Consider the following 144,179-nt stretch of genomic DNA (forward strand, 5'->3'; position numbering starts at 1 on the left):
AAAAATAAATTTTTTTTAGTGCAAAAAGTCCTAAGAAATAATATGGGATAGCTTTGGGATATAAATTCAAAATAGCAAACATATTATTTAAGATTTTAAGATAGTTGTTTTCTATAAAGTTGTTGTGAACATAAAACTAGTCAATACCAAGTATTTGCCCCTATGGGGAAAAAAATAAAGTTAGAGTTTTGTGTGGTTTTTTTGTTTGGTTTGGTTTTTGGTTTTTTGTTTTTTTTGTTTTTTGTTTGTTTTTGTTTGGTTTTTGTCAATCAAGCAAAGCATTCCTTTTTTTAAGAAGTGTGTTTCTTCTTAGACCTCTTTTCAAATGGACAATGCGAATTCATTAGCACTGAGCTCATGCCAACAGCACAGTGATTTCAGATCCAAACAAAGTTTATCTAATGAATGCATCTTTTCTAAGATGCATATCATAACTTTCTGGCATTTAGGGACACTAGAGAATTAAGAATGGTAACTCTGTGGGGGCATTTTTAACAGCAGAATCACCAATAAAGGCACAAAATGCAGTAAGTATAGCACCAAGTAACAAACGAAAAGCACACTTGCTTATTTCTTGAAAACTCAAACAAGAAGGCAGTATGCCATGTTGACTACTGCTGGGAACAAGTATATTGGGAGGCTCATACTTTTAAACCACTTTGTGCATTTTCACAAATATTTGGGAAAACCCCATGAGTGTTGACTCGAAGATTGTGAATACTTTTTATCTAGGAGATAAATTTCCAAATATAGACATTGATAATTCTAAGAATCAACTATATATAAAACATCTATGTCTTTGGTTATGAGAATATAATAAACTTTTAATAGATAAAAATATTGTTATTCAGTTAAGTTAATCAACTTGTGTGTGTGTGTGTGTGTGTGTGTGTTCATGTGTAAATACATGTGGTTGTGCATGCATTTGTATATACATTTGTGTAGGGGCCAGAGGTCAATGTAAGGAATCTCAGTTGCTCTCCACCTAGAAATTATCAATTCTTCTAGAATGTGCAGCTAGCAAGTCCCAGGACCTTCCTGATTCTGTGTCCCCAAGCCTGAGATCATAGGCATGTGGATCCATGCCTGGCCTTTACATGTGTGCTGAGGGTCAAACTTGGATTTTTGAGCATGCATAGCAAACACTTTACCAGGTGAGCCATCGCTCCAGCATAGATAATCAACTCTTAGTGACGTTTACTGTCGCTCATGCTTTTAGAGACATTTGCCCATGGTCTGTTGCTTCTGAAAGGTAGATTTTTGAAGCTACGATGGGGAAGCTGCCTACATCATGGCAGCCATGAAGTAAACAAAGAAGGAAGATTAGGCCCCACTAACTCCTTTTAGGACAAACACTCCAAAACCTTCAGTTTCATTCCGACACTCAATTTCAATTTCATGTGTTAAATGTTCCATCCCTGTACGATCGTAAACAGGTCAACCAAGCTTCTAGCACACTGGGCTTTGGGAGACAATGAAAGAGTCAAACCGCAGCAATGCTAAGGAATGAATTTGCCTCTGAATAAAATGTAGTCTTAAAATTTAGAACTGGAAAGTATTTAAATGCCAAAGAATCATATCATATAGCAAGATAATTGTCATGGTTTGAGAGCCTCTCCAGTTCATTGTAGACTGGATAGAGTCCCAAGTTGTTTAAAAGAATTTATTGGCAAGAAGTTCCTAAAATTATATGGAAATACGAGAGACAGATTAGCTAAAGCAACTTTTTAAAGATTAAAAACTAAGTTCAAAGTATCATAATAATACTTGTTTTCAAGACTTATTTACAGATGCAGTAATCAAAATAATGCAGGATTTGTGTAAAAATGAAAAAGGCCACAATAGTAATGAAAAGGAAATCTATGTGAGCATATCTAGGTCAGTGGTGTGAGCATATCTAGGTCAGTGGTGTGAGCATATCTAGGTCAGTGGTGGGCTCTGCTTTTTCTTTTTAAAAGGTAAGACAGGTGAATGTGGGAAGGAAACCCTTTGGAACAGTTTTATTGGAACAAGTGGGTTTCCACAGGGGAGGCAAAATGAAGCTTGTCATGGGCCTTACACCATTCACAAGATAACCATGATAGGTGTGTACTTGTATCTCCAGAACTTGGGAGGCTGAGGCAGGAGGATCACCAGTTTGAGGCCAGCTTGAGCAACAGTATTGAGTTTTGAGTTCAACCTGGATTACTTTATCTCAAAACAACAAAAATCCAATCAACCCAAGAAGGGCCATGGTCCCATGTACAGAAAGAAGAGCCAACCTTCCTAACTCTGCGACCCTTAATACAGTTCGATATGCTGTGGTGACCCTCAACCATAAGATTATTTCATCGCTACTTCATAACTGTTATGAATCATAGTATTTATTTGGAGATGGAGGCCTACCGAGAGGCTTGCGACCCACAGGTTGAGAACCACTGAATAGGAGGCCGGATCTGCAAATGTGCGGTAGGAAGAGCATTTTTAGGGAGATCATAGAAATCACTCGGCATAGAAATTCATGAACCATTGCTATTGTTAGAATCCACAGAGGATGGATGTAAATCAATACCAAAGACAGTTCAAGACCTCATAGAAAAAGAGGGTCACAGTCCTGAACATTTTACAGATGATTTGAAGATGACCACAGAGCACACAAAAATGTGTCCAACAGAACTCCACATCACATCCACAGACGGCAAAAATACAATTAAAGCAGCAATAAAATGTTTGGAGCAGTCACATGAGCACAGCCCACATTGTTTCTAAGCTCACAGCAAATGAGGCCAAAAGCATACAGCTCTTGGAGCTTTTTCTGGAGACTGGGGAGAATTGTCTATCCACAATGAAAAATGCATGGCCGTTCCTTCTAAAATTAAGCTGGCAACTATTTTGTGATGAGAAGTTGTGGTGCAGAAAGGGATTCCTGCAAAAACGTCTACCTGCCGGAAACCAGTCTGGAAACAGCCCCACATAATGGATAATCAAACTACAGTGTGTTTGCCCTCACACAAACAATGGGTTAGCAATACCTAATACGATCCAGTTGATTCTCAAAGCACTGTGTTGGGGAGGAGAAGCTTGCATTCCTCTGTGGTTCACTCCAAGTGAGAATTACAGCCATAGCTGCTTACATAGGAGAGCAGGTGTTGTTGAAAGAATGGAAGGAAGCAGGATGTTAACTATTTTTCCAAACTGCATCAAGTTGTGTGCACTTGTTGCCCTATGCTGTGCACTAGCTGGCTTTCTAACACTGTGATAAACACTACCATCAAAGGTAACTGGGGTGTGGGTGGGTGTAGTGTTTGCCTTCCACATTCTGTTTGCTTTTTTTTTTCTTTTTTCGGAGCTGGGGACCGAACCCAGGGCCTTGCGCTTGCTAGGCAAGCGCTCTACCACTGAGCTAAATCCCCAACGCCTTCCACATTCTGATGAGCCAGTCAGTGAGGAAAGTCAGGGCAGAGACTCCAGCAGGAGGCATTGCGGAACGCTGCATACCGGCTTGCTCCTCAGGGCTTGCTCCCAATGGCTTGCTCAGCCGGACTTCTTGTACCACCCAGGACCACTTGGTCAGGGTGGCAACAACTCTAGGGGGCCAGGCCCTCACACATCAATCATCAATCAAGAAAATGCTTCACGGACATGCCCACAGGCCCACTCGAGGAAGCAATTTCTCGATTCACATTCCCTCTTGCCCAGGAGACTCTAGCTCACTTCGAGTGGACAAGAATCTAACTAACACAGACGTATGTAAACATCATCTTAATATAAATTCCTTGAGTAATCTTTCCTCTGCACAAAAGTCACCGACTTAGTGTACAATATACACATACAACCTGGCATACACACATGAAAACAGCACACACACAACATGACATACACATCTGAACACACAACGTGCAGCCAGTGATGGCGTGGGACAACTGGAGATTGTCTGCTTGTGGAAAACTCTGGCAGACATCTCTTTCTAAAGCAGCGAGACAGCAGTGAATACGGCTGCACATGCTGCAGGCCAGCAGGTCCTGTGCACGCTGTGCATCCTATGTTCTTAGAATATGTGTGTTTACATGTCCATGTGCATGTGCCAGGGTTTGTTTGTCTGGTGTGTGTGTGTGTATGTGTGTGTTGGGGTGTAATATATATGTACATTCATCATGTGTGGATGTCAGGTATGTTCGACAGGAAACTCTTAATGTCCACTCACAGTACGCAGCCTACAGAGGAGACGCCAACAGCATCAAGCAGGAAACAACTACTACCATCAAGGATGATCCTCAGAAAAATTGAAGAGAGGATATAGGGGGAAACCGCATATGACTTACACAAACTTGGAAAATATGAAACTCAATTAAATAAACTCCCTATGCATTTATGCCTAACAGGACTAGTAGGGAGACAGGAACGGATAATCAGCATGAAATCCAAGACCCTGCTTACCTTTAGGGAGGGGAGGAGGGGGCTCAGGGGCTCCTTCTCTGTTTGTAATGTGTTATTTTAAGAACCTGAGGCAAATGTGGAAAATATTAAGATCTGTTATGCTTGGTGGTGAGCCGGGTATTTATTTGAGATACCATTCAGTGCGCATTTCTGCCTGGTGAAATATTTCAAGATAAACACTAAGAAGGAGTCGGTTCTCTCATTGCTGAAGTTTAGAGGGACCCTAATAAGGAACTCCATTTCATTGTCTCCTCAAGAAACGAATCCACTCCCCAAGGAGTGGGCTTATTCTCTGGGGCTCATTTACTCTCTAGAGCTTTGCGTCCACTGTGGTTCCTTCAGGGAAGGATTCGAGGTAGTTTGCAAGAAAGGGCCACACCAAGAACCAGGGAGACATAAATGTAAGCAGAAGGGCGGGACCAAAGGTAACGAATATTCCATCAATACTGGTTGACCACAGCGGTTGTGATCAAGTTTCCAACTTGGCTCAGAATTTCTTGGCAATAGTAACCACCGCTCCATCTCGAGCTGACCCAGAAAAGCAGGCTAGGAAAACTAACCTTTGTTCTTTAAGGTTTAGAATTAATATTTTCCTGAGCAGTCTTCCCTCTATTTCATCTTGTATTTGTTTTGCCAACCAGCCAGGTCTCTCTCTCTCTCTCTCTCTCTCTCTCTCTCTCTCTCTCTCTCTCTCTCTCTCTCCCTCCCTCCCTCCCTCCCTCCCTCCCTCCCTCCTCTTTTGCATCCTGAGTTTTCCTCTTCTTCCCCAACTGTAACCCCAGAGAACCTTACTGAACAGTCTCAGGGATGGGAGATTTAAAGTCGGGGTTTATCTGAAGAAGAGGTGACTGGAGCCATGTGTATCTGACAGGGAGGCATGGGGGTCACAGTGAGGAAAGGGGTGCGTGTGTGAGGAGATGGCTCAGTCTGTGGAGTGCCTGCCATGAGAGCTGAGGGCCTGAGTTCAGTCTTTAGCACCCAGGTGGCAGCCAGGGGGAGAAGAAGCTGTGCCTGAAACCTGTAATTACATCTGTAATACCATCTCTGGGGAGGTGGAGACAGGAGGATCCCTGGGGCCTATTGGCCAGCCAGTCCAGCCAAATCCAGTGAGAGATCATGTCTCAAAAGATGGGAGGGTGAGTGATGTCAACCTCTGACCTCCACACTCATGTGCACTAACCCTCCCCAACACATATGTGGACACAGCCCCCTCACATAATAGGATATGAATTATTATCAACTCTAAATAAACTTTATTATAATCAAAGAAATCATGAAATACTAACAGATGTGACTACATTTAGAAATATAAGAAAAAATGGTAAACTAATTTTCTGAAATATGTAGTATGACAGCTGCTGCTAAACGCTGATGGCTCAGAATTTTATGATTTAGTTCAATCCCAAGCTTCTCCCTTCACCTCTCACTTTCTATAGCCACACCCACTAAATGTCTGCCCTTGGCTGTTTAGTCACTATCTGCCCCTCCCCTGGATGCTCCATGCACCACTGCCCCTCTGTGGTTGGCTAGTAAGTGTTCCCATTTGCCCAAGCCAGTCCCCCAGCACTACCACCCACCCCTGTGTCCCCTACCGCACATCTCACCAGTCAGTAAACTTATTACCTCTGCCTCTAAAAGAAATCCAGAGTGCAACCGCTCCCGACACCTCCACCATGGCCATCTGGATCCCATCACTATCTCTGCCTAGATGGGTACAGCACCCGCTCAACATGGCCTCCTTGGTTTCACTCTTTTACTTGACACCTCGAGTTGACTAGCTGCACATTACTGGTAACAATATAGCCTGTATTCGTACACTTTTCATACATACTCACTGTATAGCAGTGTGCTGAGCTCATACATCTTTCATGTTAGAGTTTATACTTCGTGTCCTCTAGCGTCTTAAACATATTGGAGAAATTCTGTTTTAAGTTCTCAACATAACAACAAAAGCAAATGGAGAAGACTCCAGGAAACAAGCTTATTTTAGGGGTTGGTGAGACGGCTTGACCACCCACCCTGATCATCTGAGTTCAATCCCTGGGGCCCACATGGTAGAAGGAGAGAACAGACTAACACCTGTTGTCATCTGACCTTCAAATGTACACTTTAGTGTGTGCACAAGCACACGTATATACACACAACACAAACACACACACACATTTTCTTCAAATGTACACTTTAGTGTGTGCACAAGCACACGTATATACACAACACACACACACACACACACACACACACACACACACACACACATTTTCTTGACAGCGAATGGAGGCCCTGCCTTCGAGTTTTTGGCTGAACTGTGACTAGCTGATCTGCCAAGCCTTTCTCTGCCCCAGTTGTTCAATACTCAGATTAGGTGTAACTGGAATACATATATTGTTAGTTTAAATAAGAGGCGCTTGCAGTGAGCCCTGAGCAACCGAAGAGTCCACATACCAGGCATTCAGGGGAGGGAGGCACCGTGAGTTGGGAGCTGATAACAGCTCTATCCTTGACTCAGTTAAGAAACTTCAGATCCAATATCACACTCTAAGCAGGCTCTGACTGCTGAAATTGAACATGGATGGGTGCATGTAGTTGTCTGAGTAGGAATGATCCTCATAGACTCATGTGTTTGAATGATCGGCTTACATGGAATGGCACTGCTAGAAGATGTGGTCTTGTTGGAGTGGGTGCGGCCTTGTTGGAGGAAGTGTGTCACTGTGGGGATGGGCTTTGAGGTCTCCTATGTTCAAGCTATACCTAGTGTGTACAGTCTCCTGCGACCTTCAGATTAAGACATAGAACTCTCAGCTCCTTCTGCAGCACCATGTCTGCCTGCATGACACCATTTATCCCACTATGACAATAATGGACCAAACTTCTGAAACTGTAAGCCAGCCCCAGTTAAATGTTTTTCTTTCTAAGAGTTGTCATGGTCATGGTGTCTCTTTACACCAATAAAACCTTCACTAAGACAATGCAGTATCTCCCTAATGGGGAGAATGGATGTTCTTAGTTTGGGGGTAACCATGAGCTCAATTTCTGCTTGAGATTACATGAAGAAAAAGTGATTCTTTGACACATAGGAACCTGTACTGGGGGCGTGGGGATGGGTGTGGAGTGTTGGCATTTGCTCTCCTAGACTGACAGTCCTGGCAAATCCCAAGTAGGAGGAGAAGTTTGTTCCATGGATCTCCACTCACTCCTGACAGAGTGCTCTGGTCACCTGGAGGGTCTTTCATCCTGAGGTAATTATTCTCACCTCAGAACTCCAGTAAGCAAGATGAGCTTGGAAGGTAGAGCCTGAAGGATACATGAGAGAGAAATTCCAGTGTCCAAGAGACTCTGTTTAGAAGAGTTGGAAGAAAAGGGAATGTGTCACCTTTCTGAGTAATTCTCATCAAAGGAATAATTATCCCTCCCATCTATTTATCATGCCTTAAGGTGACTCCATCTTCCTGCCTGGTGGTCACTTAGCCAGGTTACTGACCAGTCCAGCTGGAATCCCAGGTCTCCATCCAGGTCAGGAGTAGATCCCATTCTCTTGACCAGAAGGCAATGACTTTCCCTTAATGGGTCTGTAACACAATGAAGAAAGTAAGGTTCAGGTGGGTCCCAAGCTAGTCAGGTAGATACTCAGATGCCCAAATGCTAACCCAGCACAGTGATGTAAGAGTCTATGTTCAGAAACATCGTATTAACCTATCAAGCTGGGACAGTCCTGGGTCCGAGAGGCTGACAGGGAGGGAGCTCTTTCTTAGGACTGCAATAGCAGCACTCAGCCTCCTCCTGGCCCCTCTGCCTGGCCTTGTTGTCTTAGATCTCCTCTTCTTGCTCTCCGGTACCTGGTGTTCTTACTGATACAGTAGCTTGTAGGCACATTAGACAGAGTTCACTCACTTACCTGTAAGATTGGCTTCCTGAGGTTGTGTGATCCATTTCTTATCAGAATGGAGCAGCCAAAACCTCTCATTGTCTTATTTACTGTTTGATTTTCAATTTGGACTTAAAAACTAGAGTCTTCCGTCCTTAATATTTCTGAAGGATGAGTGCACATGTGCGCCTAATAAACGAGACCACAATGGTCAGTGAGAGGAGAAACACCTTTAAAGGAGCATATTACATACATGCCTGCCTCTGACATTCTCTCCAGAGTCCTTAAGACCAAGCATGCTCTTCCTGTGCTCAACTGTCTTCACATTCTCACCCACAGTGACTCCCTGTAGTACGCTGAGGTACCTGAAAGCCTCTTCCATGGCCAGCATGGGATCCCACAGCAGGGATCCCACCAACAGGAGAAGAACATAATCACACAACAAACTGGACTTTTTTTTACTAATGTATTTATTTTTCACTCATAAAAAAGAACATAAGCTTGGCTTTGAAATCATGACATAAAATAAAAAGGCAAAATAAGAGAAAAGTCTCAGCTGGAGGTTGGTAGAGGCGTCTCATGCTTGCCCATCAGCACGCACTGTGCCTGGGACGGGGGCAGGCACACCAGTCAGAGCAGGAGCTGAAGAAGCATTTCTGACCCAGCAGCCAGGCCTTCTCCAGTTGCTGCTCGGGTCCCCAAGGTTGTGTGGTCAGCATGCGTGGGAAAGAGTCCCCCTCTCTCCTGCCTCCCTCCTCCTCAACAGTGCAGGGGGCGAGGCTTTGATGCCGCTCTTTCTAGTATGTGCGGAAGTGGTGATGTCTCATCATGTCTAACCTGCATCTTGCCCAACTTTAAAACAGCTCCAATTGCCCATGTCTGAAGCATGAGCCATCCCTATTTCTGGTCAGTGATCTGCTGCAGGCAGAGCTTCATGTAGGAGTCCTTGCTGCGGATCTCTATGACGGCATCCCTGACAAGCTCGATGAACATCTGTGGCCACAGCTTCTGCAGAGCCTCATTTTTCATGTTGATGGCTGTGGCTTCCTTCACCAGGTCTTCTACATACAACCTGCAGAACTTCTTCTTGTCCTTTATTTCCTGTGAAGTAATATTTACATTAAATTATAACCACTCCAACAGCCAAAACAACAATTAACAGAACCAGAGAACCTTGAAATATCTATTCTGCATCCCCCTTGCTCCTGAGAAAGGACTCTGCCTCAGTTGAGCATGGGGCTTGGCAGAGGTGAAAGCATGGGGTGGGTGGGGTGCTGATGCTGAGCACTCCAATCAGTCTGGAGTTGGTTAGCTCCTAGCCACATAATCCTTAGACTCACACTTTGGGTCTGAGTTTACTCTCTGTGGAGAGAAACAGAACATCACACTGTAGTGTAGACTACTCGGGCAAAGTTTGAGAAAAGTGCCAAAGAGGAAGAAGAAATATCACAAGCCTTGGACCCACACAAGGCTGTCACCATAGAAAGAACAGCACTCTTACTTAGCTTCTGGGTCTGGCAGTCTGAAGGTGAGAAAGCTGCTTCCAAACACAGCATGGTGAGTTCAGAGCCAGGGGACATTTGGGTATTCAGCTCCAATTTCATCAGTGGTTCTAATAAAGCTGTTCTTTTGGACTTGAATGTATAGCTCCATGGTAGAGGTTTATATTCTAGTATGCTTGAAGACTCTGGGTTGGTTGGGGTCTCTCTCTTTCTCTCTCTCTCTCTCTCTCTCTCTCTCTCTCTCTCTCTCTCTCTCTCTCTCTGTTTACTCATGTTATTAGAGAGAAAAGTTGGTGCAATACATGTGAGGATGAGAACTTCATCCTAGGTAAGTTGCATTGATCAAGGTAGGAAGGCTAAGTGCTGACAAGAAACCTAAGAAAAAGATCTATTCAAACTTCAAACTCAAAACACATTTCTAAGATGAATCAAATTAATTAATTAATGAAAGTGAAAACCATTGTTGAATGAAATGGTTAGTCAGCAATCAACCAATGTCTAGAGAGGACAGTCCCTGTAGTAGGCCCCATTCCATCATCAGGAAGCATGGAAAACAGCAGGAGAGCCTGGGCAAGGCACCCAGGAGGTCGCAGTTCTCCGGGTGGCTGTCAGAAACTCACTATATGGCCCTGGCTAATTCCTGAGCTTCCAGTTTTCCTCCTTGTCTAAGAGAAGACCTAGATTCTTTAAAGTCCCTTAAATCTCTTTTAGATGAGGCAGGAGGATGGATGGATGGGAGAGCCTCAAGCAACAAGACGTGTAATGAAAGGGACTGTTTAGCCTGATTTGTGAGCGGCTCACCTCCATTCATTTCCCCAGCCCCTAGTGCACAGGCTGAGCCCTCTGGCTGCACTGCTCTAAGTGATTTTCAAGATGTGTGCGCTGGGTGGAGGAGAAGGAATGCTGGGCTGTGAGTCAGCAGACAGTGATTAAGGGACTTGGGCAAGGTCTCCCAGGTACTAAGTGGTGATCAGGGCTCAAGGCCAAGCCTCCTGACAGCTAGCTTGGTGCTTGTCCCAGAGTCATGTGGCTTCAGATTTCTTCCTTTACTTTGAGAATAGGAGCCCACATCTCCTCATGTTACTTCCTCATTGTGTTTTTATCGATCAAGCCACTTTAATCCAGACTTTGTTTGATTTTGCTGAAGCATTTTTTATTAAAAATGACCTTGACTGTCAAATTTATAAAAGATTCTTCCTGTACAGTTGGTCACGTGGAGTGTTCGAAAGTCACATCTACCTAACCAAGGCCATAAGTGCTCCTTTAAAAAAACCAAGGACTTCAAAGCTTTAAATTTTATGCTTGGGTTTTTATTTGATCTGGAGTTAATTTTGTTGTGCAGAATGGATGGGGTCAGTAATTTCCCACAGCATTATTTATGAAGTAGATTGCCCCAACCGGTTTGTAATGGCTGCTGTCTGCCTACGTCTCCCAGTATGTGCAGTGTCTCTCTGGTTTTGTTGTCCATGGTCTGTCTTTTCCTGTCTTGCCTTAACTGCAACATTATTCTGGTTGGTTCTTGACAGCCTGATATAACAGAGATATCTGGGAACAAGAAACTCAACTGAGAAGACAAGTCCATTAAACTGGTCTGTAGGTCATTTTCTTGACTAATAACTGCTGTGGGAGGCCCAGCTCATTCTGAGATGTGTCATCCCTGGGCTGGTGGTCCTGAGTGGCATAACAAAGTAGGTTGAGCAAGCCATTGGGAGCAAGGCAATAAAGAGCACTCCTCCATGGTCTCTGTGCAGTTCCTGCCTCCAGTTCCCTGCTTTGAGTTCCTGCCCTGCCGTCCTTGGCTAAAGAGCTACATCTGAGATGAAATAAGGCCTTTCCTCCCAGGTTACTTTTGGCCCAGTGTTTAGCACAGCAACAGATGCCTAACACATACCCTTAACATAGTTAATTACTTGGTATCTGGCAAAACTCTTGTATATTTAAGGTTCTAGTTCTATCCAATAACACTTAGGATTAAATAACTTGAACTACAACTGCCTTATGAAGATTTAATATTTAATAGCCTGAAATGGGGAATGCTTTTTCTGTGAACTTTTTCCAGTTCTTCTTCAGTGACCTGCAACAAACATTTGATTTTCCCAATTAAGGGCATACACATGTGTGTTTATATGCACGTTGAATAGAAAGGTCAGTGCCATGTGTTTTCTTCGGTTGCATTCTACCTTATTGTGTGAGGCAAGGTCTCTTATCGAATTTGGAGCTCACTGACTCAGTAAGACTAGCTGGCCAATACGCTCCAGGAAGGTCCCTGCACTTCTGTCTCCTCAGTGCTGGGATTATAGGCACACGCCACCACAGCAGGCTTTTTACACTGGACTGAGAAGCCGAGCTCACACCTTCCTGCTTGTGAGGTAAGCACTTTGCCGACTGAGGTGTCTCCTGGTTCAAGCTTGGAAATACTTTCTTATCCATTCCACAGTCTCAGTCTACTGTTTATCATTACAGTAAATGGTATCCTACTCTAAGTTTATTTTTACACTGGCTGTAAGGAATGTAATTCATTTAATATTCTTCGGTGTTCTGCCTGATATTTTATTTCACTTTTATTTTTAATTCTGTGTGGGGGTAGGGTGGGGGTGGGAGGTGGGGGGTGGGGGGGTTGTACATGTGAATGCAAAGCCCACAGACACCAGAGGAGGGCACCAGACCCCCTGAAGCTGGACCTGAAAGTGTTGTTTAGCTATGAATGGAACTCAGGTCCTCTGCAGGGGCTGCACATGCTCCTCACAACTAAGTGGCTGCTCCAGCTCTAACTTGGTGTTTTAAAGGATTTCGGTATCAATATGTCTAAGTGTCTGGTCTGGCTCTTAGTTTTCTAGCAATTGGTAGATTTCAGAGTCAATGCTGTGTTGTCTACCTTAAACAAGAGTTTACTTTTTAAACATTCAGTACAAAATAAGTTACAACTCGGAAGGACCTAGTTTTCCAGGTTGACTTGGTAGCTTCCCCATGAAATTGTCCTTATTGTTTGCATGCAGCAGTTATATATTTTTTAAAATTCTCTTATGAGAATTTGTATATTAGATCACACACATATGTGTATATGTGTGTGTGTGTGTGTGTGTGTGTGTGTGTGTGTGTGTGTGTTTTATTTGACTTACAGGACCAATTGCCCTGTAAGTCAAATAATATAGACAACCCATAATCCTGCCACCTTGGCTTTCACTGTCCACTTCTGGCACAACCAGGAAGCCTTTATTAGTGTCACTGTGCTCTTGGCCTCTTCCAGCATCTCGTCTGACAGCTTCCTCTAAGCTCTGAATGTTTTTACATTTGATTCTGTTCAACCATAGGAACCCTGACTGTGTATGTGCCTGTGTGGCGCCTGGAATGAACCTTAGCCCTGTGCACTCAGCACTCCACTGAGCACCCCAGACCTCCCGCACTAACTTGAGGCAGAAGCTAAGCATCCTTCAGGATGCTGCAGAAACATCGTGAAATGAGCTGTCGAACAATTTCAACCTGTAGCACACAGGCTGCTGTAGATTCCAAAGATGCTTCAGATTGAGAGCAGGGTGAAGGGAAAGGGGAAAAACCAGAAACTCCAATTACGTTCCAATTAAAGGAAATGCTGTCCCCATGTCACGATACAAGCAATGGCTTTATAGCCATTACCTAAGACAGAGTCTGGAGCTGCCAGCTAAACACATGAAGGCCACCTGCCTGTGGCTTACTTCTAATTTATATATACATCTGAGACTCTCCCTCTCCTTCCTCCTCCTCCCTCCCTCCCTCCCTCCCTCCCTCCCTCCCTCCCTCCCTCCCTCTCTTCTTCACTCTCTCCCTCCCTCCCTCTGTTTACAACTCTAACTTGTCTGAAGAGCTACAGTGATTTACACGCTCTATACACAGGCACCAGATATGTCATTAGATGCAACAATATGTGTGTCTGCGTTCTTGCCCTTCTGTCTGTCCCTGCATGAATCTGCTGCAGCAGGGCACTCTCGCTGTTCAGGTGCACTGCACTTCTTCAGCTATCCGGTGAGTGCCGGGGGGGGGGGGTGGGCAGGCACTGCACACTTTCTGTGCTGTGGCTCTGGGCACAGCAATGCTGTATCCCCTCAGTGAACCTCACAGAAGAAGTGCATGCTTGCTCCCCTGCCTCAGAAGCTCTGCTGGGAAGGAAGCAGCCATACAGTGACATTAGGAAGGTCATGGTAAAGAATGAAATGCACAGACTGAAACACCACAGGCCAAGCCAAGAGCAGAGATTCTGCTGAGTCCTTTGTTGCCTGGGTACCAGCTGAACACCCAGGGAAGCATCTCTCTCTTTTTCTTAATTTAGACAGATCAGGCCTGTGTGTCCTATTTTGGTGCATTTTTTGGCACATCTTTCTTTCCAAGATGCTTTTGTGCTGAGATGGAAACACTGGAGCCAGAGTCTTCCTCTTAAGCTTGATGGCCTCCTGTTCCCTGCTGGTGTTCTTGGGGTTGTATGTAAGGAGGACAAAGTTCATGACCTCCAGCCCCGAGTGTATAGACTACAGGACACATCAGACCCACAGATGCATGTACCTCCAGCTTCTCGTGGTAGAATTCTCGGGTGGTGTAATTCAGGGTAGCTCGGTTTGTGTTTTCCCCCATTAATCTCTTGCTGTCACTCGTCTCCTCACAGAGGATGCCAGGCTTTTTACATTTGTTCTCCAGCAGATACCGGAACTGCTTTTTCCTGCAGAACACGGTAAAGGGTCTCAGAGTTACTGATCAGAATACAAAGGTCATGATCAACCTTGGCTGACTCCAGAGGTAGCGAAGCCTTTGTTGAACACCAGATTTCTGAGTTTGAATAGTTGCTGTTTGAGCTCAGCTTAGTACCCCAGTGTTTCCACTAATTATGGGATCCGATGCACAGTTTCTGTTTTGAGACAGTCTCAGTCTTGTAGCCCAGGCTGGCCTCAAACTCCTAATCCTCTTGTCCCCGCCTCCTGAGAACTAGGACTATAGGCCTGTGACATTGTTAGCCCTGCCTTCATTCTCTTGATCTGTGACTGCCAATCATCAACACTAATGCATCTCAAACATTTCTACAAAGATAAATGAACTGAACCTTTAGGTGAAATAATTCAAAAACTGAATCAAAGCAAAAGCAATCGAAGAAGTGTTGAACACCTCTACCCAGTCTGTAGCTGTGAAACACGTTAGTTTGCGTGTGTAACCACACGCACAACTTAGTCCTTTCCTCACCTTCATTATGCTGAGAGCTAGAACATCAAACTGAGGGTGGGACTAATGTTAGCAAACGTGAACTGAGAGCAGTAAGAATCCCCACCACTGCTGGCGAGGCTACGAGGAGGCTTCAGGCAATCACAAAGGGCAACACAGTGGGTCCTAGAGCAACACAGAGCTGTCTACCCAGAATCCCATGCACTGCACCTCATCTAACATGAGGCCCTTTTCCAGTTCCAGCTTCAGAGTGTCTCTGAAAAATCACAATAGGACTTTAACTGGACACTAAAGACTGGGAGGGAGCAGAAATTTTTGAAAATTTTTTTAATTTTTCTAACTTAAAAATATAGTGGGATTTTTAGAAATTTGGAGAAGTATAAATTTTGAAAAGTGTAATGAGATAGTCTACAGCTCATAATTCTATTAAATATCTAGTGTTTGCATTCAACATATTTCAAGATAATTATGCTTCCAACAATGGAACGAAAGTCAACTGTGATGCAGATCACAATTTTCCTTGCCAGTCCCTTTCCCAGTTTCATAAAGAAAACAGTGACGCGCTGTAGACCTGTATTTGTTCTTATGGCTGGCCCTCTTTTTACTGAGTTTTTAAAAATTAAAAAAGCAATGTTGACATACATTTAATATCACATTTTAAACTTTTAAATGTGCAGGTGTCAGAGGAGGCCAACAGGGAGCATTGGTTCCCTGGAAGCAGAACCATGTAAGTTGTGGCCTGCCCCACGCAGTGCCGGGAACTGACCTCCAGTCCTTAGCAACACCATACATACTCTTAGCCACTGTTTCTCTGCTCCTTCTCTAAGTTTTATTAGACTTTAAAATAGAAAGCTCCATTTTACATTAGACAATTTTTTCATTTAATTTTCTTCTGTATTATTTTACTATTCTTTTTCTACTTTTCTGAAATAAATATTTAAATAATTAATCATCAGCCCTACCCTTTCTGGTCTATGCAGCTCAGAGCTGACGTGCTTCTACTTAGCGCTGATTACTGACCCAGTAAGTCTGTTCACGTAATGTTTTCACTCTGTTTCAGCACAAGGCACGTGCATAATTTCACTAGGAGATTCCTTTGACTTCACAGGTTATCTAGAGGTCTGTCTCTTCTCTTCCAAATACATAGGCATCTTCTAGTTACCCTTTTGTAACTGGGCTAAAGCCTCATTACATTCTGAACAGAAAACATGGGCCATGTGGTTTTGGTTCTTTGCCTTGTAGATAGCATTTGGTCAACTTTAATAACTCTTCCACCTCCTCCCCTCTTCCTCCTCTTCTATCTTCTCTTCCCTTCAGCTCTTTTTCTTTCTCTTTAGTTTTCATGTCTCCGTTCCTTCTCCAATTAAAGCATAATGCTGCTAAAGCTCTGGAATGAGATGCCTCAGGGGGGAGGCTCAGTGGATAAGAACACTGGCTGCTTTTGCAGAGGACTCAGGTTAGAAGCACAGCACCTACTGGCTGGTAACAGTTACCTGGAACTGTAGTTCCAGTGGCTCCAAACCCTCTCCTGTCCTCTGAGGGCACTGCATATGTGTGGTGCACAGACATACATGCAGGCAGAACAATCATACACATACAATAAAAGCATGTATTTTAAAAACAGCAATAATATTGAAGAAAACACATATACACAGATACACACAGACACACACAGACACACAGACACACACACAGACACAGAGACACACACACAGACACACAGACACACACAGACACAGACACAGACACACACACACACACACACACACATACACACACACATACACACGCCCCTTTGGAATTCTGGGTATGAAGAGTCTTCTTATACTAATGAGGCTAGAGACAATAATAGGATTTTTAGGAGGAGCTACACTCCGGTCTGTCCTCTAATACTGACCTAGCTGGCCTGATACAGTCAGTACCTCAGGTCATTATGGTAGGCTCTGATTACTTCCAACATGTTGAAGTTGAGCAGGCCTACACTGGAGAGTCAGTTGTGGCTTTACTCATGAACCTCTTTTTCCCGCTTTTTAAATTTTTATTTTAAATGATCAGCTGCCTTTCTGAGTCCCTCTGCTTGCCTTAGCTTTAACTCGAGGGTTTTCTCAGTTCTCAGGGAGGACGCCCCTTTCATTACTTTCCTTCCCATCTTTTAGTAAATATACTAAAGACACACACACCATTTCCACTTGGTGCTTTTCACTAACCTGAACATGGTGCCACTTTGAGTGGGCGGGGCCCTCCCACATCAATCATCAATCAAGATAATCTCTTGCAGACATGGCCACGGGCTAATCTGATCTAGGCCACACTTCAGTTGAGGGTTGATCTGCCCCGGGGTGACTATGTTGTATCAAATCAGCAATAACAGAAGGACATACCCGCTGTTTCACACAGGAACACTATTCATTTTTACAACTACAAGCTGTTGGTCTTATTCCACTAGTGGACATTTACTATTCTGTTATAAACAAGGGCCATGATAGAAACCCTTGGACATATATTATGTTCATATGAAATCATTTCTAGAAAGAAATTCTGCTCAGTGAAATGGCTAAGTCAAAGGCATGGCTATAGCACATGTGTTAGGCACTGCCAAGCTGCTATGAAAAAACCCAGAGCATCAGCCATCGTGGATAACAGCATGTAGGACCCACCCTGCTATATGGCTTGTCACAGTTGTGGCTCTCCCCACAACATTAGGTCACTATTTTAAAATCTGTATGGCTATAGCTTTGAGTGGAGACAGATGGGCTCTTCTTACTTTTTATTTATTATTATTATTATTATTATTATTATTATTATTATTGGTTCTTTTTTTCGGAGCTGGGGACCGAACCCAGGGCCTTGCGCTTCCTAGGCAAGCGTTCTACCACTGAGCTAAATCCCCAAACCCAACCCCTTCTTACTTTTTAAAGGTTAAAGTTTCCTGTATTTTATGGTTTTGGCAATTTCATTATCTGAGTTTCTGTTATTTTTCCAGCTGCATCAAGATAAGTTTTTGGCTATCTCAGCTCCTTAGTGACAACGCCTTGTCCTCACTCTGTGACTCCCTGGCCAGCCCTGCCATGTTAACTACATGCTCCCATTGTTACTGCGGAGCCACATGCCCAGGTTCCTGACACTGCAACGTGCTATCTTCTGCCTATAGAATGTTGATTGGAGACAGCAATCAGAATGACCATGGTCTTTAAATACAGAGATTTCCTTTGACTTTAAGGTGTGTTCACCTCTACAAACATCCCTGACATGCTTGGATATATTTTCCCTATCTGCCTTTGGGCATCACATTCTGGGAATATAGTTTGAAATATATCTATTTGATAAATTATTAAAAATCCTTCATATTCTTTATTTTAATTTATTTGATCTAATTTATGAGGGCCTTTTATTTTCAAGTTATTAAATCTTCTAAATATTATACAGCAATTCAGAACAGCATAATTTTCACTAATTTGTCTAAGGTATCACTTCTTAATTTGATACCTTTTGTGTTCCACCAAGTATTTTTTTGTGTATGTGTATTATGTGCTAGGGGTCTTGACTGTGTGTGTGTGTGTGTGTGTATGTCTGTATATGTGTGGTATATATGTGTATGGTGTATATATGTGTGGTATGTATGTGGTATATGTGTGCATGATTATGTGTGTTGTATATGTGTGATGTGTGTGTGTGTGAGGCTGTGTGTATGTGAGTGTGTATGTGTGTGTATGGTGTAAGTGTGTGTGATGTATATGTGTATATGTGTGTATGTGAATGTGTATGTGGTGTGTGTGTGTGGTGTATATGTGTGTATATGTGTGTGTGTGAGGGTGTGTGTATGTGAGTGTGTATGTGTGTGTGTGGTCTAAGTATGTGTGATGTATATGTGTATATGTGTATATGTGAATGTGTATGTGTGGTGTGTGTGTGTGTGTGTGTGTGTGGTGTATATGTGTATATGTGTGAGGGTGAGTGTATGTGAGTGTGTATGTGTGAGTATGTGTGGTGTAAGTGTGTGTGTGTGTGTGTGTGTGTGTGTGTGTGAGAGAGAGAGAGAGAGAGGGTGTGTGTGTGTGTATGGCGCATCTGTGTATGTAGGCCAGAGGCTGACATCTGGATGTCTTCCTCAGTTGCTTCTTCACCTTGTTTTATTGAGAAAGGCTCTCATCCAATTTTAAGGTTGTCATTTAGATGGACTGGTTGGCCAGTGAGTTCCTGGGATTTGCCCATTTCTGTCCTTCTAAACCTAAAAGCACCCTACTCATTCCCAAATAAGTAGATTAAAGAGAAAGCCTTTTTCCAGTGTTCTCAAATGCAACAAGTCTCTACTCCCACTGCTCTTGCTGCAACCGACAGACTGGATTTTAGTGGCTTGTGTGCATCTTTAGCTGTTAGATATAACCGTAGGAGAACACTGACTTTGTCTTAGTCACATTTATTCCTTCTAAGTTTGAACAAGGCCAGTCACAAGATAGGCCAGGGGTACGGTATCTGCAGGTTACAGAAGTGGCACAGATAAGAGCTATTTCTAGTGCAACGATAATCTATAAAAAATTCAGAGTTACCTGGCATCACCCAGAATTGAAATCATGCGGTACTGGGGCAGCTCAGAGGATGCCACATGTGCTAAGATTCCAAAGAGCCTTTCAGCCATTATCATGTCATTTTGTGTCACCTGAGAAGAAACAGCAGAGAAGAGTCTGGATACAGCAAATACAATTTAAAAGAAATGTCTAGATTAGGCATTTTCCTTTAGCACAAGAAAGTACACTTCCCTGGGCTGTGAAAGTCTTCACAATGACTTCGTTTTCCTTAGAATCTAATTATAGAGGAGAAGCTCAAAAGTGACTTCTGGAAGCTGACTAGGGCCAATGAGATGACTCTGATTTAGAATTCATGTTTCCTGAGAACTGTGCTTGAGACACCTTAAATTCTTAAAGAATGCTTTTTCTTTTGTGTGTGTGTGTGTGTGTGTTATACATGTATATGTGTATATGTGTGTGGTATGCATGTATGTACATATGTGTGTTTGCAGTATGTATACATGGTTTCATGTGTGTGGTATGCATGCATGTGTACTTGAAGGTAGGTGTGTATGTGGTTATGTGTGTATGTATGTGGTATATATGCATGCATGTATGTATGTTTGCAAGTGTGTTTGTATGTGTACGGTATGTATACATGTGTGTAAGTGTATGTATGTGTGCATGCGTGTGTGTGTGTGTGTGCCTGTGTGCATGTGTATACACATCTATAAAGGCCCGAGGCTGATCTCAGTACTCTTCCTCAATTGTCCTTCCATGTTACATTCTGAGGTAGAGTCTGGGTCTAACCCAGAGCTCCCTGGTACATACAGTCTCACTGGCCATCTTACTCCAGGGATCCCACCTCTTTTTTCTAAGACTGGAATTACAGGTGGGTATTTATATGGATTCTGGGGATCCAAAATCCAATCTTCTTGCTTGCTTAGCCAGCATTTAAACAGCTGAGCCATCTCCCAAACCCTTAAAGGTTATTTTAAAAAGGAATATTAGATCTTCTTAAATTAGGATGGCTTAGAGGGAAATGCCAATGGGGTAGATTTCATCTTAATAAGGTGCTGTACATGGCTTGCTCCTGGAAGGATGGTTTTGACCCTTCCTTGATGGAATGCTCAGCAGACTAGCAAAGATATCCCTGTGCTTTCTAAATCCATGGCAACCTTTTCCCTATAAGGAATAATAGGTCCCAAGTATATATTCTGAAGGCTTACCCTGTGTTAATCAGGAAACGAGTCAGGCGTGGTGACATACGTCTGTCATCCGAGCACCAAAGAGGCTGACAGGAGAGTGGGTTAGCTCAAGGTCAGCCTTGTGCTACAGTGTGTTCCTGTCCCAACCAACCAACCAAACAAACAAATAGCTAAAGGTAGGACTTGGATTCATACCTGGGTATATTTAATATAAGACGGGGACAAAATAATGTTAGAATTTGATAATGTATCACTTCTAGAACTTTTTCTGTTTGTTCCTTTGAGACAGGGTCTCACTTTGTAGCCTAGCAGGACTGGACTCACCATGTAAACCAGACTGACCTGGAACTCACAAAGATCCACCTACGTCTACCGCTCGAGTGCTGGTATTAAAGGTGTGCACCACTATTTCAGCCTCTTCTAGCACTTTTAAAGTTATAAATGCTCAATAAGCTTTAGAAAAAAAGTGAAGCTTTATTTTCAATTCTATTATCACGACATTAAAGAGACTGGTTTGTTAAAGTATAAAAATAAGGTGACTTGCATTTTCAATACAGTTGGTTTATCTGCCCAGTAAAATTCAATTTACCAACCGGGATCCATGCTGTCCACTCAGGAATATTTGACAACACCGGACTGGTTAAGGATGCTACTGACATCTAGTGCACGGGACCAGGATGGTGCTAACTGTTTTATATGCACAAGGGAACTGCTGCGATGTTTATCTGCTACTGTCAGCAGAGGAGAAGCTGAGACAGACCTTATCTATGTGTAAGTAGGTTTAGGGTTTTAAAAAAAGGGAGCCTTCACCGTTGTCTATCTATTTGGAGAGAGTGTATGTGTGTGATGTAGGTGTACACATATGTATGTGTGTGAATATGTAGACATAATCAATAATGCATATACCCACAGAGGTCAGAGGTTGATGTCATGTCTCCAGAGCCACTCCCATTCTGCTGGCTATGAGGCAGGTTCTCATTCAGCCTGGATCTTATGGGTGTAGTAGACAGGCTGGCCCGTGAGACCCTGGGACCTACCTTTTTTTGACCCACCCAGCTGTAGGGGTTCAGATATGTGCTGCAGGCCTAGCTTTTACCTGACTTTGGGGGAATCTACCTAGGTTCTCATACTTGCACAATAGACACTTTTCAGACTGAACCCTCTCTGCACTGCCCCATGGCTCTTGTCACCAAGAGACAGGGTCTCACAGCCAACCTCCTGTCTCAGCCTCTCCAGTATTGGAAGAACAGGTATGTGTATTTGTGATAACACATTGCAGAAGAGGCTTCTGAGAAAACAACCTATAGTTCACATATAATTCAGCACAACATACACAGGCCAATCAGTGTAGATCAGTTCTTCTCCACCCTGGGCCTTCATGGTGAGGGCTGCTGCTCCTCAAAGCCTTCCTTTAGATGGCAACTAAGTTGTCTGGTCCAACACAGTCACCTAGTGGCCAGTGCAGGCCACTGCTCCATCTTCTTGATGTTCATTCAATTCTACTTCTAGCTACACTGCTCTGTTACAAAAAGGGAACTGTAACTTAGCATATATAGTAGAAAAGGGTAAGACTATGTGAGAAGGCATATCTTTCAGATATTTTAATAAAATGTCAAATATCCCTGGTGCTGGCATTTTCTGAAGTTAATCTAGAATGCTGCATTGCTTCTGTTTACTCCCTATACAATTGCAATACTCTCTCTTCTTTCAGCAGCTCTGCAGTAATGCAATCCCACATCTGGGCAATCCTCTATTTACAGCCAAGCAGCACACCCAGTTAGACCATTAATGAGGACAAATCCTTCACTTGCAGCTCCCAAAACCTTTGTGTTTCTAGTCCAAATTAACTGAAAATCCTCCTGCTAATTACCAGGCCAAACCAGAGTTACAAGCTGTCTGATGTAAAACTGAGGGGCACTCAGACTGAATGCAGACTCTTGAGAACTCTCTGGGGAATTGTAGGGGTGACTTTCAGTCATCCCAAGGTTCCAGACCTTCCTGGCACTCTAATAGAAGGCTGACACTATGGTTCTGGGCCTACTTTGGTTGAGGCGTAGTATGATTGCTTTTGACACTGACCCACAGATCTCCCTGCTTCCAAGAACATGTTGGATTTTTGTTAGTTGAGGCTGGAGGTGGCTGTGGTGTCCTAGTTGTAAAACAATGCTACACCAGCAGAGTTGGCTGCCAGTAATCCTGTAACAGGGAGGTCTTCTGAACCTCGAGAGGCACCTCAGTGAGCCTAACAACAGTTTAGAGATTATTTAGCTTCCGCGGCGATAGAAGCATCGTCCTGTCCCAACCCCACAACCCCCGACCAAGTCATTATTTAAAGAGGACACAGTCTTTGAGTAGCTGGAGGATTAGACTTGTGACAAACTCAGAAAAAAAATCCAACTAAAACTAGCTTTCCATTAATAATTTTCCAGTTATTCAGCTGGGACCGAGTTATTCCACAGCATGCCACAGGAGCCGTGATCAACTGTTAATGGAGTAGTCCAGACGCGTGCTCAGGTTTTCTCTCCCCACTGTATTTGGTCCCATCTTTATGAGTGAACTTAGTTTGGCTTCCCCATTCTCTCTTGTATGCCACAGTCTGAAGAGCACTTTGAAACATGAAAAGGGTGCCCAACTGCAGAAGTCAGGGTTTTTTTTCTTTTTTCTTTTTAAAGTGTCATTTACTTTCAAAGTTTCTCTTCTCTGAATGCTTACAAATAACAGGAAAAGTAGCTATGATTAACCAGGAAAAAAGCTGTTTACTGCTTCATATACTGTGTATGGGAACATGTGTGTGCATGTGTATATGTGTTTGGCAGGATGGGTGTGTGTGCATGTGCATTTGAATGGGTGTGGGTGTGTGTTGCCCATGTATGTTTTTTTTTCCTTTTTAATATTGTGAATGCCGAGGTTTTATTTTTAAGAAATAGTGTTTCTGAACACTTGTAGCATAGCTATATTTCCACCATGTGTGCTGTCAGGCGGGAGTTCACTCTGCAGTTTGCTTTGCTTTTTCTTACCTCTGTTCCATTTATTTTCTGCATGCTGAAGTGGCTGAGCCTAAACAGCACGTAGTACTTCCAGAGTGTGAAGTTCACCACTGGGTTTCCCTGAGGATCGATTGTCAACTGGTCAACCCGACGAAGTTGCGCGAGGGCGTTGAACTGCTGCAGCATCACAAGGTTGGTCTCCCTGAACTTAAGGTGCTGCGATAATAAGCCACATATAAGGTCTCCACTGTGAGTATAACCACCTCAAATACTAACATTAACACTTCACAGGTCATTTCCTGTGGAACCCTGTACGCTTTAGGCTTAGGAAATATGTGTTCAGTCACATTAAATCAACGGAATGCTCTCAGCTCATTTAACTTCAATGTACCCGATCCATCAGTCATTGATGGCGTCTACCCAAAACTTAAGCTTTAGGTGATTCCTTCTAAGGACATCCTCTTCTATCATCAAGCAGGATTCCTTAATGTTATCTAATTACTCAGACTCTTTCAAGTTTTGCAGACTCTACACATTTTACATTAACACTAATGTATAAAGGAACATTCCAGAAACCTCTAAGTACAGGACTCACCCTGATGCTGAGAAATAGCATTGTCAACATTGCATCCTTCCAAAAACCATGCTGGTTGCTTAAATTGGCCAAGGAGAGTCAAAAAACTAAAACAAAAACCCTAAAGCAAATGGTCTATTTGCAAATTTGAATATTCTTTCTAAATACCTGCTTCTGCTACAGCTTACCTTCTTTTGGGAAGACAAAGGAAAACCATCTACTCTAAAAGGATAAATAGAGAAACGTGCTGTAGGAAAAGCTCAGGAGGAAACTCACTGTGAAAGCTCTGTTTCCTGATGCCTGTTGGGAACTAGTGCGATACCCACAGTCGGGGAGGCTGCCTTCGAGTCAGCAGACTGAAGTAAACAGTCAGTGCTGTTGGAGGACTGCTGTCAGGTCACGCAATGGATACACATGCCATCCACACCAGTTTTAATGCCCAAATACATGCTATCGGGCTGTGTGGCTTCTTTGTAAAACAGATAGATAATGTGCATAAAATTCCATTGGTCTTTTCTACTGCAAAAAGGACCGTCTTTAGAGATTTAATTTCTAATATTAATACAAACCCACAAGGCCATTTATGGAACTAATTTAAATTCCAGTGCCAGAAAATCAACACAAAAGAAACTACAGAAAATGAAGCTGAGGCAGGCTTTGGCCTGAACACACAGTTGCAATGAAGAACAATTCAAATATACTTCCAAAGGAAAGTGTTTACCAGAGAATTTGGAAACTTCATCTTCAGTTTGGGAAGTACTTGGACAATTTCATCAAACTCGATGAATGTGAACGAGACGGTGGTGACCATGCCAGCTGTTTGAACACTCCAGTTACGATCTAGGCATTCCAGCGCCCCTGAGCCATACAGTGACAGGGTTTCTCCATCTAGCTCCACCAAGTGTGTTTCTGTGACAGACAAGCCTTGTAACGCACTGCTGAGTCCCGCATCTAGAGACCTGCAAAAGTCGTTTTTTAAGTAATGTCTCAAGCACACAAAGAACCAGGCTAGAACGTCATGTTGGAAAGTGCTGTACAGTTTATACTCATTACTCTGTTTCCAGTTAAACCCAGAGCATCCCACATTAATTAGATTTTTAAAAAATCAGATAGCAAAGTAACAGGCTTGTTGTGGAGTTTTCCTACTCCCTGCTGTTGAACCTCTTCCTGCTCTCCTCCCCTCACCCCTCCCTGCTGCTTGCTGCTCCCCATCCTCCCCTCACCCCTCCCTGCTGCTTGCTGCTCCCCATCCTCCCCTCACCCCTCCCTGCTGCTTGCTGCTCCCCATCCTCCCCCTCACCCCTCCCTGCTGCTTGCTGCTCCCCATCCTCCTCTCACCCCTCCCTGCTGCTTGCTGCTCCCCATCCTCCCCTCACAGACTCCCTGCTGCTTGCTGCTCCCCATCCTCCCCTCACCCCTCCCTGCTGCTTGCTGCTCCCCATCCTCCCCTCACCCCTCCCTGCTGCTTGCTGCTCCCCATCCTCCCCTCACCCCTCCCTGCTGCTTGCTGCTCCCCATCCTCCCCCCACCCCTCCCTGCTGCTTGCTGTTCCCCATCCTCCCCCTCACCCCTCCCTGCTGCTTGCTGCTCCTCATCCTCCCCTCACCCCTCCCTGCTGCTTGCTGCTCCCCATCCTCCCCACACAGACTCCCTTCACGTCACATGTATCCTTAGACTAATTCACTGGATTATCCGAAAGATTAACATTAATATCCAGTCATGTATTTTAGCTGAAAATAGGAAAACTATTCATAGAAACCCATCTCCAAGTCCAAATTACTCATCATATTAATGCAAGATAATAATTTCATATACCTTAAATATGTTATTGAGATATTTTATAACAATATAAATACAGTTTACAAATTAATAAAGCTATCTGGTGGGGGTGGGTGGAGAGGGGATCATGATCTGGTATTGGGTAGGGAAAAGGACTGAAGTCCTGAGGGCCAACAGAAAGAATGGAAACAGGTGACCTTGGGAGGAAGGAGATTGGGACGACCCTCCAGAATGTACCAGAAACCTGAGAGGTGAGAGAATCTCAGGACTCAAGGGGGTGGGTGGCTAGATGATATGCCCTACAGTGGGGAAAGGGAACTTGTTGATTCCACCTCCAGCAGAAAGACAGGGCATCAAGTGGGGGTTGGGTTTGCTATCCCACAGTCAAAACTCTGACTCATAATTCTTCCTGTCTAAAAGAACGACAGGGTTGGAAATGGAGAAGAACCCGAGGAAAAGAAGGTCCAGGGACAGGTCCAAAGTGGGATCCAGCTCAACAGGAGGCCCCAAGACCTGACACCATTACTGAGAATATGGGGTGCTCACTAAAAAGGACCTACCATGACTGCCCCTCAAAAGACCCAACAAGCAGCTGAAAGAGTCAGATCCAGATATGTGTACTCAACCAATGAACAGAAGCTGCTGACCCCTCTGTTGAATTAGGGAAATTCTGGAGGAAGCTGAGGAGGAGGGCAACCCTGTAGGAGGACCAGCAGTCTCAATTAACCTGGACCCCCAATATCTCTCAGACACTGGACCACCAGCCAGGCAGCATACACCAGCTGAGGTGAGGCCCCCAACACATATACAGCAGAGGACTCCTGGGTCTGGGTTCAGACAGAGAAGATGTACCTAACCCTCAAGAAACTGGAGGCCCCAGGAAATTTAAAGGTCTGGTGGAGTGGCTGGGGTGGGGACATCCTTGTGGAGATGGGGGTGGGAAGGTATGGGAAGTGGAACAGTCAGAGGGTGGACTGGGAGGGGAATAAAATCTGGAGTGTAAAAATAAATAAAAAATTTAAAATAGTAAAAATAAAACAAAAGGCAAGTTAACCAAAAAAGCTATCTGGTTAGAAAAATACATTTTGTAATATATTCCCATAAGAGTTATAAAATATTATTTATAAAATGCAATATAAAATGTTTGCAAAAATATGTTAAACTAGCTTCTATCTTAGTTACCAAGTGAGAAATGCTATTTTTGAATAGCCTGATGCCTTAAAAACTTTAAGTGTATTGTTTAGTTGTAATCAATAAAAACAACCATGTCTTCCCCCTAAATTAAAACGAGAGTGATAAAAGCCAATTATGCTCCACACAGCACCATACTAGATGCTCTACTGAGAGGCCATTTCTGTTATTTCCAAAGCTGGAGCCATGCCGCCCATAAGAGCCAACTTGAATGGCAGATAATCAGGAAAGCTCCTTGATCCAGCTCAAAATCTTTACTCTCTATATAGAGGTATAACACTGCTGCTCCAGCTCAAAACCTGGACAATACTTGGCTTTGCCTGTGTTTCCACTGGGGGTTTCTTCTCTGCCCTCAAATGCTCTGAGTACAGCTACTGGGACTTATGTACTTGTCCAGTATTTCACATCTCAGACTAATTACAATTATATGTTGGCAACTTTGTTTCCTCTTCTACATGGTGAGTTTATGAAGCAAAGGCCATGTCTTTACATCTGGAGAATCTTGGGTTCACTAAGGGGCTTTACACAACATATTAATTGATTAAGGATCCTCAACAGTCTTAAATGCTGATGTTGGACAGTAAGTCTGACAAACTATCATTCCGCTGGTTCATTAGATTTATTTTAAAGGTATCGGTGAACTGTTACACATCTCTATTAATTAACAAGTTAGCTTATGACCTTTGTGTACTCAAACTGAATATGAAAGAAAAAAAACACACAGTTTATCTGTCATCCTTAAATTCAGTATCAAAAGATTGAGATGGACAATAAACAAACACCCCTGAGTGCAGAGCAGCCCTAGGTCTAAAAGGTAAAAGCTGATAACAGCATAGACTAAGAAAAGAACTGTCTCCATCGTGTGCTTTAGACAACATAGTGAGATGGGGAGGGAGCATCACAATTCCTGCTGTGGTAGACAGAAGACAGCCGGAGTCAGCGCTTGCTGCCCTGAAAGAGGGAAACGCGTTGGTACACACTCACAGTAACAGCAACGATAGTGGCACACCACAGTACTGCTCACTGAACACGGTTCCTTGCGAGTGTCAATCCTGCTGCCTGTACCACAGCACATGTTTCTAGCAATGCACAACTCAATGAATATTTCTTGAATTAATAAACTGAGAAGACTCTCAAGGGTATCTATTAAGTCTTTAAAGGATGCTTCAACCATAGGTATATGACAGGCAAACAGGTCACAGGACAAGCAGAGTGATGTGGACACACATAAGAGCTAACAAGGCTGGCCGGGTGACAGGAGCAGGCAGTGAAGGAAGGTGAAGGGAAAAGTGGCCACAGCAGCTGATAAAGGTTACTTTAATGTTGATATAGTGGAGAATTAGCTAGACCCTCTGGGAAAGAATCTTGTCCCATATCAGATATTTAAGAGAGGCTTATTTTAAATTGGCTATGTGATTAAAAGATTAGAAACATAAACTCAAAATTAAAAAGTCTAGTATCGTAAGGTGATTATTTTGTGCACACTTTTGGAAAGCACACAATTGGGAAAAGAGTGAATAAGTAAGTAAGCCTACAGGCCGGATGCTGTGACACCATTGGAAGCAGAGCCAAAGGGAGCCCCTACTGTTCTAGACCTCACAGAAATTAGACACGTGGGTGCTGCGCTGTAGACAGCCTTGCTCTTGCCAAGAAGAAACAGAACAGCTGTTACCCAGGTCACAGAAGGCCAAGCCAGCTCAGGATGAGGCTGCTGGGGCTAGCTAGCTTCAAATTTAGGCCATGGCTTACCAATTTGCTTCTCTAACAAAGCATGCTTGCTATCCATAAAAATGATGTAGAAAACTTGTCAAGTAATGTTTAGATGTTGAGCATATCCTTCCAGTTTAGTCAGAGATATGCACACATGAATTCACGCATTCACAGTTCAAAGGCTGCTGTTTTTTACATTGGATATTATTTTATTTATTTACATTTCAAATGTTATCCCCTTTCCTGGTTTCCCATCCATAAATCCCCTATTGCATTCGTCCACCCCCTCCTTCTATGAGGGTGTTCCCCAACCCATCCACCCATCCTTTCCTGCCTCCCCACCCTGACATTCCCCTACACTGGGGAATCGAGCGGTGGCAGGACCAAGGACTTCTCTTCCCTTTGGTGCCAAACAAAGCCATTCTCTGCTACATAAGCAGCTGGAGCCATCAGTTTGTCCATGTGTTCTCTTTGGGTTAATCCTTGGGAGCTCTGGTTGGTTGGTACTGTTGGTCATATGGGGTTGCAAGCCCCTTCAGCTCCTCCAATCCTTCCTCTAATTCCTCCAGCAGGGACCCCGTTCTCAGTTCAATAGTAGGCTGTCAGTGTTCGCCTCTGTATTTCTCATGCTCTGACAGCCTCTCAGGAGACAGCTATACCAGGCTCCTGTCAGCATGCACTTCTTGGCTTCAGCAATATTGTCTGGGTTTGGTGGCTGTATGTGTATGGGCTGGATCCCTAGGTGGGGCAGCCTCTGGATGGCCTTTCCTTCAGTCTCTGCTCCAAACTTTGTCTCCATATCTCCTCCTATGAATATTTTTGTTCCCCCTTCTAAGAAGGACTGAAGCATCCGCACTTCGGTCATCCTTCTTCTAGAGTTTCATGTGGTCTATGGATTGTATCTTGGGAAATCCAAGCTTTTGAGCTAATATCCATTTGTCAGTGAGTGTGTACAATGTATGTATGTGGTTTTTTTTGTGATTGGGTTACCTCACTCAGGATGATACTTTCTAGTTCCATCCATTTGCCTATGAATTTCATGAAGTCATTGTTTTTAATAGCTGAGTAGTACTCCATTGTGTAAATGTACTACATTTTCTGTATCCATTCCTTGAAGGGCATCTGGGTTCTTTCCAGCTTCTGGCTATTATAAATAAGGATCCTATGAACATAGTGGAGCATGTCCTTGTTATATGTTGGAGCATCTTTTGGGTGTATGCACAGGAGTGGTATAGCTGGGTCCTCAGCTAGTACTATGTCCAATTTTCTAAGGAACCTCCAGACTGATTTCCAGAGTGGTTGCATCACCTTGCAATCCCACCAACAATGGAGGAGTGTTCCTCTTTCTCCACATCCTTCCCAGCATCTATTGTCACCTGAGTTTTTGATCTTAGCCATTCTGACTGGTGTGAGGTGGAATCTCAGGGTGTTTTGATTTGCATTTCCCTTATGACTAAAGATGTTGAACATTTCTTTAGGTGCTTCTCAGCCATTCGACATTCCTCAGTTGAGAATTCTATGTTTAGCTCTGTATCCTATTTTTTAATAGGATTATTTGGTTCTCTAGAGTCTAACTTCTTGAATTCTTTGTATATATTGGATATTAGCCCTCTATCAGATGTAGGATTGGTACTGATCTTTTCCCAATTTGTTGGTTGCCACTTTGTTCTCATGACAGTGTCATTTGCCTTACAGAAGCTTTGCAGTTTTATGAGATCCCATTTGTCAATTCTTGATCTTAGAGCATAAGCCATTGGTGTTCTGTTCAGGAAGTTTTCCCCAGTGTCCATGCACCCCAGGCTCTTCCCCACTTTTTCTTCTATTGGTTTGAGTGTATTTGGTTCGATGTGGAGGTCCTTGATCCACTTGGCCTTAAGCTTTGTACAGGGTGATGAGTGGATTTGCATTCTTCCACATGCTGACTGCCAGTTGAACTAGCACCATTTGTTGAAAAATGCTTTTTTCCACTGGATGGTTTTAGCCCCTTTATCAAAGATCAAGTGATCATAGGTGCATGGGTTCATTTCTGGTTCTACAATTCTATTCCAATGATCTACCTGCCTGTCTCTGTACCAATACCATACCGTTTTTTTTTTTGTTTTTTGTTTTTTTTTTTTTTATCACTATTGCTCTGTAATACAGCTTGAGGTCAGGGACAGTGACTCCCCCAGAAGTTCTTTTATTGTTGACAATAGTTTTTGCTATCCTTGTTTTTTTGTTATTCCAAATGAATTTGTGAATTTCTCTTTTCTAACTCTATGAAGAATTGAGTTGCAATTGTGATGGGGATTGCATTGAATCTGTAGATTGCTTTCGGCAAGATGGCCATTTTTATTTTTATTTATTTTTTATTAACTTGAGTATTTCTTATATACATTTCGAGTGTTATTCCCTTTCCCGGTTTCCAGGCAAACATCCCCCTCCCCCCTCCCCTTCTTTATGGGCGTTCCCCTCCCCACCCTCCCCCCCTTGCCGCCCTCCCCCCAACAATCTAGTTCACTGGGGGTTCAGTCTTAGCAGGACCTAGGGCTTCCCCTTCCACTGGTGCTCTTACTAGGATATTTATTGCTACCTATGAGGTCAGAGTCCAGGGTCAGTCCATGTTTAGTCTTTAGGTAGTGGCTTAGTCCCTGGAAGCTCTGGTTGCTTGGCATTGTTGTACCTACGGGGTCTCGAGCCCCTTCAAGCTCTTCCAGTTCTTTCTCTGATTCCTTCAACGGGGGTCCTATTCTCAATTCAGTGGTTTGCTGCTGGCATACGCCTCTGTGTTTGATGGCCATTTTTATAATATTAATCCTGCCAATCCATGAGCATGTGAAATCTTTCCATCTTCTGAGATCTTCAATTTCTTTCTTCAGAGACTTGAAGTTCTTGTCATACAGATTTTTCACTTGCTTGGAGTCACATCGAGGTATTTTATGTTACTCGTGACTATTGTGAAGGGTGTTGTTTCCCTAATTTCTTTCTCAGCTTGTTTAACCTTTGAGTAGAGGAAGGATTTGTTTGAGTTAATTTTATATCCAGACACTTTGCTGAAGTTATTTTTTAGGTTATAAGTTCTCTAGTGGAATTTTTGGGGTCACTTGAGTATACTATCATATCATCTGCAAATAGTAATATTTTGACTTCTTTCTTTTCAATTTGTATCCCTATGACCTCCTTTTGTTGTCTGATTGTTCTGGCTAGGATTTGGAGTACTACATTTCCTAGGTAGTGAGAGAGTGGGCAGCACTGTCTAGTCTCTGATTTTAGTAGGATTGCTTCAAGTTTCTCTCCCTTTAGTTTGATGTTGGCTACTGGTTTGCTGTATGTTGTTTTTACTATGTTTAGGTATGGCCTTGAATTCCTGATCTTTCCAAGACTTTTAACATGAAGGAGTGTTGAATTTTGTCAAATGCTTTCTCAGCATCTAATGAGATGATTATGTGTTTTTTTCCTTTGAGTTTGTTTATATAGTGGGTTACATTGATGGGTTTCCATATATTGAACCATCCCTGCATCCCTGGGATGAAGTCTACTTGATCATGATGGATGATCATTTTGATGTGTTCTTGGATTCAGTTTGCGAGAATTTTATTGAGTATTTTGTGTTGATATTCATAAGGGAAATTGGTCTGAAGTTCTCTTTCTTTGTTGGGTCTTTGTGTGGTTTAGGTATAAGCGTAATTGTAGCTTCATAGAAGGAAGGAATTGAGTAGTGTTCCTTTTGTTTTTATTTTGTGAAATAGTTTGGACAGTATTGGTATTAGGGCTTCTATGAAGGTCTGATAGAATTCTGTACTAAACCTATCTGGTCCTGATCCTTTTTTGGTTGGGAGACTTTTAATGACTGCTTCTATTTCTTTAGGAGTTATGGGACTTTAGATGGTTTATTTGATCCTGATTTAACTTTGGTACCTGTTACCTGTCTAGAAAATTGTCCATTTCATCCAGATTTTCCAGTTTTGTTGAATTTAGGCTTTTGTAGTAGGATCTGATGTTTTTTTTTATTTCTTCAGATTCTGTTGTTATGTCTCCCTTTTCATTTCTGGTTTTGTTAATTTGGATACTCTCTCTGTGCCCTCTGGTTAGTCTGGCTAAGGTTTTATCTATCTTGTTGATTTTCTCAAAGAACCAGCTCCTGGTTTTGTTGATTCTTTGTGTAATTCTTTTTGTTTCTACTTGTATGATTTCAGCCCTGAGTTTGAATTTTCCTGCCTTCTACTCCTCTTAGGTATATTTGCTTCTTTTTGTTCTAGAGCTTTTAGGTGTGCTATCAAGCTGCTCTCTCCAGTTTCTTTTTGAAGGCACTCAGAGCTATGAGTTTTCCTCTTACCACTGCTTTCATTGTGTCCCATAAATTTGTGTATGTTGTATATTCATTTTCATTAAATTCTAAAAAGTCTTTTATTCCTTTCTTTATTTCTTCCTTGACCAAGTTATCACTGAATAGAGCATTCTTCAGCTTCCATTTGTATGTGGTCTTTCTGTCATTTTTGTTGTTATTGAAGACCACCCTTAGTCCGTGGTGATCTGATAGGATACACGGGATTATTTCAATCTTCTTGTATCTGTTGAGGCCTGTTTTGTGACCGATTATATGGTCAGTTTTGGAGAAAGTACCATAAGGTACTGAGAAGAAGGTGCATTATTTTGTTTTAGGATGAAATGGTCTATAGATAACTGTTAAATCCATTAGGCTCAAAATTTCTGTTAGTTTCTCTGTGTGTCTATTTAGTTTCTGTTTCCATGATCTGTCCATTAATGAGAGTGAGGTGTTGAAGTCTCCTACTAGTATTGTATGAGGTGCAATGTATGCTTTGAGCTTTAGTAAGGTTTCTTTTATGAATGTAGGTGCCCTTGCATTTGGAACATAGATATTCAGGATTGAGAGTTCATCTTGGTGAATTTTCCCTTTGATAAATATGAAGTGTCCTTCCTTATCTTTTTGATAACTTTTGGTTGAAAGTCGAATTTATTAGATATTAGAGTGGCTACTCCAGCTTGTTTCTTGGGACCATTTGCTTGGAAAATTCTTTTCCAGCCTTTTACTCTGAGGCAGTGTCTGTCTTTGTCTCTGAGGTCTGTTTTCTGTATGCAGCAAAATGCTGGGTCCTCTTTCCATATCCAGTTTGTTAGTCTATGTCTTTTTATTGGGGACTTGAGTCCACTGATATTGAGAGATATTAGGGACCAGTGATTGTTGTTTCCTGTTACTTTTGTTGTTAGAGGTAGAATTATGTTTGTGTGGCTCTCTTCTTTTGGGTTTGTTGCAAGAAGATTACTTTCTTGATTTTTTTAGGGTGTAGTTTTCCTCCTTGTACTGGAGTTTTCCATTTATTATCCTTTGTAGGACTGGATTTGTGGAAAGATATTGTGTAAATTGGGTTTTGTCATGGAATATTTTGATTTCTCCATCTATGTTAATTGAGAGTTTTACTGGATATAGTAACCTGGGCTGGCATTTGTGTTCTCTTAGGGTCTGCCCAGTATCTTCTGGTAAGAAGTCTGGTGTAATTCTGATAGGTCATCTTTATATGTTATTTAACCTTTTTCTCTTACTGCTTTTAATATTCTTTCTTTGTTTTGTGCATTTAGTATTTTGACTATCATGTGATGGGAGGAGTTTCTTTTCTGGTCTAATCTATTTGGAGTTCTGTAGGCTTCTTGTATGTTTATGGGCATTTCTTTCTTTAGGTTAGGGAAGTTTTCTTCTATAATTTTGCTGAAGATATTTACTGGCCCTTTAAGTTGGAAATCTTTGCTTTCTTCTATACCTATTATCCTTGGGTTTGATCTTCTCATTGAGTCCTGGATTTCCTGGATGTTTTGGGTAAGGAGCTTTTTGAGATTTTCATTTTCTTTGACAGTTGTGTCAATGTTTTCTATGATATCTTCTGCCCGAGATTCTCTCTTCTATCTCTGGTAGTCTGTTGGCAATCTTGAGTCTATGACTCCTGATCACTTTCTTAGGTTTTCTATCTCCAGGGTTGTCTCCCTTTGTGATTTCTTTATTGTTTCTATTTCCATTTTCAGATCTTGGATGGATTTGTTCAATTCCTTCACCTTTGGTTGTATTTTCCTGTAGTTCTTTAAGGGATTTTGGTGTTTCCTCTTTGAGGGTTTCTACCTGTTTATCTGTGTTGTCCTGTATTTCTTTAAGGGAGTTATTTATGCCCTTTGTAAAGTCCTCTAACAGCATCATGAGTTGTGATTTTAAATCAAAATTTTGCTTTTCCAGTGTGTTGGAGTGTCTAAGGCTTGCTGTGGTGAGGGAACCGGGTTCTGATCATCCCATGTAGCCTTGGTTTCTGGTGCTTAGATTCCTTCGCTTACCTCTCACCATCTGGTTGTCTCTGGCATTAGCTGGTCTTGCTGTCTCTGACAGTGGCTTGACCCTCCTGTAAGCCTGTGTGTCAGCACTCCTGGAGACAGGCTTTCTCCCACAGGGATCTGGGTACAGAGAGCTGTGGCACGGGGTCAGCTCTGGGCACAGGTGGAAACCGGAAGGATCCTGTCCCAGACTGCTCCTCAGTTCCTGTGTCCAGATGGCTCCAGGCAGGTTCCTCTTGGGCCAGGTATGTAAACAGAAGTGGTGGTCTCACCTGTGCTCTCAGGATTGTCCACACTTCTGAGAATCCAGCTCTGTCCCCACAGGATCTGAGTACAGAGAGCTGCATGCATCACAGGGTCAGCTCCAGGCACAGGTAGAAACTGGAAGAAAGCTGCTCTTTTATAAGACTCAAGTCTGAAAGGTGTTATGTACAAAGCTCTGTGCTAAGTCTTCTGGCACAGGTGACTAAATCATCTGTATTGATAAAGACAGATAGAAGAGCTTGTGTATGTGTGTGCATATAAACACATTTGATATACATATATGCTTATCAAGACATATATATGTATATATGTATATGTGTGTATATATATAATCAAGACTATGAATTATAAAGCCAAATTGCAGAACTATAGCTCTCTAAATATAGCTGCTATAATCCTATCAAGCAAGCAACTTGCTAAGTGCAAAGTATATAATTTCTAAGCCAAAATGACCTCACTATGTAATTGAAATAATCAGTAGGATTTTGCAGAGAGCTTATTATTTGTGTGAGGTCTTATGCTAGACATTGGAAATATAAAAAAGAAAGCAAGATACCTCTGCCCTCAAAGATTTTTCCAATCTGGATACATTACGTATAATGCACTTGTTGATACAGAATGAGTATTCCAAGCTAATGCCATAGAAACAGAAGAAGGACAAATCCCTCTAGAGGGAGAAGCTGGGCCTCAAAAAGCAGCAACCTTTGAACTGACCCTTGAGTAGTGGGCACAGTTTTTTTTTTTAACAGGAACAGACAGGGGGCAAGAGGAAGAAGGGGAGGACAGAAGCCTGAGCATGCGTAACTGGTGAAAACTCAATTTCAGTATGTCCAGACTCTGAGACACAGTAACGTGGGCAGACAGGAGAGTGGTGTGGGGCCAGAGCTGAAAAGTCAGATGATGTCATCCCACAGAGATGAAGAACAGAAAAAGTTTTAAGTTTGGGATTTAGCTCAGAAGTGGAACATGAGGCCCTGAGTTCAACCCTCTGGCAATACACACACACACACACACACACACACACACACACACACACACACACACATGGGTGGGGGGAGAGAAAGAGAGGAGAGAGAAAGAGAGAGAGAGAAAGAGAAAGAGAGAGAGAGAGAAGAGGAGAGAGAGGCAGAGCATGCACTCTCTGCCTTCAAGGATGTATTAACATAGTACTCTGTGAAGGGTTTGGGGGGAAGAGGCTGGATGCAGGGAGATTAGTAAGAAGGCCAGTGCAATGTCAAGCGGCTCATAGGAAGGCATGAAAGAAAGATGTGGTAATGTACAGGAGAGGTGGCATCATTAAGAAACAGAAAGCTCCCGGCTAAGCCTCCAGACCTGCTACTCTCCCAAGAAACTTCAGGATTTCTGAGTTTGAGTTTCCTCGGCTGTAAATGGTAATCCCAGAACATGGTTTTCAGAGGTTTATGAAGACTAGAAATAATGAAGGCATAAAACCGTGCCTGCATTTAGCTCAATACATTTAGAGACCATTATCAATGGATGACAACTTATCACCTGGTATTTAAGAGAGGATAAAAGGGGGACTTAGTGGTTAATTGCCATGAAAAGTGAGGGAAGGAAGAATTAGGTAGGAGTTCAGTTTCTGTAGGTGACTGGGTACTGGGTCTAGCCAGACTCCTTTCCTCATTCAGCCTGAACCTACACCCTGAGAAAGGCAAGGCTTCGGTGGAAATCAAACCTGATTTCACATAAAGCCAAACCTCACTACTTATGTTCCCCAACTCAAAAGTAAGGGATGGCTGACAGTAGATAGCCAATGGGAATTAACTGCTCTTTGGCAGTTAATTTCAAGTCCAAATATCATCAAACAGCTCAACAACCAGGAAGCCTTCTGTGTCTCCCCAAATACTGGAGGACCCTAAGAAAAGATGGGACGTTGACTTGATGCAGTGAAGTGTCAAATTCTTAAGAGCCAGGCCAATTGCAGACCACACCCCAATGAACACACTGACCAAAAACACCCTAGTCCAGAGGTCTTCTTACACCAGGCAAGAACAGGAACACTCCAAGTCTTCCTAAAGATTCTTTTCCCACTGAGTAAGTGGTGTTGATCCCTACAATAACTTATTTTATGAATTTTCTATTACAGCATTCATGAATGTGGAAATTCATCTTATGCCTTGCATTTTATTATAGTGGCATTGGCTAAAATGCCAGTGTTCATAGACAGGAAATGACCAAAAATAAACCAGCTTCACAGCATGCATCCAATGTAAGCAAAGGAAACATTACACCTAGTATTTTGCCATTTCTACTGGGCAAAAGACCTCTGCAGTTTGTCTTTTACTATTGAGCTGTCCCAAGTTCAGAGAACAGTAAAATTATTAATGGGGTATAGCAAATTGTTAAAAAAAATTATTTTCTCTGTATACCCATAGTGTTTTCATGAGCACTTAGGCATTTAGTTGTATGCCCATCGGTCAAAGGTCATTGACACTGGAACACAAGAAAGACCTACCTTTCTTCTAGGATTATGAAATCCTCAGGACAATCACTGACGGTTTAAGTGGGAAGCCCTTGTAGTATTTAAACATATATTGAACGCAAAAGAAAAGACTGTGGGTCTCCATACTGGCTTTCCGCCTTTAGGAAAAACAGCTCACATCACTGCCCACAGGCATGTGTTAGTTTACATTAAAGATTTATAAAGAGTGCAGGAATACAATCTCTAACATTTAAATGATTTACCTGTTCTCTCAGGCAAAATACCAGATAGGAATAAACACACATGTCCAAACCTCTTCCCTCCAAGGTGCCATTCGGGAATGTAAAGTGACTGCAAAGGTTAAAGCCACACAAGCCCCAGATGGAAGGACAGTTGGCAGCAGGCGGCTGGAAAGTGAAGACTACAGCGCTGAGGGAGGAGCAGACAGCAGCCTTGACTGCAGTGGGAATGAGGTAAAGATGGTGGCCCCTCTGCTGAGCGAGCCCCTCCCAGGGATGAACAGGACGGAGATAGAAGTGAGATGATGCAGGGAAATGATTCAAGTGCTGAGGGACCAGACTTGGGACTGAGCTCTGTGGAAGAGCTCTCACTGAGAGTGGTGATGCCTTGGGTCAACACCTAGAACTGAGTTTGGAAGAAAGAAACTCTCTGCTCCTCCCATGGTTAAAAACAAACAAACAAACAAACTAACTAACTAACTAACTAACTAGCTAGCTAGCTAGCTAGCTAACTCATCCAAATAGATACCAATGAAGGAAAGAAAGAGTATTTTGAATTTAACAATAGAGTAAGTGGTGGTTTCCACCGAAGGAAATAAAAAACCAGCCCTCATCTCAAACATGCAAATAATGTAACAAACTGATGTAACAAAGACTGATGAAGACCAAACTTTAAACCTTTATGAAACAAAATGGGAATAATATTTTTATAATTTCTTTCTTATGCAACATCTAAATGGGCAAGCCATAAAGAAAAAGATATACATTTCAGTGACCTTGTCTATGAACAGCATTTAAAGTCACCAACACTCAGAAGCTTCCTGAGCTGGACAGTGGAGAAGGAGAAGACAACCCCAGCACTAGAGCTGAGGGATCCTTCCACCTAAGAGGCTGCAAGGACAGAAAGGAAGTGTGAGAAACAGAAGAGGATCCCGGGACAAAACAAAATGTCAGAAGAGAGTCAGTCTACTAAGGACACAATGCAACAATAAAGGACAAAGGATGTGACAAGCCTGGATTAGTTCCAGAGACAGCAGATGTCAGGAAGTGCGGCTCCATGCAGGAGACAGGAGTGAAACTTTTTACTGTAGTACAGGTGCATTTCTTTCAGCTTTTAAATTAAGGGCAATATGAAGTTTCAGATTAAAACCAATTCATGTCAGAAGGAATGGCTGAGATGTGAACCAGCACAATGCAGCAAGGTTCAAACAGAATCTGAGGTGTGGTGAAAAAGATTCTGTACTTTATGCCAGGGTTCTTCCCTCTGACTAATGAGGAGAGCTGAAAGCTTAACTCTGAAGTAAAAAACAACAACAACAAAGTATGTCCCACAGACACGACAGCTTCACTGAGCAGTTTTCAAGGTTTAAATGCTGTCTGCTGACAAGCTTTATGCTTGCAGAACAGACGTCAATGTTACTGATCTTTTGATGCAGCAACAGAGATCACAGAGTCTAACTAGGGTCTAAAGAGGGAGGAACATGTAGAAGAGGAGCTGGATTGTGGAGTCCAGTCTTCTACAAAGCAACATGCACTCTAGGAAGATCAGTCACATCGATATTCTCCAAGTTCTGATGTCTAAAAATGACCATAAGTAAGAGTACTCAATGAAGAACAACGAATGGGCTGGCATCCTCACTCCCCTGTTCATGTTTGTCCAGCCGCAGTTTGCTGTTGGTCCTAAAGATGACACTCACATTCCTGGGGCAGGCTGCAAGCAACCAGGGACACAGTCCTCCAAACTGTGGCAGTGTGTTTGTGTGTCTGAATCTGACCCTTCAAGGTCTGCCCTTGTTGAGCTTGCCTTGAAGCTTCCTTGGGGCTAAGGCAGCTACTGGGTAGCATTTTCAAAGCATTTTCAGTGCTGGACTGCAGCTGCCCTGTGTATGCCAAGCAGGTGCTTTCCCAATGACCCACATCCCAGCCTCTGGTCACTTTCTTTGTTTTTAATTCTGAGATAAAGACTCACTGAGTTGCCGAAGATAGGCTTGGCATTACTCTGTAACTCAGAATGGTCTTGATCTTGCCATCCTCTGGCATCAGTTTCCCAAATACTTGGGATTTGACACCAGGTCTGGCTGTCAAAAGGATTTAAAAGTGCTTGTAGAAGCTGCTACTCAGGGCACAGGATAACATACATCAGGCAACAAACTCACCCAAAAGCCTAAGGTGGAAATGGCTGGGAAGGGAGGTGCATGGAGGCTCCCCTGAGCCAGGGTATGTATCTAGAAAGCCATGTGGGTGAACAGAGGCTCACAGGCTGCATTAGTTATTTAAACCACACCACCCAAAATAACCAACCACTGAAGGGCTTTTTCATTAGGGAAATGTTATAGACAGAATTATAGTTTCAAATTTTCTCTTCTTAATTTCAACTTCAACTTTCTTAAGAAAGTTACTCTCAAAAAGAATTATGTGTGAAATGGTCTCCCATCTCCATTCTGAATTCAGAGTGCCAGTGCATACCCTGCTTCCTCGGGAAATGCGGAGATGGTGCCTCCATCGATCTGACAGGATTCCTGAGGAGGAGACTCAGAGTCCTTTCTGTCCTGAATGATGGCGATATTGGCTACTCGTTGCTGCAAGTCCCACTTTCGAGCGACGTTGTTAATTGTTAACCTTTTCTTCTCCTATGGGGAGTTAATAGAACGATGGTTATACAGTGAGCATTTCGAAGAGAAAAGCACCGCTCCCAGTACTTTCTGAGAGGGGATTCCTTGCAGGCAAACAACCAACATAGCTTCTAAAGCAGCCTATGAGCCTGTGTTCACCCTGTGACCAAATTTCTTAATAACAATGTCAGCCTGCATGGGAAATTATCTAGAAGATGAATACTTCTTGTTCTGAACAGTAGGCTATATTTCACTAACTGAAACTCTGACTTGGAAAGGTCATATGCCTCTGTCTTTAAACAAAGCAAGACAAAAGTACTAATACTTCATCTTCTGCTCAATAATTATGGTTGGGGAAGGATAGGGACTGATTAGTGTTTCATAGTTCATTATATAACTTGGTTTTGAAAATATTTATGAAAATATTTGAAAAATTTTAAAATATTTTTATTTATATCATGTGTGGGTGTCCAGGGAGGCCAGAAGAGAGCATCGGATCCCAGGACTGGAGTTACAAGTGACTTTGAACCATGAAACACGGTGGACTAAACTCTGGTCCTCTGCAAGAGCAGCAAGCGCTGAGCCATCTCTCTGCCCCTGTGGCATAAATCATGACATTTCAGGGTGAAGACAATATTATCTAGGCTACTAGAAGAACTTCTGCTGAGTAAAATCTTTTTCTTGGTAACTACTATTGTTCTAGAAGAACAGGAAAGAAGAGTCGGTTAAAGCAATGGATGCCTTAGGCGGTGCTTGTCGAGCTCAGGGTGCCTCAGCTAACCTGGAGGGTTTTACAGACAGACACTGAACCGGCCCCACTCTGAGCCAGTACTTGGAGGGCCCAGGAGTCTGCCCCTCTCACAGGCTCCAGCACTGCGCACACTGTGAGCCACTGTCTTGGGGTCTTGACACTCAACTGTCTCAGAAACCCTGCTGAGAAAGGGGGCTGAAGCCACAGAAGCTGTGCTCCACTGAGCTGAGATGTCTCTATTCTATGTCGATCCAGCTTACAGAGACCGGGGGAGGATGCCTGCTCTGGTACATCACCATTACTAAAGGGTAATGACTTATCTTTTTTTTTTTTTTTTCTTTTTTTCGGCGCTGGGGACCGAACCCAGGGCCTTGCACTTGCTAGGCAAGCGCTCTACCGCTGAGCTAAATCCCCAACCCCTCTTTTTTTTAAAAAAAAATATTTATTTTATGTGTATGTCTTGCTTGCACAAGTCAATTTTTACCTTCCAGTATGTGAGTTCTTGGGACTGAACTCCAGTTGTCAGGATTGGTAGCAAAAACCTGTACTTATTGAGCTGTCTTGCTAGTCTCAAAAGTTAATATTTTAAAATGTCATCTCAGATCAGAATGCTGAAAATAGATTCTTTTTCTCTTTCACTCAAAATCTGCTATTGAAAGACATCCACCAAGTGAGCCACTAACCCCTCTCCAGGAGTCTGCTCTAGAGCCAGGGAGAGGGGGATCAGGGACTTCTTTCCCACTCCCTCTGCACCTGTATAAGGAAAGCCAAGCATTTCCATTGTACTTTTGCATTTGTTGACTCAAGAGTTGAGCAAGTGTGTGTGACACTGGATAGAAACTGCAAGTGATGGCTTGTTTAATGAAACTAACCTTTTCAAAATTCTATTTCTAGGTTTAGAAAAGTTTGGGGCCTGAGCTCTTTGTTCTGCAGTTTGTTATTTCAAGTGTCTGTGCAGTTTGGAGCATTGTAAATACTGTGCATGTGTTTCTGAAATGACTGACATTTGGTACATAATGTTCCTGCACAGAGCAATTGAAATCCTACTACGCTACTATAAAACACTACTACCTAAATCTAGAATTAAGAAAGCTAAACTTACCATATGGAATTCTATTTCACTTATTTGCTGATGGCTTTGCCAACCCAACTCCCAATCTAAACAATGCAGTTATTTCTACCTAGTGGCAAGACCATGGCTGCATGCATTTGGCTTCCTAGCTGGCAGGAAAAATAAACATGAGAGAGAGAGATAGCAGTGTTTAGAAAAATTCACAGAATATATTTCCTCCACTGGATATGTCTACAAGGTGGTCTCTGAACATGTAATACTTTCTTGTGCCCACACCAGTGGGGCCTCCTTCCCTTAAGTTTTTAAAGCAGTCTGGCACTAGGTTGACTAAGTTAGCACGTAATTTTGTTGGATAAGGAAAAGGGTGCATTAAGTCAGGAGTCTATTGTGCAGTCAGGTGGGCATCCCTGGTTAGGCGGAGAGCCATATGGGGGCTCAAGATGCCTGTGGAGCAAGAGAAAGGGAGCTGGGTTACACCTGTGCAAGACCAAAGGGTGCCCAAGTGTGCTCTTCCCAGAGATCACAGCAGCCATCTCATTGCCAACTGCCAAGTATATGCAATGTAGAAAATATCTGGGGAGTGAAGTTCATTTTCTGCCATTTGAGTCTACTTGTCCCTGTGTAGGCAGGACCTCATCAGTGTATGTCACAGTGACCATCTCAAAGGATGCAGGTGAAACAGGAAGGCATGAGCATGAGGCTGCAGACAAAGGCTTTACACAGCATGGCTCACTCCCACCCACATTCCAGCATCTCCAGGATCAGTATTTGCATCTGCAGGGATGCAGCTTAGGAAGTACTGAAGCTCTGTTCTGATGTGGCTAAATCTGGGCCTGCTGATGCCAACACTTCTCTATGAAGATCATAGTCAATCAGAGCTCCAAGACTTCAAACAAACAGCTATTTTCTAAAGTTGTTACTAAACACTTTCCAAATACTCTTAAATGTTGACTAAAACTGTGACATATCTGATGGTAAGAAACAGCTGAATTAGGGGGTTGGGGTGATAATACAGAAATAAAGTTTCAGTTGCCCATAAAGTCATGTTGATCCTGTGCTGTACCCATGTGTGCTCTGCTCACATGGGCAGATTGACAGGTGTCTAGTAAACCATCAACAGGACCTCCACGCTCATTCTTCCTTGCTATCGCACAAGAGGGTTCAGCAGGCCTCATCTTTACTCTAGGAACAAACATACGTGTCTCAGATCATCACTAACTCACTCATTTACACAGGAGCTGGATAGCAGCAATGTTGTGACACGGAAGGCCATGTCCCCAACACGAGCAGTTTGGGAAGGCTTATCCCTAGTGTGGCAATCTTGCTCCTATAAATGTTTAAAACTACAACTGCAGCTAAACTTTTATAAACAAAATATTAAAAACGTATTTTTGATAAACTGAGTAGTAGTCCAACATAAGAAAGTTAAGATCCTCTTAGGCAATGAGTAAAGAGGCCTCTGTGTCAGGAGAGGGCTTAGGCACACTCACAATAGAATCAGGGAGAACCACAAAGAGCTAGGGAGGAACTGGGGTCAGAGGGAACAGAAAGGACGGGAATCATGTGCAGTTAGCACATTAACTCTAGTTACTTTCAACTCTCTAGTCTGGATCTGCAAGGTGTTGGGGACAGGTTTTGATGTTAATTTAAGGATCATTTTCATAGTGTAAAACAGTCCTTGCATAGCCTGGACCCCTACCACAGAGCTATCCAAAGTGGCATGCTAATGCCAGGTGATACACAGACAGCCATACTGGCATGAGAAACGCTCTACTTCCCTTCGTACTGCAGTCACCCCTTCTTCTACAATGCCCATCTTGTATATCTTGTATTTCGGAGCACCTCTGTCCTTCCAAAGTGCAGGTCTAGTCATCCTAGTAACCCATGAGTGTTCCCAGGAGTGCTTGCTTACAAAACACAGACTTAGTTTTGAAAGCCATGTTCCTGTGGGCTGGCCAGTGTCCGGGTGTCCTCCTATGCAAGTGGAGGCCGCACTGAAGGATGTACCTTCAGCAAGGACTGCTTGTGACTCTCCCTCTTCTTCTCCTCCTCTTTTTTGGCCACAACAGATGCCACGCGTCTTTCTTCTTCCTAGAAAAACAATGTTTGTTAAAGAAAGTGTCCTGAGGAGTTAACCATACTGCAATGAGGTGTTGTGCTAACAGAAAAGAGTCCCTGGAAGGAAGGTTGGTATTTGCTTTATATTTTCTTCTCACTTCCTAATTCTAAAAAGAATTTGTATTTCTAAGCCCACATCTGCTCTGTAGGTGAACTAAATCAGCTCATTAATGTAAGAGAGAGAACAGTAAGAAAAAGAAAGGGGGCAGATATTTGACAATTATACTTCAATAAAGATTGGGGGGTGCTTGTGAAAAGAATTCAGGATATATGAGAAAGATCATTCACCACAGTCAAGTTGGCTTATTTCAGAGATGCAGGGATGGCCCAATATATAAAAATCAATAAATACTATATACTACAAAAATGAACTGAAAGAAAGATGGATCATTCAATTTGATAGGTACAGAAAAACTTAAAAAAAAAAAAAACAATCCAACATCCCTTCATGATCTGAGTCCTAAAGAAAGTCAGAACAGAAAGAAAACATCTCAACATGATAAAGACTATACACAACTATCCTGCAGCCAATATTATAATAACGTGGAGAAGGGCCTACAAGTATTCCCACTAAAATCCAGAACAAGGCATGGGTGTCCACTTTCTTGACTCTTAGTCAATATAGTACTAGAAGTCTAAGCTAGAGCAGTTAGAGGCAAATCATACAGCTACAGCCAGAAAGAGAGAAGTCAGAGCATCTCTATTTGCAGGTAATATGGTCCTATACCTCAGAGATTCTAAAGACTCCAGAGGGGAACGAATAAATACCTTTACCAAAGTGCCAGGGTAAAAATGTTAACATGTAAAGGGAGTAGCCTTTCTATATACTATTGCCAAAATAATAAAAAGGAACCCGGGGAGACAATTCCATTTATACGACCCTCAAAAGAAACAGGGTAAGGTACTAGGAGATGGAAACACACCCAGTGCGCATGGATCAGAATGAAGATGCCCACCCTACAAAAGTAATCTACAGATTTAATGCAATCCCAGTCGAAATTCCAGGGACATTCTTCACAGAAATAAAAAACAAATCTTAAAATTTAGTATGTAAACAAACAAACAAACAAACAGAAACAAAAGCAAACAAACCCCAAGAAGAACAGTGCAGGAGGCAACACTGCACTGACCACAGGTCCTGGTCCAGAGCCAGAGAAGAAAAACAGCGTAGTAATGACCCGAGTGAGCTTCTGGGGTCAAAAAGGAACGAGAAGGAGAAAAAGGGAGGGAGGGGAGGAGGGAGGATGGAGAAAAAGAATTTGAAGAAATGCTGAAGGAACACTCCGAAAGGCAGTGGCTCACAGTAAAACACACAGTGACAAAAGTTGGCCAGAACCAGTTTCGCTGGAAGTGGAACTTGTAATGTTGTTGCTGTTTAAATAAAGGCTCATTTAAGTTTGCTTTTCTAATTTTAGAGAGACCAAAAAAGAGCTTAGAACCTAGCAGTTTTGCCATATGACCAAGTTGTTTTAAAGGGAGTGGAAATTCAATGTGATTTTTGGTAATTTTAAAGTGCTTTTTTTTTCTAGCAAAAGTAAAAAGAAGAAATTAAGAAACAATTCAGAACTTTGCTTTTTAGCCTAACAAAATAGCTGGCTTAGTAATCAGGCCAGTGTTCTTAGCCAACTTTAGTTAATTCACTGACACTGCTGAGGACTGACCACTACTCTCTGTTAGAGGTGATCTAAATGAAAAATATTGCCTATCTTTCTAGAAAGGTAAAACTGTATTGTGCCTATGATTTTAAGGCTTGTGTAGCATTTTAGAGCAACGGAGCACTATAGCTATCTGCTGAGGTGACTGTTCACCCGCCTTTCCAGTTAACCTTAAAACCCACCCCTGGAGTTCAGCCTACACCCGGGCCACTGCTAAAACCAGGGCCATGAACTATTCTGTGTGGATTCTGAGGAAGCAGAAAGACACTGACGCCCCAGTGGCCTCAGCTAGAAGGCACAAACTAGAAACATCAGTTACTGCAGGGCCAGACGCAAAGGCTACAGAAGTGCGTGGATCACGTAGGGCACATGCTTCAGAGATGATCTCATCTGACTGTCAGAGAGAATGGGCATCTATTAAAGGCAGTAGGACTTTAAAAGGAATTCTAAACTCTGGAAAATTGGATTTACACCAAATCCATTTAAGCACTAAAGGTTTTAAGGATACATATGTATTGTATATAGGTATGTATGTATGTATGTATGTATGTATGTATATTCACATTTGACTATATTTTAGCACACATAATTAACAACTTTACATATAGAAACCTGAATCTCTAATTGTGAAGATGGGCCATGAATCTGCTAGCAAGAAAGAAAAGAAAAGCAGGGATTACTACTGGTCTCTCCAAGAGACCAGTCAGACTCTGGATGAAAGCCACATCCATCCTTTATGTAGCACAAAAGGGATCTATCTGAACTAAGGAATTTAGACTTTTTTTCTGACTTTAGTTTGGTGTGCCTGTACACACACACACACACACACACACACACACACGTGTGTGTGTGTGTGTTTATGCAAATGTACATACACAAATATGTACAAAACAAAATAGTTTTAAGGATGATTATTTCTTGACCATGCAGAAGAGAAAATGTTTGAGAGAATCTTATATTCAGTTCATAATGATCAGAGCATGGGGGAGCATAAAGAATCATTAATGCTTGGCTTCTAAATGTCTCTTCCTGGGGATGACACACATTAGTGATATATTTCAGTAGCCAAAGCAACTTACATGATCACATGTGACTTCAGAGACCTAAAGAAAGCCTCTTACACATACCACAAATGGAGAACCCCACTTTCAGTAGCATTAGTAATGTCAGTCTTTCATATGTTTGGAGATCAAAATTTAGACTAAGCAAACTAAACATGGGCTTGAGGTAAGCAGTCTGACACGTATATTTCTCCTTTAGAACTGTGATTATATTTGGCTTCTCACAGTGTTGTCTGAGAAAAGTTTTACTTTTGGCATGTATGTATGTATGTGTATGTATGTTTGTATGTATGTATGTGTGTCTATTTGTATGTATGTATGTGTGTCTATTTGTACGTATGTATGTACATACGTGTGTATGTATGTGTGTGTATGTATGTATATATGTGTGTGTGTATGTGTGTATGTGTTGTTTGTGTGCATGCCTGCCCTCTCTACGTGTAGGTGTCCTTGGAGTCCCTGAAGCTGCAGTTACAGACAGTTAAGGCCTCTGGATGTAGGTGCTGGGAATCAAGCCCACCCTCCCCAAATTTTCTGTGTACTGGTCTTTTTCCTTCCTCCTCATAATTTGTCCATTCTGTTCTTTTGATCAGGGATGAGAGTTGATATGCCCATTCCAACATCTTCCTTCTACCTTCTCTGTTCAAGCCAGGTGCCCTAGAAAGGCTACCAATGGTTGCTACCTGCCTAAAACCCAACTGCATCTCAGAGGCTGTCAGAGCACTCAGTGGGCAGTACTTGCTGTGTAAGCATGAAGACCAAGAGGTCAGACCACCAGCACCCGTGTGAATGCCAGGTGAGCATGGCAGCCACCATATACCTCTAGCATCCCGCACTCCAGTGATGGACAGCATCCCAGGAGAAGCTGGCTACCAGACTAGCCAAATCACTAAGCTCTGGGTTCAAGTGAGAAACCCTGTCTCAGAAAATAAAGCAGAGAGTGACTGTGGAAGACTCCTGATAGCAACCTCTGGTCTCTACCTGCATACACATGTGTACCCATATACATACACACACACACACACACACACACACACACACACACACACAACACATCACATATATGAATACCCTAAAAATAATAGTTGAGTAATCAGACCATGGAAGAAAAAATTGGGAGATTATCTCTATTTCTTGATTTCTTTGTTTCTACAAATGAACATAGTTTGAAGCCATGTTAGCTATCATTTCATAATTCACTCGATTTTGTGCAAGCTTTTCCACGCACATGGCTCAGACTCATCTCCATTCTCTACCCTTGGGGATCTTTCAGTCTGCTTGCTGTTATAGGAGACATTCTTTTTTTTTTTTTTTTTTTTTTTTGGTTCTTTTTTTCGGAGCTGGGGACCGAACCCAGGGCCTGAGCTAAATCCCCAGCCCCTATAGGAGACATTCTTAATGAGTGTAGAGAGTCTTCAGTCTGTTGATGGAAGGTCAAATACTTTTTCAAATGATCTATTGTTTTACCTTCTTAGATTCTTCTCATTTTGCTAGAAAAAAGGTCATCAAAATTTTTCTGTAAAAGATACATAACTGGGTCAACATAGGGGTACACATCTCACCCAGTACCTAGCAGATCTCTGTGAACTGGAGGCCAGCCAGAGAGATTTCTAGGCTATCCAGGGGTGCATAGTAAGACTCTGACTTGAAATGACAACAACAGGGACTAGAGAGACAGTTTGGGGGTTAAGAGTATAAGCTTATCTTCCAGGGTCCTGGGTTTAATTCCCAGTACCTACACAGCAGCTCAGACCCGTAATTCCCAGGGGATCCAACATCTTCTTCTGGACTCTGTGAAGACTAAGCATGCATGTGATACAAAGATAGACATACAGACAAAGCACCTGTACACATAAACAAATAAATATAAAATACAACAACACACATGCATGTATACACATCCTCAAACATACGACTCTAAACAAGCAAAACCCTAAAGGTAAAAAATACAAAAAGGAGATAAAAATGGATTAATTTACATCTTCTACATGCAGACCAACAATAAGACCAGCACCATTTGTTGAAGATGCTTTCTTTCTTCCACAGGATGGTTTTGGCTTCTTTATCAAAGATCAAGTGGCCACAGGTGTATGGGTTTATTTCTGGGTCTTCAATTCTATTCCATTGAATGACCTGTCTATCTCTGTACCAATACCGTATGGTTTTTATCACTATTGCTCTGTAGTACAGCTTGAGGTCAGGGATGGTGACTCCCCCAGAAGTTCTTTTATTGTTGAGAATTGTTTTTGCTATCCTGGGTTTTTATTATTCCATGTGGAGTTGAAGAGACAGAACCTGTAGAGACTATCTCCAGTAGATAGACATGGCACCCAGTTGAGGGACGGGGCCACTCACCCATCTCAAAATTTTTAATCCAGCATTATTCCTGTGTAAAGGAAATGGAGGGACAAAAAATGGAGCAGAGACTGAAGGGAAGGCCATCCAGAGACTGCCCCATCTTGGGATACATCCCAACTGCTGACACCAAACCCCAACACTATTGCTGATGCCAAGATGTACTTGCAGACAGGAGCCTAGCATGGCTGTCCTCTGAGAGACTCTGCCATCACCTAACTAAGACAGATGCAGATACTCACAACCAACCATTGGACTAACCCTGGGAACCCAATGAAAGAGTTAGGGCAAGGACTGAAGGAGCCAAGGGGATTGCAACCCCATAGGAAAAACAATATCAACTAACCAGACTCCTCAGAGCTCCCAGTGACTAAACCACCAAGCAAAGAGCATACATGAGTTGATCCTTGGCTCCCACTACATATGTGTCAGAGGACTGCCTCATCTGGGATCAGTGGGAAGGGATATGCTCAGTCCTGTGGAGGCTTGATGCACCAGAGAAGGGGGATGCTAGAAGGGTGAGGTAGGAGTGGGTGGGTGGGTATGGAAGCATCCTTTTAGAGGCAAAGAAGAGGGCATATGGGGTTGGGGGTTCATGGAGGGGAGACTGGGAAGAGAGATAACATTTGAAATGTAAAATTTTTAAAAAGTCTCTATGGTATTAGATTTCCATAAGACCCCACATAAGGATCAAACAAGGAAGGCAAGTAAAGCGTGGGTATCAGATCCTACTACAAAAGCCTATATTCAACAAAACTGGAAAATCTGGAGGAAATGGACAATTTTCTAGACAGATACCAGGTACCAAAGTTAAATCAGGAACAAATAAACCATCTAAACAACCCCATAACTCCTAAAGAAATAGAAGCAGTCATTAAAAGTCTCCCAACCAAAAAGAGCCCAGGTCCAGATGGGTACAGTGCAGAATTCTATCAGACCTTCATAGAAGGCCACATACCAATACTGTCCAAACTATTCCACAAAATTGAAACAGACAGAGCACTATCAAATTCCTTCTATGAAGCCACAATTACTCTTATACCTAAACCAGACAAAGACCCAACAAAGAAAGAAAACTTCAGACCAATTTCCCTTATGAATATTGACACAAAAATACTCAATAAAATTCTTGCAAACCGAATCCAAGAACACATCAAAATGATGATCCATCATGATCAAATAGGCTTCATCCCAGGGATGCAGGGATGGTTTAATATATGAAAATCCATCAATGTAATCCACTATATAAACAACTCAAAGATAAGAACCACATGATCATTCCATTAGATGCTGAGAAAGCATTTGACAAAATTCAACACCCCTTCATGATAAAAGTCCTGGAAAGATCAGGAATTCAAGGCCCATATCTAAACATAGTAAAAGCCATATACAGCAAACAAGTAGCTAACATCAAACTAAAAGGAGAGAAATTTGAAGCAATCTCACTAAAATTAGGGACTAGACAAGGCTGCCCACTCTCTCCCTACTTACTCAATATAGTACTCGAAGTCCTAGCCAGAGCAATCAGACAGCGAAAGGAGGTCAAAGGGATACAAATTGGAAGGGAAGAAATCAAATTATCACTATTTGCAGATGATATAATAGTGTACTTAAGTGACCCCAAAAGTTCCACCAGAGAACTACTTAACCTGATAAACAACTTCAGCAAAGTGTAGGGGTATAAAATTAACTCAAACAAATCAGTAGCCTTCCTCTACTCAAAGGATAAACAGGCTGAGAAAGAAATTAAGAAAATGACACCCTTCACAATAGTCCCAAATAATATAAAATATCTTGGTGTGACTTTAACCAAGCAAGTGAAAGATCTGTATGACAAGAACTTCAGGTCTCTGAAGAAAGAAATTGAGGAAGATCTCAGAAGATGGAAAGACCTCCCATGCTCATTGCTTGGCAGGATTAATATAGTAAAGATGGCCATTTTGCCAAAAGTGATCTACAGATTCAATGCAATCCCCATCAAAATTCCTACTCAATTCTTTATAGAGATAGAATGAGCAATTTGCAAATTAATTCGGAAAAACAAAAAACACAGATAGCGAAAACTATACTCAACAATAAAGAACTTCTGGGGGAATCACCATCCCTGACTTCAAGCAGTATTACAGAGAAATAGTCATAAAAACTGTATGGTATTGGTACAGAGACAGGCAGATAGATCAGTGGAACAGAATTGAAGATCCGGAAATGAACCCACATACCTATAGTCACTTGATCTTTGACAAAGGAGCTAAAACCATCCAATGGAAGAAAGATAGCATTTTCAACAAATGGTGCTGGTTCAACTAGAGGTCAGCATATAGAAGAATGCAGATTGATCCATTCTTATCACCCTGTACAAACCTTAAGTCCAAGTAGATCAAGGACCTCCATTATCAAACCAGATACACTCAAACTAATAGAAGAAAAGGTGGGGAAGAGTCTCGAACACCTGGACACTGGAGAAAATTTCCTAAACAAAACACCAATGGCTCATGCTCTAAGATCAAGAATTGACAAATGGGACCTCATAGAACTGTGATGCTTTTGTAAAACAAAAGACACTGTCATTAGGACAAAACAGCAACCAACAGATTGGGAAAGGATCTTTACCAATCCTATATCTGATAGATGGCTAATATCCAAAATATACAAAGAACTCAAGAAGTTAGACTGTAGGGAGACAAATAACCCATTAAAAATGGGATACAGAACTAAACAAAACATTCTCAGCTGAGGTATATCGAATGGCCAAAAAACACCTAAAGAAATGTTCACCATCCTTAGTCATCAGGGAAATGCAAATCAAAACAACCCTGAGATTTTACCTCACACCAGTCAGAATGGCTAAGATAAAAAACTCAGGTGACAGCAGATGCTGGCGAGGATGTGGAGAAAGAGGAACATTCCTCCATTGTTGGTGGGATTGCAAACTGGTACAACCACTCTGGAAATCAGTCTGGAGGTTCCTCAGAAAATTGAAGGTTCCACTATCTGAGGACCCAGCTATATCTCTCTTGGGCATATACCCAGAAGATGCTCCAACATACAACAAAGACACATGCTCCACTATGTTCATAGAAGCCTTATTTATAGTAGCCAGAAGCTAGAAAGAACCCAGATGTTCTTCAACAGAGGAATGGATTAAAAAAATGTGATACATCTACACAATGGAGTACTACTCAGCTATCAAAAACAATGACTTCATGAAGTTCACAGGCAAATGGAATGAACTAGAAAATATCATCCTGAGTGAGGTTACTCAATCACAGAAAAACACACTTGATATGCACTCATAGATAAGTGGATATTAGCCAAAAAGCTTGAATTACGCAAGATGCAATCCACAGACCACAGGAAGCTCAAGAAGGATGACCAAGGGGGTTGGGGATTTAGCTCAGTGGCAGAGCGCTTGCCTAGGAAGTGCAAGGCCCTGGGTTCGGTCCCCAGCTCCGAAAAAAAAAAAAGAACCAAAAAAGAAAAAAAAAAAAGAAGGATGACCAAAATGCGGATGCTCCCATTCCTTAAAAGGGGGGAGAATATCCATAGGAGGGGATATGGAAGCAAAGTTTAGAGCAGTGACTCAAGGAATGGCCAATCAGAGCCTGACACACATGTGGCCCATATATATACAGCCACCAAAACTAGATAAGATTGATGAAGCTAAAAAATGTATGCTGAAAGGGACTGGATATAGATCTCTCCTGAGAGACAGATCCAGAGCATGCCCAATACAGAGGTCAATGCTAGCAGCAAACCACTGAACTGAGAACAGGACCCCCTTGGGGGGAATTAGAGAAAGAATTGAAAGAGTTGAAGGAGCTTGCAACCCCATAAAAACAACAATGTCAACCAACCAGAGCTTCCAGGGACTAAAACACTACTGAAAGACTATATATACATGGACTGACCCAGGGCTCCAAAAGCATATATAGCAGAAAATAGCCTTGTTGGGGCACCAGGGGAAGGGGAAGCCCATGGTCCTGCCAAGGTTGGACCCCCAGTGCAGGGGAATATGGGGGAGGCAGTAAAGGGGATGCATAGGGGGAATACCTGTATGGGGGAGGGGGAAGGGAGAGGATGGGGCTTATGGACAGGAAACCGAGAAGGGGAATAACATTTGAAATGTAAGTCAAGAAATCTATCTAATAAAAATTTTTAAAAAAGAGAGAAACAGCTACAATGTGTAAATACACGAGACACACACACACACACACACACACACACACACACACACGTACGTATATATAGATAGACACAGGATGTCACTTTTAGGCTTTGTGGGCCACATATGATTTTCTTTGCTTTCCGTTAAGTAACATTTTAGAACTATTAAATACTACGTACGCTTAGCTTGACAGCCATATGAAAACAGCCTTGGGTGGATTTGCTCCAAGGTGCTGTTTACAAACCTTGTCTTAGGCTATGGAATTTCTTGATCCTGACTGGATCACCCTATAGAACATCACTTTAATTTCTCCAGTTTCTACTACCATATACTTTATCAAGGTAACATCAATATTCTCTTATGTAGACATCAATGGTCAATACAATGGGCTGTGGGGAATTCCAGAGCAGACTTCTCGGAGGCTGACGTCAATCAGGTCCTCTGTGTCCTGTGGTATAAGTGAATCGAGCACTCAGGCACCCAGCTTAGCTCAAAATGATAGCAACAAGCTTGGCCAAATGCTTTGCTCAAATTCCAAGATATGATCCATCTCCGAGAAGGATGGATACTAATAATACTACTAGTATCTATTAGTTTATAATAATCTAATGACACTAATAACCAGCCTGCTTTGACCACTGTGTTATATGCATACATTGTAACTATGTCCCACAAATATGGACAGGTATCATGTCAACTGACAATGTTTCAAAAAGAGAATTCCTTTGCCTGACAGGAGCGATGAGCAGTGAACCAATGCTGCCTCCTGGTGGCACTGCCTGAAGACCCAGGTCCTAGTTCCCTCAGTCAACCTCAAGCTGTCACAACTGTGGATTTTATATTCTTCCCCTTTGTGATAAGTATTGCATTCTCCTTTATTACATATGAAATTCAGAAAATGTTCTATGAATTTAAAAAGTTGTTACTGGAGCTTAGTAAATCCAACTGCACCCTGCAGCACTCTGCAGCAGAGAAGAAAGGGGTCTATCCATAGAGTACCTGCTTGTTCAGGAAGGGAAGGGGAGATGTCTTTCCCTGACTACTGTCTGTTGCTAGGACAGACCAATCTGATGTGTAACAGTAATATCACATATTCAACTACTTAGCGGGCTAGCTGTGTATCTTTTCTGCATCATTTTCAGCAAGAACAGTAATCAGAAGTATCAAGGATACTCAATTTAAAAAGACATGGAGATAAGAGAAAGAGAAGCCCCTAAATACAATCACTGTTGACAGCACATGCCTGAGTAAACAGGGAGGACAAAGAACTGTCTCCATCCCGTTAGCAGAGCATGAGGAAACCCAGGACCCATGGTACTCCTGAATTCATCTACACGTTTAGCTATCCGCCACTACTCAGGATGCCCACGGTGTCTCTAAATAAACATCAATGAACACGACACACACTGCCCCTGTGTGGGGAGCTGACATTCAAAGAGTAAGTCATGGGCACTCGAGTAAACCTGCCGCAGAGTCCACACTAAACCCACAGTCTACAGAGGGAAGCAAGCAGAGGCCTGTTAATGTTTTCAAGGACAGAGATGACCACACTGAGATCATCTTTGCATATTTTCTGAGAAAGTAAATACTCTAATAAATGTGGAATGTCAGGAAAGAGGGGCAGGCAGGTCTCATTACAGAATTTCTTGGAGGCGGTACCATGCTGATCTACCCTGTACACTGGAGAATCATATGCAGATTCTCTTATGCCAGTGGCCACATCAAAATGTCTCACCTATAGTGATACAAACCAGAAACAGAATGAATAGAAAAGGTGGCATTAGGAGATCACGACACTTCATAAGTAGCAATAACAGCAACCACAAAACTACACAAAACTCTCACTTGGGAAGCGCAGTTTTGTCCTTTCAAATTATTAGTTAAATACTAAACAAGAATTAAAAAGTAAATATAGATTTTGATTTAAATATAAGCCAAGAGATTTTAAAGCTTTATTTGATGAAATTTGATGTGGGTGATGGTTAAAAAAAAAAAAACAAAAAACCTGTACTTAAAATTATGAAGTTTACAATCACAATAACCTATAATTTCCTAATTAGTTAAAATTAATAAGCACTCATGCAACTGGAACCCCAATTTCTCTGGTCAAGCTCAAGGGAGCAGCAAAGTACACAGGAAGCCACACTCAGGGGAGCAGGGAGGGTAAGTGGGAGGCACAGTCAGGGGAGCAGGGAGGGTATGTGGGGGCACACTCAGGGAAGCAGGGAGGGTAAGTGGGGGCACACTCAGGGGAGCAGGGAGGGTAAGTGGGAGGCACAGTCAGGGAAGCAGGGAGGGTAACTGGGAGGCACACTCAAGGGAGCAGGGAGGGTGCATGGTAGGCACACTCAGGGGAGCAGGGAGGGTAAGTGGGAGGCACACTCAGGGAAGCAGGGAGGGTAACTGGGAGGCACACTCAGGGGAGCAGGGAGGGTATGTGGGGGCACACTCAGGGAAGCAGGGAGGGTAACTGGGAGGCACACTCAGGGGGCAGGGAGGGTAAGTGGGGGCACACTCAGGAGATCCTGCAGAGGCGCAGAAGGGCACTCACCGTGATTCTCTTCATGTCTAGCTGGCGCAGCTGCATCATATTCTGAAGGACCGTGTGTTTGTACCATGACTCTTGAGCTATTGGATTGCCATCAAAGGTGATGTCTGAGAGGGAAGTTGACTCAGCAAGGCAGGAAACACTTTCAAAGCTGCAGAAGAGACACCACCACATTATTGTGGGACCTTTTGAGTAACATTCCCAGTTTTTTAAATAAGATTTGGTTTGGTTTGGAGTTTTGAGACAGTGTCTAGCTGTGTAACTCTGACTGGCCTGGAGCTTACTCACTAGGTAGACAATGTTCCTCAGTCACTCATGAGGATCACGGGCATGCGCCACTGTGTACAGCATGTTCAACAGACCTTTTAAAGAAGGAGCTACAGAAAAACTGAGAAGATATACAAAGTTCCCATACACTCCATTCCTCCCAGTCTCTCTACAGTTAGTTAAATACACCTGAGAATGTATGTGAATATCTACAATTAGTGCTCCCACAGTTACTGGCCCTACAATACTCTCTGAACTCAGGCATTCCTTGCCCATTCCTGAAAGAGTCATTTCTCAACACAGGAGTTCCTTACACTAGGAATAGATCTCCAGCAAAGGCCTGGAAGGGAAATGTACTTTCTTACCCTTGTGGCATCACTTCTTTTAGGCACCTCAGCTAGAGACAGAATGTGCGTGCACACTGCCCTGGGTGTATGCATGATGGACCTCCTCACTCCGATAGGGAGGGACCCAGCTCATACCACCCACTACCCAGTTATTGGAATTTTCTATTTCAGTGTGTGTGTGTGTGTGTGTATGTGTGTGTGTGTGTGTGTGTGACTAAATTCTTTAAACCGCACCCACAAAATTATTTTCTCGATCAGATGACTATGCTTAGGGGTCTAGTCCCCATTCCCAATGTTATGTAGGCCACCAAGGCCCTCCATACCTAGGATTACCTCATATGTTTGCAATACAGTCAGAACTTAGGAAAGTCAGAACCTGCATTTCATCCTGGGATTCCCATGTCCCTTGATAATTTGTTAAAATGTTTTACACCTTGAAGTTCACTCTCTAGAACTCTAACATTCCATGACTTGTGACAAATGCATAGTGGTATGTGCTTACTACTAAAGTACTATACGGAATAATTTCATGGTCTTGTGAAACTCTCCTGTACTTTGCCCTGTACCCCAAATTCCTGATAAGCATCAATCATTTTCTCTTGAGTTCTGCAATTTCCAGAATGTTGGATGGCTGGAATCATGTACTATGATAGAGTCTTATGGACAGACTTCTTTCATTTGGCAATGTACACTTGTCAGGCATCTATCCATGCCTTCTCCTGGCTCCGTGGTGCATTTCCCTTCATAACTGAGTAATATTTCATCGCATGAGTGTATCATTTCTCCATTCAGTTACAGAGGCTGAGTGAGGCTGCTGGGAATCCTTGTCCACAGCTGTCTGTGTGCACATGTTTCCCTCAGCGGGAAACATCTCGAGAATACAGTTGCTGGGTCACACATAAAGACGGTTATCTGGCTGGGTAAGAAACTCGTCCAGTACTATCAGCGGCCATCCCTGCCAGCATTAGGTATTCATCAGTGTTTCTAGATGCCAACTGCCCCAGAGGAACAGTGCTATGCCATCTTTTACCCTGCAGTTCCCCAGGGTCAAATGATTTGAGCCTCTCTCACAAGTGCATTGCCCGTACTGTGTGTTCCTGGTGTTTTCAGAGCCTTTGCTCGTTTTCAGTGGATTCTTTGCTTTCTTACTGTTGAGCTTATAATTTCCCGCAAATACATTATGGTTGTCTGTCCTTAACCAGATTTATGCCTCGAGAGTATTTATTATGTTTCTTTATAAGTATGTGTTTATTTATGTAGTGTGTGTATGGATGTGTACATGCCAAAGCACGCGTGTGAAGGGCAGAGGAAAGCTGTGGGAGCCGTTCTCCCCTTCCACCATGTGGGTCTCAGAAGTCAGCTCAAGCCCGCAGGCACTGAGGCACTGTATGCCTTTACCTGCGGAACCAGCTTCCTGACCCCTCTCCATTCTCCACAGTGCCCTTCATGGAGCAGGAGGCTTTAATTTCAATAAAGTATAACCTAGTAATTTCTGGTTTGGTTTTGTTTTTTAAATCCTGTTTTGTTTCCTGAAGGCTGCCTGGGTTTTGTTCTACAATGTAGTTTTGAGAGTTTTACATTTAGGCTTACATCCCATTTTGAGTTCACTTAATAAAAGGTCCAACTCTACATCTTCCCACACTGATGTGTGCTCTCTTTGTTGAAATCCATCTGGTTGTATCTATGTGGGTATTTCCAGACCTATACTTGATAAACGTGTGTATTTTTCACTGCCCCATTGCCTCAACTGCTGTGACTTCAGGGTGAGTCTCAGTGATGCAGCTTTGTAATGATTCTAAACACATCACAGCTCACTCTGTGAATGGCATGTGTCACTGACAAGAATATGAAGTAGAGTCTCCCTTCCCATGGAAATGTGACACTGTAGCTAATCAGGTCATATGTAAATAACTGTCTTGAACTTCTAGACCCCAAACATGCCTCAGTCCACACTTCCCAGAGACGCACTGAAGATCCAGCCTATGACAGGGTTTCCTCAGTCAGCTGTAAGCTATTCTCCCATGTCTAATCTCCGCACCAATTCCACTTGTGAAGCACAAGGACCCTGTGTGCCATTGTGGACTTGCCTGTGCTGGTCAAACCCCCCCTTCACGAGAACATGTCACAGAAAAATACTCCTCAGCTTAATTGGACTTTCTCTCTACAAAAGCTTCCTTGCATCAACTCCAGCACCTAGACTATAATAATTGAGTTCTAAGTGACATGGAAACTTCCTGTGTGGTCACTATGCCCCATCTGTCAAGAGCATCCCTTTCTCCCTCATCAAGCACTGTGAATAAAGGCAGAGGAATCCCACAGGCAATAAACTGTGTTGTTAATGAAATCACAGGTTCATAGTCAACTCTGCTTAACTGTACAAAACTGTCCTTAACAGGCTAGTGGGAACCTTCAAGCCATTGTCATTCAGTATTGCCAGACTCCAGGCATTAGCCCTTACATGTACAAATCATCTTTTGATATCTAGAAAACTGCACAGATATTTTGATTTTTTTAAGGTGTGAATAATCACAATAATACTCAATAATAATTCTGGGAATTCATTAACACCAGAGGTCAGTGAGACTCAACTAATAAAAATCCTCATGCTGAAAAATGCTTTTTCAGGATTTATGTTGAAACCACACCTCCCTATGATGGTAGGACACAGAAAAGTGTGCTATGAAAAACAGCAGCGTGACAGGTTTAGTAGTAGCCCTCCCTCCTCCTTATTGCCCTAGTCAGACGGTTCTTCACATTTTGGCCAGATTCAAATAAAACCATCCTGAGGTTATTTCACCTCAGAGTTGATCTTTACTGATCTATAAGATGATTTCAATGTATAAGATACATCTCAATGTATGTCAAAGCATTTGAGACATGTCAAGATCATTACAGGAAGGCATTTAAAACAGGAGGAAAGGGCGGTTGGCAAATTTAAATCTAATGATGAGGTGAAGTATAAGTAGATTGGAGTAAACAGCCAACACGGCCTCAATGCCCTTCTACCAGCGACTGAGCTGTGGATCGGAGAGGAGCCATCAGGGGATTTTAAACATGAAGTGGGGAGGACAGCTGAGGGTGGGGAGCGGGTAATGGAAGTGGTGGTAGTAATGTGACCAGAACTGTAGTTCAGAAAAATCACAATGTAGTAGACATGTGTAGTGAATACAGGAAAGAAAAAGGACAAGAGTAGAAAGCTCCTTGTAAGTTAGATTGCAGGGGAGGGGGTGTTATGGCCAAACACAGTATAACCCCTGATAGTCATTCTGTGAATAAAGGGCAGAGGATCCATCCACAGAAGGCCGACTGGGAAAGGGGCAGGGGCTTGTGATCATTTGGATGTGAGAAAGAGAGAGTGCTGAGTAATCTCTAGGCTTCTCTCAGACTCGCTGCACTTGTGGTTTCAAGGTACAGATGCTGTCAAAATTTATGAGACTATGCTTAAAATGACTATATGTTATTACATGTAAATTTTTTCTTAAAAATGATTTAGAAAAATTGAAACTACTTTATAAAAAGCGCACAGTTGTAGGACTGGATGAAATGATAGGACAAAGTCTAACTATTCCAAAGAACTTCCTGATAATAAAATGATAAGTGGATTTCCTTATCCTATTCTTAGAATCCTGGTGTCTATTACTAATCAGATAGATAGACTGACAAAATGCAAACGGTGTGCCCAGAATCACATGAAAGGGCAATGACTTTATTTTATGACGGGTGGGTCCTATTTGTACTCTTCTTTACTATCTACAGCCAGATGGCAGAGCCAAGATTTGTTTCTTATCGCTGTGTATAATTTTAAAGTAATGCTATCATCAAAAACTAAGGATGTATAAAATGTCAGCTAACAAAAAAATTCAATTTTACTTAGAATGAGTCTTCTCTGTTGGGGTTGGTCTAATGGTTAACAGTTGAAAGAATTGGTGGTGCCACTTACAACACTAAATGCTATCTTCACAAGTCAAGTGTAAAATGTGCCTGTGTGTAGTGGGAAGTTGCATTCCCAATGGCTGTGATCACTATGCCCCACTTCAGAGATCTGCAAGACCTAGGGAGCTGACTGATCCACATCAGCAACTCAAACATAAAAAGGACTCCAGGAGGGGAAGCAACTATACTTTAAGGCAGACACTGTCCCTCAATGCCGGCTCCAGCAGCTCACACACACACTCACACACTCATACACACCTTCTCTCACACATTCGCACTCACACATATGCTCACATACTCATACTCAGAGGCACCCAGTCATTCATACATCAAACATGAAATCACTAGGCAGACCCATAAAATATGTATGATTAGTAGAGTGCAAAACATAAAGAAAAAAGCATTACAAGAATTTGTATTGAACTTAAGAGGTGAATAAAATGTATTTGAAAAATCTTAAATGAATTGATCTGCTCAAAAAAACTAGGAAAGAAAGGAAGAGGAGAGTAGGGGAAGAAAAAGGAGAGGAGGAGGGGATATAGGGGAGGGAGATAGAGGGAAGGGAGGGAAGGAAGGAGAAAGGAGGGAAGCTATAGTGAAGGGAGGGGAGGGGAGATAGAGGGAAGGGAAGGGAGGGAAGATAGAGGGGAGGGAAGATAGAGGGAAGGGAGACAAGAAGGGGGAGGAAAGAAGGACAAAGGAGAAAAGAGAGGAGGAGAGGCAGGAACCCAGGAAGAAAAGACAAAGCAAAGGACCCTGAAATGGGTGAAGTGGGCCTTCGCACCCTGGAGGATTTGCTGACAGTAATCTTTACTTTACAGGATCTTCAATGCTGCGGGGCAGTGGCCAGATCCCAGGAACCGATCACATTAGAGAAATCTAATTTGTCATTAGTTCATAAATCCAGGTCCTCCCTCAAACAAGGACAGAATAGTGATGGCCGTCCCCAGCTGCTCCCCAGAGATACTGCCCATCTCAACACTGAGTCTCAGGAGGAGGGAGCCCAAGTTTGACCTGAGTATTTTTAAACACAAACCATAATTTGAAGTGTGAGCCTGCATTGAACAGCTCTAAAATACTCCAAGAGTCGAGTCTTTAGGAAAAAGACATCTAAGTCTGCTTTTGCCTAGAGAGCTCAGACAATGGATTAGACTCAAGAACTCCAAAGAATTCCCAAAGACAGATAGTAAGAGACAGCCACAAAACAGCTCAATCTTGCAAAGAAATGAAGCGCTCTGAGGACCTGTGGCATAGTCAGACTGGCTGAGACTTCAAATAATTGGGCTATCAAAAACCAAACAGTCTTAAACCCTAGAATAGGGGCCAGAGAGAAGGCTCAAGTGTTAGAACACTTGCTGCTCTTACAGAGGACATCGGTCCACTTCCAAGCACCTACATTAGAAGGTTCACAACTATTTGTAATTCCAGCTCCAGGGGATTCTACTCCCTCTTATAGACTCTGAGAGAATATCTGTGGGCGCACACACACACACACACACACACACACACACACACACACAGAGAGAGAGAGAGAGAGAGAGAGAGAGAGAGAGAGAGAGAGAGAGAGAAATTTAACAGATGTCAATAATATGTTTTAAGAAATACAAGTAGGCTTGAATTTATGAGTAAAATAAAAATATAAAAAGATCAAAGAGTAAATTAAGGGACTAAGCTCACATCCTATTTTCTTGGATCAATTGGTCTTTGCAGAAATGAAAGCCACAAGAAATCCTATTTTTACAGAAGAATTAGAGTTGAAAACAGAAGGGGAAAGAAGGATGAAGAGCAGGTTGGGAGTTAATTTGAATCCTGAACACAATGATGAAACAATGGCACTCAGTGATTGACAGCTGGGTGAAAGGAGGTGGGCGCTGGACTAAAAGTAAAATAAGCTGTAAGGGCAGGGCCCAGACATCGCCCTTAACACAGTGAACAAGCTGTCAGGAGAAAACAGGGGCCAGCTCAGGTCACAGAAATCTACCACCAATTGTTACTTGGTTATCAATTTATATCAATTATTATTAAAGAATTATAACCCTTGTTCTGTTCCTGGATGCATATGTGCACATATATTTGCATATATATGCATTATATAATCTGTATCTGCAAATATATATCTGTAAAGAGAGCTCTAACTCCTGAGGGTTGAAGGTCTGACTCACTTGAGTCCACACACATATGTTTAAACAGGTAGTTCACAGCTATAAAAGGCGGAAATCCTCATCAGTGCCGTAGCAACAGGATGGAATGAAGTGGGCAAGGCAAATGGGCGCCTCCAGCTCTCCCAGGAACACAGTGGGGGAAGGGGTCCCTGAGCAGAGACATGGGCGTCCATTCTGAGCATGCTAGTCATCCTGGAGAACAGGAGTCTCACCCTGAGCAGGAAGCAGGAGCCTGCCCTATTTAGGTCAGCCAGACAGATGGCTCTGTGAGGTGAAAGAGGGTGGAAGTAGAGCACAGGAGGGACGTGGGGCATGGGGGCGGGGGGCTTGAACTTAGAGTACTAGAGAATAGAAGGTTCTGCCATCTGTCATTAACGTGAACAAAAAACGAAGCTCTGTGCTCACATGAATATCGACTGTTACTTTTCCATCCGGTTCACTTTCCCTGTTAACAGACTTCTTCCCTGCAGTAAACCCTTCCACAAGCTGAGACAACACCCCCAGTCCCAGCACTGGGTGCTTTGTGCCCTTGCCCAGGATGATTACTTCCGACTGGTACCTGACCTAGTTAAGGCCACCGTTAACCGCAATTTCTGCAGCACACCTCCCAGCCGTGCACCCGAGTCACCAGGATCTCCAGAAAATGGAAGCTGCTCCAGGAGGTCTACTATGTGGCTTGGCTGCCTGAACCTCTAACAAGCTTCCCAGTGGGGTGAACGCTGATGATTCTGAGACTTTGAACATTCCGCTCCTCAGAAATTTCCCTGAAAGTGCTGTGAAGGGGCTACTGGTACACATGGTGCTGGGTTCCCTACATCCCGCAGCATCCCTGCTTGTCACTTGGGGTCGGTTGTGTTCTCTGTGACTCGATCATACAGTCGTAGGAAACAAAGCTATACATTCAATCTCTGCTACTCTCCATGTCATCTTTGGTGTTTTATACAAAGAAATGGGTAAGAAATGTCTATCAACAACTGGCTGGAATAAAAACGGGTTCTTTAATGAGAAAGGCAGGAAAGAGACTGTACTGAGCTGGGACACAACCAGCCACAGCGCTGGGCAGGGGTAGACTTCCCTTGGTATCCGTAAGATTTTCCTGACTGGCCCTCTGTGAAAAACTGGGAGCACACTCAAAACCCCTGTGCTCGCTTAGGAGAACAAAAGCCACCACCCTAATGTGTGATGCTCCCCGTAAGCAAGCTCCCCAGTAAGCAAGCTCCCCAGTAAGCAAGCTCCCCAGTAAGCAAGCTCCCAGTAAGCAAGCTCCCCAGTAAGCAAGCTCCCAGTAAGCAAGCTCCCAGCAAGCTCCAGGTCACAGCACAAAAACACTGCCCGCGTACACACTCATCCAGCACTTACCACAAGATCTGTCTTAAAGTTAAAAATGAGTCTCTGATTTGAAGGTCTACAACAGACACTGGCAATTGTTTCTAAGCTGTTAGGTGAGTTTTATGAAGAAAAAGGACCCAAATAGACATTTCTCAAAAGCATGTATGCAACCAGTCAACAGGCATATAAAAATCATAATCAAATTCCAACTGAAGCCGGCGAGACACTACCTCGTCATGTGTGTTAGAACGGCTACTCTCAAAACACAAGGGGTGGGTGCTGGCGAGGACACAGGTGTCGTAGTTTGATGTCTAGTGTGCCCACAGTGTTCTGAATACTTGTTCCCCACCCAGTGGTGCAATTTAAGGAGGCTTCTGAAGGTTAGGCCCAGCTGACCCAGAAGTCACTAGAGTATGTTTTCCAAGGTGACACTGCCCCTGGTTCTTCCCTTGCTCTCTGCTTCCTTGTCTACTAAGATGTGAAGAGTCCCACCACCACCACCACCATACACACAGACACACAGACAAACATACACACATACACATACACATATGAAAGAAGAAGTGAGGTATGCATACACAGCACAACTCTAGTCCACCTCAGAAGGACATCTTGTCCTTTGTAGCAGGGATAAATCTGGATGACACTGGACTAAGAGAAGCAAGCCAGAGACAGAGGGACGAATCTATTTGATCTCACTTATATGTGGAATCTAAAATAGCTGACCTTGCAGAAGCACTGAACAGAATTGGGGTTATAAGGAGTTAGAACAGGATCAGCCAGCGGAAGGCCGAGTGCAGAGATCTTGTCCAACAGATACTACATTTCTATTAGAAGGAATGAGTTTAGGAGATCTGTGTATTTCATGGTGATTATGTTTAATAACAATGTATCATGTTTGAAAAGTGCAAACTGGCCTGGTCACTGCACAGGTATACAAATGTCCCACTTTGCTTTCCATTGCTGTGGAAACGTCACCACCAAAAGCAATGTGCAGAGGAAAGGGTTTGTTTGGCTCATACTCCAGGGAAGTTAGAGCAGGACTCAAGGCGGGAACCCCGAGGAAGGGGCTGAAGGAGAGGCACGCAGCCTTCTGGCTTACTCAGCCTGCTTTCTTATACAGCTCAGGACCAGCTGCCCAGGGATGGCACAGTGCAGAGTGGATTCACCCTTCTTACATCAATTAGGAATTAAAAAAATGCCCCACAGACACGCACACAGGCCAACACCTCAGTTGAACGTTCCTCTTCCCAGGTGTGTATGATTGACACCTGAAGCTAATTATGACAGCATATATGTAAATTCCAAGTTGAATACCATTAATATACTTAATTTTTTAAAATAAAAAGTATATTTTAAACACCAAAACAGTGCCCAGTGACTAGCTGAAGCTTTGAACCATCCTTTCAGATATTTGGAGCTTATAATTGGGTCACTGGCATAGCTTTTCAGGTGTTTGGGATAAACAAAGCTGCTAGATATCCCTTCATTGCAAGAATCCAGAAATTTCCTCACCTCCTCCTTTATTTTTGCATGCAAGGGAGGGGTCCTTTTGTCTGTGTGTGTGTGTGTGTGTGTGTGTGTGTGTGTGTGTGTGTGTGTGTGTGTGTATGTCTCTGTGTGTGTGTGTGTGTGTGTGTGTGTGTGTGTGTGTGTGTGTTTTGAGCCTGGAATTCACTATGTAGACGAAGCTAGCCTAAACTCATAGAGATCTGCCTTACTCTGCCTCTCCAATGCTCGGATTAAAAGTGAATGCCTCTAAGACTGACCAGCATGTAAGAGTTTTTAAAGAAGAAAACAGTGCTCCCTCTTTTATCTAAATCAAGTGCTCTGCAAGATTGGATAAGATTTTCCTTCCTGGACTGGTCAGGTTTCAGCAGCACATTAGAGCCATCTTTAATGCTAAATCAAACATGAAAGAGTGAAGAGTCCACCTGTCTAGCAAGCCCTCACTGCATGCACAGCCTCTTCAGAGTTCAGATATTTGATGCCACAGGAACAAAAGCTGGTAAGACCTAGTCCCTCAGGCAATGGTATTCAGAAGCCTTTAGGAGGTGACTGGGTCACAAGGGTTCCGATCTCAGGCCTGAATTCATAGCTCAATAGGACACTGGAGGAGAGGGGGATGCTTTAGGCAGGGTCTGCTTAGAGGAAGCAGTCCTTGGGAATGTGCCCTCGCAGGGCATATTTTGTGCCCAGCTCAAGTCTCTGTACCTTGCCCTCTCCTTCCAAGCTGCTAGGAACTTGTGAGCCTCCTTCCACAAAGCACTTCAGGCATGATAAACTGAGCTCGTACACCCTAACAGCAACTGGGTAAAAGACTCTGGAACCCAGCAACCCCGGAACCTGTGAATCAGACTAAACCTGCCCTCCTTAGATGGCTCTGCTGTTTTGTCACAGCAATGAGAAAATGACCAGCATGGCTTCTTTCAGGAAAATCTCCTCAAAGAGGCAAACACGGTAATCTCACTGGAAGGACAGGAGGGGCCACTATACACAGAAGAACCCTCTGCTCTCTTTGTCTTTTCTGAACCTCTGGTACCAGAGCTCTAGCTCTGCCCGTCCCCCAGAAAATAGCTTTCACCTTACAACTCCTCTGCCAGCAATGGTATAAACAACATTTGAAAAGATATATTGCCTGATGCTGGGGGACTGGAGAGATGATATGGTAGGTAGGAGTATTTGCTGCATAATTATGGGGGCTGAAGTTCTGACCCAAGTAACAAGCTAGACTTTCCATAAATGCCTGTAATTCTAACTCTTAAGAATCTGATGCCCTTTGTGTGCATCCCCCCCACACACACATACAGGCACTCACACACACAGACACACACAGACACACACACATATATACACACATAGACACACACACATATACACACTCACACACACAGACACACACACATACACACACACACACACAGACACAGACACACACACAGACACACACACTCACACACACTCACACACCCATACACACACCAGACACACATACACACACACACAGACACATACACACACACACACACACACACACAAATACATTAAATAAAAATTTTAGGGTTGGGGATTTAGCTCAGTGGTAGAGCGCTTGCCTAGCAAGCACAAGGCCCTGGGTTCAGTCCCCAGCTCCGAAAAAAAGAAAAAAAGAAATAAATAAATAAAAGTTTTAAAGGCAGGTGTGGAGGTGCATACCTTTAATTCCAGCATTCCTGAGGCAGAGGTAGGCAGATCTCTGTGAGTTTGAGGCCAGCCTGTTCTACAGCCAGACATCAGTAAAGAGACCCTATCTCAAAACAAGACAACACAAACAAACCCCAACTAAATAAGCAAATAAACAGATTCTGAGTCTGCACATCAAAATTACACTCTGCTATTTTGAACTCCATTTGTCTGACTCTTGTATTTCTTCAATTGATTCAAAACTTACAGCAGAAGTTAAAGGCTGACATTATCAAATCCCAAGGCAGCAGCTTATGTAAAGACTCTCAGGAAATGTGTTCCTACATAATTTACACAGCACAGTATTTGTGCTTCCATCACGAGCAGTATAAACAAACGCATGCTCTCCTTCCAAACAGCACTGCCCTGCACTTGCAAATGCAGTTCACTTAGCTGCGCTGATCTCTGTATACAGATTAGGATAAGCTAACTACAGTTTACAACGCCATCTCTACAGGGAGATACAGTAATGAAGACGCGGGTGTGGGGGCCTTCTGGACTCTACATGACACTTGGGCAGAGTGTAAAAATCTAGAGTATATACAGCTTCTGTCCTCTTCTAAATTGTACATCTCAATCATAAGGAAAGGTTTGGCTAGAAAGGCCAATCCTTCCGTTGGCTGAGGGTACAGACAAGCAAATGGTAGAGATGATTCTAATCAGAAGTTTGAAAAACAGACAGACAGAAATACAGTTTTAGCCATGATAATATCAGACTTTTTATTACAATATAAACTGCTATAAAGCAGGAGAAAATATAGACTCCAAGTGTTAAATAAATCATAGTACAGAGGCTGTGCCCCTTTGAGAGAGAGAAAACACAGGAAGTCACATTCACCTTGGCTTCTGCCTGGAGACACTTTCCAGACCACAGGATGCACTTGGCAGAGGATCCAAAGAGAGTCAGAGGTCTCACGAGTCAGATGAAACCCAGAGCAGATTCTGGGCCTGCTGGGAGTCCCGGAATGTGGGTAGTGGGTAGCGAAGAAGAGTTGGCATACAGAGGAGACCCAGGAGCCTGTAGAGGGTCTCTGAGCATCTGCCTGGCATCGGGATGTACATGCAGAGCCAGTGCCATGAGCCCTAGCAGTGAGATCAAGACCATCTACAACTGCTGAGGGGCTGTAAGATCAAGATCATCTCCAGGACACTGGGAACCAGGAGACAATAGCATTCTAGACAGAGTGAAGACAGTTCTCTGAGCATCCAGATTGTGCACTGGACCACCCCAGCCCTCAAAGTCAGGCCTCAAGTGCAAGGTGATCAGAGATGGTGACTATTTCAAGTTTCTCTATGGTAAAGGCTTTAAGGGTAATTAAACAGAGGCCTTGAGAATAATCTAGAAATTTATTTCCCAGAGCTATGTGTTTACATTCCGAACAGAAATAAAATCTGGAGCCTTCGCTTACATTCCTAAGGCTAACAGGCTAAGAGACTACCGCCTGTTCATCTCAGGATGCTCATTTCAGGATATATTTATGTTAGGAAGATGAGGCTCGCTGGTCTTCCTTTCCCCTCTCCCCTGTCCACTTCTCTCTACTGTTTCTTTTTCTTCTCTGGAGAGAAGGTACACATGCAGGAGCAGCTCCTATATAAATTCTAGGGCTAATAATTTAGGGTCATGCTATGTATTGAAGCAGTCCCCATACATGTCGGTGGCATATGACTTTGTCATAATAGCTTTGTGGGACAAAACAGAACATGGGAAATGATATAGGCAAATCACTGCCTCTCCCATAAATCCAGAAACCCTGTGTTTAATATAAAAATCGCACAAAAACATATTTTTAAATGCATCATCTAATTCTAGAATAAGTATTACTCTAGACCTGCCCTTTTCAACTAAAAATCAACCCTAAACATTCAAACTTTTCATCTCGGCTAAATCAAAGCTGATTCTCCAGAAGGTTATCAAACGGAGCTCAAGACGTCCAAGACAACACAGCCCTTACTCTCACCAGTGTCTTGTCATTTTGGAATGCCCAAAAAACAATTCTTAAAATTTGCCAGACCAAAAAATCAGCAACAAAAAATATAAAAAGAAACACATAATGAGAAGGGAAAACAGTCCCAGGAGAACCCAGATTCTGGCAGCAGTAAGCTAGGACTCATCACAGTGTGCACTTTGACCTCTATGTCAGGTCAGATCAAGGTCAGATCTTCATACTTCCCTTCCCTTTGCAACGGATGACTTAGGAGCTGTCACAAAGAGGGTGTCTGTTTTCTCCAAGAAAGAAATTTAAATCTTTTCAAATGTTCAAAAGTATGCATTTGATGGCTTAGCCATTGAGGAGACTCTTGGGCTGAAAGCTCTTGAGGCAGACGTGAACAAAGTAAGCAGACCCTAATGCAACCCTAACTTAGCTTCTCCGTCCTGTTCTCCTTTGAACAGATTTACATCCTGGGCTGTGGCCACAAGAAGCACTGAAAGACTGATTCCTGAGACTACTACGTGGCAGAATTTGCTGAATGAGGCCTTTAAAAGACCTATGAGAAGAAAGAGATCCAGCAGACCCAACAGCCTCTTCAGGCCTCTATGGGCACCAGAAACACATGTAAAACACTTATCATTTGAAGGCAAAATACTCACAGTTTTTTAAAAGTTATTTATGAATATTGGAAAACATCAGATTCAATTTGGCTTTATTTATTAATTCATTAAAGTGAGGAATAACTGTCAGCCAGTTGATGGAAGGCATGACACGCTAGAGTAACGTGAACTGACTGGACATCCTGTATGCTACAAAACTGGGTGTAGAAGAATGAAGAGAGGAAACCATTTCTTCATTTGGGGTTGTATCCCTAATGAATGAAAATAATTCTTTCCATTTGGGTTTGAGTTTTGATTGCAAAAGGAAACACACTTCCTCCAGTGGATAAAATGTAAAAGTTCTGTAATTGGAAAGACACATTTGGGTTTGGGCATAATTGATTGTACACAGGAGTGTCTGCCCAAATTATCTGACGAACATGTTCATCACTTCAGTGCTTTGCCCTTGTCTGTTTGCCTCTGTATCAAGTGACCACCTTGCCACAGTTAGGGTTTCATTTGAACACTAAGGACTGCATCTTGCCTTTGGCAGGGCTTCTACAATGCATCTGCACAAACACCATTAGAGAAGGTAAGCCACTTGGGATGTTTCTAGCAGGTTTCTTGAGTTTGCTTTTTAAACTGTGAATTTAATAGGTTTATACCTTAAATTTGTTTCTGAATATACTTTTAATTTCTTTCTCCTTGTTAGAAAAACTAAAAAGGAAATCATAAGTACATCTTGGCCTCAATTACTTATTCTTGTTTCTGAACCAAGAAAAACACTGCCCAACAATTAATCACAAATAATTTTAAGGCTTAAGGGCCTTCCTTTTAAGAATAGGCAACAAAGGGGTTGGGGATTTAGCTCAGTGGTAGAGCGCTTGCCTAGGAAGCACAAGGCCCTGGGTTCGGTCCCCAGCTCTGAAAAAAAGACCAAAAAAAAAAAAAAAAAAAAAAAAAAAAAAGAATAGGCAACAAAAACTTTCATGTAATTTCTAGAACCTTTGCATTAACTAATTCAACCCACAGCTTCTGGGAAGAACACTATCCCCTGAGCAGAGTAAGGCAATCAAGATCTCTCTCTCTCTCTCTCTCTCTCTCTCTCTCTCTCTCTCTCTCTCTCTCTCACACACACACACACACACACACACACACACACACACACACACAGAGAGAGAGAGAGAGAGAGAGAGAGTGTATGTTTCCATAAGGCTTTTGCGAATGTCTTGCTGTTATTCTAACACCTTCCCTCAAGGTTTTTCTCCTCCCACGCCCACCAGTGCTCCATTTTCACTGGATTCTCTGAGTACTCCAAGTTAAGTAATCGAATGTAAAGACTCAGTGCTGGGAATCCACACATGTAGCATTTGTTTTTCTGGTTCTGAGTTATCTCATTCGGTATAATTTTCTCAAGTTCCATCAATTTACCTGCCAATTTTATGATTTCAGTTTTCTTTATAGCTGAATAAACTATGGCAAGACATGCCTATGGTTGCAATAGTGGCCCAGTGTTATGAGGGTAACCAATTACATTCCTACTGAATTTAAGGTCCATTCTATGGCAGTTGGGGGAAAGTATGCCTACAGTACTGGCAAGTTATATGCCTATAACTGGCAAGAACATGGTTGGAGAGTTCATGGGCCTTAAGGGTGAACCCACTACTAATATTTTGTTAAGTGAACATTGTGTCAATCTGCCCTCTAAATTCAGATCTCTACCCATGCACACTACAGTTCTCAGACCTCAGCAGAGAAGCTCTTTGTTCAGTAGACAGAGGTTAACACTGAATTCAAAACTGGCCAAAGTATAGAAAATAGGTGTTTGTGGGTTGCTCAGACACAAATGGGGACATCTATATCACAGACACACAGACGCAGATGCAGACGCAGACACACACGCGCGCGCACACACACACACACACACACACACACTCTCTCTCTCTCTCTCTCTCTCTCTCTCTCTCTCTCTCTCACTCTCCCCTCTGTAGGGCTGCATGCGTAGATAGATATTGTTTGAATTTGTTTTGTCCTGGAATAGTTTGGTTTCTCCATTTATGTTGATTGAGAATTTTGCTGGGTATAGTAGCCTGGGCTGGCATTTGTGTTCTCTTAGGGTCTGTATGACCTCTGCTCAGGATCTTCTGGTTTTTAGTCTATGGTGAGAAATCTGGTTAATTCTTTCTTTGTTTTGTGCATTTAGTGTTTTGATTATTATGTAATGAGAGGATCTTCTTTTCTGGCCCAATCTATTTGCTATTCCATAGGCTTCTTGTACATTTATAGATATCTCTTTCTTTAGATTGGGGAAGTTTTCTTCTATGATTTTGTTGAAGAAGTTTTCAGGTCCTTGAGCTGGGAATTTTTGCTCTCCTCTATTCCTATTATTCTTACATTTGGTCTTCTCATTATGTCCTGGATTTCCTGGATGTTTTGGATTGGAGATTTTTATGTTTTCAATTTTCTCTGACAGTTGTGTCAATATCCCAAGATCTCTCAGACACTAAGTCACCAACTAGGGAGCATACAGCACCTGATATGAGGCCACCAACACATATACAACAGAGGACTGCCTGGTCTGGCCTCAGTGAGAGAAGATGCACCTAACCCTCTAGATTTGAGGTCCCAGGGAATGGGGAGACCTGGTGGAGTGGGGGTTTGGGGGGATCATTCCCTGGTGGAGTGGGGGTTTGGGGGGATCGGGATATCTTCTTGTAGACAGTGGGGGAGGGCAAGGAGGCATGGAATGAGGAGTTTGGTTATACGGCAAGTTAAAGATTAGCCTATGCTACACAGCAAGACCCTCTTTCTAAATAAACAATATAAATACATACACTTATGGTAATTCATTGCCATGAATAGCTATCAGCCTCTCAGCTTAAGTGTGAATTCAGCCTGATGCAAGGTGTGTAAAAAGCCAGCAATCAGGACTTTCATTTAATTTTAGCTTAAGAAGGCTTCTTTGGGGAAAACACCTCAATTATTTGAACTTGTGAAAATGACCCTTTATAACTACAATAGAATAAGTTAGAAGATCCACTGTGACTTCAAAATCCTGGGTGTTTCTTTATAAGCTGGTTGAGAGGTCTCAGGAAGTCTCTAATTGACAAATGGTACCTGCTGAAGAAAGGTGATGGCTGGGCTGAAAACACAGCTGTGGAATAACTAACCTCAACGGTTTTCTCCAGAGAGGCTAGACGGACGCTCAGTGCCACGCCCGGCTTCAGAAGGCCTCACTATAGCCAGGGCAGCCTTTTAATGTACTTTTGAACCAGCAGAATTAATGTTTTAAAGAACTACAGATAAGACAGGACAGAAGTAGAGTTTAATAAAATAAGGCATATAGAAATTGTAAACAAAACAAAAACAGTAGTGCTGTGCATTAGAGGTACCACACCTCTTCAACAACCACAAAAGGGAATAAACAAGCCTGTAAAGGTGCCCAGACCCTCCACTGGCTTACACAGTCACCTGTCCTTTTTTTCCCTTCCTTCCTTCCTTTCTTTTTTTTTTCTATACCTGCTTTGTGAACTCTGACCCTTCAATAAAATGCAAGACTTATAAACACTGTCCTCAGAAAAAACTATTTCTGATAGTTGCAAGAGGAGACTTGCAGCACAGGAGGAAGCTGCTGTAAGGAAAAGCCACACTGTCAGCATCTCAACGGCCTATTCAAACATGGCTGCAGCAACTGGGATCACCTGGTCTCCAGGGCTCCCGGACAACTCAAAGAATGAACCGCTATTCTCTGCTCACATCATGTAGATGCTTTCCTCTGCAGTCAACTCCATACCCAATTAGTGAATTAGAAGACACAATGTGGGTTGAGGATTTAGCTCAGTGGTAGAGCGCTTGCCTAGGAAGCGCAAGGCCCTGGGTTCGGTCCCCAGCTCCGGAAAAAAGAAGACACAATGTGAGTACATTCTGTCAATAGTTCAAAGAGAACCGCACCCAAGTTTTTATTGTACAAAACAGAAAGAAGTGTAGAAGACACACAAAGAAATTGACTTCTAGTGCTTATTTACCTCCAGAAACATTTACAGACAATGTTACACCATTCAGTTCTAGAAGAATGACAGTGATATTGGTTTCCATAATAGAGGGAAATCTTGTACTTGCCTGGCATGTACAGGTTCTGAGCTCCGTCCATCCCCAGCAACACACACACACACACACACATACACACACACACACACACACACACACACACACACACACACACATACACACACACACGGAGAAATAGGGGGAAAGAGAGATCACCGATGGTTATAATTTCTAGCAGAAGCCATTAGAATATTTCCCTTAAAAGTATTTTTATGTTGTGTTTATGGGTACTTTGTCTGCACACGTGTGTACACTACATGTATGCCTGGCATGCAGAGGTTAGAAGAGGATGTTGGATACCCTGGAACTAAAGTTACAGATGGTTGTGAATTTACAGACAGATGTGGGTTCTGGGAATCAAACTGGAATCTTCTGTAGGAGCAGCTCGTGCTCTTAACCGCTTAGCTGCCTCTCTTGCCACATTATACTCTTTCTAGTAGCTTTACTTCCTCCAAAAACAAAATCAAAGCCTAGATTAAAAGTTTCAATGTCAGAGTCTAGGAGATGGCTCAGCAGGCACCTGCCACCAAGCCTGGTAACCTGAATTCAATACCCAAGACCACACAGTGGGAGGAGAAAACCAGCCCAGCAAGTTGTCCTCTGACTTCTACACGGGTGCTGTAGCACATACCCTGCCCAATAATAAATAATAGACAAATAAATGTATGTTTAAAAAAGAGACAGTGCTAGGGTTGGGGATTTGGCTCAGTGGCAGAGCGCTTGCCTAGGAAGCGCAAGGCCCTGGGTTCGGTCCCCAGCTCCGAAAAAAAGAACCAAAAAAAAAAAAAAAAAAGAGAGACAGTGCTGAGAAGAGCAGAGATGTTTTTACAAAGTGGGGCTAAAGAGAGGGCTCAGTGGATAAAAGCTCTTAAATGCTCTTGGAAAAGACTCAAGTTCTGTTCCCAGTACCCACATTAGGTGGCTCACAACTCCTTGCAACTTCGCTTCCAGAGGGACCTGATACCCTCTTCTGGCCCCCAAAGGTACAAAAGTAGAAAACTGTATGAAATAGTATTTCCCTTAAAGTGTAAGGTGGACTCTGGTATTTTCTCTTCTGTCTTTTTTTCCTAGTCCTGAAGAACCAAGCTGGTTGTAGCATCCCTGCATGTGTTCTGAGCTGAGGTTACAGGACACAGACCAGTGATATTTTCAAGTCAGGTATAATTCCTGCTTTACCTATGAATTCTTGAACTGAATTTAAAACTACAGAATTAGGGCTGGGGGAGCTGTGGAATTGGGATTCACAAAAAGTAACTCCAAATGCTGCATTTAGTGTGTGAACTCTTAGTGTCGTTTAATCTGAGAGGTACAAGATGATCTCCAGTTCTTCTGACAGGAAAAGGAAATGAAAAGGTGACTACCAAGGTGAAGGCGGACACAAACAGGATGTCTCTAAGGAGGCTAGGTGGGATAAGATCTTGGCACTGGGGAAAAACCTAGAATGAAAATGTAGGTCTGTTCTGAATACTCCCTCTTCTGGTATATTCTATACTATGTCAAGAATACATGAGTATTCAACATAGGAAGGAAATTCTGACATGTAGCAACATAGGTGACCTTGAGTATATTATGCTAAGTAAAACAGGCTGCACATAAAAGTACAAACAGTGCAGGGTTTCATACATGTGAAGGACCTCCCTCCAGCAATCAAGTTCAGAGGCGGAGTAGAACGGAGGTTGCTAGTGACAGAGGATGGGAGTGTAGAGACTGCTTAGTGAGTATAGCACTCCGGGTCTGTGAGACAAAAGAGCCCTTGAGTCTGGCTGCAAAACAATATGGATATCCCTCACTGGCTTAGGGTTTCATTGCTGTGAAGAGACACCACAGCCACGGCAACTCTTAGGAAGGAAAACACTTAGTTGGGGCTGGCTTATAGTTCAGAGGTTTAGTCCATTATTGTCATGGCAAGAAATATGACAGCGTACAAGCAGACATGGTACTGGAGAAAGAGCTGAGAGTTCTACATCCAGATCAACAAGCAGAAAATGGGAATGCCACACTAGGCCTAGCTTGAGCATGAGACCTCAAAGGCCACCCTCATAATGACACACTTCCTCCAACAATGCCATACCTACTCCAGTAAGGACACACCTCCTAGTAATGTCACTCCCTATGGGCCAAGCATTCAAACACAAGACTCTAGGGGGGCTATTCCTACTCAAGCTACACATTAAACTCCCTGGCCCACTTAAGCTTGCAGCCATAACATAATGCAAAATGCATTTATTTCAACTTCAAAAGTCCCCATAATATGTACAGTCTCAACAATGTTTAAAAGTCCAAAATTCAAGAGATTCATGCAATCTCTTAACTGTAATCCCCTGTAAAATCGAAATGAAAAAGCAGATCACACACTTCCAACATATGATAGTATAGGATATACATTAGAGCTCTAAATGGTAAGAAAGGAGCATAGTAAGGAAATAACTGGACCAAAGCAAGACTGAGAATTAGTTATGCAAACTCCAAACTTTGCATCTGTATGATGTCAAAACATTTTGCAGATCTCCAACTCTTTTCATCTTTGTTGACAGCAACACGCTTCTGTCTCTCCGGAGAGTTCCACTCCCTGTAAGCTGCTCTTCTCGGCAGGTATCCCACAGCTCTGGCATCTCCAACATCTTGGGGTCTTTAAGGCAAGCCATGCTTCCCCTTCCCAGCTTCATGCAATGGCCGCTCTAAGCCTCCATTCAGCACCCTTGCCATGTGCCTGGCCTCAATGGCTTTTCTTAGTTGTGGAGGGAATTCCACAGTGAAATCTCATTTTGGAAGTTTCAATATTTCCACAGGGCATCTAAGAGTTGATGCTGATGGACCATTAAGAGTCCAACAACTTGGTGAAAACTTAAAGAGGTCCCACAAGAGAGGGTCAGTGGGTTTCCCCTCTACGTGGCCATACACTGGTTCTCTTCATTTGCCAGATGCAGTTCTCCTCTCCGCAGAGGACCAGAAGCTCCTATAAAATGTGCCTTCCCTCTGTTGTTTCTCTCTGTTACCTTGGCTTCCCAGGAACACAGGACTATAAAGCATGGGAGCTCTCTTAACAGAGCATAGAGTCCAGAAGATGCACTGAGTCGTTATTAAAATAGTCTCTAGGGGCCAGCAGCACAGCTGACTGACATCCTTCTACCTTAAGTAAAGTTCACACAAATGTTTTCAAGGCTTGCTCTCCAAGAGTTTTATTCTTCCCCAAACCCAATGTGTTCATGATACAAAACCTCTGTGTCATAGATATCAGTACAGATCAACAGATCAATTTTATCCCCCAAACATATCAGGTAGAAACAAACACTAAAGAAACTCTAAAGCTCAGCCTATGCAGAAATACACAGAAAGCAGTTGGGGGTGTGGGGTGGAGGGTGGACAAGAACCTCGTAATGTTGCCTCACTTATTCCTCAGTTTCTTGGGAAATTGTGCTTTGTTTGTTTTCAGGGAAAAAAAAACCTACCAATCATATTTTGCAGGCTAGGTGAATCTCCCTTCTAGGCTTTGAAAGGAAGCCCTCTAGTATATAAGCAACCAAAGCAAACTCCTTATAAGCCCAAAATTTAGGAGTTCAGAGAGCTTGTATCCTGGGGCCTAGGAGCAGCATACTCTATATAAGCAAATACCGTTGCTCCCACGAACAAGAAGAAACAAGTTCCCCTTGGACAGGGAATCAAAGGGTTTACAGCAGCTTCAACAGTGAGTATTCTCTCCAGAGCTTTGCCAGCCATTAGGTAGAAATCGAAAGAAAACAATGCCAACCAAAGAATCACATCCCCCTTACACACACACACACACACACACACACACACAGAGAGAGAGAGAGAGAGAGAGAGAGAGAGAGAGAGAGAGAGAGACATGCACACAAGTGAAAGCAGGGCAGTTAGAAAAGCATGAGGCAGGCTGAGAGAACACAGAAAGTCCTTCAGAAACTTTCATGCTTCTCTATGGAGGAGAAAAAAGGAGAAAGAAGGAAGCACATTTCTTCTGAAATCCTGTCTCTTTAAAATATTCACCATCTTGAGGTAACTGTTTCCTTTTAGAGATAGAGGATAGGAAGGTGAGGTTAAACTTCAGTATGAGCTGGGGAGAGAAAAGATGTGACCAGAAAGATGCACAGAACACCATGGTTTCTGGTCCTAAGGAGCACAGCCCTGGGGTCCAGGAAGAGCCATATGTTTAAACTTAATAGATATCCTTGTCAGCCTTAAAGAGAAACTAAAAAGCAGAGGGGAAGTCAAGTTCAAACAGAGGCAGAGGGAAGGAGAAAGGAAAGTGAGTAGGGAAGGAGGTCCTTCTGCTCTGAGGGGCCGGCCTCTGCCTCTGCTTCAGTTCTCTAGCCTCCCACACTAACACTGGGCAACATGTCATGCAAAACAAAATGTGTGCATTTGTGTAGTCTCATGACCTTCTCAGCAGCATCCATTCTCTGCAGAGACTCACTTAGAAGGCAGGCACGGCCTAATTCCCATGCAGCTCAGTGACAAATATAGCCTGCTTTATCAAAACTGCTCAGTGGCGGTACAAAATGCCGATGATAATTTATGAAAGAAACTAATTCAACTGACTAAAGCACTAGCTGTCAAACAAAGGACAGCAAATCCACACTGACAGCTCCATGCAGCCCACCAGCATAACTAAAGAAAGGCCTACTCTGCTAACTGCATCATCTTTAGCAACAGAGGCAGAAAACACAAGAGCTTCCTTTTCCCAACAAAGAACTTTGTCATGGGCGGTCCCCCATTTTCAAATATGAAACCTTTCAAGACAGTAACGCTCTCCCCAGCATTGACATCTCAGCGCATTAGAGCCCACACAGACAAGTTATCTAGTAATGAGTCGGGAGTTGCCACCTACCTAGTTATATTGTTGAAGCTGAGGAAGAGGCGTTGGAGGCAGGGCAAATTATCCACATCTCTCTACAAAATAACAGAAAGAAAAAATTTATCAGTTGAAAGAAAAAAATACCGTACTAAAATGCCTCCCTGTTCAGCTGCTGGAAGATATTCCTGTCTTTCCCCCTCCTGCAACCTTGCTACACCCTCATCTCTAGTGGACTCGGAGATCCATTCTTTGCTGCAGCAGAACAAGCGAGTGGGAGGGTGTCAGCACATCCGCAGAGCAAGCCGCACCAGCGCTAGCAAGGTACAAAGCCGTGGAGGAAGCAGGAATCACTGCGGCTGGCTCCCTTCGGCGTGCTTTTGGGAAGGATGCCAGGATGCTACTTCAGCATTTACTGTAGCACAGGCGGTGTGATCAGGGCTTGTTCAAAGTCACTTTTTAAAAGGAGACATTCAAAAGCTTTCCAAACATTGATGCAAATTCCTAAGCTGTTCGCCTCATTATTCTCAAACTGTTGTTAATAGATCACTCAGTTATAAAGACATAATACAGGGACAACCACCACCAACTAAAAGCAGATCATAATGTCACTGGCACTGTAAGGTCAGCTCCTAATCTAGGCACAGACTGAAGGTTTAGACTGTATGCTTAAGCATGTGCTAAAAAATGTTCCTGCAGTATTTTTAAAAGTTGCTCTTAGGGGCTGGGGATTTAGCTCAGTGGTAGAGCGCTTACCTAGGAAGCGCAAGGCCCTGGGTTCGGTCTCCAGCTCCGGAAAAAAAAGAACCAAAAAAAAAAAAAAAAAAGTTGCTCTTAGCCAATTCTGAAAGATTTAGGCTCAGATGACTGAAAAAATTACAAAATAAATACACTCAATTTCACTAGGCAAAACAACAACCACAACCCCCCTCCCAAAAAAGCAACAACAAAAAAAACCTTCCAAAAAAAAAAATACTAGAGGAATAGCCTCTGCTAAGGAAGTAATCTGACTTAACGGAGAGAAGACAGCAGATGATGCTGTTACAAGTGCAGTACAAGGGTAGATTGGTATATTGGACAGTGGGTTGTCAGGGTGGAGGGTAGAGTAGAAAGTGGGATATCAGGGTGAAGGTGGGCTGGAAGGTGGAGGGTGGCCTGGCAGGATGGCCACACAATCTCAGAGGCTGGGACAGGATATTCCAGACTCTGGTAGTTCCTATGTAAAACCATTTCATTTCCAGTACAGTGTCTTCCTTCTGTAGTAACTGTCATTCTTAGGCTTCTCTGAAAACCCTGATCCATAAAAGTAAGGAAGTAGTTTCTATATCTTTCCATGGTAGAAGTAAAAGTGTAGAAAACAGGACAGCAGACCGATCTTCCCTCGTGAATGATGGGCTGTGTAAATTGGCAAACTTCTAGAATCATCTCTTAAGCCATCTCTTTTTTTACTTTCCCACAAGAAGGAGGAGGGCAGGCTTCACAGGACCTTGTTTCCCACAGGAAATGGATGCTGCTTTTGTATCTCTCCAGAAACAAAAGTCAGAGCCAACCTGAAAGCCCTCTCTCCACTCTCTCACCCCCAGACTCCTCCTGGTTCCACCTGGGCACAAGCACTGCTGGCACCCCACTGGGGACTGCAGGCAGTGCACACAGATCCTGAGAGTTACTGTAGTCTTACTGTCTCTCCATGCCACAGGCAGAGCATGCACACTCCTTGTAAGACAATTGTTTTGAAATTAAAGTACAAACTCAAATTAATTTTAGGGACATATTAAGGGTTTTTTGACTAAAGTATAAGTTTTATATCTACCTTTTTTTATGAAACGAATTTTGGCAGAAGCTTACCAAGTTTTCAAAACCATTAACTATCATTTCTTAATAGTTAAAAAAATATTCACAAAAAAGAAAACTAAAAATCTGAATATAGTTTACATATATCTCAATAACCACTTCTTAGCCTTTCCAGGACTTCAAAAAGTAGAATAATTACCCACAATGCTTTTGTTGTTCCAAATTTAACATCAAGAGAAAATGACTGTTTTTTAATTTTCCTAAAAACTTTAAGATATATTTTCATAGCAAAATTATAATATTATAACAGATAAAAAAATATTTGTCATAAATTATCTAGGCATGAATTTCTTTAGGAAAAGACCTGTTAGAAACTACTAAGGTATGGCCCTTCTAACAAGAAGAAATACTTCAGAAACAGAAATTCTGTAAGACTGTGTTAGCAGGATTCGCCACCCAGAGAGATAAAGAGTAACCTGGTAATGTCCACATGGCAGGGATCAAGGGCAAGCTCACACAGCCTCCCTCAGACAAGCACAGAGGGTCCTGGGAGGGACAGCTCTAGAGACAGATAGAACAGATCATGTGAAGTTCTGACCATAGAGAGGCAAAGTTACTACATTCAGGGGAGCTTTGGTATCAACATCTGAACCCTCAATTAAAACATAAATAAGTTAGTTTTAATTCCAGAAAAACAAACAAACAAAAACTTACTGAAGTTCAACACAGTGGTCCAAGACTAACTTTGAAAAAACTCATTTACTGTGTCTAATAATCTGAGTCTGCTATATCAAAAATGTATTGATTTTAACTGAGCATTAAAAGGCCTACATTAAGGCCTTGTTTTTATAGAGTATTCAAATTTTTTGTTCTATTGTATTTATTTCTCTATGAATGCTCTGTCTTCTGCAGACCAGGTGCATAACTCGTGCCCATCCTTGAAGGCCAGAAAAGAGCATTGCATCCCCAGGACGAGAGCTACAGCCAGTTATAAACGTCCAGCTGGGTGCTGAAAACTGACCTGAGTTCTCTAACACAGCAGCCAGTGCTCTTAACCACAGAGCTGTCTCCCCAGCCCCTTAAAGCCTCCGTTTCTTTATAAACATCTTTATTTTCTTTTTAAGACTTTGTAAGTTGTCTTTGTTGTTGTTTAAAGAAATTTTTTAAGTTTTGAAACTTAAATGTCATTATCATTTCCCCCTTCCCTCATGGATCCCCCTCAAATTCATAGCTTCTTTTTCTTTAACTGTTGTTACATGCATATAGTCCTAAATGTATAAATACAACTGGCTCAGCTGCTATAACATTACTTGTATGTATATGATTTCAGAGCTGACATTAAGTATTGGATTCCCTCGGGTAGCTGTCAATAAATATCCTGCCTTCACCTTCAGAACTCAAATCAAGACTACACTGAGGCAGGATGCTCAAGTCTTTTCTCTTTAAGGAAAAGCCAACATGACAATGTTATTGTCAAGGGCTCAACAGTTGCAACACATCTCTTTTGGAGGTAACTCTTTCACACAGAGAACTATGGCAGCACAGCTAAAATATTAATATACATCAGCAGGGAAAGAAAATACCAATACCCACAGAAATATTTACAGAGCACGTCATTAATTGCTCATCACCTTACATTTCTTGTACTTAAAATCTACTGGAAATTGTATTCCACAACTTCTGAAGTATGATTTAAGACATTTAACATAGTTTTAAAATATAATACTGCTGAAAATAGAACTGAAATTATGAGCTCTACGACTGATGAGGGGATTAGAAATCCTGATTTTTCTAAAAAATTATGACTTTGCAGATGAACTCATCTCCTCTGCTTAACAGTGGTCTCCATATTCCCTAACTCTGTAACAGAACTGGATGACTCAGCAAACTGCCTGTATGGAGCATCCATTACTCATGACTCAGCAATCTGCCTGTGTAGAATGTCTATTACTCGGGCTATTCTTAGTGACTCTTCCTACAGAGGAATAAGGAGGAAGCAAGGTGAAGACACAGGGTGTGGCAATGCAGCAAACAGGGCAAAGAGGACTGGAAGAAAACCACCTTTATTCTTGTTTCTGTTATTTAAAAAAGTCAGAGTACAATATGCATAGCAGAAATTATTTCAATTTGAAAAGTTATAAATGAATTTATAGAGCATGTTTGAGAACAGAAAAAAAGAGAAAACAGTATTCATTAAAAGACTAAATTAATTCCAAGTTACCTGCTACAGCCTTCTCTTTGCGACAGACACACATGTGTTATCCAAGGCTGTAACTACTAAGCCATCTACACATCGTTCTCACCATACGTCTGCTCGTGTTTCAGAAAGGCATTAATATTCTTAGCTGCTTTTCCAGTTTCCTACCCTTTCTATGGCAATTGACATCAATCAATCTAGCTGTATCCTGCTTTTCTAATCCGATTTTCATAATATACTGTTATAATCTCACCCAGAAAAAAAACTCAAGGAGGCATTAAAAATCAGACTAGAAAATGGGTGCTGATGCTAACTAGGGAGTTTCTCCCTTAGACTCTAGAAGCACCACTTTAATCAGTATGAGGAAAATGACTCAGTACCTCTATCTCATAATTTATGGCCTTCCTGTATTTGAATATGGACCTGAAACTTACATTACAAGCTGGGTCAAAAAAAAAAAAAAAAAAAAAAAAAAAAAACAACTTGACAAAAGTGGAGCCTGGTGTGCAGACCTCTAGGGCTCCTCACTAAGCTGTCAGGGAGACCCAGAGTAACTCACGTTTTGTTGTGTCTGACTATCAAAACCACTAACTTCTACAGAAAAAAATCACCATAGGAAGACTGGGCAGAAACACCAAGGTGTAAAGAAAAGAACTGCTATGTCTACACTTGAAGTTTATAGGAAACATAAGGAAAACACAGCATCAGGAATCAAAAAACTGTAAAGTTTATGGAAAGTGTGGTGCATAACTTCTAGAAGACAAAAAGGCAATTACTACTTAAGATTGAAAATCAGATTATTAAATAAGAGTTTGCTTTCTAAAGAGTTAATTTCAAGGTATAACTAGAGAAGCAATAAGGATGCAGAGATGCACCCAGGAGAATTAGAATGACAGAAATTATAAAGAGAGATTAAGATATAAGCAATATGATGAGACAGACTGCACTATATTCTGAGTGGTTTAGTAGAAAAAAATTGAAGGTACTCTTTATGAAAATGCACACACAGAATGTTCCTATAGGTGTGTTAACAAAAATTATGATTATTTTCAAATCTACATAGCACCTGGAAAAATAAAGATGGTGAACCTGTGATGGGGCAGCCTATCCCAGAGAAGTTTTCATGGCGACTGAGGAGTATTTGCAGATTATTTACCCATGCTCTTTACACAACGTTCTTATGTACTAAAAGGAAAATTATACAAAGAAAACATGCTGAAAATATATATCATATCATATCAGTATCATAAAGTGTGAATCTATGGGAAATGCTTTGAGTACAGTGGTAGACCAGTGAGTGGGAGAGGAGAGTGGCTCCAGAGAAATTCATTTTAATTAGCACTTATTTGATAAACATGATGCTTCATTTTCTTGGGGAAATAGGTCTTTTCAATTAAACATAGCCAAGAAAATAGATAACCATGTCTGGATAAAATGAACTCTCACCTACTATCTTGTAGCACATGGAAGTTAATTAAAGGTAGCTCATAGTCCTGAAGAGATAAAGCTGTAAACCTTCTAGAACACTGGATAACACAGTCATGACTCTGCAGTGGGAAGAAGAGTCCTCAGACAGGACACAGAAGACACTGATGACAGAGGGGACAAGGTACAGATGATGCCATCAAACCTGAAAGCTTCCACATACCAAAAGTTGTTTTTAAAAAGTGAAAAGAACAAGCCATGAAAAATGGAGTCTCTGTAGACATCTAGACAGATACTGAGACAGAGATAGACAGAGGGAGAGATAGATATAACCATAGAAGACACAGAGAGGGGAGAGGGGAGAGGGGGGAGAGGGGAGAGGGGGGAGAGGGGAGAGGGGGGAGTAGGGAGAGGGGAGAGGGGAGAGGGGAGAGGGGAGAGGGGAGAGGGGAGAGGGGAGAGGGGAGAGGGGAGAGGGGAGAGAGGAGAGAGAACGAGTGCTGAATCTAGACTGTCAGATAACATATAATCAATAGTCTAGACTGATACTTCATCATAGATGATGGACAAAATGTTTGAAAGACACTGGTGCCTTTAACTTATAAAGTAAGTGCAAGTCTAAAACAATAAGAATTACAGAAATGAATTACACAGATGCTCAGTGCCAACTGTTTCTGATAAATTTAGCATTTCCAATAAATTAGCCAGATTATAATAAATTCACACACACACACACACACACACACACTCCTTTGTTTCTACCTAGGAGAAATAGGGCTTTAGGTCCACTAAAATAAATAGATAAATAAAAATATGAACGCTATCCATAGTATCTTTATACAAGCCAAAAAAAGAAAAAGAAAAAGAAAAACAGAAAGAAGATTGGAAAACAAGCAAGCAAATGCTATGATGGCTTTTCTCCAGTGGAATCCAACCAACAATTGAAAAACTATGATAAACACAAATGATGACTGTCAAAAAGTATGAGGAAGAATCTGTTTATCTGCTCATGTACTACACAATGGCCTCACAGCTAAGGACTACGCACAGAGTATAACCTCAGTGTGTACAGCCCATACCACCCAGGCTTTCATATAGTGTCTATGATGTTAATCCAATGACAAAACCACCTAAGACTACATTTTCAAGCACACATGACATGCTATGACATGATATGCAGTTATACACACTTTATATAAAGTACCAATGTAGACAAAATTACCCAGAGACAGATATCAGAGTACCTCTAGGGTATAGACAGAACTGACTAGAAAAGGAGGTATAGGAGAACTTTCTGGAATAGAACATTTCAGACATCTTGATCTGGCTAGCAGTTATAAAAGAATAAAAACACACTGAATTATATAGCTAAGATGATATATTTTATTGCATCTAGACTATAACTCAATCAAGTCTAGAGGAAAGTCCTCAGCCATGTGGGACCATGGAGGATGCAGTATACTATAGAAGCTCCTTCCTGTCTACAACAGTCTCAGGCAGTGACCACTCATTCTGTGTATCTATAATACGCAACAAATAAAGCAGAGCTGTGTAGGGTGCTCCACCAAGACTGATGACCTGAGTTCATTTCACTGAACTTGAAGCTCAATGCTTAGGCTAGATGGACTTGTCAGAGAACTTCCAAGATCTGCTTGTGTCTACTCCACAATGCTGGGTTATGGTATGATGTTAGGAGAGATCTGACTCTTGACAAATTGTTCTCTGACTTCCACACCAATGCTGGGACACAATTCCCCTTCCCCAGCCTCACAAAACAAAAATGAAAATAAACAAATAAAATAAATGAATAAATTAAATAAAATAATTAATAAATAGTAAAATATGAACTATTGACAGTTTCTTACTTTGAAACTTCTTTTCTCCATTTCAGAGTTGCTCAGCTTCTCCTCTTTCCCTCTGCACTGTTTGGCAGGGCATAGGCAGCCTCTCTGAGCCTACCTCAGTGGTAGCATAGAACAGAGCTCCACAAATATGGCTGTGCTCCTTTTGCTACAGCCTGTGCTTAATTATAGGAGTAGATGGAAGTACGGTCATTTCCTGCGAAGCCATCTATCCCCTGAGCTTAGGTTCTCCCTGGTCTAGTCCTGTCCCTTCTGAAGACAGGGTACTGTCTCAATTATGCAGAGCACTATCCTGTCACTTAGAAGACTGTCTCTGTATGAGCTTGCCTAAATTGTCCTGGTCATTAGAGTAAGCTCATGTGCCCTTCAGAGGGCCATCACAGAAGGAAAGATGAGCTCTCAGCACTGAGGAAAGGAGTCATAAAGAATGCACAGCTCCTTAAAAAAAAAACAAACAAACAAAAACACAGTCTGAGAATTTGTATTTAAGTTGGAGAATGTAGGTCACAATGCTGTATTTATTGTGTATGCTTGGGTTGAAGGCCCATGAATACACACAGTACATGCTCCTACAATATTGCCCAATAAGGTTGGAAATAATCAAGAGCACAAACACAAAACAATAAAAGGGACAATTTGCCAGGAAGAAATATCAATTTCAAAGTTATATTTTTAGCACATAATTCAAAATACTGACCATGTAATAGATAAATATTGTTGACAAGATAGGCAATATAACAAACTTCATAAAACCAATCCATATTCACTAAACATAAAGCCCTTAAATTAGAAAAGAGAGTTATGATAAAATGAATAAGAAAATCACATATTTCAAAAAGTAAAAAGATAATCCAGGGGCTTGGGAAAAGGTCTCAGTGGTAATCCACTTGCTATGAAAGCAATCTCTGGCATCCATGTAGGAGTCAGACATTCAGTTGCACACCGGTAACCCAGCATTGCAGGGTAGAAACAAGCAGATCCTGGAACTTCTCTGTCAAGTCTGTCTAGCTGAAGCAGTGGGCTTCTATTGGGAGCCAGCAAGCTAATAAATAACTAGAAGGTGATCTGCATGAGATGGTCTGCCTCGGATTAAAATAATCTGTGACAGATTTGCTCTTCCAGACAAGGCCCAGCAAAAATCATTTTAGAAAAAAATATGCTTTTCCTGTTATTATCAAAATATATATAATAATCACTAGGTATTAGCCCACCCTTTTGAGCAGATCTCTGCAGAACCTCAATGATGTACTGTTTTATAGTGATGCTATATAGGCAAATAGATGACTTCATAAGTCTTAATGATGGTCCTATAAAATTTCCTAAAATTATATTAGTATTTATTAAGCTCTTTTATACTGGGACTGCTATTAGGTCCTTTCTAATAGTTAAAACTGCACTGAGAATTCTGCCAGTCTCCCATGTGTTAATTGCTTCTTGATAGGAATCAGGCATTCTACTACTCAAGAGTACATTCCAAGAGGTTGTAAAACCATTAGCCAAAGGTCATAAAAAGGGAACTAATGATTTATTATAAGTGCTAGGACAGAAGATAAAATGTTGACTGGGTTTATCTACACAAACTTCACTAACAGCCTAGTGATGGTTTTTACCCCTCAATGAACCTGTGGAGCTGTGGCAGGTGAGGAGTACTCCTAATGGATAAGCATGTAATCGTTCACTGTTGTAAACTTCTTATTCCACTTATGATTTTAAATTATATGTAAACTTGTGATGAACGCTTTACCATGTGATCATGTATTCTGCTAGATGTATAAGTGCTGAGGACAAATAGAGGAGAGCAAATTTACACTTATTCACCTTTTACATTCATTCTGGTTTTCCCCCTTTTTCTTAGAGAGCTTTCATAGGAAACTTTTTACAATTTAGAAATAAACACTAAAGTCACTTTTCAAAGTGTCCCTTTTCCTTCCTGCAACTTCCGACTAGCAGGCTGAAAGTCAGAGCCATGCAGTTCCTGCTGAGACAGAACAAAGACTATTTTACTTAATCCTTTGCTGTTTTAGGATGAGGTGCTAAGTATCAGAGACTGCAGAGGAACAAGGAAGGCAGGTCAGCTACAGTAGCAAGGTAACACGTTTAGATAAGTAAACTCGTAATTATTATACAGTAGCCCTAAGTCCCTCATAAGACCAAAGTCTTATACCTATATATCTTAAGATAAAATTCTTACCGTCTGCTGACACTCTTCCCTCCACTGCCTCAAAGAGAACTGACAGGAAAGAACACCATGAGGGAGCTGGCCCTCATCAGGCTGCAAGCTCAGTGACAAATCCTATCTCAAAGCCCAGAATGGAAAGTGACGGAAAGGCACACAATCTCCTCCTCTGGCCTTTGCATGCTCACCCTACCTCCATACTCCTTGAATAAATTGTACGCATATTTTCTTCCTCAAACCACATGCAGCCAAAACATAGTGTTTGAAAATACTTTGAATTAAATGATAATGATAAAAAATATTCAAGGGGCTGGAGGTAGAGCATTTGCCTTCATGGGTTCATTCCCGGCGCTGGGGGAAAAGACTATTTCATTTTTTAATTAAAAAATATTTATAGTGTACACATATGTGTTCATGCATGCATGTGTACCTGTGTATGCAGGCATGCAAGCATGCTTGGAATTTAGTTGTACTCCAGCAAACATGAAAATCATCACATACTTGGAAACAACCATACTTGATGCAGGATTCTTCCTGCATGGAGTTCCATACAAGGTCGGCCTCCAACAAAGACAGATGTAGGCCTTGGCCCAGGCCTACAGGCGAGAGGACTGTGGATTCTAGGCCTGCCTGGGCAAGACAGGAAGACCCTGTCTGAAAAGACCCTGCTCCTCCTGCTAACAATGATTATGACAAAGACTACAAAATTCAAGATCTGTAGTTAGAAAATAAGAGTGGCTCTTGGAAAGAAGCTATATCTATAAATGCTGAGATTATAAAAATAAATACTAAAAACTAAAATATCAAATATCCAGTATAAGAAAATAACAGGAAACAAGAGAGATGGGGGGTGGAGGGGGAAGTCAACAAAATTATGGTTTTTAAAGGCTATAAAGAGGTTCAGGAAACCCAAAAGCTGGTTCTTTGAAAGAACTATTGAAATAAACAATATTCATCAAGAAAAATGAAATCCTAAGTAAAACATTATTAGAAGTAACAATGGGGGCAGGAATATAGATAGAGTGACTGCAATGAAAACAACAAAGACAAGTGTCCTTATATTATAGGAAACTATCAAAACAGCCAAAGTCAAACCCACCCAGCCAACTGCCAATTAACTCCCACTAAATGGCTGAGGAAGGCATTACATTTACCTCCCATCTGGAGATTTCTAAGTATAGAAGCAAAGTGGTAAGTCAAAGGATATGCAAGTGCAGGGCCTTCTGCAATCCGTCTGTGGTGGGCCAAGCATCACAGCATCAGAACCAGAAAGGTAAGAGGAAAAGGAATTGTGGGTCATGTCATGAAGTGTAGATGTAACTATTATCGACAACCTCAGCAAAAGCCTTCAGGACTGTGCACAAACTACAGCCTAGAATATGTGAGCAAGATGGATCCGAGTTTTTCCATGTTCCATAGATAAAGAGTGACATCTAATATGACCTATGTAAAAAATATTTTAACAAAATCCAATTATTATTCATAATGTAAACTCAAAGCAAATTGAAACAGAAGACAACGTCATGGGCTGGAGCGACGTTAGTCTTGTGCTGCGAGCATGAAGACCTAACTCTGGATCCCTACCCCCAGGTAAAAAGCTGGCATGGTCGTACACAACCATCACGGCTGACGGGTACTCAGTGCAGTACGCTCCAAGTCCTGTTCTGCCCTGCATGCACACAGACAGGCACTCTACCCATACACCCATATGCATGCACCACACACAGTTTCTTCCAATTGATAAATGGCAGCTAATGAATGTAGCCTGAATGTGTGCATCCTTGGGCTTTAGTTCTACTCCAACAAACATAAAGATCATCACACACTTCAAAACAACCCTACTACTTGATGCAGGATGCTGCCTGCACAGAGCTCTATACAAAGTCAGCCTCCAACAACAGCTACACGCAATTCAGTTTCTTTAAAATCAGAAATAATCCAAGAATCCACCTGCTCTTTTGACTCAGCCTCATGCTAAAGGTTCTTCTAGCTCAGTGGAACACAAAACAATCACACTCAGTATCTAGTGAGGGGCCTTCACTTGACGGTTCCTCCCATATATCCTCCCACAGCAGAGGGGCAGCAGGCTCCTCCTGTGAAGGAGTTAACTCCATTCCTCTACTCACTACCTGCCTCTCAGACCTTTCACACAGGCTCCTACAGTGAACACAGACTGTTTAGAAGGAAAGAGAGGTTCAATCCTTGACTGTCTATTGTAATGCTAAGTGCTGGTTTCCAAGTCTGCACATAGCCTGAGGGACTCTGCCCCCAGTTAACTCTGATTGGTAAATAAAGAAGCCAGCAGCCAGGAGCTAGGGAGAAGAGACATAGGAGGGTTTTAGATTTTGGGGGGAGGGGGACAAGGATGGAGGAGGTAGAGACCACAAGAAAGGAAAGAAGCAGCAGCAGCTGTCAGATAGAGAAGAGGTACAGGAGAGAGGAGAGAAGAGATGGCTATGGAAGAAGAACAACATGCAGAGTGGAGGAGAGCGGCCACGGCCTCTGGACCAAGAGAACATGGCCAAGAGGGCTGCCCAAGTGGGTTAAGAGCAAGCAAGATGGAACATAGAAATTAGTTAAGTGTAACTTGAAAGTGGATTTTAACAGCATGGAGGGCAGGCAGTTTCCCAGTTATTGTGCTGTTTAAGGCTTGCTAAAATATAAAAGCAATGTGTGTCTTTCATCTGGAAACATAAATGGCCGAAGGCAGGAAAAAACCCTGTGCCAGGATTTATTAATGTTTTTTACTATAATCACCAAAAAAAAAAAAAAAAAAACACCCAAAAGTCTAAATGGAACACCAGTTTAGATAATGTGCAGACATATTAATAGAATACGTGCTCAAAGCAAGGTTGTTATAGACAACGTCAATGAACAAAAATCAACAATGATTCTATATGACACTAACAGTATCAAATCAACTTTAACAAAATTTTCATAGCAAAAAGCATGTCAGCTCTTTGTAGGGTTTCGAGACAACTGACAATGATTTTACATCTCATGGTTTCTGTGCTTCCTTCCACAGAGAGCTAATCCGTGTGCGCATCTCTGGAGAAGACTACTTCTCCCACTTCCAGCATTCCCTGGTTGCCTCTAGTTCTCTGGCTAAGGCTGAGTACTCATGGGATTTCCATGTCTATTGTTCAGCTCATGTCTGGGCAGTCATATTAGTGAGACTTTATGGGTACAGCTTCTGACACTACTAGAAGGCAGTCTCACAGCAAACTCTGATCTTCTGTCTCATATAATCTTCCTGCCTCTCCCTCCATGGAAAATAATCTAACTATTGTTTTAAAGAAGGAAGCAGGAAGCAAAGAACCAATTTCTCATTGGTCAAGAAATCAGGTGACGGGCTGAGGTAACCAGGTTATCTTCAGAGCAATGTTTTCAACGAGTAGAAAAGAACAGATGAGGAAAGAATAAGAAGAGGCCCTAGGAAGCGCAAGGCCCTGGGTTCGGTCCCCAGCTCCGAAAAAAAAGAACCAAAAAAAAAAAAAAAAAAAAAAAGAATAAGAAGAGGCAGGCATGCATCCTTGGAGTGTTCTCAGTCCCCATAATGGGACCGTGTGGACATGTGTGGAGCAGCCATGCTTCAGTAGTGACTTGTTATTCTCGACTGCAGCAAAGCCTTTTAAAAGTGCTGTCTACATGTGCACATGGTATTGGATGTTATTTGTGCCACGTGAAATAATGAAAAATCTTAAACATTATGATTACTGGGAATCAAAACCATAAGATAGAACACTAATAGCCAGTATTAAAGTAGGTGAATCTCAAGGCATGGTGTCAACAAAAGCAGGACACAGAAGATACATACCTGAGTCAGTGTCATGCAAAAAGTGCTTAAAATCATAAAAGCCTATTCCTTTGTGTTTTTAGACAATTAAAAAATAAAATATATTGAGTGGAGCTGGAAGGTAGCATGGTTCTGACTAGTATGAGTTCTGACTAGAGTGTGTGAAGCCCTGGGGCTGATCCCTAGCACTGAAGAGAAAAGGAGACGGAAACAGAAGTGTGGAGAGTAAGCAACACCTGAACTCAGAACCAGGGCTACCTCTGTGAAGGCAGAGCAGCACAGAAGGGACCCAGAGGCCTGGGCTGTGCTCCAGAGGGTTTCATTCATTAGGCTGGCTGAGAGCTACCAACACTGATGTGACGTTACAAGGGCATTTTATGATTTTCTCTCTCGAAGTGGAGCCTCACTCCAGCTCACGCTGAGCTGGAAGCCACCATGTAGCCTAGAATGGTAAAGTTCCTGCCTCTTCAGCCTCCTGAGAGTTGGGAGTACAGGCCTGAGTACACACCCAGGCTTTAATTTGTAAAAGGGAACAACACCATGGAAACAAAAGAGCTTGACACTGACTCGCTTTCCAAGAAAAGACTGTCAAACAAACACGAATCCTGACACTGAGTGCATGAGAGGTCTCTGTTCCTCGGTAACGTATTTCCTTCCCAGAGCAGAATAAAAATATTGTTTCAATGTGAGTAAATTCTCAAAAATTGAGAATGCAGGAGAGTTATCATGGACAGATGAATATTTTGGATGAAGTTCAGGAAGCTGATGGAACTTCCTGGATGGCCCTGATCAGAGGGACATCTGTGGGAACCACAAGAGGGGTACTGCACTGGATACAGTTCTTCACTCCAGCAAGCGGTGACCATGACAGTCATACTCATTCTGGACATGCAAAAATGCAAAGATCAGGCCTGAGTCACATGATGAAGCACATCAGGTGGCTGTGTAATTAAACTTCTGTCTGTTCAACAGCAAATCCTGAACCAAGCCCTCCCCTTCACGCATATAAGCACATAAGCATACAGAGCAGCTGCCTGAAGGACTCGTAGCATGAACTCCAGACCTGTTCTCTCAACAGCATGTACTACTGTAGAGTGGGATGGGCACATGGTTAGTAATGGCCACAGTAGACTAAAACAAAGTCCTTCTACCTCACAAAGTTAAAAAAAAAAATCAGTTTTTTGAGACAAGGTTTCTCTGTGTAATAACCCTGGGTGTTCCAGACTGTCTTTGTAGACCAGGCTGGCCTTGAACTCACAGAGATCTACCTGCCTCTGTGTGGGATGATGTCATACAGCTGAGGCAGGTACAAGATAGAATGAGGCCTGTCATTGGATGAGAAGGAAGGATGGGCGGGAGAAAAGTTTGAGGAAAGAGGAGGAGACTGGAATGGGGGAAGAAGGCAGGAGAAGTCACGAGAGAACATGGAGGCTGATGTTAAGATTCCGCTCTGTGTATTTACAGGTTGTTATGAATATTCTTAAGGGATGGATGTGTATAGGGCTTTGTATGTTTAGGTGGGCAATTATATCTTATCATTTGGATCAGAGGTTATTGTGTTGTGTGTTCTTTCTTGTGGAGAATTGAGTTTGGGAAAGTGTGTGGTGGCAGAAACACTGGGCCGCCATGTAGTTGGGATGTGTGTTTCTGGCAAGATATCTACCAGATATCTTGGGGCACTGCACCTAGAGCAAGAAAAAATAAAGCAAAAATCTAATTTTATAGCAACACTTCTGCATCCCAAGGACTGAGATTACAGGCGTGTACCACCATGCCCAGCATGAAGTAAAATGTGTATTTCAGCAATTACCTAGTAAGTCAGCAGTTTTCCTTCCACTCATTCCACTGAAGGAATGTCCAGTGTGTTCAACACAAGTTACACAATCTAATAACCAACTGAGAGGGAGACAGAGAAAGACACACACACACACACACACACACACACACACACACACACACACACACACACACACACACACTCATACACTTTATCCTTAAAGAAGGGCTCAAACACCAAGCCATTACCCAATGTGAGCTTTTATTTTAAAAACCAGCTGAAGATCTGGGGGTCATTCAAAGACAGAGCATTTGCCTAAAGATTACCAGACAGGGCTGGAAAGGTGGCTGAGTGGCTAAGAACATGTACTGTACCTTCAGAGAATATGGTTCAGTTCCAAGCACCCATGTCAGACAGCTCACAACCACCTTTAACTCCTACTTCAGAGATGTGATGCCTCTGGCCTCCTCATGCATGTATACCCACAATTAAAATTAATAAAAAAAAATCTTAAGATCACTAGCCATTAAATGGGAAAAAACAAGTATGGTAGAACAGACCTATAACCTCAGCGCCTGGGATATGGAAGCTGGAACATTAGGTGGGGTCAATCCTTGGCTACAGAGAGAATTTAAGGCAAGCATGGGCACCACGAGAACCCAATTTACCCCAAATCTCCCACCCTCCCAAAGAAAGAAGTCTGATAACTGACCCTGAGGACAAGGAAAGATGAAGAAAAACATGTAACCTCCATTTTTAAAGTCTTTTGGGTTTTTATGCAAAGGTTGCATGCCAGGGCATAGAAGCTCACACCTGTAATCGTAGTACTCGGCGGGCACAGGCAGGTAGATCCATGTGAGCTCCAGGCCAGCCAGAGCTATACAGGAAGACCTGCTGCCAATACAAACACACAAATAAGGTAAAGGGAATCCGTTTACCTATCTAAAAATGGTAGAGGATCCTTTAGAATTGACCTAAACTAAAGAGCTGAACTACACCTTTACTCTTAAAGGTATACTCAATTTCCTTTGTTACATGCATTATATCATTATGAAGGATATGTGTATGATACTGCTGTCTTTTTAAGATTCATAAATGGATACAGTTTCCTTTCTAGAAGATGCTGCTGCTGTCTCAGCTGCCAAGGTGACCAGCAGAAACAGCATTCACCGGCAATTTGGTGAGTTCCTGGATGAGCAGCATGTGCTTTCCAAGGGAAAGCCAAAATCCAGGCAGGGACATGCTAAGTCAGCAGATTTCTGCCCCCAACTGACCGGGCTCTTTGGATGCTTCCCAGCCCCTATGTCCTGAGGACAGAGTCCTGACTGAGCAGCTTGCAAAGACTCAGCACACAACAATGTTATCCTGTCTGAAAGCTTTGAAAACAAACAGCCCCACCCCACCATTATCTCCAGCCTGGAGAGGACTTGACAACTCCAGTATTTCATCCAATATGGAGAGCACCTGACACAACTCAGAAATTGTACGGTAAATCCATGTCTTGGAAAAGTTGGTTAAGTCTCCTCTCTCTCAAAAGACATAGGCACTAGCTGCCTTAGACTTTCTGGGAAGAGAGAAAGTGAAACCAGTCTGCATAAGAAGCTTGGGGAGAAGACATCCTCTGTTCCTCACTTCTGCATTCCAGAGAGCACACTGAACTCTGTCCTCAGGAAAGGGTCCTGTTAGGATGTGCCTTTAAAAGTGCGTGAATGACATCCGTTTTCTACAGTGTTGAAACAAAGGAAGCTTTCAAATGATGATATTTGGTAGTATCGTAGCGTAAGCTGGAGATGTGCTTCTAGTACATTCCATCTCTGTATCAGTACATGAAGGCCTCTGCATCAGGATACTATTTAGTTGCCTACTTCCAGTAATAGCATCAAGTCTTCCTGCAGGGCAGAAGAAGGGACAGGCACCCAGGTCCTCATGCCACAGCAGAGGAGCCTACACTCCCATCCTGGAGTGAGGAGGAAAGCATCACATGGTTTAAGCCCCACTGTTATAATCCAGCCAACACAGCACAACGGTCAAGTCCACTGGTTCTCGGCCTTCCTAACACTGAGATCCTTTAACACAATTCCTCATGTGGTGGTGATCCCCAACCATAAAATTATTTTTGTTGCTACTTCATAAGTGTAATTTTACTATTGTTATGAATAGTGATGTAAATATTTGCATTTTCTGATGTCATAGGCCACCCCTGTGAAAGAGTCATTTGACCTTCAAAGGGGTCACGACCCACAGGTTGAGAATCACACTGCTTAAGTTGAGCTCAGGTCTTGCCCTGACAATTTATCTCTTCCCATTCTGTTCACACACTAAGGTACTGCTATGACTTCTTTAGAGCCAGCAAGCACAAAGAGACACAAATGACAAGCCCAGTTACTTCATTTTAGACAAATCTGAACTGAGATCCAAAGACTGCCAGTGCTTCACCCAGGGTCACACAACTGGTTAGAGGTCAAGTAGCTGAGACCAGAACTGGCCTCTGCAATCCTGATCACTCTTCCCTTCACATCAAGGGGCTGCCTTAGAACTACCAAAAGACACTCGTGTGAACATCTCTATCTGCGCTCAGCCTCTCCTGGGAACAACAATCCCTCAGCTGTCACTCACTAACAGCCTTGTCATCCTTTCTAATTCAGTGCCCAGGACAAGGGGATGAGGATTCAGTGAGGGATGGGGATTCAGTGACTGTGCACCAGCTGCTTCACTTAGAGGTGACATTTCCCCCACATAAGACACTGAGCATCTGCATCACTTCCTTTGCAGAGAAGCGGAACTCATCTGGAGTCCACTGTGTACTCACCACGAAGGTGATCTGGTTGTGGCGAAGGTTAAGTTCTGTTAGTGAATCCAGACCGTTGAGATTGTCAACATGACTCAAGAGGTTCCTGGCAAGGTTTAAAACTCTCAAGTCACACAAATGATTAACATTTTCAATTTTGGTAATCTGTTAAAAAAGAGGGGGGAGCATGATTAGTATATAAATGTTACAAAAGTACAAAAACAAATTGTTCACGTCACCAAATTGAGTGCAAATTTATATGGAGATATTTAAAGTCCATTTAAGTGTGTCATGTTGCAAGTCTTAGGAAGTTAATCAGCTTGTGAATATTAGCTAAGGCTCCTAGTTGATAATTTAACCAGGATAAACATATCAAGTAAATTTCCTCAAATAATGAGGCCCTTTGGAGCTGCTCTAAGGCTGTTAGGTGCCATGCCTACACACTACCTGCAAGAGAGACAACTCTGACCTCAAGCCACAGGCTCACTTTGATGAGGCAAATGAAGCTTCTCAGAGCACAAGCAAAGGACAGGTCTGACATGGGATTGCCAGGACTTGAGAGCAGGGAAGAGTCTGAGTGGAAAAATTGAAAGGAGTAGGAGCCCCTGAGGGAGGAAAGATGGACTCTGAAACAGAAATACTTAGGACAGGAGACAATGCTCAGGTAGGCTGCAATGGTGAGCACTGGCCTGTAGAACAAAACAACTTAGTTTGTGGAAGCCACACAGGCACATAAGCAAAGAGCCACAACAGGGAGCCTAAGTTCCCATCCTGAACAGGAGGGCACAGCATGGTTTTAAGCCCCGCTGTTATTTCTCAGGCAACACAGCACAGCAGGATGAATGTCCCCAACACAGGATGGGGGAGGGAAACTCATCAACCTCTTCACAGGACACCCTTAAGAAACAGTGAGTCACTCATGCAACACTTTCATTAAGAAGATATATTTGAGGGACTAGAGAGAGCCTTAGGGTTGAGAGCTTGCTGAAGTTATGAAGGACCAGAATTTAGTTCCCAGCTCCTACATGAAGGCTCACAACTGCCTGTAACTCCAGCTCCAAGGGATCCAATGTCCTCTTCTGATGCAAGTGCACATACATGTGCACATACACATACACACACAAACATGTATGTGCAAAGGCACACACATCTTTTTTTAATAGAATCCACCATCAGTGGATATAAACCTGCCCTTTTAGATTGCTATACCATTTACTACTTTTTAAATCTAATAATTTAAAGCATGTTTGCTAAAAGAATCTCTTTTTAGATTCATAATACAGTTTCCATGCTGTAATCTAGACTCTTCCGCAATCTCATCCAGATTCTTCCTAGGCTCACGAAGAGACATATGTATGGGTGTATTATAAATTGATAATATATGAAGGTAACCTGTGGTCATGTTTAAAATTTGATCTAAGATTATTCATCTTATTGATTTAGAGTGAAATAAAGTTATATATAATTTTAAAAAGAAATAAAAGGTTACAAACACTTTTAAATGGCAGAACTGTATAACTAGATATAGAGTAAAATGTTTGACACTAAATATATGATGTAATTTAAATACATGAACAACAAAATTGCGACATAGAGGCTATATAAAAGGAAACCAGTAATAAAAACACATGCCTGAAACACTCAAAATACAGAGAAAAAGCAGAACTAGAACAATCTACTCCTCAGACAAAACGATGGTGGGCACATTAAGAACAAAAGTCTAATTGTGAGCCACGCTGACTAGAGCCTAGGCTTCTGAACACAGGAGAGCTGTATGCGCTGGTGTTTGGATAAAGACAACTTTCCCACCCATGGATAAGGAAAGGAAAGTGTTTGTCAACCACAGGAAGGGTGTGTTCTCCCTGAGAAGGCTATTACTGAAAGAGCAGAATCTTCTAGAAGCACATTTGTATCTTTTTGAAGCATCTCTAGAAAAACAAAATATGGTAAGGCAGGTCAAAGTTCGGACTAGAAGCTAGAGCCAATCTCCCAGATTCCTAAGTACTCACCACTACTCTCATACAGGAGGCTAGGCCTTGATGTTTCCACTTTTGAAATATTTACTCAATCTGTCACCTTATATACCTAGCACTAACATGATCCTAACATGAGATTATTCCAACCAGTGTGCCAACTATAAGGTCTCCAGAAAACAGTTTCCCCATCTGCTGGTTAGTTTTCTATCACCTTGATACAAATCTGAGCTATTCAGGAGGAGGAACTATCAACTGAGGAAATGCCTCCATCGCACTGGCCTGTAGGTAAGTCGGTAGGGCATTTTCTTGATTGACTTATGTGGGACGCTCAGCCCAGTGTGTGCGGTGCTCTTGAGTTTTCCTAGTACCAACTGTCACAACTAAACAGGTCCCAGGGTCTCATCTGTGATTTACTTCTGAGAAACTAGGAACCTGCATCAAAAGGCTGAAGACCTTAGGCAGTCAATGAATCCATAAAGTAGCTCTTACGATTCAACGATAGCACGATCCTCAAAACACTTTTAACACAGACTTTCAAAAGAGAAGGGAGAGGGGTATGTGAGGATGGAAGAGGGAGGAAAGGAGGGGGAAGGGAGAGAAGAAAAAGAAGGAAAAGAGCTGTACGATACCTGATTTCCATGAAGGTCCAAGACATCTAAATTTTTTAGATTCTCCAGATTTGAGATTTTCTTGATTCTGAAAATCAGAATAAGCAGAATTGAAAAGAAATGCAGACACTTCACATCTGTGGCAAGGCAAAGCCTGCTAAGGCAGAAGGGTATACTCACTTTAATAGTTAAGTTCTTCCCACTGCACACACAGAGTAGTAACAGATGCATAAATGTCTTACTTTAGAGAAAAGCAATTCTACCCCTAACCTTGGGTCAGGGTGTGTGCTGGGGAGGAGAGGCAGTGCCAGGCACCGCGGCACATGCCCATAGTCCCAACTATTTGAAAGGCTAAAGCAAGATGATCGCTTGAGTCCAGAAGTTTGGAAATTCAGAGAGAGCCTGGAGCAACAGAGCAAGATGATGCTTTAAAATAAAAAATAAAAGAATTTCATTGCTAAAATTAAAACTGCCCTTGTGGTTAGGTCTACCCATGTTCTTCTCAATGCTGCCCTCTATGGCTACTTTACCTGCCTTGCTGCCCACAAGCACGCTCTTAGCATGAAAAGTACTTATTCTCAAGGTTCCTATGGATCCTACAGATTCACACCATAACTACTCAATAGGGAGAAGAAAATGACGTAAAACTCACGGTTACCACCAAGCCTATGTTACTTATTCCTGCTGTCATTATTTATTATCTCGAAGAACAATGTCTACCTTCGTCAATGCTACCAGAAGGCAAATCACCATGCTAGCACAGTGTACACCTAAATCTCATGAACGTCTAATGCTTTCAGACCTTAGCCAGTTGACATCATTGCCAGAACAAGGCCCCCTCCGCCACCCAGTTCAATCTAACCTACTGATAAGAGTCTTCCTCTCACCCCCGCACCACTGCAGCATGGCTTTAGTCCTTCCCACTTCAGAATACCACACTCCGCATAACCCACATACTGTGTCTCCTAAAACCTCAGCGTCTGCTCTTTTCCTGAAAACACACTACCCTACCAGTACTCCTAATTCACTTCACTCAGACCATGTGCCTCCGTGTGGACTCACAACCGTCACTGAAAGCAGGATATGTCACACTGTCCATCAAACCATGAGCATCCTTGTGAACTCAAAAGCCTTTACCTAAGGCCAGGTACTTCAAACCATCCTAGTTCACGTCTAAATACCTGGTTAATAGATGGTTTCTCTTTTCACTTTGTCTTTGTTTTGGGTTGTTTGGTTTTTGTTTGTTTGTTTGTTTTGCTCCTGGTATACCTAGAACACTTAGAGGGAGTTACAGAAGCCCAACCACGTGGCTTAGGCAGTGCCATGCTTTCCAACAACAATCTGACCTCATGGTTTTAGAGCATTCACTGATCCCATTCTGTCATCTTCCCTAAAACAGTGGTTCAAACCCTTATGTGAATCAGATTCAGCTGGAGAGCTTGGTAAAACAGCAATGATCAGCTCCTCCTAGTCCCCTTTGAACTAGCTTTGTCCTCCAGGGGGTTCCCATATTGAGTTATTCAAACGCTGGTTAAGCTGCTTGTCCAGAAATATGGTATGTGGGTGGGGGGTGTGTGTGGTAAAATGTGTGCCTATATGTGTGTGCATACATGTGTGCATGTGTGTGTGTGTGTGTGTGTGTGTGTGTGTGTGTGTATGCAGGCATGTATGAAGGTCTGAGGTTGATGTGAGAATGTCTTGCTCTACTCTCTTCTCGTTTGTTGTTGTTCAGTTTTGCTTTTCTTTTTGAGAAAGAATATTTCTCTAAACCTGAAGCTCACTATTTTGAGTACACCACCTGGCCAGCAAGCCCCTATAATTTATTATCTGCCTGTCTCTACTCCCTATCACTGGGGTTACAAGTACACATAACCATGCCTGGCCTTTAAGCGGAAACCTCATGTCCTCATGCTTGTTGGCAAGCATCTGAGCCATCTCTCCAGCCCCAGAATTATGGGTTTAACATTTTGAAACTTAATCTCCAGGGATTAAAAAAAACTCTTCACCCAGAACACTCTCTGATATAGGATCTCAATGGAACTCATGTGCTGTTATCAGAGCAATGAAATCATGTAAATGGCATCAAACCTGAGACCGAGGGCTGAAAGGACATAAAGGCAATGACACTGAAGAAGCTCCACTGGTCATCTGAACCTAGAAGCTTGTGTGCTCTGGTTCCACTGCCCGGGAATTTTCAAAAGAAGCTGGAGAAATCTGTTCTGACTAACAGGGGCCAAAAAAACATCCACAACACACAGCTGGAGATGCTCAGTCAGGTCCCTTCTGCTCTCCAGAGCTCAGGAATGCACCAGAGCTCTCCATAGGATGTCTCCATAGGATGTTCCAGCCAGGAGCACTGGCAGCCGCTTTTGGTATCAGAGGTATATGTTGTGGATACTTGAGGGACACCTGATCTTGGAGAGTGTAGCAAGTTTTCTTGTGACAACATTTCGCTTTAATTCAAATGTCCTAGGAGTTCAACAACTGTTTATCAGCGCCTCCTTCTGTGAAAATCAAAGTATAGCTTTCCAGAGCAAGCAAACAAAAGACTGAGGAGGAGGAAAAGAGGAGCAGGAGGAGGAGGAGGAAGAAGAGGAAGAGGAAGAGGAAGAGGAGAGGAAGAGGAGGAAGAGGAAGAAGAGGAAGAGGAGGAAGAGGAAGAGGAAGAGGAAGAGGAGGAAGAAGAAGAGGAGAGGAGGAAGAGGAGGAGGAAGAAGAAGAGGGGGAAGAGGAAGAGGAGAGGAGGAAGAGGAGGAGGAGGAAGAGGAAGAGGAGAGGAGAAAGAGGAGGAGGAGGGGGGAGGAAGAGGAGAGGAGGAAGAGGAGGAGGAGGAGGAGGGGAGGAAGAGGAGAGGAGGAAGAGGAAGAGGAAGAGGAAGAGGAGGAAGAAGAAGAGGAGAGGAGGAAGAGGAGGAGGAAGAAGAAGAGGGGAGGAAGAAAAGGAGGAGGAAGAGGAGGAGGAAGAAGAAGAGGGGAGGAAGAAGAGGAGGAGAAAGAAGAGAAGGAAGAGGAGGAAGAGGAAGAGGAGGAGGAGGAAGAGGAGGAGGAGGCTCTATTAGATTGTTCCCATTGCAGCAAAGTAAGGACACAGCAGAGGGCATTAGGTTTCTCGGTGTAGGAAACCCCAAGAACCTCAGTAAGGCCAAAACTATGCTGTCTTCAGGGTCAAGATGAACATACTGTTTCTGAGAAACTGAGAAACGGATGGAAAGACTAGTGAGAAGGCATTCACTAAGGGCAACCAGACATCCAGAGAGTGTTTAAAATAAGAGGCGGGATCACAGATGTCTCTAGGAAATATCTTAACCTACGGATGAAAAGGGGGAGCCTCAGGCAGTGACACTGAAGAGTAAATATGAGCTCGACACCAATAACTCAGAGAAGCAGAAAGGAGCACTCTCTGTGGGAGCCAGCATGGAGCACCTGGAAAGGCAAGCCTTAAGGCCTCTCTCTGCACTTTGCTCAGAGAGCTGCCTGGAGACATACTCCTGCTGTGTGACTGTATGTACACACAACTGACCATGCCAGATCCACTCAGCTGCTCCATCTCCACATCTCTAAAAGGAAAGGGCATATGTCTGATGTCACTTTAAATTTTGATAGTCCATGGTTTATTAATTTCCCCAATTCTCTCAAACTATGTGAAACTTTTTCTTTTCTTTGTATGTTTAATTATGTGTTTATGTGTGTGAAGGGCAAGGAGGACAGGGCTCACAGAGGCCAGAAGAGGGCATCAGATCCCCTAAGGCTGGAGCTGGTTGAGGGCAGGCCTGAAGTGGATACTGGGACATGAACTTTGCTCTTCTGCCAGGATTTAATGCTCTTAATCACTGAGCCGGCTCTCTGGCCCCTCAAACTCTGTCATTTATACTTTAGTGGAATTAATAACACAACATTTGAACCAATAAGCTATACTAATAAAAACTTCAGAGAAACATCAGGGAAAATATGATCCTAAAATTCTGGGACATGACCTTGAGAATACAGAGCTAATAATAAAACATCTCCAAACACAGCACTTCGAATATTACATAATTTTGGCTAAAGTCAGAAAACTATAGAGGCTAGAAGGTCACACTGGCCTCTTCCTACCATTTTACCCAAGACCATAAAAAGACTCTGACCCACATCCTCTGGGAGGACTCATAAGACCCTTGGGCCAGATGAGTCCTGTCTATAAACAGAAAGCAGCAGGAGGGAACAGACACAGGAAAAGCGAGCACAGACAAGCCTCGCTGAGCTGTCCGGGCTCCCACAGGAACCACAGGCCTTGTCCAACTCCATCCCTCTAAGGCTGCCCACTACCCATCACACCTAAGAGGGTCAATGTGACTTTAACCCGCTTCTCTGGGCCTTCTTATCTGAAGACCATCAAGTCACAGAAAGTTAAACAAATGTACTAGGAACTTCTCTTATGAACTGTTCTTCTCATCAGGGTGTCACTAACTGTTAGACTCTGCTAATCCTTCTGCTAAGGTACTGAAAAGCTATTTGGTAAAACTGAATGAAGTCTTGAGTACCCGTAAGGCCACGAGTCAGGAATTGCATAGCTCCTGTCTGGCAAAGCTATAGGCAAGGATCCAGGGCAGCTGACACACAAGATGTGACAGTAAAACATACTGAGGGTTGGAGGGATGGCTCCACTTTAAAGTCACTTGCTGCTTTTGCAGGGGACCTGGGTTTGGTTCCCAATACCCACATCAGGCAACCCATGATGGCCTGCAATTCCAGCTCCAGGGCATCTAATGCCTTCTTCTGGCCTCCACAGACACTAGGCATACAGGGGTGCACAGATGTATGCTCAAGAAAACATACACACATGTACATAAAATCAAAAACAGAAACAAGTCTCTAAATAAAAGCATACAGTATCACAGAGTGACATACTCTGAAAAAGAGTCAAGCGCTGATCTAATAATCACAAAGTGAATGCCTCCCTCAGGCAAACACTAGCAAGAACAGCAGGTGAAACATACAGGCCTCAAGTGAGCACACAGGCTTAAAAGATACCCTAGGAAGTCATATAATCGAAGCCAGACTCTCCCATAACCTTTTAGTTAAGACATGGCGCTGGACCATTGCAGCAGGCCTGCCACACTGAACCCCACAGAAGAGATCACGAAGGGATTTCAGTGCTAGAACTCAAACCCAGGGTCTCACGCATATTAGGCCAGTGCTACCGCTGACTTCAACTGAGCTTTTCTCTAACAACGCCTATGGTGTTAACTCTGCTGTGGCTTACCACCAGAATGGTAATCCATTCTAGGCTACAGGCAAGAACTGCTCCATAGCTTAGCGCTTAGGAGTGCTGCCGCCTCCACAAGCACGCGGAACTGAATCTGCATCACCAACACCCACGTAGAAAGCAGGGTGCAGCAGTGTCCACCAAAAGTGCTGCAGAAAAAGGAATATCCTGGGTGCTCACATGCTGGCCAATCTAGTGCCTCTCCATACCCCAAATGCAAGCTATATGTTCAGTGAGAGACTTGCCTCAAGAGAAAAGCGCAGAGTGACAGAGCAGGACACCAAAGGTTCTTCACCAGACTCTATATGCACTGTGAGCACCAGCACAGACATGTGCACATATATGAATATATTTACACATACACACACAAGCACATAAACATGAACACAGGCATACAGAGGTACAGTGCACATATACATACACCCCACGTACCCCCAGCACACACAACACAGGAATACCCACAGAGACAGAGAAACTGCTTTACAAATACCTGTTCTTCCCTAACAGGAGGACACGAAGGGATTTCAGAGTGGAAAGCCCACTAATTTCTTCAATCTGGTTATCATATAAGTCCAAGAATATTAGCCTCTGTAGATTAGAAATATTTTGGATCCGAGTTATAAAATTGTGCTGAAAGTTCAACAAACGAAGGTGCTCCTCCCCGTCGATGATAGGGCACACAGTCAACTTTTGTCTGGAAAAAATGCAAGGTCAGTCAGATTCTGAGTCAGCATCCTGCTTCCTCTGTCAAATACTGTTAAGTGGTGTTCATCTAGGCCTTGAGAGGGGAAGGGACTGGGGTGCAGAGAAGGCTCAGCTAAGAACACTTATTGCTCTTACGAGGACCCAGGTTCAGTTCAGCTCGTAACTGCCTGCGACTCTAATTCAAGGCATCCTAGCCCCCTTTTCTGACCTTCACAGGCTCAGGACTGCATTGGGGTACAGACATACACTCAGGCACACATGGATACACATGAAATCAATATTTTAAAAAGAAAAAGATGATCTGGACCACTTCTTGCCCCCCAGGGATGGGACCTAAATTTAATGGTGACTTATGCACACAAAAGAGGCCAATAGGCACTAACTAACCAGGAAGATTACTAGCATCCAGTCTAAACTCTCAGTGCCTTTTAAAACAAGTCTCTAATACTAATGATTTCACACGACATTGACATCAACAGGTTTCTAATGTAATTGTCTCCTATGGGAGAGGTTTAGGTGGTCAAACCATGTCACAAAAACAGAAAAAAAAATGCCTTTGGTTTCAGTCACTGATGTCATGGGAGCAAGACCCATACAGATAGGCTTCTTTTAGAGTCACTGCCTCCAGAATGTTCATGAGAGCAAGAAGAGGCCCTGTCATCTACAATGGAGGACATTCATAAAATATTCCACATGAAGCACCTTCATTGCAAGGCAACCCTACTGACGCTCTCCACAGAAAGCTGGATGCTGGGTTCAACTGTCCAACACTAGCTTTAACTCTGCAGAGCATTCATTCTTCTACAAGATGGAATGGAGACATTCTGAGTATGTCTAAGTGTGGTTAACAGCAAGCCTCTTCTATACAGACAGCTGCACTGCTTCTGTTGTGAAGCAAATAATAAGTTCATGGCCCACAGAGAACTCTACCCATCATAACACGGCCTAGGAGGCTCTACCCACACCACAAAGTGGTCCTGTGAGATTCTGCATGGAGACTAAAGGTTCTTCAAGGAAAATAGAGCTCTGTCTGCACATCAACAATATTAGCATGACTCATCAGAAACTGATGATGTTCAGTGAAAACCACATGGGTGGAAGCTTTGAAGAAAATAAATCAGAGTGCTATGAACACAGGCAGAATACAAGAGTGATCAGAATTCTTTTGCAATAAGGAAAAAGAATGGTTAGCATGAATGGATAAGGGACTATTAATGCTCACACGGATATGATATTTTTAAAGCAGACCCTTAAGCTGTGCACAGTGGTGTACTTTTAATCCCAGCATGTGGGAAGCAGAGGCAGGTGCACATCTAAATTTGAGATGACTGTGTCTACATACTGAGTCCTAAACCAACAATTGATACAGAGTGAGATCCTATCTCAGAGAGAGACCTTCAGAAAAGTAAAAACCATTGGGCAATAAAACCAGTTTTGTGTAGCTCATATTCAGAAACTATCCCATGCATTATACTCTCCCAAAGGACTTTTGCTGTGTAAACTGTAACTTGAATGACTACAAATACACTAGTGGAAATTTCTATCTTTGCTCTTAGCAAAACTTGAATTGTGCCACCCTTCTCGATCTTTCTGTCTCTCACAGTGAAAGCCATAACTCCAATCCTGGAGTCAGCTGTCACTAACATGGGAAAAGCACTTCCTGCCCTCCTTTCACAAACTGCTATGCCTTGAAATAAAGTTGCTTTTCCTTACCCCACGGATGCCCACCACTCCTTCAAAATGAGATAAGAAGCAATGGTGTAACGACCTCCAAGAGGGCCCTGCCACACCTATAAAAGCCTTAGGTTATGACCCCCTGCCCATTGTTAACATCTATATAGGACCATGATTTATCTGACTTCTGTTCCCTTCTTGGAGCTAATGGGTTTCCTTCCTGGTATTTCAGGCCTAGTTTTAATCAATGAGGGTCAAGAATTTCTTCTTAGGACTAGAATCTTCTCTCGAACACTCAGTCCCTGACCATAAATCCACACACTAAATGCAGAAATCACTAATGATACCCACTGGCTGTCAAGCAAGGTTTCCCAAGGTGATTCTTCACTGCTCGCCCAACTTTCTTGACTACACACATGACAGCTATGGCATCTAATGTCAAACAATATGAGACTGAGTTACTCTTCCTGCCTGTGTTTTTAAAGACTGAAGGGGAAGTTCCTATACAATCCTTCAAACATTAAAACTGAAGGCAGTATTTAGGATGGGATCTCAAAACCCACCTGCTTCCTAAAGCTGTCATGAGAGACATCGTTCTCAACTAGAGCTCTGCCTAGAGAACAGAGCTTTCCCCTGATACATGCAGGAGGGTCCATCCCATGTGTCTGCTGTACCATGCTATGGTCAGCTAGGGACAGCAGAAATGTTCTGTCTAAACCTCCACCCAATGAACCATTACAGATCTCTTCCTGGTTATAAAGAAGGTCATCAAACCTTAGATATTTGCCCCCTTGTACATCATTTTATCAAGAACCCACTTTATTCTAGGCTCTGTTCTAGGTGCCCAGGACACACACTTGAACAAAAAATCATCATTTATGAAACTTATATTCTAGGAGGCCACAGACAATAAACAAAAGTTAATATTAATATACTAAAGCAAGGAAAGTGCTAAGGTGGGAAAAACGCAGAGGAGGGGCATGTAAGTGTGGCAGGGACTGTGTCTGGGGAGAGGGTGACCACAGAAAGTCACCTTTGGGGTGACGACTTCTGAGGGAAGCAACAGGAGAGGTGGATATTGTGAAAAGGAGAAAAGAAATCGTCCTCACCTTTCTAGGGTCAGCCTGTCTGAGTAAAGAGTTTTCTCTTCAGAAGAACGCTGGAGAATAGGAAATGATGGCATTGATGAGCTCACCAGATTAATGTGATCACCTATTAAGAACGATACACAGATCACTTGATTAAGGCAAAGCTTAGCAGCTGGGAAACTAGAGGCACTGTTTATTTAGAGCTCTTCGGAGCCTACAAAAATCTTTTCTGCTATTTCCACAGCTTCTGTACTGGGAGCTGATTATTACTGTGGGGCTGTTGTCTTCTCAACACTAAGCTCTGTGCTCTGTGGGTGCCAAATAACTTTCCCTTGCCTTACAGGTCAGCGGAAAGATCCAGAAGTACTCTAGCGCTGTCTTTATCCCTTTACAATTTTGACTCCTGACACTACATGCCAACTACATGTTCCGCTATATGATAGCCCCTCATTACCAGATACATTGGGGCCAGCACTATGACAGCCCTGCCGGATTCTGGGCTTTGAAGGTGTCTGAATGGAAGAGTCTCCAAATGCTGACAAGGAGGTTGTGGCAGTTCTCATGTCCAGCCCACAGAGTTCTGTCACGTTAGTTGTGGATGAGATGCATGATGACTTATTACGAGGCGAAGGACTTATTACTCTTCCATCTCCTTCAAAATATCAAAGAGTTTATCACAAAGCTACATAATACATGACTTTGCTATAGGACATACACAGAAAGCAGTTTGGGGTAGCAGACGTAAACCTCACATCATCGGTTTCCTCCTTCTATGTAGGCAGCTACTATTACTAGGGAAGGCTGCACAGACTCCAAAGTGCGGATCCATAAATCTAGGACACTTTAGTTCGGATCCAGAGAGAATGTGACACTCCATGAAATCTATGGGCTGTTAGCAGGGTGTTTCTTAAAGTAAGAAGCTTTTCATCTTGGAGAACAAACTCGTATGAAATGCGTAGGCTGGAACAATGTGCAAAACACAGAAGGTAAACGGACTGCTGCAGAGACAGCTTGGTGGTGAAGAGCACTGGCTGCTCCTACAGAGGACCCAGGTTTGATAGCCAGTAACCACATATGGCAGCTTACACCCATCCATTCTGGGGGATCCAATTCCCTTTTCTGGCCTCTACAGGCACTGCACGATTGTGGCAGACACACATGCAAGCACACATTCACACTCACATTTTTTTTCAGAGCTGAGGACCGAACCCAGGGTCTGAGCTCTTCCACTGAGCTAAATCCCCAACCCCCTCACATACATTTTAAAAATATTTATAACTGCTCTTTTAAAAAGAGCAGTATATAGTGCTTCAGAGTGTCTAGTTACTGGCTAATAGAGAACAGCGAAGACGAGTGTAAGCAGAGGTAGATACCAGGACACATTCAAGAGCTAGAAGTATATGGAATGGTCTGGAAGCGAAGATGAAAAGTTCCAAGAATGTCAATCCCAGAGTATATTTACCTTAATTTTCTCTGTATATAGAATCCACTGAAAGAGCAAGTGATAAAGAAGTCAGCGATGGGAGCAATAGGCAGGATGATAGAACCGAGGAGGCCACAGCATTCTGCTGCTTCAACCACCCAGTAAGAAGAAAAACAAGCCTAGAAGCTGACACTCCTACAGGAGGTCACTAACGATATGGTAATATCGGAAAATCAAGTCACACATGGTGTGGCTGTAAAGCAGTGGTGTTGGTATCAGCTGGCCTTTTCAGGTCTACAAGGTCAGGGCATCTCATTCTGTGCAGAAAACAATCAGTGCTCATATCTCCCTTTCCTGAGGTAACATGAAACATCAAGACAGCTAATTATGCTGCCCCAAGAGGTAAGCTTTAGAATCAACACTGTGCTCACCAATAAAACATCAAACGATAGAATGCGTGCAGGCAGGATCCCCACAGAAACCAGCACACTGATTTGGAGTCCAAAGCTGAGAGCAGCACAAGGATTAGCTCCAGCATAAAGATTAGCTGCCAAGGTCAGCGGAAGATGACAAAGGGAAACGGGGATAAAGGATCTCATTCTGTCTGATGAACAATTCACCAGGTTCTCTGAATTACTAGTAAAACTTCAAGGCAATCCAGGATATACCAGCAGATAAAAACTGTCCATGACTTGGAAAGCAGAGGAAAATATCAAACAATAAATTTCATTTACACTTTGTGAATGAAAGAATTCAATCTTACATGCTTCAGCTCCTCAGACATACAAATTTGTCAGTAGTTTCAGCTGCTAAGTTTACCATGGATGCAATATACACCAGATCATAAATGGCAAAAGACAAAAATGATGCTAAAAAGACCTTAAAGTCTACATACAAAAACGTGTGATGGGGCACATGGGAATCTTTGACCAGCCCTGTGTCTGTGCAGGTGGAAGCACTCACATGGAAACTGCCTGGAGGGCGGGACTTTCCAGAAGTGTTGATGCCAGTTTTCCATCATGCCTGCCCTAACATCCCCACCAGATCTGTATGCTCCTGAAAGCTGGGTCTTGTTTTACATCTCAGCAGAATTTAGACGCAGGAGGTAACCAGTAGATGAACTGCTTTTCTATTCTGTGGAACTATTTTGTGTTTTACTTCATTAAGAAAAGAAAATCAGAAATTCCTGCATTTTAGTATAAGTAGTGCCTCAAAGTGCCCAGAGACAAAATGGTCTACAGCCAGTAAGTTCTCATATATTGTAGAGTAGAGACTGTGGAGGGTTGTGTGAGAGGGTGGTCGTGTCTGCAGGGATAGCGCAGCACACTGTGGAGAGCATTGCCTCCTCCCGCCATGCACAGATTTTACATAATTACTTGAAGGACTTAATGAGATTTCAGTAGCATCACTGGAGTAGCCAGCTCTTACAAAGCCCTGTGGACACACCGATGCTCAGCAACCCCCCCAACAGGCCTGAAGAATCAGGGCTTAGACAAACGAGTTCCTTTATTTTGACTGAGAGGGCCCTGGTCACATTGTGCTGATAGATTGTATGTGTTGTCTGAAATGGGATGTGGAGGACTAGATATACTGGCATAGCTGATCACACAGAGGCCAAACTTTGCCTGACAAGATTTAAATTTTTTTAAATCCTTGTAGACCTAAAATTTCCCCCCACCATGTATGTACTGGGTTGTAGAAAATTGAGTACAGAAGTCAAGATAATAACTACAATGTGTCTGGCTTTCTTTGCATAACACTGCCTAGAACATAGAAGGGGTGTGTTGGGAATGATCAAGTCCACATTTAAGACACATCAAAGGAATGTCTTGTCATGGAGAATAATTTTGAATGGAATCTTTTAAGTAAAAGCCAATTCAACTTTTCTCTGCCAAAATTTATTTTTATTTTGTACTTTATGGGTCATGAGTTTTATATACAAAACTCTGCCTCTACGGTTCACTAATTCAATACAACCACACTTTTCCTCACCAGCAAATATCTAGTAATGCTCTATCAATTATCATATAAATTAACACCAATCCTCTACTCTAATTCTAGAAAAACTGTGAAAAAGTAAGTTTCATTCAGAACTGAGGGAAAAATTAAGATGCTATTATGTAAAAATATAAAAAGTAATTTACGATGAAGACATACACTAACCTCTAGCTGAGAATTTGCAGGCTGGAATCTCAGTTCCCTGCTGAGAACAGTGGAGACAGCACAGGTACACTCTAGAAATGCACTTGGAGCCAAAGGAAAGAAGGAGACAGATATTTCCTGCACCACAGAACTAGAGTTATGCAGATGTCAATTCCAGGAATTGACAGTCTTGGGTGAGGATGAAGGAAAGAGAAAAGACTGGTAAGGTTATGTGGGTCCAAGAGGAGGGCTCAGAGATGCTCCACAAAAAAAAAAAATATAAAATAAAAACAAAACCACATACTAGTCAGTGTTCACACTACTCAGTACTGCCTTTGGTTCATACAGTAATGAAATGAACAACCAAAGGGCCTTCTTGTACAGACATCTAGACACAGCAAGCAAATCTACAGGACCAAAAAGCATGTGATGGGTGGGAGGCAGGGCAGAGAGAAGCAGGTGCTCCTGGAAGGTTGAGGAGGCGGCGCCATATCCAAGGACCCAGAACTGATCCACATGAGCACACACAAGTAACGAGCTCAACTAGGAGTCCGACGTTCTGAAGGAGACTTTACTTTGATTTTAGAAACATCTCTCAGAAGTACAACCACATCCTATTACCTACATCTGCCCAAGGGTGGTCCACAGGCTACATCGCCACTGCACCTGTCAGAATCAACTGTGGCACTATGGATGCACATCCACAAATACCACCCCACACCTACACAATCACAATGGGGAAGAGAAGGAGGCACTCAGAATCTGAGGTTTTAACAAACTCCCAAGAGAGTCACACCAAGATTAAGGATTCTGATGATGCAATGCTTATGTCTCTGTGACCATGTGACATTGTGGGAAGATGACAGTTTCTTTCTACTTCCAACTTTCCACTAGTTTCTTATTTTCAAATATTTGTCTTCCTATAGCCTCTATCTTACTAATTAGCCACTATTTTTATCCCTAATATATGATCAGCACATTCCTTTCCACTTACTTTCAAACTAAAATAAGGGGGGGATTGTTGTTTTTTGTTTGTTCGTTTGCTTGTTTATGCATTGGAATGTGTATGTGTGGTGTGTGTGAGTGTGGCTGTGGGTGTGTCTGTCTGTCTGTCTATATGTATAGATCTATATTGCCGATTCTGATTTAAACAATCAGCAAACCAATTTTGTAACCAACTGAACTATTTCATTTTGTAATTCAGATTTCTTGGGTTCTATTCATACAACAATATTAAATGATACTGTTCAAAGAAAACGAATCTACTCTCTGCTAACTGATAGTACCTTGTCTACTTGAGTAGTTTCTCTCCAGGTCATGCTGTAACAGTCTACCAGGAAATGATGGTGTTTCTCTATTAAGCTTGAATTCAACCTGAAAAACAGTATTTAAGAAAATATATTGATAGGAAGAAACTAACAGTCAGAAATACACTTTATTATAAAATAACAGATAAAATGTACTTTAAAAAAAAAAAAAAAGGATGAGCCCAGAAGGGTCACATATCTGATTCCATGTATATGAACTGCCCACAGCTGAGAAATTCATAGTCAGAAAGCATATTTGTGGTTTCCGAGAGTTAAGATAGTGAGGAGCAGGGAACAACTGTGTAGTGGAGAGTATGTCTGGACTGATGAAATGTTCTAGCTCTAACCAGAGGAGATGGTCTTGCAACACTGTGAAAGTACTTAATACCACTGAGTTGTAAACTTTAAAATGGGCAACATTGGAATTTGCATGGGAGGTATAATTTTTCCAAACATACAATTAAAGTCAGTCACACAAGATCAGATTAAAATACTCCAAACTCTCCACAAATACAATTTGGCCACAAACACAATGGCTGAAAGAATTATTTGCTCAATAAAAAAAGAAATGCAAACAATGAAAGCTAAGTGCAACTCTTGATTTTTTTAAAAACCCTTCACATGTCAAATTGTAACATAATAAAATTGCATATTTAAGATTTTTAACTCTTTTTTATAATTTTTCATGGCAGAACTGAAAAGCCCAAACAGAATGACCTCTTATGATTAGCCATTAAAACCTTAAAAATCCATCTTCAAAGACTTACGAGGCTTCTCACTCACCCACCCTATCACAGCAGTATTTGCATTATATCATCATGAACACATGTCTACACACAAGAACGGGGATCAAACAGCACCCTGAAAACCACAGCAATCCTAAAAGCACTGGCACGGGAGAAAAAGACCCAACTGGCAAAGGCAGGTAGGAAGGTTTTACATGCAATCTGTTATGCCTGCTTCTAATAAGAAATACATTTCCATTAATTCAACTGTTATTGGAGATGACCAAGTGATGAGGCCAGGGGGGTCACAGAAGAAAATGTCGGCTATTTTCACATCCAAATGTAACTAGTCAGCTGCAGCCTCTTAATTAGTGGTCCCTTCTATTCAAACCTTCACCAGCCTGCGTTTATTGTCTTCCTGCTTCTGTCCATAAACTCTGGCCTTTATACTACACAGTTCTTCCAGTGACGTCCACGTTTAGGGAACGTTTTACGGAACAATGAACTGTGATGGTTGAGAAGGTACACATTATTTAAAGGGAGAAGTGTATTGTGTACGGATAAAACAGGGAGGGGAGTGGGCATTCATGAGTGCTGAGGTGAGGCAGGAAAGAAAAAAAATGTATCTCAAAAACTAAATGAAAAGCCGGAGACTTTGGAAATTACTAAGATATTACAAGCAAATGGTCTAGGTGTAGAAAAAAGGTTCAGTGGTTAAGACCACGGCTGATCTTCCATAGGACCTGAGTTGGTTGCTAGTACCCATGACAGGTGTCTCACAACTGCTTGTAACACCAGCTCCAGGGGATCTGACACCTTCCTCTGGCCTCCACAGAGACACAGAGACCGACACACAGACACACCCACGCAGACACACACCAACTCAAACAGGTAAGAATCAAACACTCGATATATTATAAAAACACTGAGACAACACTTCCCCTGCTAAGCTAGTTTTTCTTCTGATTTGAAATGGGTCACAAAGTGAAATCCTCCAAAAATGTCACATTTTATCTTTCCAGAGATGCCACCATTAGAATGACACCTTCATTTTACCTATGTCTAAGAAATAAAAGCATTTCTCAACTAAATTATTTTAAGAAATACCTTCACCAGAAATGTTTAGATGTAAAGGAAGGGGACTCTTGTAATGAAATGGCCTAAATTGATACAAGAAGGATGATTTGGCTTTATGAAAGTAGGCAGAAAGTAAAGTCAGCTTTATATTGAAGACCAAAATAGATACATTCAACCCCCAAGTCAGAAACTATTTTTAAAACATGCAATTGGGGTTGGGAATTTAGCTCAGTGGTAGAGCTGGGTTCGGTCCCCAGCTCTGAAAAAAGGAAAAAAAAAAACCATGCAATTATTTGTGTAGACTATCTGACAATTGATTTTCAACTTAAATACAAATCTTCTTAAATCTTACTTTGTTTTTGTCAGAAAGTGACGACGTTTGAATAACCAGATGAAGTCCACAGTTCACCTGAAATGTAAAAGTTAAATTATAAAATGTATTCTTAATACCCACACACCATAATGTAAAGACATTATAAAAATCAGAACGCAGTCAAATATTCCATATTTCTTTGCTTTTCTGGTAAATAACCATTTTCTGAAGATTTGTAAAATCATGTCTAAGAATCAAATGCTTTCATTGATTTATTTTTCAAAATGTCGGAAGCACCAATTTCACCCACCTTGTACCTCAGGCTTTGGAGCCCTGACATTTCTCTTGCCAGTCAGTATATCAGTGTTTGAATAAAGGAGGTGGGAGTGTCTAAGAACAGGTTCCTTTCTCAATTGAAAAAAGAAAGGGGGGTGGGGAATAACTAAAGGAATCCCAGTGTTTGCCTAGCAAACCAGCTCCACCTTCTGGGGAGCTCAGACCCTGGGCAAGATTTTAAACACCCATCATACAATATTCAAAAACTCTGAAAGTGCTTTGGACTAATCCAGGAAACCCTAGCCTCAATGAGACAATAGCTTGAATAGCCCCGTTCGCAGTAATGCAGCCCATCACCTAGGACAAAGACGCCAGTCAGAGAGGACAAGACTACTGGAAAGGAAGAAAAATCAGGAAGGCCCAACTCACGTTGTTTGCAGCCCGGCCAGAAACGGAGCGGTATTTCCCGGGAATCATGGCAGGAAACAGTCCAGGATGTTCGATCCTCCTTCGAGGTAATGCAACAGCTAAGATTCAAAGAGACCAAAAGGGGTCATCTCCCAGGCAACCTGTTCAGGGGTTACCATAGAAACCACCATTTCCGGTCTGGTCCTCGCCCCAGATCTGTGGGCCGTCCGGGTGGCTAGCCTCAGGGATTATCTGTGGGACCCGATGCGTCAGCACTTCCTTGTTCTGGCTCTTTTCGGGCCGCGTGAAAACAGCGGGTGGATCCGGAGGAGGATAAGATGGGGAAGAGGGTGGACACATCGGTGGCTATGGCAACCCTGACTTCCGGTCCTTTCCTCTTTAGGACCCGCCTCAACTCTGCCCGCGGGAAGTTTGATTCCTTCTACCTGCGGGTGTTTTCTTGGAAAAATACCCAGAATCTTCCCATTTAGTTTGGCACTTCCACTGAGCCGAAGCAAGGAAGGATAAAGCCTGACCTGGAGACAATGAAGGAGAAGCCTGCTTTCCTGAGGCCACTGCAGAGGGACCGAGTGCGCTTGACATAGGAGTCCCTACCGACAGCTCCAAGACTGTCGACATGTCAAAAAATGACTGAGAAAGAAAGCTGTGAAGCTACTACTGAAGACAAGTCTTGCTAATAATCCCTTCCCTTACCTTAGCTTCTTTTGATTGATACTTGCTGCCTTCATGTTCATGTTTCTGGCGAGCTAAACTTCCCGTCATCTCCTTGCTGCATACCTTTCTAACCCCCAATAAACACTGATTACATTTACCTTGTATTCCATTACCACTACTTGCTCTCTTAAGACTTCCAAACCTTCTTTGGGACAGTCAAGCTTCCGCCCCATTATGTAAACAAAGGCTCCATGACTGTACAGAAGAAATGTTTAGTTCTAAATCTGAGGAAAGTTTGCCAAGAAGTCAAGTGGTCTATAACCGACATTTTGGTTTTGAATTGTGAGAGGTATAGAATGGCAAGGCTGAAGGCAACCTTGTTTCTCAACTAGTCCAAACCCATGCATTTCACACGAGGAGGCTCATCCAAAAGTTAATTTCTTCAGGGGCCTGGAATTCTTATTATAGCTCCAATCACCAGAACAATGTTCTTTCTGTAATACTGACCTGTTTCTCACATCTGGATGGATGCCTTAGACCCTTTGTTTAGTCATATTCTATCATCATTTGGAATACAAACATATAATTTTTAGGTCAAAATTATGAACATAGCTTACACATACTTGCATGATTTTGTCCTTTCCCTACCACACCTATTCTGTTTAATACCACTGTCCCAAAGAGTTTATACATGTAATGTTGACCTTAGATTTTGGTTCCTCTATATTCCTTTCTTTTGAGACTGCTCACCTGTTTCAGACAGTAATTCCTTTCCCATTTTCTGGCACCATCAACAAAGTCTGTCCCCTTTTTTTAAAGCAATCAACTCAAGTATAGTTTCTTCTGATCTCTGACTTACATATTATCTTTTAAAAAGGATTTCTCTTTATGTGTGGGGGTAGGTTTGTGGGTGTTAGCTAAGGCAAGAAAATCATGGTGGTTACAAGAATGGACTTAGTGGCCAACTCCCAGGTTTCACTTATGGTTCTGCCAATAATTAAACATGCTTCCTTACCTTCCTGTGCCCAGGTTCCTCATCTTTGATGTAAAGATATTATCACATCTCTGCCATAGCCTTTCAAGAGCTGTAGAGTGTTAACTACTTAAAGTAATGTCTGATGCAAATACTTACCATATTAAGCAAGCCTTGGCCCATATATTTTGCTTCTGAAGCCTGTGTTCAGCCTGTCCTCTCTTCACAAACTCACTTTCAGGCAATGTTTTGAATGCTAAAAACCCAGAAGCTCACAGAGACACAGATGTGGTGCTGAGCTGAAGCATGGGGGAAGAACTGGGCAGGCAAGTCAGCAGTATGGAGTTGCATGCGAATGTGGAAGTTAGTTCCTGCTTGTTGAAGCTGAAGTTTAGGGAAGCTATCTGATATAATCTTTGATTGCCGTGCTCTCAGCAAGTCAATTGGCCCATCTGTCTGTCAGTTTGACTAGATCTATAATCAACTAAAATGGTTGCCATTAGGAACTCCTTTAAGAAATGTCCTTGGTCAGATCATTTGAAGCAGTAAAAGCCCACCCTCATTGTAAGTGGCACCTATGGGTGGCAGCTTGGGTGAAAGGAGATGGAAAGTGGAAACATTCTTTCTGCCTGCTTGCCTTTTTTCCTGGAGAGTTCATCTGTCTTATTGCATTTCTTACCCAGTTACAGAACAAGCTTCTTTGAGTTTCCAACACGGTCTGAAGACCAGCAACTATCCAGGAATAGTCTTGGCCTTAAGTGCCAGATTGGGACTGCAGAGACAGCCAGCCTTGCAGACTGAGAAACTAGCAGATTCTTAACCGCTCTGTTGTTGTGAGATGACCATTGTTGAACTACGCAAACCACATCCTATAATCCAATCTAAGAAATCACTTTTTAGTACGTATTGAGTATCAGTCTGTTCCTTATAGAACCCTGACTAAGACACCAGCCTTCCTGTTGCTGGCAAACCCAAGGCCACTCTTCTTCATAAGTGGTTCAGTAATGAAGCTAGAAACTCCTGCTTAGTGCTGGGTTTCTCTAGAGTAATTGGATCCTAATGGCCCTGCCAGCTCCCTATGGGAAGGAACAACTAGTCACTGACTACCGTGTTTTCTTGATGTGTTCTAGCAGATACTCAGCTAATACCTGTTAATGATAGAGGTGTTGAGTGACTTTAAGGCTCCAGACATTTCAAATCTTCCTGATGCTTTCTGAAGGAAATCCTGCCAATCACAGACTCATTCCTTTTGTGTATGTGCCCATTCTTTCCATTTCCCAGCTCCCCTGGAAAGGTTAGAGTTGAAAGGACCTTGCAAAACCATCCGGTCAGAATGCTTCATTCTGTCGATGAGAAAATGCAGTGAAGTGGTTTCCAACACTCACACAAATGTTTGTTTAGTGACAGACAATATAAGAATTTCCCTTAGCTCATGGACTTAAAAATATTTATGCAGAGTTAGATGGATGAGCCATTAAAGGCACTTGGTGCCAAGTCTGGTGACTTGAGTTCAATCCCCAGGACCCACAAAGAAGATGGAAAGAGCTGACTCCCTCAAGTTGTCTTTGACCCCCACATGTACATTATGTCATATGTGTGTATGTGTGTACACATACAAAAAAGTAATAACTTAAATTAAAAAAATGTTTAACTGCTTCAGGTGACTACCTGTCCTTTGTTTCCTCCAGGTCATGTTCTCAAGCTTAATGTGGTGGTTTGAATATGTTTGGCCCAGGGAGTGACACTATTAGGTGTTGCCTTGTTGGAGTAAATGTGGCCTTGTTAGAGGAAACGTGTCATGGTGGGGATGGGCTTGGAGACCCTCTTCCTAGCCCCCTAGAAGAGAGTCTTCTGACCGCCTTTGGAACAAAATGTAGAACTTTCAGCTCCTCCAGCCCCATGTCTGCCCGGATGCTGCCATGCTCCCACCTTGATGATAATGGACTGAACCTCTGGACCTGTAAGCCAGCCTGAATTAAATGTTGTCCTTTATAAGAGATGCCTTGATCATGGTGTCTCTTCACAACAATGGAAGCCCTAACTGAGACAGTCTCCAAGCCTACCCCTACAGTGACACACTTTCTCCAACAAGGCAACACCTCCCAATAGTGCCACTCCCTAGACTAAGCAAATCCAATTACTACTTTCCTCTCCCCCTTGTCATAGCCCTCATCTTCCTATTCTACCGTGAAACATTCGGTTAATCATTTTGAGTGTATACGGCATTTTACTTCAGTGATGCAATAGTAGACTATAATTGTGAAATAAAATTGGGTCTCGTAGGGAGGGACCTGGGAAAATGACACAGCAGGTGAAAGGTTTTGCTGCTCTTGCAGAGGCCCCAGGTTGGATTCCTTGGACCCAAGTCCATCGGCCAGCAAATGGCTGAGACTCCCACTTCTGGCCCCCACCAGCATCTGAACATATAGAAAGCAGGCACATTTCCATACACCCAAATAAAATAAATGAGAATATTTTTAATTGCGTCAATTGCAGATGCTAACTTAAATCCAACTTGATAAGATGTTTTTAGCCTGAATGTTTTCTCTCATGGCTTCTGGAATCTCTTTAAGAAAGAAAAATGTCCCCAATTCTCTCTGTGTTCTACAATTTTAGATCCAAATCACTGTCCCCGGTGGGCAGCAGCTGCCTTAGATCTGCTTGATTAGCCTCTCTTGTTTAAATTTCCTCTTTTATTAAAAAATGCCAGTAATTTTCTCCTTCTTGACATACTTCCTTTTAGGACATGTAAACTTTTGGAAAGCCTAAATTACATCACTACTCTATCTCCAACACCATTCTAGGCTTCCAGACTCCCCAAACTGGATGTCTTGGGGAGTTGTTTCCAAATACTCATCTCTTAGGCTCATGCCTCAAACCCATCACGAACATTTTCCATTCATTCAATAAACTGAGAATAAAACAGAAACCTGGTTTTAAAAAAAAATCACTCCTTACCCTCAAAGATCTTCCAGCATATTGAAAATATAAAAATGAGGGGTTGGAGAGATGGCTCAGTGGTTAAGAGCATTGACTGCTCTTCCAGAGGTCCTGAGTTCAATTCCCAGCAACCACATGTTGGCTCACAACCATCTGTAATGGGATCTGCTGCCCTCTTCTGATGTTTCTGAAGACAACAACTACAGTGTACTCATATAAATAAAATAAATTAAAAGAAAATATAAAAATTAATTTCTAATTAAATTTTTCTAATTAAAATTTGGTTACTGGTAGGAAAAAAAAATGCAATCCTGGCATGGTGACCCTGAAAAAGTTAAGCAGGATCCATCAGGTCTATTCCTAACAGTCCTGGTGTGAGCTGCAACAGAGCCTGTGACCAAGGAAGCTTCCCGTGACCCCAGAGGGTCACAAAGAACTGGTAAGCAGCTGTACAGCATCCTGCAGACTTCTACAAATGATAAACTTCAGTTGGGTGCAACCCCTCCCAATCCCATTTGCCCGTGACTCATTCGTTCCAGGCTCCAGGTCCATAAATCAACAGGGAGAACCACACTGCTTTCTGTTGGGATCATCTTAGCCTGGTACAGGAAAAGAATCTTGCTTTGACCTCTTCCAAATTTGAAAGAATCTGTCTCCTGGATTTTGTACCAAACTGAAGGAAGTAACCAAACCAAACCTCCCAGTTTCTGAAGTTGGGTGTGAGAAATAGAAATGTCTGAGGAGGAACAGGGACTCCAGAAGGAGATTCTCCAGTCAGTAAGTTTGTTTTGATTTTTTTTTTTTTGCTATAGCTCATTTCTGCCACTTTAGTCATATTTCCTTGTTAACAAAAGAAGCAAAACACATAGGGGAATAAGAAAAAACAAAGTTATGTAAATGGACCTGTTACTTTGATAATTACAGGGAAGAGAAACCCACTTGAATTAGCTCAAGACCAGAATAATAAAGGAGCAGAGCTATTTGCAGTAAGCCATGTGTTTGCTACATTGTTACTGAGCCTGTATTGTACCGATGGTAGCGGATACTGATCACAGTAGGGGATGAAGCTGCAGTTTGCCGAGCCTCCTCTACTGGTGCTGCCCTCAGTTGCTCATAAGCTCTACATCTACATGGATACATGCCCAGCAGCTGCCTAATTATAGTTGTGTTTACCCTCCAAATTTACAAGAGCCACAGATGAATTCAACTTGGGTCAGGTGTCTGTACACTCTATGATCACCCACCCTCTGGAAGGATGGGATCCTTTGAGAGACAGACTCTTTAGGGAGGGCAATATGGAAGGATAGGCTTTATGGGTGGAAGACATTATTTCAGGAGATTAGGGATGAAAGAGATGGTTGGCATTTAGAATACAAATATGCTTCTGTCTAGAAACCACTGAGCTCATGTCAGAGTTTTTCTTCAGCGGATATTGTGTGGGAGCAACGGCAGGGGGTATAAAGGTACAGTTGATATACTGTACAGGTAATAACTCTGTGTGTGCATGTGTGTGTGCTCATCTATGTGCACATGCCCACAAAGGCTAGAAAACAGTTGTTTCTCAGGGGCCATCCACCTTTTTCTGTTTCAGGTCAGTCTCTCGTTGGCCTGGAACTTGCCAAGCAAACTAGACTGGCAGGTGGTGAGACCTATGGGTCCACCTGTTCCTGCTTCTACAGCACTGGCATTGCAAACACCCACTATCGCACCTTGCATTTTAAGACTTATTGTGATTATTAATTATGTATGTGTGTGGTGGGGGTGAATTGTGTGCGTCCCTGCAGTGCCTAGGGAGACCAGAAGAGGGTGCCAGACCCTTGAGAGTTGGAGTTACAGGACAGTGTGAACCAAACCACATCCTTGTCCCTGCTGGGTAATATACTCAGAGCCCTAGGAGAGCAATTGGAGACTTTAACAACAGAGCCATCTCTCCAGTCCCATACCTGAATGTTTTCATGGGTTCTGGGGATTGGCTTCAAATTCTCTAGTTTGAAAGGCAAGTGCTTTAGTAATTGGGTCATCTCCCTATCCTGTCCTGGGCTCTTCGCTGAGTAAAACACCACAGGCTTTTTATCTTGTCATTAAAATCATTCCCTAGGCACTTTGACAGTGACATAATATTCCACTATAGAGGGTTATTGTATATGCACATAATTTCCATATGTCTATCATTTTGTACATAGCCACCTTTGTGCTTTAAGGAATAGCGTGATGTGATGTGTTGGCGTATTTTTTTTTTTTTGGTTTATTTTTTGGGTTCTTATATCACTCGCCCTTCCGATCTTTACTCCATCCCAATCCCTTCCTACCCCCTGCTGCGCCCCCCTACTCCCACGTAACACGTAACACGGGGAGGAGACAAAGAAGGTAAGAGGGGAAAGGAGGCTGAGACCTCTTTAGGCTACTTCCTGCTGATTAGGGGCTTAGAGTTCCTTGGGGCTGGGCCAATCTTTATTGTCCGATATCTCCAACTTCTTCAAACCCCAGCACAACAACAACCAGGAACAGCAGCTGCCACCATCTCCCCCTCCCCCCTCCCCCTCCCCCTCCCCCTCCCTCTCCCCCTCCCCCCTCCCCCTCCCCCTGCCCCTCCCCCCTCCCCCTCCCCCTGCCCCTCCCCCTCCCCGCTCCTCCCCCTCCTCCCCCTGCCCCTCCCCCTCCCCCTGCCCCTCCCCCTCCCCCTGCCCCTCCCCCTCCCCGCTCCTCCCCCTCCCCTGCTCCTCCTCCTCCCCCTGCCCCTCCCCCTCCCCGCCCCTCCCCCTCCCCGCTCCTCCTCCTCCTCCCCCTGCCCCTCCTCCTCCCCCTGCCCCTCCTCCTCCTCCCCCTCCTCCTCCCCCTGCCCCTCCTCCTCCCCCTCCCCCTCCCTGCCCCTCCCCCTCCTCCCCCTGCCCCTCCTCCCCCTGCCCCTCCTCCTCCCCCTCCCTGCCCCTCCCCCTCCTCCCCCTGCCCCTCCCCCTCCCCACTCCTCCTCCTCCTCCCCCTGCCCCTCCTCCTCCCCCTGCCCCTCCTCCTTCCTTGTCTTCTTCATCTTCCTCTCCATCATCTCCTCCTTCCTTGTCTTCTTCACCGTCCTCTTCATCGTCTTCAGAGCCTCTCCTCTCTCCAGGCTCTGGCATTTATACTCTTTCCAGTATCCCCCAGAATTAAACTATCTGCAGCTGGCAAAAATCACGCCCCTCCTAGAGTATGAGACAAATCATAGTTATCAGCTGTGGACAATATGAAGCACCCTCCCCTATCCCACCTGGGATTAAAACAAAAACATAGTCATATAACACACCCAGGTGTTTTTACAGAAACCAAAGTTCTCACAACAGCAACATAAGGGCAACAGACTGCCCTTTAGAACAGTGCCTCTCAACCTTCCTATTGCTGCAACCCTTTCACACACAGTTCCTCATGTTGTGCTGACCCCAACCATAATGTTGTTTTCGTTGCTACTTCACAACTGTAATTTTGCTACTGGTATGAATCATAATACGAATATCCATTTTTTTTGATAGTCTTAGGCAACCCCTGTGAAAGTGTCATTCCATCCCCAAAGGGGTTGCAACCCACAGGTTGAGAACTGCTGCTTTAGTGGGTCTGAGTTTTTAGCCTAGGTGATTGCCTTCTAGTTTTACAAATTGGCATATCATCATGGCTTATTATTATTACCCCGATGTATCTTTCCTTTCTGATTATTTCCTTAGAGAGACCTACACTTGGAATTTATTAGGTGGTACCAATACTTACTGACTTCTTTTTCCTAAAGAGTTAGTGCCCAAATGCACTTCCACCTGTAATGATTAAGTGGGGTCACTGTAATTCCCATTTGGGATTACAAATTTCCAAAGGGAAAAAAATCCATTTAACAAAGCAAAGCAGGGGCCACACATTATGAGGTGGGAATGTTTTGCCCTTCCTCGATTTGGTTGAACAAAGTTTAAAGTGTTTCTGCAAGCATGGTCCCCAGACCAGTAACATCAGCATCACCTCAATCTGGTTGGAAAAGCAGATTCATCGAGCTGTCCTCGGACTTACTAAAACTGAAACTAAGAATGAGGACTAGGGTCTTAGTGTGAGTGTGTGTGTGTGCGTGTGTGTGTGTGTGCCTCTGTGTGTGTGTGTGTGTGTGTGTGTGTGTGTGTGTGTGTGTGCGCGCGCACACGCGCGCACCAGAAGTTAACCTCAGATATCTTTCCTGTTTTGTGAGACAGTCTCTCAGTTTGGCCTGGAGCTTGCTGACTCAGGCTGATTGAGCAGGGACCTTGCATGACTCGGTCTCCCCAGTACTGCTATGATAGGCATTTGCCTCTACAGCCAGACTTTGTTTCGGTGCTGGGGATCAAACTCATGTCCTTATACTTGCAGGACAAGCACTTTACTGACTGAGCCATCGTTCCAGGGACAAGATTTCAGTTTTAAGAAGCCTCCTGGATTATGTTCAAGTTCGAGAAGAACCTTGCCAAGCCCTCAGAAGTGTTTGCCGCGTGCCTTAAAATATCTAAATTCCATTTCCTAGCCCCTGACCATTTATAAGGGGTGGTGTGCCGGAACATAGAGAGGTGCGGCTTGCTGCCCTGGGTGAGTCCCTAGTGCGTATGTGACCAAACTCATGTGATAATGACTTGTGACACTGTTGCCTCTGAAGGTCAGGGTGAAAAATGTCTCTGCATCACTTAGCCCAAATGGGACACTGGAAGGAAATTTTAAGCTAAGTTACACCAGATGTTTCATGGTTATGCAAGAATGCAGAACACAACATGTTTTTCCTTGCTGGATAAAAACACGCTGTAAGTTTTCTTTAGCAGTGGGGCTAGGGCTTACAAAATGGAGTAGTCTGACCACTCTTCAGACTGCTTCCACCCCTCCCTCCCTCCCTCCTAGGGCAAAGGACAATCAAGCCAAAGACAAGGAAGAACACAGTGCCCTCAGTCCGCAGCTGAGACCGTCGGCTGCAACATCTGGGCTGTATAAAACAGAGATGACAGTGTGAGGCATGAGAGCGCGTGCTGCCTCTTCTACTTCAGACTGTTGTGCTCAGGGTGGCTCCGGAAGGCTTGCCCACTGCTAGTCTTAAAATAATGCAGATGGTAGCTGCAGTGAAGGAAATTAGGGAGGGAAAAATTATTTCCAGTTCTTTTCGAAGAGCATAGCAGACACCATTGTCTCCTTCCCAGGGACTGAATAATGTCCCCACTTCAGAGAAGTTCACACCTTTGTGTGATGGCTTCTTCAGAAGGATGGTCCACAGTGTTGTTGGACAGGTGATGGCTGAATGCTGGCTAACATGATTATAAATCTGTGCTGTGCCAATTCCAGCCACACAAGCTGTAGTAAGAGCGGTTAGTCATGCTGATTGGATTAAGAAGAGCCTAGATCAGTGGTTCTCCACCTGTGGGTACTGACCCCTCTAGGATTGAATGACCTGTTCACAGGGGTTGCACATTAGATATCCTGCATATTGGTTATTTAAATTATGATTCTTTTCTTTTTTTAGATTTTATTCTTAATCATAAACTTAACTTTACAATCCAGCTAGACTTGAGGAGCATGAGGAAAATATGGAACCCAAAGAACTTCAGTGAGAGCAGATGGGAAGGGGGCGCTCTCCTGAGCTACAGAAGGAATGGTTTGATGGGTAAAATGTCCGCAAGTCAAAAGAAATTAGGGTTGTCCACAGCAGGAAACTGTGGTCTTCTTCCTTGCCCTTCCTGGACCCAAAATGCCCCACGGCTTCCGCGATGTTCATGCCTTCTTTCACCTTCCCGAAGACCACATGCTTGCCATCCAGGATTTGTCATGGACAAGATGCCAGGACCTGTGTGCTTCAGGATGAAGTTCTCACCCTCAAATTTCATCATGGCCTGTGACGTCACCACCCTGGCACACGGGTCCTGGAATAATTCTGTGAAAGGAGGAGTCCTTATAGCCAAATCCCTTCTCTCCAGTGCTCAGAGCATGAAAGTTTTCTGCTGTCTTTGGAACTTTGTCTGCAAACAGCTGGAAGGAGACATGGCCCAAGGGCTTGCCATCGCCGCGATGTCAAAGTACATAATGGGGTTGACCATGTCTGCAGCAAGCGGCAAAAAGTGACAGCGTCATCTGCCTACACTATGATTTTTAACAGTATCAGAAGTACAGTTATGAAGTAACAATGAGAATAATTTTATGGTTGGGGGATCACTACAACATGAGGAAATGTATTAAAGGGTCATAGCACAAGGAAGGTTGAGAACCGCTGGCTCAGATTAATAAAGCACACATCAGGGTATGTGTGTGTAAGGACATTTTCAGAGAGAATTAAAACAGGGAAGATGGGTCCTGAATGACTAAATGAGGGTGGCACCATCCAGTAGTCTGGAGGGCCAAATAGAATGGAGGAGGAAGAGGGGAGGGGAAGGGAGAGGAGAAGGGGGAGGGGGAGGAAAGGGAAAGCAGAAGGGGGAGGGGTGGGAGAGGGGGAGGAGAGGGAGAGCAGAAGTGGGAGGGGGAGGAGAGGGAGAGCAGAAGGGGGAGGGGGAGGAAAGGGAAAGCAGAAGGGGAGGGGTGGGGGAGGAGAGGGGGAGCAGAAGGGGAGGGGGAGGAGAGGCAGAGCAGAAGGGGGAGGGGGAGGAGAGGGAGAGCAGAAGGGGAGGGGGAGGGAAGTGAAAGGGGGAGCAGAAGGGGGAGGGGAGGGGGAGGAGAGGGAGACCCAGCACTGTAAACATTCTCATTCTCTCACTGTCTTGAGTGCTCATTCCTACTCCAATCCCTGGCTGCTGAGGTGGGCTACTGAGCTCTGCCTCACCCTCCTGCCATGATGGACTAGATCCTTAAAAACCACAACCCAAACAAGCTTTTCCTCTCTTACAATGTGTTGTTCAGATGCTTTGTCACAGACAAAGACTAACACCAGGTGACACTCTGATTCACAGAACTTCAGTTTCCTAACAGGATCTCATTGGGACAGCTGCAAGAGGGACTAAAGGAGGCCACATTTAATGGTCATTCCTGTCTTCTCCCTAGCAGTGCTTCGGTGTCCTTTCAGTACCTCAACCTCCCACTGGTGAGGATGGGGCACAAAACCACTGCACTGATGTTCAGAAAGATCAAACAAATCCCATTATGCCTTGGGACATTCCTCCACAGTGAGGAAACATTTGTCTAAGTGTTCTTGTCTTACTTTGATATCTCATGATGTTCCTCACAGCCTCACTCATGGAGAGTGAAAATAAGGATTCCCTTCATAAAGTCAGGCCTGTGTGTCTGGGTCTATATCCCTGATAGACCTTTCCTGGAGACTGGAGAAAGAAAAAAAGAGCAGACTCTGAGGTGAAGTAGCAGGTTCTTGGTTCTTCAAAATGCTAGCCTAGATCCGTCACCAGCAGAATTCTTTACAACAAAGTAACTAGCACTTCCTTAAGACTACTGACAAATCCCAGCCCCGGTTTTCTGCAGGTCTGACTTGACCTTGAATTGACCTGTTCAGACCTACTCCACTATCCTTCCCAACCTAAATTTCTCATCCTCTCAGAGACCAGTCATTGAATGAACCTGAGGGAAGTGAAGAGGTAGTTACTCTTTTAAGTCTGTCGTCATGGATTTTCTGGCCTTCCCATGGACCCTTCTCACCTTGTGGTGTTATAATCTGTTCTGATTAACTTTGACCATCAACTTGGCACAACCTAGAAATATCTACAGAGAGAATTTCATTTGAAAAATTGCCTAGGTCAGATTGACCTGCACACAACTCTGGTGGTGGGGTGTTCATGTTCACTAACTTAATGTAGGACCAATCTAGCCCTGTGTGGGAGGCACCATTCCTTACGCCCACTGTGGGAAGTACCATTCCCTAAGTCCTGGGGTGTATATGGAAGCTACTTGAACAGAAGCCTGCCTGCCAGCCAACAAGTAATATCCTCAGTCAGTCCTGATATACTTCTTCAGCTTTGAAGTGAGTTCCTTGGCCAAAGGCAATACTCAGGAATAGCAAGTAAGCTTGCTTTCATTTTTTTGCCTTGAGTTCTGCCTTGGCTTCCCTCAATGGCAGGCTAACTGAGATAAACTCTTTAATCTCCTAGATTGCTGTTGGCCAGGGCATTTGTGACAGCATCAGGAATGAAACTAAAATACCAGCCAAGCTCCTAAGCATCACCCAGGGATCTATAGTCATCCCCTTTATAAGTGCTCAAGTTTAACTAATCACCTCTTGGTTACTTCCTCTACTGGTCCCTCCCTCTCTGCTGGACAACAGCCTGTCCCCTGAGCATCTCTGATATTTCACTGGGCACAGTTGTGTCCACAGATATCACAGCTAATGAGGAGCCCGGAAGATGCCCAAGCCGTGTGATAGTGTTCCGTGCATGAGCTGAGAGTGCTCCTCCATGTATAAGCTCAATCACTGGAGTCCCAAAGTCATACGCTTTCTGTTGAGTAAGTTTGTAAAGGTTCTAGAGAAACAACACTTTCCATCTGATGTAGTCTCCTTGGTTTGCAGTGGGACGCAGATCTATAACTTCTGGTTGCAAGTGACAAGGGCCAGGTCTGGGCCCTCAGGCAAACAAGCACATGTCAGACACTGATCCGAGCCCCACTCATTCATCCTTTCTGACAGTGGAGGCTTTGTTAGTGACTCAGGCTTGTGGTGCCTGGCTCCCACAGCCCTAGCATGAGTAGTCAGTGTCTTCTGTGCAGTTTTCAGATCTGCTTATCAGTTCCTGGAGATGCCAGATTCACGTAGTTCTTAGCAGAGGTCACCATGTGGATTCCTCCTGGGACTTGCAATTTGGGCTTGTTTCTACTGCACCAGAATACTTGAAGACTATCATCATCATCACCGTCATCATCACCACCATTATTCACATTTTAAAAATGTGTGTGTGTGTGTGTGTGTGTGTGTGTGTAAAAATGACACAGCAGGTCTGTAGAAGTCAGAGGATAACTATAACTCGTGGGAGTTGGTTCACTTTATCTACCACAGGGCTCCCAGGGATCTAGCCCAAATCTTCAGGCTTTGAAGCCAGTACCTTTACCTGCTGAGCCATCCCACCAGCCTGGGGATTGGACTTTTATCTGCTCTTGCGATTTTTCAAAGGTGACATAATATATGAGAAATTCATTCTGGAACTTCCCAGTGTCTCCGTAAACTCTAAGACAACCCTGGGCTTGAATTAATTCTAGTTAGTTGCATCTTGAAGTGTGGAGGACCAATAGCTAAACCCTGGTGTGGAGAATATTGGAGCAGAAAAAGCCCTAGCACAGATGTTCCTTTGCAGATGGAGTCACTTGGAGAATTTGAGAACTGCACAGGAAGACACTGACTGTTCATTCTAGGGTGGTGGGAGCCAGGCACCACAAGCCTAAGCCACCAAAACTACAGGCAAAGTTTGAATACATGCTCTGACGTATACTAAAACAGTGCGGTTGTATGATGTGCGAAATTGCTTTTCTAAATGCTTTGGACAAAATACTCAACAGCATGACTTGATGAGAAAGAACTTACCTTGGTTCGTGGTTGGAAGGGACATAGTCTGTCTTGCTGACAAGGCAAGGCTGCATGCATGAGTCAATGCCAGGACAGCCACCGACAAAGTAGTCAAGAAACACAGGGGCTTCCTATGACCCTTGACCTCATCTCCAGAAATCCACTTCCTCCAGTTAGGCTCTACCTGGTAAATATCCCACAACCTCCCCAAACAGTGCAAACAGCTGGGGAGAGAGTTTTTAAACACTTAATCATATGGGGGACATTTTATGTGTAAACCATAATACGTACACTAAGAAAACCCCATGCTCTAGTAGCCATATGGTATTTTTATTTTCACATTCAGCAGAGGAGGTTATACTTGTGACAGGGCACATATGCAGGTCAGAGGTCAATTTGCAAGGTCAGTTCTCTCCTTCCAACTTGCAGGTTCTGGGGATTCCATTCCAGGTTGTCATCAGGTTTGACAGCAGACACTTTACCAGCCAAGCCATCTCACTGGACCCAATGTGTTATATCTTTAAATGATGGGACCCAAACTTGGGACAATGTTACTTTTTTGGGAGGACTCCTCAAACTTAAAAGAATGGGTGACAGTGACCAGACGCCTTCTAGAAGGCTTAGCCATCTCTGCCATTTGCAGCAGGGACTGGATATCCATTGATTACATTGATAATGCAATTATTATAAAGGAGTTGGATGGGGAAATAAAAAAATCTACTCCTCCATGAACACACCATTGCCTGTCCTAGCAGAAGAACCAAACTATTCCTTTTGGAATCCTGCACTATTCTTACCACTCACTTTTCATTTGGACATGCAGTAGGTACTTATATTGATAAATTTCTTAAATTCTGACTCTAGAAATTGGAAAGCCGATATCTAATTTGTTGAACAGCTCTTATATCCTGGGGAATATCACTGAACTTTAGTATTAATAGAATATCTTACTGGGTTCGGTCCCCAGCTCCGAAAAAAAAGAACCAAAAAAAAAATAGAATATCTTAGTATTAGAATTAATACTAGGTGTTGGTTAAGATATGATTTAAACTGTTATAGGAAAGATATCTCAAAATATAGTGAATTAAGTAGCGTATGAATTTCATCATGGTTCTGATTATGACACATGAGCATGTCCACAGCTCTCTCTTAGCTCATGGGGCTTCCATCTCTGGGCCTGATGTGGCTGCTGTAGCAATAGGTAGGGGGAAATATTTTGGGAAACATATCCACAGTTTCATGGAGGGCTGACAAAAGAATACATTTTTTTTTACCATAAGTTAGTCAGGTGGTTATACCAAGACGCAAAGCAGTTGAAGGAATATAGTATAATTGCTAATTAGTTGGTCATGTATCCATCTAAAACTGGAGTGGGGCATAATCAAATAAAGATTGCTGATTGACAGTTCACATTAGAACTGCTGAGACTAATGGCTTTGAGGGCCCGGCCCTAATAAGATAGGTATCTGCATCAATCCCTCAGGGCTCCAGGAACATCTTAGAGGAGGGAGTGAAGAGGATACAAGAACCAGAGACTGGGGAAGAGAGCTTCGGAATGCTTTGTCCTGGACATGCTATACCATTACATTCTGGAACCCCCAGCAGCTATGGCTACCTTCACAATGTTCACACAAAGGTCAAACCAACAGAGTCAGTCAGTCAACATTCCAGAAGGCAGCACTAACTGGACTCACTCTGTGTGTGTGTGTGTGTGTGTGTGTGTGTGTGTGTGTGTGTGTGTGTGAGAGAGAGAGAGAGAGAGAGAGAGAGAGAGAGAGAGAGAGAGAGAGAAAGAGAGCATGAAGGAGGAGAGGGTGCATGTTGGAGGTGTCTGAGGGATGTAGAACAGGAGATTTGAATGCCATCAAGATACATTGTACACATATATGAAATTGACAAAGAATAAATAAAATATATTCTAAAGCAAATATAAAAAACCCACATCTATTTATAAGTATCTTAGTTCTTATTGAAGTTGGGAGTGAACTACAGGAAGGTGCTGGGTGCTGGGTGCTGGCCCAGAGAAATTCTTCATTTTTCCAGTGAGTTTGGGATTTGGTTGGCTCTGAAAGGTTGACTCAGCTTGTAAGAGTTTGAAGTTTAACCCAAAACAGAACAAAGCAGAGGAGTAAATGTCTTGATTTACAGAGGAGGGGGATGCAGATGAAGCAATGGAAACGTTTGTGCCCCTCATTCCAAAGACAATCTTCTTGGTATAGCTATATTTAGAAAGCCATGCCTACTACCACAGGCTAAGCATGCACTTGGGTTGGGTTGTAGACTAGACATTTCCCACAAATGACAGAATTTTAGTCTGTGTGGCCAACTCCATCTGACAAGGATCATTTGGGCCACTTCACAGGCAAGAAAACTGTTTATCAGAGGTGATGGAGTTAAGAATCCTGAGTCCAGGCCTGTTAGATGTCGTGTGTTAATACACTGCTGCTCCCGAGTGAGATCTTAAAGTAAGCTCCAGGAACTAGGTGGGTAGCTCTGTTGATAAAGTGCTTGGTGCACAGCCATAAGAACCTTTGTTCAGTTCCCCTGGATGCCTGTGTTAAAGCTCAACTTCGGTGTCTTGTGCTTATAATCCTAGCACTGCCAAGGCAGAGATAGGGGAGACCCTGGGAGCTTCTAGCCAGTCAGCCTAGTTCTATTGGTAAGCCCTCAGCCAACGAGAGATTCTGCCTCAGAACAAACTAACAAATAACAAACAAATAGAAAACAAGATGAACAGCTCCTGAGGAACAACATCCAAGGTAATCTGAAGCCTCTACACACGTGTGCACGTGTCCACATGAGCATGTACACATATACACAAATAATAATAAAGCCACATTTCAAGGCATTCTTGGAAACACCTTTACTGGCCGTCTGTTACGGTACATTCTGTAGTCAATGCATTCTTTTTTTTTTCTTTTTTTCAGAGCTGGGGACCGAACCCAGGGCCTTGCGCTTGCTAGGCAAGCGCTCTACCACTGAGCCAAATCCCCAACCCCAGTCAATGCATTCTTAGTACTATAGTCTGCCCTCTCCATCACCTGGTATTCACTCATTACTCCTAGGTCATTTTGCAAAACTGAGTGTGACTCCAGGTCTTGTATCTGACATGTGCCTAAACAAATGATAGATCAAGTTCATAAACACATCCTCAGACCTCTGAATGAGTTCTCTTTAATACCTAGCCATGCCAGTTTTGCTGCATTTATGTCTTATTCCTTGGTTTACAGCTCTCCTGTCAGCTACCATTAAAATACTTCTAACTGATTGAAAAACAATAGGCTTTCATGTACTGGGAAGGTCTTTGCACGACTGAGTTTTGGCTTCAACCTAATCTCAATCTATCATGGTACCCCACTTGCCTCTAATGAAAAGGCTATTTCCCACTCTGAGTTTGTTATTAAAACAAGCTCCTAAGATAAACACTCCTCCATTGCTGGTAGAAGTGCAGACTTGTACAGACATTATGAAAATCAATATGTGTAGTTCCTCAGAAAATTGGCAATCAATCTTCCTCAAAACCCAGCTATACAACTCTTGGGCATATATCCAAAGGACACTCCATCCTACCATGGACACTTGCTAAACTATGTTCATAGCAGCTTTATTCATGATAACCAGAAACTGAAAATAACCTAGACAATCCTCAAGCAGAGAATGGACAAAGAAAATGTCATCTATACAATGAAGGACTACTCAGCTGTAATAATGACATCATGAAATTTGCAGGCAAATGGATGGAACTAGAAAAAGATCATCCTGAGTGAAGTAGCCCAGACTCAGAAAGACAAACATGGTATGTGCTTACTTCTACATAGACATTAGCTGTAAAGGATAATTGTGCTACCGTCCACAGACCCAGAGACGCTAAGTAACAAGGCGGGCTCAGGGGGAACGATCCTCCCAGGGAAGGGGAAATAGAATAGAATTTGCAGGTGGACTGGGGACTGTGGGAATGGGAATAGCCTGGATCTGGCATGGGGGCTGGGAGGGATGAAGAGAGAGGGTACTTGAAGGACTTGGGGGGTAATATAGAAACCTAGTGCAGTGGAAACTCCCTGGAATCTGTGAGAGTGACCCTAGTGAGGTCTCCCAGTAACAAGGGATATGGAGCCTGAACCGGCTGTCTTGGTCAGGTAAAGCTCCAGGAGTGACACTGGATCATTAACTCCGCCACAAAACCTTCAACCTACAACCTGTCCTGCCTGCAAGACGTGCTGGGGTGATGATGGCTCAAAACTTGTGATAGTGGTCATCCAGTGACTGGTCCAACTTGAGGCCCACACCACAAGAGGATGCCCATGCCTGACACTACCTGGATGACCAGGAAGCAGAGGCAGGGCAGTCCAGAGACCAGGATAAAACCAAATACAATGGGGAAAAGTCAATAAAATTATTCCCTGTAATATTCTACTAGACTCACAGATTAGTGCCTAGCCCAGTTATCACTAGAGAGGTGTTACCCAGCAACTTATGGAAACAGGTGCAGAGAACCACAACCAAACACACTAGGGGGAGCCAGGGGAACCCCCGAAGAAGAGGGGGGAGGGAAGATTGTAGGACTCAGGGGAATGAGTCAAGAACACCACAAGAACACAGCCCACAGAATCAACTAAACGGGGTCATAAGGGTTCACTGAGACTGGAGGGACAAATTCGGACCCTGTATGGGTCTGAGCTAGGTTTTCTGCATATATATTATGGTCATGTAGCTTGGTGTTCTTGTGGGACTCCTAACAGTGGGAGTGGGAGCTGTCTCTGACTCTTTTGTTTGCACTTGGGACCCTTTTCCTCCTACTTGGTTGCCTCATCCAGCCTTGATATGAAAGTTTGTGGTTAATCTTACTCTAACTTGTTATACCAAGTTTGGTTGATATTCTTGGGAGACCTGTGCGCTCTCTCTCTCTCTCTCTCTCTCTCTCTCTCTCTCTCTCTCTCTCTCTCTCTCTCGGAAATGGAGGAGGAGTGGATCTGGGGGGAGAAGGGAGGTGGTAGAAAGGATGGGAAGAAAGGAGGGAGGGAGAACTGAAGTCAGGATGTATCAAAGAAAAATAAAAATAAACAAACAAAAACAAAACACAGAGCATGAGGTGTATGAGAGAAGAATAAAATATAAAAAAATAAAACCAAAACAAAACAAGAGTTAAACAAACCCAAGCCCTAAGATGTCAGGGAAAGGGACAGCAGGCTGAGTCCTGGTTTTGTTTTAAGGGACTTTGCTCATCTCTCAGTGGTGTGCCAAACTTTGCATGGGTGCTAAAGACAAGCTTGGGAATGGGTGACTGGCCACCTCCCCTATCCCAGAGAGGAAGGAGCTGGAAACATGAAGAGGTTTGAAGCTCCCGGCTCATTTACCAGAGATGGACTGTTGGGGTCTGAACAACTAAATTGAAGCCACAAGTGTTCCAGAAGTAAGGCTTCCTTGGAGCGAATACAGTATGCAGAGGGTGTGGCAGGGAGGAAGAGGAGTGCTCTCCGGGAGTTTGACAAGTGACTGAGCTAACTCCTCTCATGAAGAGGAGGGTTCTTGTCTCTCCATCCCCAAATGTCATGATACTAGATACTAAATATGATAACATTGTGTGAAGTTGCCTTAAGGTTTGCATAAAATTCCAAAGACATTTCTTACAAATATTCCAACAAAGTTGACAGGAAGATGCCCTATATTTAACATACCTTAATAGGGACCTGATTGAAAGGTTATAGTGTGTGTATGTGTGCGATGTACCTGTGTGTGTGTGTGTGTGTGTGTGTGTGTGTGTGTGTGTGTGTGTGTGCACGCATGCGCACGCTTGGGTCCTGGTGTGAGCATGGGTGTCCTGCTACATCACTTTCTGCTTTAGTCCCTTGAGGCAGAGTCCCTCGCTAACCTGGAGCTAGGAAGGCAATCAGCAAGCGCCAACTCTCCCTTCTCTTCCCACTATGCTCTAAGTCAGTGGTTCTCAACCTTCCTAAGCTGTGACCCTTTAATACAGTTCTTCATGTTGTGGTGACCCCAACCATAAAAATATTTTGTTGCTGCTTCATAACTGTAATTTTCTACTGTTATAAATCATAAGTGTCCGATATGCAGAATATCTGATATTTGAGCCTTGTAAAAGGTAATTTGACCCTCTCAAAGGGGTCATGACCCATAGGTTAAGAACCTCTAAGGTTACAGGTGGGCTGTAGCTAGTCTTTGCTACTTTGTGGGTTCTTCTACCCCTTCAACCTCCTAACACTTGATAAGAGAGAAAAGGGATAGAGGGAAAGGGAAAGGGGTCCCTGACTTCCTACTGGTTAGAGGCATCGAGTTCCTTGGAGCAAGTTTGATCTTTGCCAGCCAGATATATAATTTCTTCTTGTTTCTATTTTGAGCATAACTAAACAAACCATGTCCAACAACATACAAAACCAACCAACAACAACTCACCCTGCCTCTGGGGGCCTTAGCATTTATATAACCTCTGAAAAGTCCCCAGAATTCCAAATGTCACACAGTTGCAGACACTGTCTACAGCTGAGGAAGTCGCAGCACCCTGACAGAGCACGAGGCAAGTCACAGCTGCCATGGACAAGCTGAAGCAGCCCCATATCCCACGCCGCCTGGGATCAAAACAAAAACATTTTCCCATACTCTTTCTGTGTTTAAAAAACAAACAAACGAAACTCCAATGCTATCACCACAGTGGGCGGTCCCACCTGGATTTTTCGTTAGGTAATGGAAAGTCAAGCTCAAATCATCATGCTTGCAGATGAAGCTCTCAGAGTTACGTCCTCAGCCCCAGAGTGTATTCTCTGTAGCGTACCTGCTCCCTGCCGAGAGGAGCTGTAGTGTGAATAACCATCACCAATGTGATAGGGCTGATAGTCACTCTGTGTCTGTCCACAGGAGTGTTTCCAGAGATTACGCCGAGGATGAGGGACCCTCCCCAAATACAGACAGCACTGTCTCATCTGCTAAGGTACCCGACTAACTAAAAAAGGAGGGGACAGGCTAAGCACCAGCATTCACCTCTCTCTGCTTCCTGCCGGTACCATGTGACCAGCTGCTCTGAGCTCCTGTTGCCGTGTCTTCTCCACCATGACGGCCCTACTGTGCCCTGAAACTGCAGGCCAAAATAAACCCTTCCTGTCTTGGGTTGCATTTGTATACTGTCATAGCAACAAGAAACGGAACTAATACAGGACTCAGGGTGGGATAATGTCTGACATCATTTCCAGAGCCAAAACTCTTTATGGAGAGCTATAAATAAATAATAGCAGGAAGAGCATAGGCAGGCCTCTTTGCAGGACATTTAAATTCTTTTTTTAAAATACGATTTTATTGTGATTGATGTGTCTGTGTGTGTATCTACTTGTGGGTATGTGCGTGTGAGTGGAGGGCTTGTAGAGGCCAGAAGAGGAGGTCAGATGTCCTGGAGCTGGAGCTCCAGGCAGTCGTGTGGCCTGGAAGTGGGTGCTAGGAACAGAATTCAGGTCCTTTGCAATAGCAGCAAGAACTCTTAATCCCGGAGCCATCTTTCCAGCCCCTAAATTTAATTTCACTTTACAAATTCTAACTAAATAAATAGTTTTGTGGACCATATTCACCTACTACCTAGGATGTCTACTCTATGTACAGCAGCCACACTTTTACAAAGGTCTCCAGGAGGTGTTTGGTTTCCGTTCTGCTTCCGGTGCCAGGAACAAGGGAACCTAGTGCCTCTCTACCTCTGAGTGTTATCCTTGGCTCTTGCAGCATTTGCAAACCTGGACATAAAATACATCTCTCATGTATGTAGGAACCAGTGGGAATGTGACCGTTGATGTGCGTGCAGATGACAACCCCTCGTGTCTTGCCACACTGGATAGTCTTGGAGATCACGGGTCTTGCCTTGTGAAAATCAGGAAAGGCAGTTGTCAGGGAGTCCACTGCAAATCGCTCTCCTCCTGACCTCACCCCAGGTGTGTGTGTGTCCTCCAATCTCCACTGTCCTATAAGAAGGTACGTCTGGCTTCGGAAAAATACTTCCAAGCATTATTTTAGGTGTTTGGTGTTTTGCCTGCATGTATGTCTGTCACCATGAATGTGCCTGGTGCCCATGGAGGCCAGAAGAGGGTGCCAGATTCCCTGGAACTGTAGTTAGAAATGGCTGTGAGTCACCCTGTGGGTGCTGGGAAGGGAACCCAGGTCCTCTGGAAAAGCAGTCAGTGCTTCTATCAAAAGAAAGCTAACATCAGGGTAAAGTTGGGGAAGGGACTGGGAGTCTGGGCACAGGTCTTTAATCTCTGCTCCTGACAGGAGAGTCAGACAGATCTCTGTGAATTCAGTTTGAAGCCAGCCTGGATTACATAGCAAGTCCCAGGCCAACCAGGCCTATACAGTGAGTCTCTATCTTAATAAATAAAATAATAGATATAATATATAATATTTTCTAATATAAGATATAATACACAATGATAAATAAAAATAAATAAAATAGGTCTGAAAATGGAACACAGATTTATTCAAACCTGCAAAAGAGGGGCCGTGGGATTGAGGGCATAGTCCAAAGATAGAGCGATTGCCCAGTGTGCCTGAGATTCTGGGCTCCCATTACTAGTCTTAAATGGGGAGGGCTTCCTTCCTGGGTTATTACGTCTCTCCTAGCCCCAGACCAGAAACCAGCACACTGGGCACTGCCCTTATACCCAGACACTGTTTTCCCAAAGACCAGGTTTCCTGTGTATCTCCTACCTTGGGGTCCTGCAGCAGAGCAAGCAAACATGACCTGTTCTTTGGTGCTCTGACGTGGCCAATGGGGTATATTATGTCGAAGGCCTTCAGTGAAGAGCTTCGTGGATGCGGATTCAAGTCTTACCATGTCCCTGGTTTCTGGTTAAGGCAGCCGATATGGTACTCATCTTAAAAAGTTAAGTGTGAAAGTGTAGCTGGGCTTTAGAGCATCCTGGCATTTAAATAATCAACTTCATTCACCCAATAAATAGCTACGTGCCATCTCAACACAGCACTGGTTTTGACTGCTCTCGCAACGTTGAGGGCCCCTTGAGATGCAGACCCTGATTCAGGCCTTTTGTGCCTGGCCTGACAATTTGCTGTTAGAACAGGTGCCAGGTATATTTGGTGTTGTTTAGGAGACGAGACACGGAGGAGCCAAGCTCTTGACCTCCTAAAACTCATCCTAATCTTAAATTGGCTATGCCAGAGGAGCTAACGGTAAAGCTGTTTTCCCTCAACCCTTGGTGGGTTTCTCAGGGAGACAAACCTGGGAGCTGCTGACTTGTGCCTGTCTCCGCGAGTCCAGCCCTAAGCCAGAAGCCAGCTGAGCGGCATCTCTGCGCGGGGCGGGGAGGAGGGAGCTGTGGGACTGGGGCGCCACCGCAGAGGGACGCAGGGAGGGACCTGGTCTGGTTTTTTACCCTGGGACAGGCCTGTGGAGCGCGGGGGAGTCGTCCCTGCGTGAGCGCTCAGGGCGGTGCCCGCCGTGCGGCGTGGGGCGGATCGCGACCCCTGTCCCTCCCCGGGCCCGAGTCTCCGCCGCGCGCGCGCGCCGCCCACGCGCGATCGTCGCTATCGCTGGCTGCGGGCTGGCCTGGCCTCGCGGCACAGGGACCCTGCCAGCCATGGCCCAGCTCGGCGAACAGACTCTGCCAGGGCCCGAGACCACGGTGCAGATCCGTGTCGCCATCCAGGAGGCCGAGGATGTGGAGGATCTGGAGGAGGACGACGAGGGGACATCGGCACGGGCAGCGGGGGACACAGCCCGGTACCTCAGTCCTGGCTGGGGCAGCGCCAGCGAGGAGGAGCCGAGCCGCGGGCACAGGTAGGCTCCGTAGCTCGGGCCTGGAGAGGTGTTCCCGGGGCTCCGGTGCGCGACAACTCGCCAGGGCAGAGGGGTTGACTCAACCCCGCCACGGAGGCTGCAGACTGAGTCAGAACCCGCTTTGGGGGACAGTCTTGGCCCCAGTCCTCAGCAGGTTTTGATTCTTGATTGACAAGGCTTCCAAGGATGGGGGCTGGGATCTGAAGGATCTGGACTTGGGGCGGATGGTTGTTCTGGGATTCGAAGGGGAGATTGGCACGAGCTATTCTCGCTATCCCTACTTCTGAAGGAGACGCCCCCTTCGGTGGACGCACCCCACCAGACACTTGATCCAGCCTGGAGTTCCCGTGAGGCTGGGCCTCCTCCTCTTGATGCCAGGGATCCTAATAGCCTTCATCGCCGTCATCACCTGTTCTGTTCATCATTCCAGTGGCTTCACTTGGCTTCTGGGTGGGCGCAGGCCAGGCACAGCTGACACATGCAGATGGGGGTATCCAGGAAGGGATAATTTCCTGGTGGAGACAGCTCTCCTGTTCTCAGTTGAGATGGCCTACGGCCTTGCTGCTTCTCCTTCCTCTGCCTTGGGGGTTCCCGTTTCTGCCTGCCTGTTTGCCTGTCTTCTATACCTGAGGCTCCCTCCTTCACTGCACGCTGATGAGTGGCTTATAGTGTGGGTATAGCACCCGTCTGACCTTGCCCCTGGGCGGTGAGCCTTCTTCTCAGCCAGACACCCATCACTAATGCTTAGGCCCTTCACAACCATGGTTTCCTTATTGCTGTTTAAAAAAAAAATGCTATCCCATATGGAGCTGATGAGAGAAAAGAGACACAGCAATGGCACTAGCAGATTCTAGGGAAGGCTAAGAGTCCTTTGCTAAGAGCCTTCCTTTGAGATGCTGTGCCCAGGCTCTAGGCTCTCAGCTATGAAGATTTTGCAGAAGTACCTCTCAATCGCTAAAAGCTCATTTCCAGCATGGGAGCATATGGAGGCCACAGCTGAGGGGCTGCTCCATCCCCACAGTTGAAAGAGACCGGACCTTGGTTAAAAGGGTCTGGAACCCACCATTTCAGGCCAGATCTGCAGAGGCACTGTTGTAGGAGAAAAAGGCCAGTCTCACAGTTCAGGGCAGGAATGGTGACACAACCAACATGCTGGCATCATATATACAAAAAGCTCTCTCTATGCCAAGCACAAAAATGAGAAGCAGATAAAGACAGATGCTGAGCCAGAGTTACTCTAGAGGTCATGTAAAATACCTGCAGGTGGCTTACCTTATGGCCTTGTTTGCCTGTGACATCAGGGAAAAGCTGCGCTCTCCTAAATAGCCGAGGTGATGGCCCCATTTACTTGGCCCAAGAAAGATTCTCTACAGAGTTCCAAGAGGAACTGATCCTCAGAGCCTTTTGCCTCATCCCTCACAGGTCACTTCAGGGCCACCCTTCGTCACTTTGTCTCAGCTCCAGCATCTCAAAAATGATGGAGCTTTCAACCTAGTGGAACAGTTTGTGTTGCCGACTAGCATAGCGTTGGCCCCTGAAAATCCCAGTAATTCTTCTGATGAGTGGATCTGCCAGGAGCCTTGTGGGCAGGCACCTAGGGCCTAAGGAGAGCCAATGGGCACAGGATAATGCTGTCCCCTCTTTGGGCCCAGCCTGGTGAGACAGAGGCTATCCGGCACGACTGTCCTCAGCTCCCATAGCCTGAAGAAGGAGCTTCAGTTCCTAAATCTGTTTAAGATTTAACACCCACCCACCCACCTCATGCCCTCAGCCCATAGCTGCCTTCTGTCTCGTTCCGTGCTCCTGGGACACTGTCCTGCCAAGCATGGGAGCGGGGAGGGGTGTGTGTGTTCGCCCTTCCGCCCTCCCACATTTCCATTCTCCATTGGATTTCCAGTCAGCCTTGCAAACTTAATCTTCCCCACATTGCCCGGGCCCCTCCCTGAGTGAACCAGGTTGGTCCTGGCCTCTGCGGTGCTTTGGTACTCTGTGCACCTTGGGGCTCACACTCTCCCAGTCCTGAGTGCACAGTTACACCTCCCTTGAAGGTCCTTGAGGGCTGTGCCTGCAGCTCCCGTGCAACACCAGAATGGACGGTCATCTTGTAAGTGTGTGTGGGATGAGTACGCTCACTTCACAGTGTGAAAAACAGTGTGCCCCGCCCCCACCTGTGAGACAGAGCCTGGCAGGAAGGGGCTTCGTCTTAGCCCTTTCCACACCATAGTCCCCAGTCCAATACCTGGCTTATACCCTGGGGACAAGAAATAAATGAATAGTTGCCATCGTTTTGATGTATTTATTAGAAGGATATGATGCATATGGTTTTGCCCGAACCGTGTGAATGTTGTACACAGAGTCACCCCTGAAACACTTCATCTTGTAACCCTTAACAAGGACGTTCCCAGGAAGCCGTTAACACTGCCTTTGCCGACTCTGAGGAGGAGCACTAACTCCCTAATAGAAGCTCCCAGATTGTCTCAACAGTCAAGTTCCATGTTCAAAGCCCCACAGTCGTCTTCTACGTGGTATCTTACCCTCAGACCAGCAGGTGGTCAGTTCAGGCAGTTTGCCTGTGGTGCTGCTTCAGAAAAATCTTTTAATAGAGAGTCCAGCTTCTTAAAAACCATGACCTTGTAAAGACAGCAGCTGAACCAGACTCCCCTCCTCCCCCAACCTGGGGGCGGGTGAGCATGCGGGTGTCCGTGGAGACCAGAAGAGGGCATCACTCTCTAAATGTAGCAATGTTCTGAACAATTTAATGACAATAGAAGGCTTTGGAACAAACAATGAGCAAAAACTAAGGTAAGTGTGCAGTGAGTGTGTTTCTGAAAATGCTCACTCGGGCTGGGACTTCATGACAGCCTTGGTTCTGGGCATAGTGTGCACATTTCGCCATGTGTCACCCCACCCAGAGCCAGCAAATGTTGCCCGAAACACCTCAACTCACATTCGCGTTAGAATGATAGTGATTGACGTGCTTTTGCTGTGTGTGCAAAGTTTTCTGCACTCCTAGAAACAGAATGGTTTGATTATGGAAAACATAGATTGTCTACATTTTCCTAGTCCGTCCTTCCTTGGTGTATATAAAATTAATTTTTTAATTGTTTAATTTTAAGATTTTATTTTTTATTTTTATTTATGTGTATGAATTATACATGAGTAACAGGGTCCACTGAGACCAGAGATGGATGTCCAGTCCTCTGGTACTGGAGTTGCCAGTGGTTGTGAGCTGTCCAAAATGGTTCCTGAGAATCTAACTCAGGTCCTCTAGAAGAGCAGCAAATGATTGATTGATTGATCACTCAATTGATTAAAAATCACTCTCTTAGTTCCTGACTTGAGCCTCACAAAAACATTGTTAAATGAGTTTTGGCTTGGCATTGACACAGAACTTCCAGTCAGTTCTGAAGTGGCCCTAGACTTTTTTTTTCTGACACTTTGCATTATATATTTATGCAAGGCCTTGTTGCCAACACTGGCAATAAAAAATATTCATCAACATGAGTCATCTTAGGAAAAGGTGGAAGGTGTCCTCCATGCTGCAGCACCAGATAGAAGCCCAGGCTTCACTCCTTACGTAACAGCAGTCGTGGCATCTCGGTGCTATGCCAACTTGTTTTGTCTTTAATAAATGATAAAATTAGGGAGTGGGAGAAGTGGCTCAGCGGTTAACAGTGCCAGCTGCTCTTCCAGAGGACTTGGGTTTGATTCCCGGCACCCACATAGAGCTCACAACCATCTGTAACTCCAGTTCCGGTGATCCTCTGGTTCTTCATGCAGATGGTGCACAGACATAAACTCAGGCAAAATACCCATGTGCATAAAATAAAACTTAAAAATTATTACCAAGAAATCATTTTAAAGTAAATTTCTTTATTTATCATCAATAAATATTTAGTTTATTTACCTCTATATCTGAGGTCATATAAAAATTCATATTAAAAGGAGTTACTAGTGGAACAGTTTAAAAAGTCCTGATCCGGAACATTCTTTTTTTTTTTTTTTTTTTTTCTTTTTTTTCGGAGCTTGCTAGGTAAGCGCTCTACCACTGAGCTAAATCCCCAACCCCGATCCGGAACATTCTTAACCTCTTTCTTTCTAATATCTTTAGTATTTTAAGAATGTAAGATTAGATTTTTTTTCAAATGTTTCATGTTTAGATCAGTTTTTATAGTTCTGTTAACTTATTCCTTTGTGCCATAGACGTGCTGTAGACTTCCTGTAGATACGGAAGTTAGAGGTGAAGGGGTTAATTGAATTTAGACTAAACATTTTGGCAAGAGCGTTCCATAGGCCATTCCATGACACTTCATTACCTCACCCCAGGAGATGTCATTGGTTAGAGGTGTTTCTCTGTCAGACAGATC

At 43.2% G+C, this 144,179-nt stretch overlaps 2 protein-coding genes, 1 long non-coding RNA gene and 1 pseudogene across 13 annotated transcripts in view; 2 read left to right on the forward strand and 2 right to left on the reverse strand.

The window, feature by feature from the left end:
- Positions 1-8,728: 8,728 nt before the first annotated feature.
- Lrrc49 (leucine rich repeat containing 49) lies at positions 8,729-116,346 on the reverse strand. 11 transcript variants are annotated; one of them, XM_063265143.1, is made up of 17 exons: positions 116,014-116,149; positions 115,348-115,404; positions 113,173-113,260; positions 108,776-108,973; positions 108,343-108,445; positions 105,345-105,548; positions 99,632-99,698; positions 97,048-97,191; positions 79,251-79,312; positions 56,514-56,661; positions 44,616-44,699; positions 40,640-40,803; positions 24,957-25,194; positions 23,692-23,877; positions 19,509-19,618; positions 14,314-14,467; positions 8,729-9,379 (listed from the first exon to the last, which is right to left on the reverse strand). In XM_063265143.1, exons 1-17 carry the CDS (start codon positions 116,059-116,061, stop codon positions 9,176-9,178), a joined length of 2,259 nt encoding a protein of 752 aa, XP_063121213.1. In that variant the 5' UTR covers positions 116,062-116,149; the 3' UTR covers positions 8,729-9,175. The 11 variants fall into 11 exon arrangements, with proteins under 11 accessions (XP_063121213.1, XP_063121214.1, XP_063121215.1 ...); XM_063265144.1 differs by lacking the exon at positions 116,014-116,149 and adding an exon at positions 115,619-115,694; XM_063265145.1 differs by lacking the exon at positions 115,348-115,404 and having other exon boundaries at positions 116,014-116,150.
- LOC108351719 (uncharacterized) lies at positions 115,960-116,824 on the forward strand. The gene is made up of 2 exons (XR_001839401.3): positions 115,960-116,099; positions 116,396-116,824. It is a non-coding gene; the product is annotated as an uncharacterized LOC108351719 (long non-coding RNA).
- Positions 116,825-124,473: 7,649 nt separating this feature from the next.
- LOC134480062 (peptidyl-prolyl cis-trans isomerase A-like) lies at positions 124,474-126,930 on the reverse strand (annotated as a pseudogene).
- Positions 126,931-139,519: 12,589 nt separating this feature from the next.
- Positions 139,520-144,179, forward strand: part of Larp6 (La ribonucleoprotein 6, translational regulator) — a 21,423-nt gene continuing 16,763 nt past the window's right edge. The window contains exon 1 of the mRNA NM_001108154.1: positions 139,520-139,812. Within this exon, the coding sequence (NP_001101624.1) occupies positions 139,613-139,812 (200 nt within the window). The 5' untranslated portion in view covers positions 139,520-139,612. The remainder of the gene's footprint in view (positions 139,813-144,179) is intronic.

The sequence above is a fragment of the Rattus norvegicus genome, chromosome 8 (assembly GCF_036323735.1).
Source record: "Rattus norvegicus strain BN/NHsdMcwi chromosome 8, GRCr8, whole genome shotgun sequence".
Classification (NCBI taxonomy): domain Eukaryota; kingdom Metazoa; phylum Chordata; class Mammalia; order Rodentia; family Muridae; genus Rattus; species Rattus norvegicus.

What these genes read in the sequence shown, in the direction of transcription:
- Lrrc49 (XM_063265143.1), bottom strand. Translation starts at nt 116,061, where the DNA reads ATGATTCCCGGGAAATACCGCTCCGTTTCTGGCCGGGCTGCAAACAAC. An exon ending in GACAGGCTGACCCTAGAAAG is followed by an intron (nt 105,549 to 108,342) that starts GTGAGGACGATT and finishes CATTTTTTCCAG; the next exon opens with ACAAAAGTTGACTGTGTGCC. An exon ending in TAGACATGAAGAGAATCACG is followed by an intron (nt 44,700 to 56,513) that starts GTGAGTGCCCTT and finishes TTGTTTTTCTAG; the next exon opens with GAAGAAGAAAGACGCGTGGC.